At 45.7% G+C, this 144,179-nt stretch overlaps 1 protein-coding gene and 1 pseudogene across 1 annotated transcript; both read right to left on the reverse strand.

Annotated features, from left to right (window-relative positions):
- Nucleotides 1–15,940: 15,940 nt before the first annotated feature.
- Nucleotides 15,941–113,854, reverse strand: LOC135395763 (cell adhesion molecule Dscam1-like; annotated as a pseudogene).
- Nucleotides 37,921–40,283, reverse strand: LOC135394399 (uncharacterized). The gene is made up of 8 exons (XM_064625127.1): nucleotides 40,093–40,283; nucleotides 39,715–39,883; nucleotides 39,552–39,629; nucleotides 39,405–39,458; nucleotides 39,214–39,258; nucleotides 38,806–38,832; nucleotides 38,683–38,718; nucleotides 37,921–38,301 (listed from the first exon to the last, which is right to left on the reverse strand). The coding sequence occupies exons 1-8, from the start codon at nucleotides 40,235–40,237 to the stop codon at nucleotides 38,076–38,078; spliced, it is 780 nt and encodes a 259-aa protein (XP_064481197.1). The 5' UTR covers nucleotides 40,238–40,283; the 3' UTR covers nucleotides 37,921–38,075.
- Nucleotides 113,855–144,179: the final 30,325 nt, after the last annotated feature.

A 144,179-nucleotide genomic window follows, 5' to 3' on the forward strand; every position in this document is an offset into this window, starting at 1 on the left:
TTCTTCAGCAATGTCTCGGCCACTTTTATTATCATCACCTCTGGGTAGCCACCCTTTCGTATCTTTGCTACCTGTGCGTGAAAACTGCGGCGTTCATGACAATTCCCCTTTTGACGATCTTCGAGTGGGCTGACTTGTACGGGAGCACTTCCTTCCTTGACCTGGGATCATATGCCCAGCACATATGGAGACCCGCGTCATGTAGGCGAAGGTGAAGAAGACCGCGACCCCCGGGTCGACCCGTGTGTATCCCCTACGTTCACGCTATAGCCCACAACATAAAAAACGTCCCCAGTAGGCATGGCGTTCCCGTCGTCATGTCGGCACCCATCAAGTTTAGTTCCCTGTGCGCCAAGGTCAACCGACCGAAGAAAAAACAAGTGTGTGCCATCCAGCATAGGAACCCACATGTAGAATGCCAACAACGAGTGGTCTACCGGATCCCACTGCAGTGCGGACGCGTTTATATAGGGCAAACCGGAAGATGTCTTAACGTCAGACTTCAAGAACATGGTGCATCCATTAAGAAAACACCATCCGGGCACCTCGCTTTGCACTGTCGTGACTGTGGGTGCAAACCAGACCTCGCGCGAACAGATGTACTATCAGTACACAATGGGCAGCTAACGAGGGAAATAGTAGAGGCATTTTTCATTACAAAACACGACGATGATCAATGCGTAAGCGATCCGTCACTGAGCCTCTCCCCCGCGGAGATAAGTTATCTCGGGAGCACGTTGCAGTGTAACCCGATGGTGTCATGTGACTAGGAGCAGGCTTCCCCCTTTCTTTATTGTATATAAACATGTTTTATTTAGTAAAAACTGCCAGTTGAGAGTTAGCAGTCGTCCTTGTCATCCTTCTTTGTCCGCGTCTTTGTGCTGCTTAATCACGATGAATGTACACCAACTACCCCGCCTCCACACACTCCTTCTTTATGATTGATGTAGTCCATTGCAACTACCGATGAACTTTGCAGAGTGTGCAATGATATCTTTTGCTTCCATATGCTTCCATAAGGAGTATGGTTTTTGCTCGCAGCGCAAACTTCGGAGCCCTTCAGCGTTGGAACGTAACGGTGTTTGACGCTAATATTTTGGATTTGGTATATGTCTACCACCACAATGAACTTTGATTTTTTTTCGTGACAATCGGCGATGGTCGAGCAGCCTCACAGGATTACTGGCGTGTAATGGAGGTGCGGTCAGCCTGCTCGTCGTGGGTAGCGGCTCGGTGTAGCCAAGCAAGGGAGTAGAGGGAAGGGTAAAAAAAACACAAAAAAAACAGGGAAATGTGGTGGTGGTACAAGAGAGGGAGAGGGTGTGCAGTTCCTCCTGATTTGGGAACTACCCATCACAGAAAACACACCAGCATGCCTCAGTAGCCTTCATTGGGATGCTCTCTGTACCAGTGTAACCTCCAGTATTATTGGCGAAGTTACCCCACATACGCGGCTAGAAGTGGACTATACATAGAGGCCCCCAGTAAAACATTGTGATGTTGGTTTGTTGTTTTCTTCTTTCACTGATCCCACTGCTTGCTGTTTCCCAGTTGTCTCCGTGGTGTTCGACGATGAAATTGGGCAACGTCTCGGCAGGTTTATTTACACGATGATATTTACAAAGTACTGTCAAGACGTTCGTCCTGAGACGTCCGTTCGCCTCGGAGTCCGCTAGCCAAGTCCCTCTCTTTGTTCCAACTTTCCTGCTCATGACGTTGTTTTTACTCCCCAAAGATGCCCTTCCCTTCGCACTGTTTATGCTACACACTTGACAAAAACAAGACAAAAACAGTACCACCCGTACGAACGCTAGCTCGGCTGACCAACCGTCTTCGAACCCTGAAATTTATAGCTTCCTGTTTGCTACTGAACCATTGGGAGAACCCCTCACGGTAACCCGGTCTCCCGTGTTTTTGCGCCAGACTCTGGGAGCCGCATCCAGACCCTAGGCATGCAAGGAACGAGGGTGGAATCTTCATAGTGGCGGGCCGTGTTCTGTGGAAGCGCGGGGACGCATATGAGTCAAAATATAAAAGAAACCAGCCATTTCCGTCGCACAGCAAGCTTCAACTTTACGCCCCCCCCCCCCCCATCGTGCTGGTATACACTACGTCGGGATCCCCTAGAGGCAAGATCAAGAAGTTCCTTCCAGCCAAACTCTTCATTTACTCTGCAAGCAACACCTTCGTAGGAAACTTGAAGGAACACAATATGCCCATGATTGCAATGGGAGACTTCAATACGTACACTAAGAAGCCCCAGAACAACTGGTTCGTGGGATTTATGAAGGAACGCTTTAGTCAGTGACGATAAATTACCATTAATCCGTACGGAAAGTGTTATAGATTGTGTCTTCGTCAGGAGCATAGACAAGCTAGTGGTGGCCAAGTACGTCAGCTGCTTCAGTCTCCACAGGCCTCTCCTGCCCATTGTCGGAGAATGCCCGCGATGAGCTCTTAAAGGTGCACTAAAATACAAAAACAACTTGCTCTCAAATGAAAGTCCACGCGCGTAAGATTTTGCATTATCTATCATTGAACAATAACAACAACTTTATTTCGAGATGATGAATGGGGAGTTTCACCGCAGGGGCGATACTCTACCCCATTGCTGGTGGTGATGCGGGGAATGAAACAATGAGCCCCTTCACAATAAGGATCGAAGTTCAGGATCGAAAGCTCATGTTTCAATTAGTCCAATTCAAACAAAATTAGTTCACACAACTCTACCGTTTAGAAGAAAAAGGCAATGAAAACTGAGCGGCAACGAATGGGATCCTCAGGAGGCAAAGATTGGCGGCATTAAATGAGACAGCAGGAGAAGCGCGAGCATGCCTATCGTGGGTATGTGGATTTGGAACGGGTCCGATCGTAGTGTTCCGTATATGCGCGGCATGATGCGCACTGCTGCATTTTCCAATACTGATTCACTGAATTGTAGCCCACAACAGTTCTCGCCGAATGTTCCACTGAGAACGTTTATCTTCACGTCCTTCGGACAGGGACGTCAGTCCGCTTCGCAACGCGCACTATGTTTTTATAATAATAATAAAAATTGGGTGTTTACGTCGCGAGACAACTGAGATCATGAGCGACGCCACAGCGGTCGGTCTGTGGATTGCTTTTGCCCACCTGAGGGTTCTTTAACGTGCGATGAAAGCTCATCACACGGCACCCCGTATTTAACGTCCCTCGCGGAAGACGGCGTGTCTAAGCAACTTGTACCCTGCCACCAAGTTGCTGGCGTCCTCGGCCGGGTTCGAACCCGCGATCTCGGGATCAGAAGCACTATATTTTTCACCGGCTGCTGCATGGCGTGGCACGCGCGTGCCCGCGCAGACTAAAAACACCTATGGACGCGCATGTACTAAAAACACCGATGCACGAACTGAAACGGCATTCTCTGCTTAGTGCTGAAGCAAGAAAGAGCCCGGTATAATGTTGATTGTAGCTCGTAACGGAATCAAAGTTTTGAATTATGATAACAAGTGCGAAATTAACATAGCGTTCCAGCCTCAGAACATCAATTCAACTGTCTCACGTGTAACGCAATTTGAACTGAACTTGCTTTTGCATTTTAGTGCCCCTTTAAATGCTATCGCATATGAATGACAATCTGCACAGCGGTTTCTGCCGTAATTTTAATTGCAGTCTTATGCATGCAGTCTTGCAATTTTAATTGCAGTCCAATGATTCCTTGGTCAGGTTTTCTATTTTAGCCCGTACTTGCTTCCCGACGAAATCCGCAGCCCTAGTTGTCTTGATGAGGTCGTAAACGGCGGCGTTTCTTTTCTGGCCACTTAGGTCTGGCCTCTGGCCGATACGCCGATACTGTCCTCCCAGAGGTTTGTCAAGTGCATCGTCACGGCATCTGACCAAACGAAGTGTTTTTTACTGCACGGCAGCTCACGTATTGTTTCTGACGACGCTACAGTAGCTGAACAGGAGTCCGCCATCTTGCTTTTCGGTTGACTAGAACGTGGTTGAGGAGCTCAGTCGAAACTCAACCGTGTGTAGTCAACCGTTGTATAGTAAACCACGGTTTGCGCTGCACTGTAACACTCCTAACCACGGTTGAGCTCAACCGTGGTCGACTGAACCGTGGTTGAGCGCGTTAGTGTAACCCGAGTTACTTTTAGGCGCTATTTTATGACGCCATCACGTAACTCGGTTAGGTTTTGGAACGGGACTTATCTACTCTCAAGTTTGATCAAGTAGGTTTAGGAACGCAGCCTCTGTAATGTCTCCGTTGCAGGTAGCACTGAACGGGCTTCCCCGAAAGCCTGATAAAGATAACAAATACAAAGCAAGGAACTAAAGGGGTTGAGAGTAAAAAGAACAGAGAAAGAAGAAGCATCCCTCTTCCTTCGCCGCAACCAATTAACCAACTATTCAATTCGTCGACTAAGTGTCAACTAGCTGGCTCATATCATTAATCGGAGCAGAGTCGTAATGAATACTTGTACCTGCAAATATCCATGTGGAGACCATAGATGTTACATGACAGTACAGAGCATTGCTGACCAGCCTCACTCCATTCTGCTCCAATGGGCGGTACCTCCGAACCAGACAGATTGAATCTTCCAGTAATCAAACACTGAATAGATTAAGCTAATCACCGCTGAGCCGTCATGAGAATGCCTAGTCAACGCTATTGATAGGCACGTTGTTCGTTACCACCCAGTAAGGTGGGTTGGAGGTGTTTGAATAAACCCTGTTGAATGTCTCTTCCACCAGATAAACGTCGAATCTCGTTCATGCACACGAGAACAAAGAAATTCCTGACTTCACTCAATCACAACAGTTCTTACGAAAACTATTTTCTTCGTCCTGACAATTCTTTTTTTCCTTTTTTTAACATCATTGTTTCCGAGCGCCATGGGGTCTCTGATTAAGGGCACAGCAGGAGGTGCAAGAGTGAAAATATTTGCGCTGAGGCGAGGGCATATATAAAGCAATGGTATTTAGAATGCTCATCGCTTTTGCTGGAATCATGGGTAAGTTTGACTTCTTTGGTAATACCCTTGGCCTTTCTGCATGCACATCATTTTTGGAAAGTCATGACACACGGCTACGTTAACGGAAACCTTCTTTACGGAATGCTGTGATTGTAGGTGCAGCAGCTGCAGCACGAATTGATTTATTCAATATTACAGTAGGTAGATTAGATTTTCCAAGTGCTATAATTAGGGCTTTGATAGCCATCGCAGAAAATATTTTGCTTAAACGCGATATTCCCCGACAGTCAGCTGCGCACAAAACAGTTTATTCATTCGCCTCGTCGCATGATGTCGCACAATGAAACTGCTTATTACCTTTATACTAACATTACCTAGCCTTACTAAGGGATTCAGTTTCATTCCCATCGTGCTACAGCAGATATTCCGCATGTTCCTCCTGCCTGTTCAAAACTTTTTCTCATGCGTCAAATCCACACCCTTTCTTTCGGCATTGGAGTACAGGGTACAGGACACTTTCGCGAGGGCTTTGGTGCAGTGCGCTGTTCAATGGCTCCAAGCAAACTGAATAAACTGAAGTCGTAACGCCAAAACAGGGTAACGACCTAGATTAACAAGAGTAAACACTGACCCCTTCGAAGAAAAGCGCAGATTATCAGGAGCGAAAGATGTGACGGTTATAAAAGATTGACTCGCCCTGGGTCTTCTCATTACAAAGGAGGACTAACATTGAGAAAACCAATGCCCGACTTAGCATGGAAATCACTGTCATGCCTCCGAGATTTCTTTTTCTTGTTTTTTTTTTTTTTTTTTTGGGGGGGGGGGGGGGTCCAGGAGTTGTTCCGAGGTAGGGAGGTGTCCGTCTCAGGGGGTTTTCCTGTATATTTAGATTGGCAGTCGATGAGTTACATAAACCACCGAAATGCAGACCGCGTACTGTGATCTTGCTATGCAAGGGAAAACACCCGATTTTTACTCCACTTGATATAACTTGATGAATTAAATCGTGTATATAGTGAGAGATAATATAGCATAGCTGCAGGCGAGCTGGTGTATGAACTGCATAATGAAGAAAGTCTGAGCTATGCGTGTGTCGTGCCGCGCCTGGTATGGTATGTCGCGTCTTCTTTTTGTGTTTTCGCCCGTAGCTCAGGCTTTCTTCATTATTGAAGAATCTTCATCGCGTTCTTCATCGTTCGTCCTGATTGCTGAATACCGCGATACCGTGAGAGATAACGTGACACCTGTGGAACTTGACAGAAAGTTTGTTTGTAGTACGCCTCCTGCTCCTCCTGGCATGCCTTGTGGCCATAGAAGCTGGCTACATTGGGTATTCTCCGTCGGACCACAACCACGGCTTTTATCCAGGGTACTACGGACCTCATCGTTCATATCCTCCATACGGAGAGTACAATGGATGGGCCAGATGGTGCCGTTAGTAAGCAACCTGCCATAACTAAAGGAGTGTGTTAGAGCAGCACCGAATGAGACCAATTTCAATGAGGCAAATAAAGAGCTATTGTAGGTCACTCCGTTTCCTAGTTCTTTTATGTGTGTGCGTGTGTGTGCGTGTGTGGGCGTGTACACTACTAAAGAGTACTGCGACGTCACTGCGTCATCTGCAGTGCAAAACTTTTGAGGGCGAAAGGGTATCGGGGATCAATCAACTATCATCAGGACTATATCAGAACGAAAATGTGGCCGGGAAATAGGAATCAACAACTTTTAATAGCATCATCATGCACACATATATCGTACAGTAGCACATTTACGCATGACGATGACCATGCAAAACAAGGCTAGATGAAATTATGTCTCTCTGAAGAGCACCATGAGGACACACAGGGAAAAATTTCTTTGGTAAGAAGAAGGCACATTTGTGTGTCTGTCGGAGCACGTTCGAGCCACTGCAGTGAAGTTACGTAACGAGATTAAGTTTAGAACGCCAATTAGGATCTCTCATATTTTCCTTTAAAGGGCTACTTTTCGAATGCGTCGATGTGAACAAGCAATAGACTCGTAGACAGGATATGCCAGTTGGAATAGTCCGCTGACGTCATTGCTGGCAACTAAGGTCAGCTTCACCAACACCGATTAACATTCGAACCGAGATCAACAGCTCCTTAACTGGAACTTAAAGCTTAACTTTGCTTCACCAAAGGGAGTTATTGCCACTGAATCGTTCATCATGTCTCCAACTAACGTTTGTAAAAAAGATTTGAGTGTGTTTTCGCAACCATTGATCTTGGCTTAAAGTAGGGATGGGCCAACCGAATCCTCGAATCCTAGGCAGGGATTCGCGATTCGGGAATTCTAATCCCAGTGCCCAAAACGGCGAATCGCATCCTTCGAATCCACCAACCACGTTTGTTTGTTTATTTTTAAGATTGGCGCCTCCGGAGTCCGCCGAAAGCCTGATTGGCCGTCGGGTGTTTCCTTGTTTGTTTATTTACGTTGCTCTGGACTGAGAGAGTTCACGGAGGAACTCTTGCATTACAAGTTTAAAGGACCTGAGAGTGTACTTCAATCCCTACATTTTTTTTTTAAACCAAGCGGTTATCCTGCCTATTAAAATGTACCATGCGAAGTAATTCAATCGCCAAATGCACAGATATCGCAGAATTTGATTTTGAAAATCGCGACCGTGCGCAACGGTGGCAATGCCCGGAACAAGCCGACGAGGCGCCCGCGTCATTTGTACGTCACGAGGGTACAGCGCGCTGGTTGGTTTAGAGAAACGTCGTCTGCTATTTTTGACTGGGAACGACGTCGTAACCCGCAGCGTGGAAGAAGTGTTTCTTTCCGTTTTTTCTTTGAGTTATCAGGTACAGTAAACGAACATGGGTACTGTTGTTCTATTGTGTGGCGACAATTAGTGCAAAACAGCGCAGCATTTCAGCGTACGCTTCAAAATGAACGCACCATCGCCATAATCACTAACTCGCCCGCATCGGTTAGAAACTTTGTTATACCGTAGAAGTGTTTTTTTTTTTTTTGTTTCGCGCGGAATTATTTTTCGCGTTTTTCGCGCATTCCTCCCAAATCGCGAATATAAATTCTCGCGAATAACTCTGGCTAACACTTGGCCATATGATGACAAAAATCGTGCTGCGTTTGACGCTATGCCGTGGCTACCTTGACCCTTTCTACTCCATGCAGCGTAGGCAGTTTAAGCAAGCTGCAGAAGATTGTTTTTTTCGCACCAAGCAAGATGTAAAAAAATTAAAATTGATTAAGCTTTTGTTTCTCCTACAAATGCGTTGCACTGTACATATAAACCACTATACCACGAAGCTGCAACATGCCTTTCTCCGCATTCTCAAAACTAGGTTGTATGATAGTACGACATCTCAACCGAACCCTTCAGTGCCCTGAGTGATAATGAATTAGGACTGCTAAAATGAACTGGCTGATCTGCACACGGCCAGTACTATGGCCTCCTGCAGCGTCCCTAAAGGCCATTGTACAGGGCCTTTCCTTCCGTGTCTGTGAGGAGAAGAAAGGGATTGACCTAGAGCGCCGCCATCCCCGTGAACAACGGATGTCTTAGTACGTGCCAAAATATGCCGGAGTATTGACGGCGGACGATATGCAAGAGCAAAGCACTCCCGGAAACCTGTGTCGCGAATTTAAGTACTCGCGAATCACTCCTCAAACCAGCTTTGTTCGAAAACGCGAAAATATTTTCCACGCGGAAAAAACGACTTCTACAGTAGTTATTCAGTTACTGGGTTACTGTATCATTCAGCTGGAGGTGTATTCGTACCGACACGTTGTGTGACACAATCCACAGCAATCTTACGACTTACGAATTGTTATCTGTCCACTACAATCAGTCGCGATGCCGTCGGCGTGCGGTGTTCGCGGGTGCGTCAACAGTGTACGGAATGCTCCGAAATATCGCCGGCACAGGGTTCCGTGGAAAGAACCAGCACGAAGTGCATGGCTAACACTGATAGAACGTGATGACGTCCTACCGAATACTGAAATCGTCGTCTGTGGTCTACACTTTCGATCGGACGACTACGAACTCAACCTGTCACTTGCTGAAGCCTCCGGAGTTGGAAAATTCAAACCAAGACTGAGAGCCGCAGTGACGCCGTCGTTCAACCTGCCTACAGCTGGTCAGCACGCGGTGCGAGAAACCGTGGTACGTATGTCGCCTGCGACGCGCCTGCAACGATACATACTAGAAATATATGTGTCGAGCACCTGCTTCATACATTTTACGCATTTCAATCATTTTCCTCAAATACAGGCAGAGCTACAGTTAATCATTCTGCATCTCTGCAGAGTCCGAATTTCCCACACTGAAAGCGTTAACAAGTGCTGATATTCCGCTGACACTTCCAAGTCCTCCATTATTCACCACTCGACAGGGAGAAAGCAATGAAAAAGAAAAAAGAAAACCGGGCAGCGCTGACCCCGATAAAAGCACGGTCGCTGCCACTGATCTCTACAGTATATGACTGGATCGCGCATAGGGTGCGCCAGAGCCTGGTCACCGGCCGCCATATTGGTGGGCCCAACGCATCCTGTCGTCTGCATTTAGTTCAAGCGCGGCTGCCCGCGTTTTTTACATTTCCTTTAAATTAGAAGGCATGCCATGCCAGCTTGTTGCAGTTTTGGGTGCACTTCACACACGGACAGAGAGAGGGGGATAACTCTTCACAGGTAATGTCTTCATTTTGAGGAAAAATCGTGTTTATTCATATCGCATGCATCTGACAACTCTGACTTGCTTGCACTGCTACTTTGCTGATGCCATTAAGTACTAAGAAATTACATTTGGCTGCTCTTATAGATCTCAAAACCATGTATTTTCTATAAACAGTGTACTTGTGCTATACAGGTTCCCTGACAGTCGCCCCGCTGTGCCGAAGAAGCGCGTGCAGAACCTGGGTCGCGAAAATTGGGGCTAAATCTTCGGTGCTCTGCAAACACCTTGAGGAGACCTGTTTCGATCGTAGAGGGCAAACTGTACGACTTTAGAGTGATGCTGTACATACAAAGTTTGATTTTCCGCAGCACTTCCTAAAAGTAACACAATAGTAACACATTAGAATTTGCTGGGGTACCTGTGGAGATGTGTGCGCTGACAGCTGAACAGCTGCAACACACTCGTAACAGCAACGTTATTTTAAGATAGGCCAACTATCGACACGTGTTTCTTCGAGCAACAAATTACATCACTGCGCCACCTTCTGGATAACGCCTTTGACATACAGCATAAAAGGGCAGCGGACTCAGTGCATCTCGTCAGTCAGCGGCAGCTCTTGCCTGACGACACTGTCTTTATAGAATTTTTGTGGTTGACATTGCAGATCGTGCCATGCGTCGTTATCTCTAGGCCAACTATCGACACGTGTTTCTTCGAGCAACAAATTACATCACTGCGCCACCTTCTGGATAACGCCTTTGACATACAGCATAAAAGGGCAGCGGACTCAGTGCATCTCGTCAGTCAGCGGCAGCTCTTGCCTGACGACACTGTCTTTATAGAATTTTTGTGGTTGACATTGCAGATCGTGCCATGCGTCGTTATCTCTAGGCCAACTATCGACACGTGTTTCTTCGAGCAACAAATTACATCACTGCGCCACCTTCTGGATAACGCCTTTGACATACAGCATAAAAGGGCAGCGGACTCAGTGCATCTCGTCAGTCAGCGGCAGCTCTTGCCTGACGACACTGTCTTTATAGAATTTTTGTGGTTGACATTGCAGGTGAGAAGCAATATTTTTTGTATTAGTTAATTTTTTGCTTGCTGCCGCTGACTTGACTTAGCAAATTCGTTGTTTTTTCTGTGTTTCATGCTGCTCAGATCTATGAGTACCAAAACCGATAAGTTGCTAGTTGAGATGTCAACAAAGTTGGATGCATTACCTGCTCTACAAAAAGACATGGATGATATAAAACAATCCATTGAATTCATGAGTTCGATATTCGAGAAGTTCAAAAGTGATCTAACTCAGATGTCCGCGAATGTACAACAGATTCAAGAGGAAAATAGGCAGCTAAAGGCTGAAGTTAGAACAATAAAAAGTCAACTCGAAAAAAGTGAAAATGAGTTGCATGAACTTCAGCAATATTCGCGTGCCAATAACCTAGAAATAAGAGGTATTCCGGTTTATCCGAATGAGTCGGTATCAGCGATGGTACAGCAAATGGCAACCTACCTGGAAGTACCATTGATGGTTGAGGATATCGATGCCGTACACCGGGTCCCCACACATAATCCAGATAAATCCAACATTGTTTGTAGATTTATCAGTCGAGCTAAGAAGGAGAGTATCCTTAAGGCTGCAAAAAGGAAACGTCCTACAGTCGCTGCATTGGGTCTACAGGGAAATGACCCCGTGTTTGTTAGCGATCATCTGTGCCCGTATTACAGAAAACTGCTGGGACAAACAATAGAAAAAAAGCGGCAATGCAACTGGAGATATGTGTGGGTTTCCCGTGGTACAATTCTAGCAAGGAAAAATGATAGCTCAAGAGCTGTTTCAATCAAAGCTGAATCTGACCTTGCACTGATAGTCTAGACGAGTGCCAGTTTTTGTTTTTGAATACTCTGAACAATGGCTGATATGAAACTGAGATTGTTGCATTTGAATATACGGAGTTTACGAAGGAATTTTGATGTGTTATCATGTTTTTTAGCCTTGTATCCATGTGATATCTTGTGTTTAAGTGAAACATGGATTTATGAAAACGAACATTTTGTGTTGCCGGGCTTTGATTTTGTCGGGATGTCCCGACAATTACGAGGGGGAGGAGTCGGCATCTATATCAAAAACACATATGAATTTATTATTCGCGCTGACTTGAATTTCAAGATAGATAACAGCTGCGAAGCTTTGTTTATAGAGTTAAACAAAAATCTTATAGTTGGAGTGGTTTACAAGTCTCCCCACTTATGCAATAATCGTTTCATGACTAAAATTGAGGATTTATTCATTACACTGAGCTCCCATAAATATAGTACTTATATCTGTGGCGATTTCAATATTGACTGGTTAGATGACAGCTTATCCAGCTCTTACAAAAATCTAATAAGGTCGTATGCATACAAAAATATAATCACAAAGCCTACGCGAGTGTCTAATGAAACAGCCACGTTGATTGATCATATAATAACTAACGTGGAAAATGACGACGGCAGCGCTGAAGTTATTGAGGAACACATCGCGGACCATTTTCCAATATCTGCACTAATCACTCTTCGAGGTAATGAATCCCTACTTAGAGACCCTAAAATCTCTAGGCGCATAAATTATGCACTGCTACGTCAGCTACTTACGAATTACTTTGAAAGACCAATAAGGCAAGACTGTGTTGACGATAAATGTCGGTACATTATATCTTTGATTCAGAAGGCGATAAATGAATCAAGTACACCGACCCGTGGTCACTACAGTAGCCCCGTATGTCCTTGGATGACAAAAGACATTTTAAATATATTGAAAGAGAAAAACTATTGGTCTCGCAAGCGAAATAAGGACAAAACTAGCGATTATATAAAACGGAAGTTCAATTATTATCGTAATTTATCCGTAAAAATGATGAGAGCACGTAAACAGATATACTTCGGTGAGTTAATTCGTGTTACTACGGATCCTCGTAAGGCCTGGAGTATCATAAATGAAGTTATCGGGAAAGGCAAGCGTGGACACGTTCTACCGGACTCTAATGGTGACGTCAATGACTTATGCAAAAGAATGAATGAAGCCTTCACAGTTACCAGTTCCCTTAGTGGCGATGCTGGAAAATCTTTGAGTTACGTAAAAAATCCTGTTGCGAGTACTTTTGCATTATATGAAGTTACCGCTGAAGAAGTTTTAAAAATTGTGAAGAAGTGTTCGGGCAATACTGCTCCTGGACATGATAACATAAGCATGAAAATCATTAAATATAATATTGATATATTGTGTCCAGTGCTTGTTGATCTGTATAACTCTTCCATTCTCGAAGCCAAGTACCCTGATGCCTTTAAGATTGCTAGGGTCGTTCCGGTATATAAGAGTGGACCGCGTAACATTTTGTCGAATTATCGGCCGATTTCGGTTCTCAGTGCATTAAACATTATATTTGAGAAAATACTATCTGTTAGACTTACAAGATTTCTTTTAAGGCACAATGTGATCAGCCCTAGCCAGCATGGTTTTCGTTGTACTCGGTCAACAGCAACTGCCGTTCTCTCAATTTCAGAATTTATAAATGCGTGTTTTGATAATAATGAAATTTGTGTTTCGATATTTCTTGACTTAAGAAAGGCATTTGATAGTGTATCTCATGATATTCTGCTTTGCAAATTAGATACTTATGGCTGTAGAGGACATTTACTCGATTTGTTTACTAGTTACCTTAAAAATAGAACCCAAGTCGTGTCGGTAGATGGGTGTCGCTCCCATGCGTTACCAGTCCATATGGGAGTCCCTCAAGGATCTGCCCTAGGGCCGATCTTTTTTCTTCTTTACGTAAATGATTTTTCGACCGCGGTAAACACTGATAGCATTATGTATGCTGACGACACCGTTCTGCTTTTTAAGGGTTCGTGTATTGACGACATTCAAGCCAAAATTCATTGTGTTGTCCCACACCTACTAGAGTGGTTAGAGGCAAATTCATTAACATTAAATCTTACAAAAACTAAATATATGGTCTTTAGTTCGTATCGTAAAGCTGTTAGATTGTCGAATTTTAAAATACAAATCAAAGGGGCAAACATAGACTGTGTTAATAGCATTAAATACCTTGGTGTCATCCTAGACTCTCATTTGCACTGGAAGCCACATATTTCGTATATATGTTCTAAGCTTGCACGGGCAAATGGCGCACTATTCAGGGCGCGACAGGTACTCTCAGTTCCTATTCTCAGAACTTTATATTTTGTAATTTTCCAATGTCATTTGTTATACTGTGTAGAGTCATGGGGGCATACCTATCAGTCTTATCTGAACCCAGTTGAAGTTCTACAAAATCGTGCAGTCCGTATTATATCCAATACATATCCGAGGATCTCTTGTTCTAGTCTGTATCAACCATTAGGCATTCTGCCACTTAATCTTTTATGCTTTGAGAGAACTGTATTGATGATAAAAAATTGCATTATGAATGAGGGAGCTGTTGCTGGAGTAAGGCTTATATCTGTTACACGCACGAGCCGTGCTATGTTGGAACACCACTTTAATGTTGCGCAGTTCTCGAATATATATGGTAAGCGTCTTCTGCGACACCAAGGAGTTATCAAGTGGAACTCTCTGCCTCTATATGTTATAATGTCTAACAATTTAAAATTAGCTGTGCGAAGGTTCCTACTGAATAAGTGTTAGTATTACTGTTTCTTGCTATAAGTGTTAGTTGGTATGATTACGTTTTTATGTTTGCTGTCGACTGGATGTCGGTAGCTTGGCATTGACATTTGACTGTTGCTGCTGTTGAACATTGTTATTTTTTCTCTCTTTACCGGATCGTACTAGCCTTAGGCTATGGTCCGTATGGATTATGCAGTTATGTTGTTTAAAGCATGTGTCAAAAAAAAGTAATAATAAAAAAAAAAAAAAAAAAAGATGAGGAATGGGGAGTTTCATTGCCAGGGGCGATACTCCACCCCATTGCTGGTGGTGATGTGGTGAATAAAATAATGAGCCCCTTCGCAATAAGGAACGAGGTCTTATTGTAGAACACACACACACACACTCGTAGAACATAATACGATAATAGAAAAAGTCAAACGAGAACCATACAACACCAAACCACACAATAACGAACGAAAACCACAGAACACCACAGGAAAACCAAACACCACACTCAAACCGAACACCAAACGGAACTATACCCTACAATAATAAACAGTGTGAACCCTTTCTGAGCAAAAATAATTAATTTTATAGGTTGACATTCACCGAATTCACCTTTATGCGTATGCTCCCCGTGCGGAGTACAGGCAGCGGAGAAGAAAAAGAAGGTAATTACCATTAAAAACTACAGGAACACCGCTGAAGCACGTTTGGAATACATCAGCACACTGATTCCTAAGAAAGATGCGTGCTAATCAGCAATGAAGAGCGTTTAAAGCGCAACAAATGCTCCAAATCAAATCGCTTCCCATTGTTTCCTATGGGAGAAGCCTGCGGCATTGGGCCCTCCAACATCCTCTCTCCCACGAGTCCCTCTCCTATGCGTGATCCAGCCTTTATTCATAGAGATCAGTGGTCGCTGCTTTGAACCCTAATGACATCACCGGTGACGTTTTTTCCTCCTCCTCCTCGTTTGACCCTGCGGAGCGAGTCAGGCGGAAACGCGCGCGGCGATGTTCGAGTGTCTTTTTTTTCTATCAAAAATATCGCTTGGGGGGAGAAAATGTGTGTGTTAATCATCAAGTTAAATTACCTGCTTTCACAACACATTCGGAACTGAAAATTTTTGAGATGGCTTTCTGAGCTCCTTTAAAAGTAACATGGTTTCCTTTTGATTATTTCTTAGTTTTATGGAAAGGATTGAGACTCGAGAGTTCATGTATTTCCTGTAGTCGATGAACAACGGGTTAAATAAATTACATTTAAGAAGTTTATGGGTATGTTTTCTCCTGAATGTGAACTATTGTCGAATTTGTTTTTCATTAACAAAGATATCAAATTCTGCTTCAAAACGCTTTTCAGTATAAGTGCTTTTTTCCTGGCTTTTTAAACTCTTCTTTAAGAAAGGATTCGAAAGATTCGAGAGTCGTAAGATTCGTGGATTCGCAGAACCTTCCTTGGATTCGGATTCAGAAAATTCTGGATTCCTCCCATCTTTAGTTTAACGTTAACCAGCGTTGGTGAAACAGGGCCTAAGTCACATAAAGTAATTATTCTCATTTGGGTTACAATGTCTCCGTTTCACAGTCTTTCATACTCACTGTAAAGAACTATTAGGTGGCACCTCGGGTCCACATTTGTTTGAAACCCTAGCAAAAATAAAAAATAGTATCCCTAGTCACGATCATCCTCTGCGCCTTGGGATCCTGGCATTTTTCCGTTGCTGCACGTGCAGGGCTCTATTGGGAACTTGGTGGGAATGCGAACCGATGGTTGCGTTACAAGATAACTATGTTCCACCAACTGGCCTTCTGTAGATAGTCCTGTAGGAGAACCAAAAGGGTATACAATGTACGAAGAGTACTTGCTGTTTGGAAGATATCATTCACTTTCCAAGCAACGATAGAAGGCAGTGCGAAAGAAATCAAGCGACTTACAAGATTGACAAAGTCCTGGTTACTGTGGCCCGTTGACCGCCATGGAAAGTGATACCTGTTCTTGAGCGGAGGGATGCCTTCTGAGAAAAGGCACGTCGTATGTGTGCACTTTGTCTGGCTGGTCTTCTTCGTATCCGCCGTGTAGCGCTCGGGATCCCCAAGTGCGGTGCACAGGGCCGGCGTCAGCGTACACGGAGTAACGGCTCGTGGCGTACGGAGAAGGAAAATAGAGTTGCTCTCGCGAATCTCGTGGCTCCCAGATGCTCATGGGCACGGCCTCCACGACCTTCGGGTTTTCTTCATCTGAAAAGAGGCATCCTTCGCTTTAATTTTGTTTGGTTGCATTTCAACTTTCATGACATCCATTTTGGGGCCAATTTTTGTAACAAAAATAAACCTTATGGCCGTTCGTTCATTTCCTTCTACTGCCCTTATGCAGCACTGTGCTACAAGGTACGCCACAACGAGTATAACAAAACACGACTAACTGGTTTAATAGAACGATTTTGTATCCTCGAGACCTTGAACGAAGAGTATTCTGACCTCTGGAATGGACGTTGGTATATCTTCTGCGCGCGAAGACGAAACAGGCAGCTGCCGAGACCAGGAGGAGCACAAGGGCAGTGCACACAATGGGCAGCAGAATCCGGATACGGCGGTGCCTGATTTCGGCGGCGGACCGAGGTGGAGGCACAGTGCCTGCGGAAGGAATCAGGAACCCATGAAAGTAACTAAAACTGATAGTTTGTGTGTTTGATATATCCACCACTCAATTGAATGATGAAACTTTTCTCCTGGAATAAAAGCTTTATAGGTTCTGAAATTCCGTTAAAAATGCTGTCCACCTCTGGTAGTCAAATATTAGCTGATTACTGAAAAAGTGGAAGTGAAAAGTGAAAAGACACGTGTTGCTTTCGTGGGAACTACATTAGACTTGAAAAGAATAGAGAAGCCTTACATCGGTTGTCGCAGGTTCTCTGTGTTTTGAGTGATTGACGTCTTATTGATTGACTCGAGAAGCCTCTCGACAACCGATGACAAAATACCGTCGACAAGCATCACATTCCACCGCAACCCTATTTACGTCGTCTGCTTCACAGTGTACGAAACATTGCATGAACGTCGGGGGAAATGCGTCATTTCCGTGCTGCGGCATATTTGCCAGTCGAATGATCGAGATAGTGCAAAGGTCCGCTGAATCGGGGACGCTTTGCACGAAGCACAATCGAAGACTGCTATTGTTTTCACTGCATGCGCATTACACGCACTCGTCAGGCACGTACACGTACACACGTACGTCACACAGGTACTTGTCGAGCTCTGACATCAGAGCTCCGCCCATTCCCGTTGGTGGTCGTAAGCACGTGACCTCTCTTGCGCTTCCTCACTGGCGTACACGCGTGCCGTGCCATCAGAGCCGCATGAATTTCAGTATTCGCGGTGCCGGTTTTCTACGCGTCTATTACCACTTTTGCTGTATTGGAATGTAGGTTCACATCGATCTAAATAATTGCATTTTAAATTAATCCGGAATAACATGAGACGAAGTGTCGCAACCCATTCAAGGAGGCCGAATTGTCATAGACCCTCCCTTTCGTGGGAATACAATCGAATAATTCAGTGCGTTTGGGAATGTTGGCTTTCATGCTCGGCCGGTCACTCCTCTGTTTAAAAGACGACTTATTTTTACTGAATACCTCGTAAATGCTTCCGATTATTCCACCGGAATTCTGTGTAGATTTCTCGAGCTTGACTCTGTACATAGTTTCCACACAAAGTACGAGAAAGTGTTTGCTCGAATGGCTTGCTTCGAAATATGGCGATCAACACGAGAATGCACTGTGTGAGAGAAGCACTCAAAAATGGTCTCTCATATTGTACCCATGTACTCATGGTGTCCTTCATGTCATTGACAGACATCAACACTAAGCGCAACAAATTGCAGTGCAGCACGTGGTCGTTGCGCCCTTTCATTGCTTGCATGTTGCAATTTCTTGCATCGCAGTGTTGCAGTACAGAGATTATTTCATGCGGTCACTAGCAGAAGGATACGAAGAAGGCTCACTCATGAAAAAATGCAGTAGTGCAGTAGTGATTCATCGATAACTGAAGGGCGAAAGAAATTTGCAGCGGTATATTTAAAGCTTTCCTGCCACCCATCAAGACATTGGTACCGTACCTCCATTAAGCGTAAGCGTAGCGAAGGCATACTGCGCTTCCGTGGATCCTGCCTCACTGTGAGCCGTTACTAGAAGATGGTACCACGTGGCTGGACTGAGGTCGTTGATGATGAGAGAATCTCCCGTTATATGTCCGGGTAAGGACATCCAGTCTGAGCTGTCCTGTTCGCGATAGAGCACGGCGAAAGATGTGATCGGACACCCCCTGCTCCGCCACACACCCAGGAAGACGTGAGCGGCACTCATGTTGGCCGTCACCACAGACGTTTCATCCGGTGCCACGGGGGCTGCGATGATGAATAAGCGTCATCTCAACATTCATTTGTTGTAGCAAAAATGTATCGTTCACCGGAACCGTCGGTCTTGGCGAGCACGGTGTTGCTAGTCGGACTCCTACCGACGGCGTTGAAAGCCACACAATGGAAGGCATAACGTTGACCGCAAGCCAGGCTTCCAAATGCGTACGCGGTTCTGTCTCCGGATATTTGTACCTCGGTCTCTGTTGCAGCGTCCTGTACTCTTTGGAAGATGATGAACCCTGAACAGATCAATGTGAATAGAAGAGTTTTCTCCAATACTGTCACCGTTGAGAATAGCGGCGCTATCGCTATGTAATTAAGGATAATCTACTCTGTTGTTTCGCTGCAGGAGCAGCGTGGACAGCAACAGAGCAAAACAAACGAACCAACAGAAGGGGGGTTACTAATTGGGCCATGCATTGACGTTAGTTAATAAGTAGCGCCGCTACGTTCAATCACTAATGATAGAACTGCTTGCCGTAGTCGGCAATGAAACAACGAAAGTTAGTGTGTACCATTTACGGGCTCGTCTCTCTCTACCTCCCACCTAAGATGAACAGATGAGGAAGTTGAAGATACTAACATCAACTTTGGAGCAGGAGGTGGATCTGCGATAAAAACGACAAGAAATGAAAATATATTGCTATTTGGTGAAAAAAAAGAAAAAAGAAGCCACCTGCAGTGCACATGCTGCAGGTGCTTTTCTAGAGGTTTCCAGAGAGAAGTGTCTGTATATATATAAGCACTTTTCAGGATCATGGCGTAGATATGCCAAAAGGAATATGAATGTTATCCATATATTTATTTAGTTATTATTTATTCATGCTGCGGGCCCAGTTATGGGTCCTAGCAGGTGTGGACATTCTTTTAAATCCGTGTACAAAAATAATCGTAATCTTCAATGACGACAGCTGCCTCAGGAAACCTGTTCCAATCCCCCGCTATGCATGGGAAGAAGGAAAACTTGTGGGCACCGATTTTCGATGACTCTATTTCTACAGAAATGGAACGATTCAGACTCCTAGATAACAACTCGTCGAGCCATAAAATCTAGATCATTACAATCAAGCTCGTGATCGAAAAGCAAATCCAAATATTTTAACCTTGCCCTTCTACGCCGCACAGCAAGCGCATATCTACATAACAAATTACTAACAGAAACAGTTCTTCTCTAGCCGGAAGAGATCAAGCGAACGCTCATTCGCTGTACGTTTTCTGTCGCTGTAACATCATTTTTATTATAAGATCCCACATGTACCATTATATCACTTGATATACAACAGCAACGAACCTCAGAAAGAACACTGTGTACCACCTCATACAACTAAGATGTATTATGCATGGACCGACCTATATCCAACGTGTGAGAGACGACTTCTTCAGAAGCTGGCCCAGCGCCCTTGGAGTTGAACGCTTGTACTACCACGCTGTACGTGGTACTTTTCCGAAGTTGAGTGAGATCACATTCTTCCAGTGCATCCTCCCGTCTTGGATCTGTCACTTTGGCTTCCAGCGTTTTGTACGAGTAGGATTCCTTAGTGTCCAGAAGGCGATAGCCAACGTAATATCCCTGGACACTGGCATGAGACGTTTCTTCTGGCTGCGATGTGAAAGCGGACACAGTGGCATCACTAGGGGCATGCGTTACTCTCCTCTTTGCGTCACCCCCATGAGTCCCTTTCCATACCAGGCGATACATGATATCATACCAGCGTTGTATTTATGTGCAAATGTGACTGAACAGGAAAAACGGCTGACAAACGTTACACCTATTCACTTAAGGAGTGCACAAGTACCGGGTGTTTTATTTACGTTGTACCTCAAATTAAAAAAAGAAAGCAAAGAGGAAACGGCGCATCGCACTGGAACGAGAACGTCTGCATATTGTTACCAGTCGAGCAAAGAAATGTGCCCGGCCTTCCAAAAATACCACGTGACCTTCCTGCGTCGCGCGAAAAGCGCGTCTGATCGGAGCGTTTCGGCGCCCGCTTCGCGAACAAGTGATCTCTGTTCCATTCCGCCAACTGCCTTTAAAATATCAGAATCGTACGTCCCATATCTGGTGAGCGAAAAGCTCGACAGGAATGACACAACAAAGCTTTGTCGTTTTTTTCCGTGAAGTAGAAGAAAACAAGGGAAAGGGAAACGGCAAAATTACCTCGTAATGGCTGGGGAAAAATATATTGTTTCGGTAGCCAAATGAATGCAACGCTACTCATGTGACGATTTCCTGCACTGGAATCATGCGTCAGCGACGAAAATTGAAAGATCGTAGGCCTAGGGATCCTGGTTTTCGGTGCTTAATTTTTCGGACATTGGGTGAGAAAAATCGGTGGCTATTTCGGCCACTTGGAATCGGTGGCTTCCAGTGGTACTATTTTGAAATTTGGAGAGACCCGGTGGAAACCAGCTAGAAACGAAACGGAAGCTTCGCATACACTTGAACCAATACTTTATTTCCATTTGTTTTTCATCAAAACGACAACTATTAAAACCGGAACTTGTTATAAAACATTATGAGATGCAGGTGAGGTGAGGTTAAGCGATGCAGGTGAGAAGCACACCGCTCTTTTCGCTGTAGGACCGTTAAATTTGAAAACGCTTACTCCACATTGGCGCTTGACACACAGGGGGAGTGAGCAAGTTCAGAGAGAGAGAACAAGCCACTGCTTACTATGAGCCTTCTCCCGGCATATTTGTTCTCGAGTCTTTCTATGCTCGTTGAATGGCTGGGAGAGATATTGTTTTCTTTCGGTACCCAAACGAACGCAACGCTACTCATGTGGCGATTTCCTGCATATAGAAGCATGCGCGGAGAACACAACTGAAAGAGTATAGCTTAACAGCGCAGCTTGCGCGTTGAGCATCCTGCTGTCTGTGTAGCTTTTATTGACATCCATTTTGATACAACTAAAGGCCTCTTCCGACATATAGCGATTTGCTATACAGCGCAAGAAAATAGTGCTGTATTTTCTTCCTCGCAGTGCTCTATACCGCTAAAAATTAGTGCTTGCCGGAGTTGAGCTCGTGTAAACTTTTTCGGTGCTAATATTAGCACTACATTCGTGTTGGCCAACGAGGTGGCCTCTCAGCGATGACGTCGCGGAAGTAATGGAGCTGTTTTGCTTCCGCATTTCACGGCACGGCAACCGCATTGGAACCGGCGAGTCTGTCATTCAAAATGTCTGGTAAGTCTTCTTCTTCAGCTTCTTCATAATGGCTTCAGTTAGTTGATTGAACTTGTTCGTCCGCATGCTGTCGAACTCCGGAGGCGCCACGATGGGAGAGACCGGACACGACCACCGAACTTCCGCTAAATTATAGCGCTAGCGTCGTTTTGCAAGTGTGAACCGCCTAATAATAGTGAGCGCTGTTTTTGCGCGCTGTTTTGTAGCGCTATATTAGCGCGCTGCTATATGTCGGAACAGCGTTAAAGGTCAGTTTCCACAGTGCTATGTTTTTCTCCTTCAGTGCTGCGAACAGCTATAAAATAGCGCTTGTCGAAATACAGCCCCCATCAACTTTCCTAACGGTGGTGGTGGTGGTGCTGATGAAAGGGCTCGCCGTTGTCGGCCTCACAGAGGTGGGCAACGTGACGACTGACGCCCTGGGGGAATGTGCGTCCTGGGCCGACTTCTAAGGGAACTGTGCCGACATATGTCTGAAAGCGTCTGAGGAAAACCCAGGAAAAGCCCCAGACAGCACAGCCGGCGGTATTCTGAGCGCTAAGTCTGCGTTAACCAATCGGGAGCTTTTTTCAGCGGTGACGTCGCGGAAGCTGGGTTTTGTTTTGCTTGTGGCCACTCGATGCAGCAAGGCGGGAAGGCGACGACGTGCAAATAGCCACGAGTTTCATCTGCCAATGCATGGCAATCACAGTATAATCACAGCATCGAATTGCAACGGAACGTGTCACCCGCCATGGTGCTGGGGATCGACGCGTACAGTAAACAATCATGGTAGTACCGGTGCATCACGTCGCGACGAGATTTCCCGTAACCGGTGCACGATAGCGCTATGTGCTCGGTTGTATGTGAGAACGGCAAGCGGAAAAACTGCGCTAGGTTTCGGACGCTATTTTCTAGCGCTATAGCGAAGCGCTGTATGTGGGAACTGACATTAACACTTGTAGAACAGGCGCTTTGCAGTTGAATAGAGCAAACTATGTCATACTCGAACGAAGAGGGAGCTAATATGGTACTGGCCTTAAATGCAGCACAGGGCAAGTAAAAAAAGCAGTGAATACATTTCAAAGGTGGCATCCAGGTACGAGACCACTCCCTGCGACAATACTGCGACCACAAAGAAACGCCACAGGTCAGCGACACTGCAATAAGATGTTCGTACTCACAACTGGCACTTATTGCTGCCTCACCCTAGCGTGCGTGAGGCGAGGAGGGAGACTGGAGTACCATTATCTCAAGAGGCAGGGCGACATCATGTGTATACTAAGTAAACAAGGAGGATGTCGCTCTGCCTCGTGTCTGATTGAGTGAGAGAGAATGGGAATAGCGTGATTGGCTGTCCGTCCCCGTTGTACTTGCGGCACTCTAACGCAGGAGGAAGTCCTGCTGTCGTGCCGTAGTGGTAGCATATCTGACCGGAATTCAGAGGGCCCAGGTTCGAATCCTGACTCAGCACCTTATTCCTGAGTTATTTTATTTATTGGATTCATCATCAACTGTCAGGAGAGAGCTATTAGGAAGCGAGCCTTCATGTACAACTGCACCAACAGTTGGAACAAAGGGATCTCCAATGCAGAATGGATTTCGCCAACTAGCTTTTGCGACATGTCCACGAAAAGCCGGACTTTCTCAGAACTGTGATTTGAACCGACGAGGCAAATTTCTCCCGGGACGCGCAGGTAAATTTACATAATGCTCATTATTGGAGCTCTACTACTCCCCACTGGCTTCGCGAGTCGCGTCATCAATACAAATGGCGTTTGAACGTTTGGTATGGTTTTTGTGAGGGTAACTCTCATTGTGATGGAACTCATTATTGACGTGACTCAGACTCATCACCCCTGTTCCGTCACATCACCCAGAACACCCTTCGAACCCCCTAATGACGCCGCACTAAGCGGTCATTGCGATGGTTACTAGAGGTTCGAGACTGTCCGTGGACTTGATACGATACAACTCGTTTGAAGGAAACGTGAATTGATAGGAAACGTTCATTGACATTGACATGATAGGAAACATTCATATGTTCATTGATAGTTCATTCCGTAAACAATCTTCCACTAGGAGTGATACTATGCTGACCGACCAGTCGACGTACTTTGGTTGTCCCTCGCTTTTTTAACTGTGACAACTTCTGCGAGTATTCAATGTTGTACATTGACAAGCTGCCCACATTGCCGCTGGGTAGCCACACGCTGTCCAAAGATATCGTGTAACATGCCTTCCAAGTGACGTGAAGACTTCTGGAGCCAGTAGGGATCACCTTGATAGCACGCGGAGCGCCACTGGGAGCTGTCAGGAATACGGATCGTTAATACGTGGATGGAAATAAGATAATGACGGACCTTCTTCTTCCGTCGTGACGACCAGACTGTCGCCATATTCGCCTACACCAAGAGCGTTTTCTGCACGTATTCGAAGGTCGTAGGTTGTTTTTGGCCTCAATGAGTTGACTAGGTGAGTTTGCTCAGTGGACTCTATGGCAACCAAGTGTACGCCGGAGTCCCATGTATCTGCAGAGAGAATGGTATATTAAGCGAGATCAGGAGCGGACCCACAATTCTCGAGGGTTCGGCCAAGAACAATAACAACGACAACAATTAAATTATGAACGATGATGTCACCGGGTGTTTCCCCGCTTAGGCTGCGGACAGCATGCTACTCGTATATGCACATCTACTAGGTCAATTGAAGCACATAGTGATTACAGAAGTTGACGGGGTGGGGGCCCTAAACCCGCACCGGAGTGATGATGATGCACAGGGAAGAATGACGGGTGGGAATGGCTTTGAAAGCTGCTGCGTCCCAATTTAACTGTTACGAACTGTTTCCCCTCTGAAATTTTAATGAGTCCGTTTTCACTGTATTTTTCACACGTGAAGCGTTACTCGGATTAATTGAAAACAATATTTCGGCTAGTGGTTCTGCTCATATATCAGAGATAGCGTGGCGTCTCAGGTTGTATAAGGCGTTAAGTGATATACCGGGTGTTTCACGAAGGCCTCCCGGCTGAATAAATCATAAACAGGTGGCGTTATAGAAAAGCTTCCTTTTCAGTGATAATCCCTGAGGCATCGGCCAAGAACTGAACAGTGAGCGGCTCATTTGCACTGGGTCATTGATTAAATAAATAATTAAATGAGTTAAATAAAACTCAAAATTCAACTTTGAAATTTTACTTCGGACGCGTTTGGAGCCTCTGTTCCACCGATCGGAAAATTCAGCGAAATTAAGAGAAAAAGCCCGCGTTTACACTTCGTGATTTTTCTACTTACACATTTCTTGCGCGGAGCAGCGCTTAGCTATATCCGGCTGCCAATTACATGTTCATCCACGTGGTTCAAACAGGGGGGTGACGGAAGATAATGAACAGCCGCTGGGTGTTTCTCACCACTTCCAGCTTCGGTTGCTGTCATGCTCCGCTTATCCTAATTTACGTCAATTCAGCATCGGTGATCATCCCGGCTATACTGTACCGGGGATATCTCATGTACTGGTTATCGGGCCCCGAACTATGAGACCTACTATAGGATCGCTTCATCTTCCTATATGTATGCATGAATAAAAAAAAACAGTTTAAATGAACGATATCTGTTCCATCTCAGTGCGACCAAACCGCAGCAACAGCACCGTTACAGAATTCAGACATCCATGTCATCCTAAAAAATAATCAATTCCTTATAGGTGGAAAGTGATATACCACTTATACGCTACCAGCCCAGCTGCGCCTCCTGGCTAGGAATATGCGTTGGTGATGACACGGAGATGCCGTACACATGTCAACTTTCTTGCCTTTCTTTATTTATAAATTGTGATTTTTTTCGTAGGTGGCGACTATCCACTACTGCAGTTACGTGGAATGTTTTGAGAAGACAATAAAAGGAACAGCGTATGATCACCTTTCTGTTCTTTGTACTCCAGTATGTACTTGAGGATAGGACTGTTCCCTGAGTATGGGTGAGACCAAAGCAGTGATGCTGACCTGCTGGTTGTAGATATTACCTCGAAGCCGCGAGGCGGATCTGGAGGCTCTGTCAATACAACGCGCGCATTGTGTCGGAACTATGTCTTCACATAGAACTCACCTTGTACCACCACCTGGAAGTTACTGTCATCGCGTCCATAGGTATTTTCTGCGTAGCAGCTAAACAACGACGAGTCTCGCCGATCCGCCGCAGCAATGTAGATGATGGACTCCACAGCTTCCGTTGCTGCCTTCTCTTCAACCGTATACCTATGACGATGACAAATACTATTGTGCTGCGGTTGAAGGCTGACAAAAGGAAACCGGATTTTTGTTTTTCATATTTCTTCATCGACGTTCCCACATACTATAACAAATTCAGCTATATTTTAAATCGGGATACCGCAAAGCACTTGTCAAAAGTAACACCTCATTTTCCCCCGGGGTAATTCCACTGCTTCCGGTGTTGTTCAGTCTCGTGAGAACACGTTGAAAACAAAGCGTAGTCTCTGGCATTCTATTGCGATAAAACAATAAAAAGGTGGACGATATTTGTAGTGTGTGTACTCGTCAACTATAGCCTTTTTAAGGCTGGTCACCTTGCTGATCACAGGCAACAAAATTGAACTCAACCCTTTCCACCATGTAACTACATCGATAATTACATGGTGGAGAGATTTGGGTTCAATCTTAGCCTGTGATCAGCAAGGTGATCGTTCCACCATCCTAGTAGTAAGGTACCTCTTTTCAACCTTGGGGTTGAAGCCGTGCCTATCCTTGGCCCACGTAATGGTCACTGGAGGTTCACCAACAGCCTTGCAGCTCAAGTCGATGCTGTCCCCGCGTCGAACGGTTAATGCTTGGAATTTCCTCTCGAAATGAGCAGCAACTAGAAAACACAATCTTTGCATGAAATTGTACAGTCATAATGGTCGTTTGATACCTGGAAACTGTAGATGATATTAGAGAATTATGATCACATTTTTCTTTAAAAAGGCACAACACACGAAGGCAACCAGGTGACACATAAGTCAAGTGGTGATGATGACGGTGAGTTATGTTTTACTGGCTCGCAGATAGGTCATGTGCGATTCTACCAGACTTGTAAGTACTCTACCTAAGTTACTCTGTCTGGAACACTCTTGGGACTGACTTCGTACCTTACGAATACTTTTAAATATTAGTGCTCAAATACTTTTGCAAAAATTTGCCCGAAGGTACCTCCCTTCATTAATTTTTCCAGGAGACAAGAAGGTCGACAAAAAGACCAACTTCACGTGTTCGGGCTCTGCGATATTGCTGGGTACCACCGGTCGTTCTGCAGAAAGGGGTAGTCTACAGAAGCGCCATGCGCCTCAGGTTTATGGCCAGTTCCCACATACAGCGACTTGCTTCTGAGCGCTTAGATGCAGCGCTTGAAACGGAGCGTTGCTTTCCGCTGCCGTGTTCTCACTTGCAGCGCCCATTGGGCCAGGTCACGCGGTGTCTCGTTGCTGAGCGGAAACGCGATATCGCGGAGTTTCCGGCCATGCTGTAGTGTTTACGCGCGGATTGAAGAGAGGCAGCATGGATCCCGTTTCCGTCACGCACTGGCAAATAAATATTTTGTTGTTACTTGTGCTATGGCAGAGGCGTGTTGCGCCCAGGCGCTTCTGGGTTCGTGAAATCTTCCGCTTTCGAGATGAGGAAGGCTTCGGCGTCGCCCTGATCCCAAGACTGCGTGACATAGACACACAGTATTTTCGAGAGTACGTATTGCTTCTTCATGATACGATGCTTTAACCCGCTCACTGTGGTGCAGTCATTATATCGCAACTGTTACAAACGAGTTTTGAGCTATTTCCCCTGGATAACAATATATTCATGCCCAAGAATTAGGGACAAAACGTAAAGCAGGCTTCACCTAAAATGAATCCCATAGAGCCTGTGTATTTTGGAACGAAAAGCGCGTGCTACATATTCTGCTGGCAGCGCTTTGCATTCGTTCTCTAATGGGATGTTGCCTTTGCCAAGACGAAACTTTTGAGCATTTTTTGGGGCATGAATAGTGGCATCTTCAAGGTTCCATTCGGGTTCCAAATTTTGAACGTGTAAAGGAGCCTTCAATCGCCGCACGGACGCGTAGCGGCGAAGCCTACGTTCAAGGCCACGCGCAACCACAGGTTTGGGAAATGGCTCGCCGCAGAAGAGACTACAACGGATAAAGAAGACAAACAAGAAATAACAATACGAGGAGCAAAGATTTGTGTGTTACTTCACGTGGTAAGGGTATAGGATATAAAAAGCTAAAAACTTGACAGCTGTTAGGAGAACTGACATCGTTGAGCAAACGTGTGTACATTATGGCTGTTACGAAGTCTGTTGGTATCTGCTAAACTGTGAGCAATCAAACAAAACATAAAATAAAGGTGTGGTCGGAGTGAACGGCACAACAAAGACAACAATAAATGATGACGATGAGATGGGGTGTTTCACCGCGGAGGTGCGTACCCTACCCCACTGCACGTGGAACGTTATGTGAAGATGATGAAGGAAGGATGAAAACACAAGAAAGAACTAAAATGAACAGCAGAAAATGGACCAACGACAGCTTAAGACGACATGTACTACTTTGCACAGGAAAATGTGATATCTGAAGTCCTACGATGTGCTAGGGTTGTCAAACCAAGTTTATCGAGGATAGGTTCATAATTATAAACACCAATGCGTCGGTCATAGAGAATGTACAATGACTCCAAGGGATTCGATGCTGTCATTCGGTCAATCTCTTATCTTTGAAAATTAGTGAAGCTAATTAAGTATACCATTTCAGTTAGCCATCGAACACTGATGCGACCGGCTAGGAAAGATATCCGAGAGGCCAGGTATGTTAGGCGCCCAAATAGCACGTCCGGGGCTCTCATAAATTTTTAATAACAACTGTGGCACCTAACAAAGGACAACCTGTATATCCTCATGTGTTTCCATACTGATTCCCGGAAGAATTCGAGGCGCGTTCGAGTAGACCGAATGTACAATCGTGTTTATGAAATAGCGCAAAAAAATTGGACATGGTTGCAAAATTTGAGACATACAAAAATAAAAGATTTGACTGAAATTGGCGGGCTAAAGTGTGCCTAACGAACCAACATTCAGTTAGCTTATAGAAACAAGGTATTCTGAGGCACGATAGGTCTATAAGTTGAGTGAATGTTGGCGTGGATATGTTGCGGTGACGTAGATGGTGTCGTCTAGACGAAAGAAAATGCTGGGGGCTTGAAGGCTCGGCAGTGCAGAGAACCTACGGATACGCATGTAAGATGAGGGAAGTAGGACAACCATGCACGCACACGCATGACGCTGAACTATAAATCCGATCTGTATATTCCGAAACTCCGAGTGGCTGAACACACCGTTTGTATAGACTGCCGGTTTCGTTTATTCTTTCTCGCTCTCTCCTTTTCCTTTTTCTTTTCTTTTTTTTTGGGGGGGGGGGGTTGGGGGATGGGGCTTATTAATACCTGAAGACAATTTATGATACAGCTATAGGATGTGAGGCTTCCTCGCGAACGCAGGAGCCTCTCTCTAGGGAGGAAAGCGCAATTGTAAAAGGCGGTCACGTGTTCCGTTTGTATTATAACACATTACTCTGTTCTCTTTTGATCACAATAATGCTCGTTGTCTTGTCAATGTCATCTGCATTTTTTAGATACTGTAGATATCCTCGTTCACCTCGAAACTGCAAAAAAAAAGTTAAGAAGTCACGACTTCTGTTGTTTGAGTTTCATTTGCGATTTTGTGGTGACTTTCTGTTCTATCTATCAAAGTCTACCAAAATAAGCACAATTTCAGACAACGGAAAAAAAAAAAAAACGTATCGTGCTGCGTTCCTGTCTTTTATTATCCATACTTAATACAGCTAACGCTGTAATGGCTCAAATCTATCCCTAATGCCGCGTGCTTTTCGACAGCCATACTCCTGGCTTTTCTTTTCGTCAGTGGAGAGGGTTCTAGCAGGTGTGCTGTATCATCAGCGTATTTCTTCTGAAGATTTACTATCTTGATCCAGCCGTCGTACATGCTCGCGCTTTCAGCAGACTGCTTGGGACTGTGTTGTTCGCTGTCGCGTCTTTTTTCATTCGATCATCTTTGTTTCTGTAGGTGTGAAGAAAAATTTATTGACTAGTTGATAAGCAACTGCGTGCACCACGTACAAGTCAGTTGTGTAGCATCGATTGCTAGTACGTATGAGTTGAATAAATATGAATGAAGCACGATGAACATTTGATTTACACATAAGAGTTAGTGACGTCTTCATGTTGGGAAAAACTTCGCATGGTTGCATATGCGATCACAATGTCCTCCTTTTAACGTTGAAGCCAAAATAATCGGGGGCACTTCAAACCACGTTACTCAAGCTGTGACGCAACATTTGCCTCAGCTTGCCGTCGTCTGGATCTTTGGACGTCGTTCCCGATTTCCGTTCTTAGCTCACCTCGCATCATACAGTCCACATCTAACATGCGTGACACGCGCTGATTGAGTTCGACACTTAAAACTGGCCTCTTTCCTCTTGGGTGCCACCTTCTTCCCAGTACGTGACGTCACGTTTCTGATATCTCCTAGCCTGTAGCGCAGAATTTTCTTCCAACTTTAACATATTTTAGCCCATCCCATGCTGCGTCCCATTTGTTTGTTCGCCGGTGATGTAGGTTCTCTAAGACACAATTTTTCTTTTTTAGTCCTTGGCTAGAAGGCCATCCTAGTCAGCGCTGCTGCATGTGGCTCATCGCGGCGTAATGCGAAAAAACATGTATATACGGGGTCACGCTCTACTGTCCGTACATCTTGCATTTGTTTCCCAGACCTAGAAACATAGTTAAGACGTTTAACGTCTCCTGACGCAGATCTTTCCCTGCAGTATTCTCAATTCTCAATTCTTTTACCACACCTCTGAAAAGACCACATAACTGTGCTAGTTCATCTCTGGTGTCCGAGGAGAGGGCTGGGGTCGCAAGGCGTGGTAGACTCTCAAGAAGTAAATCGTCATTCTTCCCTGTTAATGATGTGAATTTAGCAACTTCCGTTTTGCTGTCAGTGAGCAGTCTGACGTTCGCACCAGAACCCTTTATAATCTCTGCCAGCTTTCTCACGGACGTGTAATATATTCCCTGTATATTCCCATACAGATTATCGAATACCCTTCTAGCAATTATTCGTTCTATGGCGTACAGGCAGTCTGAAGACATATTGGAAGGCCCATCTGTTCGTACTCCCGTCGCAGATTCCCAGAATTCTCAGACGCAGAAAATAGGGGCACAAAAGCTCTTGCATACAGGAACAATAGCAAGAACGCGCGCAGAGCGAATAAGCTTTGGCAACGTCCTAGCATACTTCCTACTCAAGACAAGACCGCAGTGCTATCAGGTCCAGTAGATATCTTGATGAACAAGGAATGATTTCATTAGATGAAGTATGGAAGGGAAAAAAAGTAACTAAAATCAAAGAAAACAATAAGTCGGTCGTTACTCTTGTGCACGGGTTTCATTGATAGCTGCTGTAATCGCCCTCGCCTTTCTGTCTGTCGTGTGGTTAATGCAGAAGTCGTGATGAAGCGGGCAACTCAACAAGATACAGATAAAATAATGATTCCGCGCTTGATGCCCCGGTACGAGTACATCATGAGCCGTGCAGTAGTGGCCGGTCTGCAACCGCTGTAAGAAAAAAAAAAAAAAAACAAAGAGAGAGAGAGAAACTTCAGTAGTCGAGTGGCATCGGCGAGTCCCGCAAAAGAAGCTGATTATCGCTTTTATCTCTTATCGCTCTCAAAGCATGAACGCGAAAGGTGGACGGTTGTTCAGCTGTGAGACCTACTGACTCATGTATTTATTTCCCCTGTTGGCCATGGAGGCAATACAAAAGGGAGGTTAGCATTTCGTAGCATAATGTTACCATAGCAGCATACAACCACATGAAAAAAATGTGCAGGTACGTGGAGGTAAATAAACAAGTACATTAAACATTTTGGTCAACTGGAGCAAAGAATGACAACACGTACAAAGTGGAAATTGAAAAACGGCAATGCAGCGCAATGGTCATGCCGGCCAGACGCGTGAGCCTTCCTCCTTCATCTCCCCCTCTTCATCCCTTCCCCCAGCAAAGTGCCGCCAGTGTAGGCATGCAGATCGCTCCAATTTCCACGTCACCCCTCCGCCCGCAATGGTCGCATAAGCATTTCTTAAATTGTTTGGCATCGGTAACGGAATGCATATAAGCTCTTGAATTAACGATCTTCTTAGGTATTATTATGACAAATTTGTGAAACAAACACTCACAAGTTATTATTCGGCCAGTGGAAAGCAGACGCAGATGTACGGCAACATGAACAACTCCGTGCGGCACCCCCCATTGTTCTCTATAGAACCCCGCTTCATTGTCCCTGATGTTTTGCACATGAAGATACGAATAGTCGAGCAGCTTCTTGAAAACCTGCTCTGGAAATGCAGGAGGTAGACACTGCTAATAGAGTGCGCGATCCAAAAGGAAAAGACACGTCCGTGAGAAAACTGGTGGACATTATAAAGGAAACTGGCGCGAACGTCAGACTGCTCACTGACAGCAAAACGGAAGTCGCTAAATTCACATCATTAACAGGAAAGGATGTCGATTTACTTCTTGATAATCTACCTTTCCTCAGACACCAGAGATGAACTAGTACACTTGTGGGATCTTTTTAGACGTGTGGTAAAAGAATTTGAGCAAGATACTGCAGGGAAAGATCTGCGTCAGGAGCAGGAGACGTTAAACGTCCTAACTATGTTTCTAGATCTGGGAAACAAATGCAAGGGGTACGGACAGTAGAGCGTGACCCCGTAGATACATGTTTTTTCGCATTACGCCGCGATGAGCCACATGCAGCAGCGCTGACTAGGATGGCCTTCTAGCCAAGGACTAAAAAAGAAAAATTGTGTCTTAGAGAACCTACATCATCGGCGAACAAACAACTGCGACACAGCATGGGATGGGCTAAAATATGTTAAAGAATAGAAGAAAATTCATCTGCGCTACAGGCTAGGAGATATCAGAAACGTGACGTCATGTACTGGGAAGAAGATGGCATCCAAGAGGAAAGAGGCCACGTATAAGTGTCGAACTCAACCAGCGCGTGTCACGCATGTTAGATGTGGACTCTATGACGCGAGGTGAGCTAAGAACGGAAATCGGGAACGACGTCCAAAGATCCAGACGACGGCAAGCTGAGGCAAATGTTGCGTCACAGCTTGAGTAACGTGGTTTGAAGTGCCCCCGATTATTTTGGCTTCAACGTTAAAAGGAGGACATTGTGATCGCATATGCAGCCATGCGAAGTTTTCCCAACATGAAGACGTCACTAACTCTTATGTGTAAATCAAATGTTCATCGTGCTTCATTCGTATTTATTCAACTCATACGTATTAGCAATCGATGCTACACAACTGACTTTTACGTGGTGCACGCAGTGGCTTATCAACCGGTCAATAAACTTTTCTTCACACCTACAGAAACAAAGATGATCGAATGAAAAAAGACGCGATAGCGAACAACACAGTCCCAAGCAGTCTGCTGAAAGCGCGAGCATGTAGTACGTCTGGATCAAGATTGTAAATCTTCAGAAGAACTACGCTGATAAGACAGCACACCTGCTAGAACCCTCTCCACTGACGAAAAGAAAAGCCAGGAGTACGGCTGTCGACAAGCACGCGGCATTAGGCTGCAGTAGGGATCGATTTGAGCCACTACGGCTTTAGCTGTATTAAGTATGGAAAATAAAAGACAGGAAAGCAGAACGATATATTTTCTTTACTTTTCTATTTTTTTTCGTTGTCTGAAATTGAGCTTATTTTGAGAGATTTTGAGAGATGACGACAACAGAAAGTCGCCAGATAATCGCAAATCAAACAAAAACAGCAGAAAGTCGTGATTTCTTTGTAACTTTTTTTGTTTTTTCAAGCTGAACGACATATCTACAGTGTCTAAAAAATGCAGATGACATTGACAAGGCAACGAGCATTATGTCCGCATGCAGCATGTGGTCGAAAGAGAGCAGAGTAATGTGTTGTAATACAAACCGACCACGTGACCGCCTTTGCGTTTTCCGCGCTAGAGAGGCTCCTGCGTTCGCGAGGAAGCCTCACATCCTATAGCAGTATCATAAATTGTCTTCAGGTATTAATAAGCCCCCTCTTCCCCCTCAAAAAAAAAAGAAAAGGAAAAGGAGAGAGCGAGAAGAATAAACGAAACCGGCAGTCTATACAAACGGTGTGTTCATCCACTCGGAGTTTCGGAATATACAGATCGGTTTTATAGTTCAGCGTCATGCGCGTGTGTGCATGGTTGTCCTACTTCCCTCATCTTACATGCGTATCCGTAGGTTCTCTGCACTGCCGAGCCTTCAGCCTTCAGCATTTTTTTCGTCTAGACGACACCATCTACGCCACCGTGACATATCCAAGCCAACATTCACTCAACTTATAGATCTATCGTGCCTCAAAATACCTCGTTTCTACAATCAAACTGAATGTTGGTTCGTTAGGCACACTTTAGCCCGTCAATTTCAGTCAAATCTTTTATTTGTGTATGTCTCAAATTTTGCAACCATGTCATTTTTTTAGTTTCCTTTTTTTGTGTGCGCTATTTCATAAATACGATTGTACATTCGGTCTACTCGAACGAGCCTCGAATTCTTCCGGGAGTCAGTATGGAAACACATGAGGATATACAGGTTGTCCTTTATTAGGTGCCACAGTTGTTATTAAAAATTTATGAGAGCCCCGGACGTGCCGTTTGGGCGGCTAACATACCTGGCCTCTCGGATATCTTTCCTATTTCCGGTCTCATCAGTGTTCGATGGCTAACTAGAATGGTATACTTAATTAGCTTCACTAATTTTCAAAGATAAGAGATTGACCGAATGACAACATTGAATTCCTTGGAGTCATTGACATTCTCTATGACCGACACATTGGTGTCTATAATTATGAACCTATCCTCGATAAACTTGGTTTGACAACCCTAGCACATCGTAGAACCTCAGATATCACATTTTCCTGTGCAAAGTAGTACATGTCGTCTTAAGCTGTCGTTGGTTCATTTTTTGCTGTTCTTTTTAGTTCTTTCTTGTGTTTTCATCCTTCCTTCATCATCTTCACATAATGTTCCATGTGCGCAGGGTACGCACCTCCGCGGTGAAACACCCCATTTCATCATCGTCATTATTGTTGTCTTTGTTGTGCCGTTCACTCCGACCACACCTTTATTTTATGTTTTGTTTGATTGCTCACAGTTTAGCAGATGATACCAACAGACTTAGTAACAGCCATAATGTATACACGTTTGCTCTTTATTACAACCTCAACGGCGTTAGTTCTCCAAACTGCTGTCAAGTTTTTAGCTTTTTATATCCTATACCCTTACCACGTGAGGTAACACACAAATCTTTGCTCCTCGTATTGTTATTTCTTGTTTGTCTTCTTTATCCGTTGTAGTCTCTTCTGCGGCGAGCCATTTCCCAAACCTGTGGTTGCGCGTGGCCTTGAACGTAGGCTTCGCCGCAGCGCGTTCGTGTGGCGATGGAAGGCCCCTTTACAGATTCAAAATTTGGAACCCGAATGGAACCTTGAAGATGCCACTCTTCATGGCCAAAAAATTGCTCAAAAGTTTCGTCTTGGCAGAGGCAACATCCCATTAGAGAACGAATGCAAAGCGCTGCCAGCAGAATATGTAGCACGCGCTTTTCGTTCCAAAATACACAGGCTCTATGGAATCCGTTTTAGGTGAAGCCTGCTTTACGTTTTGTCCCTAATTCTTGGGCATGTTGCTATCGTTGGATTTGTCGTATTTTCTACCTGCTCCCCAGTGAGTGGTGATGAGCTCTGACTAAACGTGCACTGTATGCTTACAGCTTTTTTCGTGTGACACCGTCGGCATTTGAAAGTTTGCTGGAGCTTGTGAGGCCCTCCATCACACTGAACGACACCAGGTGGAGAAATGCCATTCCTGCCGAAACGCGGCTGGCACTTACATTACGGTACACCTTAACTCGACTTCACACAGCCTACACATCACCTCAGACCAACATTTTGTCTAGTATGTGCATATGTTCTGTTCACTCAGATTCTTGGCGAGTGGCGACAGTCAAAGAAGCATATCCTTCGGATTTAGGGTAGGCAGGTCCACAGTCAGCGCAGTTATTGCAATGACCTGTACGGCACTCTGGGACCATCTTGCACCAGTTTATGTCAAGTGCCCATCTACACCCGAGGAATGGCAGAAAGTTGCCCACGACTTTGGAGTAATCTGGAACCTCCCGAACTGTCTTGGAGCCATCGACGGGAAGCACATTGTGACAGAGTGCCCTCCAAACAGTGGCTCTATGCATTACAACTACAAAGGATCCTTCAGCACCGTAAGATGAATATCCTGACTACTATCTATGATATAGTTAAACAGTGGAAATGATAGTTAAGAAACAAGTGAGCTGGTGATACAGATCCATACCGAAAAACCCCACGACCAGGAACACAAATAGTTGTGTGTGTTCATCCTGTTTGATTTCTCTAGGCTCAAGATTTCCAAATATGGGTATAATATGCACAAAACTTCTGTGAAATGTACAACAAACATGCAAAACACAGTAAAATATGCTTTGGAACACGTTTTTTTTGTGTGTGCGTGTGTGGCTGCGACATTTTCTGAGGTTACTAGTCTCGTAACACGAACAAGAAAGTATTATACGGTAGGCGCGGTGCAGGAATGTTGTATGATATTCTATTGCATGAAGTTCTATAATTTCGTCGGTGACTCTATGGTTTACTAGTTTTTCCAAGTTCTGATGCCTGCCTTCACGAGACTTTTCTTTGAACTTGCAGGTGCTAATGGCCATATGCGATGCACACTATCGTTTTCTGTGCGTGGACATAGGGAAACCTGGCAGCGAAAGTGACGGAGGAGTCTTTTCTAGAAGTGAGATGGGGACACGTTTTGAAAACCAGTTGATGAACCTCCCTCCACCAGAGCCGCTGAAGCACGGGCAACAACCTTTGCCGTATGTTTTAGTGGGAGATGAGGCCTTCCCCCTAAAGAAATATCTTCTGCGACCTTATCCACGTGCAGATGGACTCAACTACCCGAAGAAGGTCTTTAACTACAGGTTGAGTCGAGCTAGAAGAGTTGTTGAAAATGCCTTCGGCATTCTTGCAAACCGGTGGAGAGTATTGAGAAGGCCTTTTAAAGCATCCCTCCAGAACACCAACACAGTAATTGTAGCTTGTGTGGCACTACACAACTTTTTAATGAGTGACGAACAAAGCAGGGCATCATATGCACCACCACACCTAATCGACAGAGAGGATGACGTGCACACTGTCACAGACGGAGAATGGAGGGCTGAGGGACAAGGACTGAACTGTGTGGGCACTCGTTTTGGTTCAAACATGCATAGTAAGGAAAGTGTAAAAATGCGACTATACTGAATATATTGTGACCTATGGTAGTGTGCCGTGGCAGGAGAGGATTGTGAATAGGTCAGGTTGAATGGAGGAACTGCCACAAAGTCTCCTTTTCTCTGTCCTCTGACATGAATATTCAAAAGGCTTTCTCCTAGCCACTAAATCCTAGCCACTAAATCCTAGCCAGTAAATCCACTGCAGCAAAGAACTTGAGGAGTGAGACAAAAAAAAAGGAGAGAGAGAGAAACAAAGACGGCAATAGGCAAAAAAAGAAAGTCAGAGACATCAGAGTTGCCACAGCGATAGCATCAGTGTCTAGATGTGAACAGTGAACACTTTGAAAAACTGATGTAGTTTCATTCTGCCTGCATCCATTGAATTTAAAGAAGGAGAAGTCTCAGTCCACCTTGAACGACGCTCACAAGACCCAGAAAGCATTCATGTGTGTCGTGTCTTTTGTTTAGTGCATATCCTCAAGCTCATGGTTCTGCTGTGATGGCAGTATATTATTAGTAAGTTTCTGCTTCATAGATTTGTATATTGTCTTTCTGTTTAGCGTGCATTGCTTTATTTTGGCTTCCACTGAACATCTGATTTAACTGTATATAGGCTTTGCTTAATCTGCTGTCATACCCTGCGGCACGTGCAGCATGCAGCCACATATGGGCAGACTCACGTTAAATGTGCTCCACTTATATTAATAAATTTTTATGCACAGCCTGTTTTTTGAATGACACACATATATTATCTATAAAATGTAGACAGTCCTTCCTTTTGTGTACATGTATTTACTTTTCTGCGCAATCTTCCATTTCAGCGTCCAGAAGGTAGTTTTGCACCTTTGTCATGAACTGGAGAGCACATGGTCGAGAAAGAACACGTAAGCGTTCGGCCAACATCATACAAAAATAAAATATGTGATCTTTGCTGCTCAGTTCTCCTTTCCATTTGTTCAGGGAGTCCATGTTTTCCTTTATGCAGTCAATGATGTCGTCCCCACCAGTGCGCTTCCTCCTAAAAATAAACGCAGAATTTCAATTCTCAGCATTCAATGTACAACACCATGGATGGCAGTTACACTGATGTTGATGATGATCAGAACTGAAGCAGTGTCGATCGTTTCGCAAACATCTTCAAATATGTGAATGTCTACTTACGGAATATATGTCGTACATCATTGACCTGCATTTGCAAATCAACACCAGCAGGAATTTACATTTCTCATTCAAAATATATGTATCAGCTAAAAAGGCATATATTCAATCTATACTTATTTACATAGTTATATATCTATGCTTTGTTGGATGAGGCAGTTACGCAGAGGACGAACAAAACACAAGCCTATCACAATGCTGAGTTGTGCCCAGCTATACTTGTTGCATGCATTCCACTTACTTTTTGGGAGCTGCTGTCGGAGTGGCCACATGAGAGCTGCAACAAAAAAAGACCTGATCTGAAACCTGGAATGTGATGTGCAGACTACAAGCTGAGTAAATGTAATAGTTTATACCGACTTACCTATGCTGTGATGACTGCTCAAATATTCTGAAAAATGCAACTACAATAAGAACAACAACAAAACTGCATCACAAGGAAGCTACTGCACTCATTTTACAGTGAAAAACAAATACTTAATAGTAGTAACGCAGGGCTTTAAGTTGTGAGTGACCTGAGATCAAACAAATGTTCATACTACAAAATCCCACCTAACAGATGGATGGATCCCTTATTTTAGATGACTAGCTTTTCCCGACCTGATAGAGGTTACATGCAGTATGTACTGACATACCTCTCGTATACCAACACTGCCCTTCAACAGAAAACAATCCTGGTCCAGTGAATGTTTGCCAGAACAAAGGTTTCACCACGTACAAATTATTCGTGTCCTGTGTCTTATTGTGTATAAAAAACTAACTTGATGCTTACCTGGTCGAAGTTGACTCTTCTGATGGCACAGTCAATGGGCTATGGCTGAAAAACATCAAGATGCAGTCACATGATAAATTCTGAGATCACACATAAGGTTGTGGGACCTAAGAGCCTTATTTCTGAGCCACAATGGCTCTTTCTACTCAATTATTCGTTTCACAGTAGAAAATGTTGCACATGAAAGTCACCTTGTGGACGTGTCATCACCTCCTTCAAAATATTCTGAATGGACCATATATTGGCTGTACAAAATATGAATTGGTATAAAATTATGCATATAAAGTTCTTGGTATAAAACTATTCCGCGAATGACCGTGCATAAAAAGCATACTCACATCAACCCCTCAACGCCAGAGCAGTTTTCCTCTATTGGGCTGGAGATGTCGGCTGCGGGAATGTTGGACAACGTCGCACTGCAAGGAAACAAGTATCAATTCTTAATAACGACCACCCATATACTGAGGCACCGGTTTAAAGCAAACTGTGGAGCACACTTACAAGCTGCTGTCTCTATCTCCTAAAAAACTGTCGAGAGTCGTATAAAAGGCCCATTTCGAGTGCCTGACCTCAGCCGCCCCGCATCCACTCCTCTTTGAGTCCAGAAATGTTTTCTTTTCTGCTGCGTATTTGGCCTTCATCGTCTGAAATTTTTGTGCTGCCACAGCTCCTGGCAAACAGAATTGAAAACAAGACAAAACGAAACTCAGACTCCGAACAGCCGTAACGTCAGGAACGCTACTGAGAAGCGTAACAGGTTGCCTACACATTTGATGTGATAGACACCTCACAACTTTCTCCTGTTACGATAAATTAGAAATGTGCAAACACATGTACAAGAACGTCCACACGAGAACATGCAATTCTGGCAAAACTCACCTGTTACTCCCAGTTCGTGCCCGATCTCCGCCCAACGGTTGTCTTTCATTATTGTATCTTTGAAGTTTGGAGATGCCTTGTCATATAAAGAGCGGTGTGGCCGTACCATGTCGATTAACTGGTTAAATGGAAAATTACTCGACATTTTTGCTTGCTCCGTGGTCCCAACGTGGTCTCCGCGTCTTCGCTGCCTTCGCGCCGTGAAATGCGGAAGCAAAACTACGACACAGCTTCCGCTACGTCATCGCCAAAAGAAGCTCCCGATTGGTCAATGTCGAACAGCGCTTAAAATAGCACTGAAAAAGTTGACCGGGGCTCAACTTCGGCAGATTCCGTTTTGTAGCAGTTCATAGCACTGCGAGAAGGAAAACATAGCGCTGTTTTTTACCGCTGTGTAGCAAATCGCTGTATGTGGGAACTGGCCTTTAGTGGATACGCGGGACGGTATGTCGGCCAGGGGGGCATGTTGCCGAATTATCGGGTCTGTAGCAGCCAGGGGGCAGGAGCGGCGTGTCAGGAGTCACAGCGAGCGAGGACGGCTACAAATGTGAACAATGGATCAACGTTGTTCAAACAAGGAAGGTCATTTAAAATGCCTCGAAACCCTATTTCGTTCCTAAAGTTGTCCACCTGGAGCTATTATGCAATATATTTAATATATTTTCGCTGTGCGTCTTCGCGTGTGTCTTCACTGACCATTGAGACCATCGGTCATGGAACATGCGCGTAGTATCACCAAGCGTGTAACCTGTCAACTAGTCAGGGAACATTGGATCCAATGCTCTTCGTGAGGTTGACACGTTAATGGCTTGGTGGCGCTATGCGGATGTTCAATGACAATTGATTTCAATGTTTTTTAAGACTGCCCGTGTGACAGGGGAAAAACACGAATAATGGAGACAGTGTAAGAAGATTATCGGTCTCGAGGCTACGGACAGTGCAGTAGGGCTTGCAGAACGCAATACCCAGGCTGTCACACGGTCAGTCTTCACTGTCCATTCACTCTTAGAAATAGGTCTTCTATCGTGCCGTCAAGAGCTGCCGTGTCTTCTAGATTCACGCTCAAGGCCGAAGTTTTAGACGGCAGATGCCCACGTGACCCGGGAGAAAAGAAGATACCATAAAAATTTATCTTGCTTTTTTTGGCGCGTACGCCGTGTAGAAGACACGTTTATCACGTGACCAGGAATCGGACGTCGTGAAGCCTATTTCGTGTTGTCTAAATTTTTGCCGTGGTTTCTATGGGCTCGGAGTGATCACCTGACCGGCGTCGAGGACCGGAATCACGTGAACTATGCGACGGGGCGAGACATGCTGGTGGCGCGGCACTGGTCACACCTCTTCTTCGGTGGCTTGCCGCCAGCGTTTCCTCGCTTTGCTGATTCTGGGATTCTATTACAGGTAAGACACCTACGTTTAATAACTTTTATTGCGATAACTATGCTCGCAGCACTACTATCGTAGTGGCTACCTGTTATTTCCCCGAGCTTCTAACGAGCATTTGGAAGGTGCAGGTGCGAATGGAAGTGTCATGGCGGTCGTGACAGAATGTCAACGAAAGTTATGTGGTGATGCTTGAGAATGAAAGATGAAAGTCACTGAAACAACATCAGTCAACATCAGTTCTTTCATGCTTGAGAAGTTGAGTTGTGCCTGTATTCGAGAGACGCTAATGTGTTATCAGCTGTATCCGGCTTGTAGCCAGTGGCGTAGCCACGGGGGGGCTAGGGGGGGCTCGAGCCCCCCCCCCCCTACCTGCCACGGACCGACCCACACAAATCGTGCAAATCCGAGAACATAATATATGTGGGGGGGTACCAGTGTGACGATCGCGAAAGTTCTTTCAGTTCATGGCGTCTATCTAAGAAGCACTCTTGAATGGTTTTCAAAGTATGAGCTTTTCAAAATACTTCCAATCTCGTGACACCACCTCATTGGTCATGACAGCCTATACATGTAATCGTACTGTGAACGTCTAAATCAACTATTTTCGTTCCTTTTTTTAATCCTCAGTTTGCAGTGTGCACAAGTATGTGTGTGTTGTCGACACAGGATCAGCGGGGGGGGGGGGGAGTTTTCGTAACGAGCCCCCCCCCCCTACCTTGGAGGTCTGGCTACGCCACTGCTTGTAGCTGTTAGAATTGCTTCTAAATGTGTACTTCACGAGCGCTAACGTTTGTGTATGGCGCAGGATGTTTTTGTCTTTCGGGGGCTCGTTTCGACCGTGGTTTGAGTAACCATTCTCTGTCTCAGCTGGCCGCAGTGGGTATGGACGTCACCAACGAAGACTTCACTGGTGTTCAACGTCCTGCCTGGAGGAAATGTGCGTGTGGTTCATACCGAAAACTGACAGATATTAGCCGGTACACGGCACAAGTGTTACCCGGAACATGCGTCCAATGCTAACACTCACCTGTCGACCATGACCGCATTCAGTAAGATATCTCTTTGATCTCTCCTCCTACATACTTGGAACTGCCGTGGTACCAATGTACCATTTTTCTCTCCTCGCTGCCTCACCTATCATCGTTTAAGTATAAGCTATAGTTCGTACCCTTTCACTGTTGTCGATAGTGACTTTTATTACACTTAATGTTGTTCGTATCCACTTTGTAATGCGTCTTTGTCGTCGTTTACTTTGTCACAGTTACGCCTGGAAGCAGAATTCCGATTCGAGGCCAGGATGGGAAGCATGGAGGAAACGCTGCACAACGGGTGACAACTGCCATATCAACAGCCCCCACAAAGAGATGTAGAGCCGCTGAAATATGGTGATCATATGCCCTGAGCAACAAACAGGTCTGCATCCCAGCGAAACTTGTTTCGTAGCGAGTTTCAAGCTTGCAAATAGTTTCGCAGCAGCGGCGTCGATCCGCGCCGTTTTGTGTAATCTGTGATATTTTCACTATGTGTGGTTCTTATTCATTTTTATTTTCTCTGAGTCATTTCTCTGTGAACAGGGTATTTTCCATAGTTTGCAAGTCTAGTCAATATTCACTGTATCACTGCCACAATTTCACAACTTTGCCGAAATTCAATCCCCTTTGAAACAAATTCTGTTGCCTGCAAGCATGCCTGCCAAGCCTGCGCCGAGAGGGGGGGGGGGGAAGCAGTAGCACGCGGGGAGGGGGAAACGACCGGGAAAGGAGGAAACTGTGAAACATAAAACAGACGCCACTTTTGTGGCTTCTACGAGGGAAACCACGTGATGCGACGTCATTCCCCGCGCTTTCGCGTGGTCTCTACGTAGAAACCCCAAGATTACCGTTTTTCGGGTGTCTGTAGAAGACACGATAGAAGATCCATTTCTAAGAGTGTTTGAAACCAACTGTCATGGAACATGCGCGTAGTATCACGAAGCGTGTAACCTGTCAACCAGTCAGGGAACAATGGATCCAACGCTTTTTGTGAGGTTGACACGTTAATGGCTTGGTGGCGCTATGCGGATGATCAATGACCAATGATTTCAATGTTTCTTGAAGGCTGGCCGTGTGACAGAGGAAAAACACGAATCATCCAGACAGTGTAAGAATATTATCGGTCTCGAGGCTACGGAGAGTGCAGTAGCGCCTGGAGAACGTAATGCCCGGACTGTCACGGGGTGTATCCTGTTACCCACTCTTAATAATAAAACTTTTGAAATCCACGCTAAGAAATCAACGCTTCAAAATACATCCCTTTGAAATCCACGCTGTCAAAAGAAGTCACATTAGGTCTATGCAGTCCAGTGTTAAGCATGGTTTCACGTGAGAGAATCAGTGGTTAAGAGGGTCACACTCCAGAATAACGAGTCTTTATGCAATTCTGTGTCGTATTCAGCATGTATCTCTCAATTAATCATTAATTTAATTAAGTTATAGGCGCAAATAACTACGCGTATGAATACTAGGAAAACAACGCTTCGGCAGGTCGGCTACCATTGCGAACGAGGCTATCTGAGAAAATGGAGTAACGACGGAGCCGCATGGTTCGTACGGTGTTGCGGATGTGCTGCATAAAAGGATAATCACTGCAAGTTCTAATAAAGCATATATGTTTCTGCCGATTTCGTCAGGTATTTTTCAGACGTGTAACGACTTGGTGTGCTAACACGCTTGCAACTCATAAAGGAATTCATGGGTGAAGTGACATTGATGCATTCGTAGCTGTTTTGGACAGGGAATCGGATAGTGAAAAATGTCCAGGATGAGCAACATATAAAACGTACCGCCAAACTGCTGTGTCAACCATTTGTCACGACGGTAATCACGTAAACATCATGTAAACGTCTCTTGCTTTCCTCGGCCTCAGCCTACGAAGGACCGCGAATGTTATGTTTGATCAGAGCCGCGAAAAGTGGTTCAGCAAGGCAAAACCGTGCCGGGAACACCGCCATAGGTGTGAAGTGTTTAATTAGATCACAGCGAAAGATAGCAAAGGAAGAAATTCATTATCGAGGGAGCAGCTTGGTGGGGAGGCTGGTGGGAACGAATGATAGGAGGCGTCAAAGCAGTATTGCGCAGAACTTTAGGGCGAGCCTCACTTACCTCGGAATAACTAGCTACACTTTTGGCAGAAGCTGAAGGGGTGATTAATTCGCAACCAATTAACTATGCGGATGCGGACGACAATGACAATATGCTAACCCCCGCCCATTTTTTGATTGGAGAGCGGCTGACCTGTTTGCCTTACTCGTCAGCACCGACGCCTTCTGTTGCTACCTACAGTGGATCCGACTACCGACGCAAAAGAAAGTATCACCAGGATGTGACCAACATTTTTTGGAAGAAGTGGACCGATGCTTATCGTTCTGGCTTACGTTCTGCATACAAGTTTCCACAGAAGAAGGGAAATACAGTAAAAGAGGGGGACGTAGTGGTGGTGCACGACGAGCAACGCCCCAAGTACTTTTGGAAGCTGGGAGCCGTAAAGGGCGCCTCACACTAGACGAACAAAACACGAAGCAACAGCAAAGCACGAGCAAAACACGAAAGCGAAACTGCTGGCGAACAGTGTTTCCAGAGCACGTTCGCCGAACATCCTCGCACACCGCAGAAGCAGAAAAAAAAACATCGGATGACAGCGAATGTTTTGCCAGTGTGATTGAAATCGCGAACAAAAACATGCACGAAGAACATGTGCGCCGAACAAAAAGCTGTGTTTCGGACATTGCTCGATTTTCGAGATGGAAAACACGGCTGTCCACAGTACAGCGTTGCGAGCCCTAGGGAATTTCCTTAGGTCTAGAGAATTTGAAGTTGCAACGAGCAAAAAAAAAAAGAAAAGAGAAAAGAAACAAAACTCATAATAATAATGATAAAATAAAATTCTTGCTCAACATCTAGGGAGTAATATATCGTCGAATATACACGTGTAGCTCATCTAAAAATTGGGAGCTATGACATTTTCGTTTAAGAGGAAACGAAAAGAACGTAACTTACAAAAATCAGATTTTCTAATAAGTACCCACCATCCCATTTGCTCGTTCAACTGTTTCACTCTCTCTGCCGCTTTCCCAGAGAGCGCAGTTTGAGTAGCCACCAGGCGCTTCCGAAAAAAAAAAAAAAAGTCAAGTTGAAAGTAGAGATTTCGATTTCCACGTAAGGTGAGTCCTCCCACATTTATGTGACGACATACAGCACGTGCCGCAGGGTAGGCCTTCGGGTAGGATTTCCGCAAGAAGTATTGTTTCAGCGAACTTTGTGGACAGCCTTGTTGATAACCCTTTTTCGTTTAATTTGTGGATCGAGCACGTAGAGAAATTAAACGCTCACCGGATGAATTTATTGACGTCTGGGATACATTATTATAGGATACACTCCTGTAAACTGTTTAAAAACAGAAAAGCCTCGAACACCGTCACACACGCGTTACATGTCATGCCGCCATCTTACATTGTCTCTCTCTTTCTTCCCCCAGTCTCTTCCTCAGGTCTTTCTCTCCGCCGCCTCGCTGGCGCCCCATCGTTCTGTGCAGGAAAAGCGCCCTTACAGGCGGCCACCCCTAAGCGGTGACTGCTCGGATAAACTGCTACTTTCGCTACATTCGCCCATCCCAAAGCAGGACACGTTTCCGAAAGCGTTCCGTGGTCCGCCCAACAAACACAACCACACACTCAAAAGTTGCACTACAATCACACCTGGGCACACTTGTCAGCGCGACATGAAGAACTACAAGGAATGTCCAACTTCCTCTTCAACCTCTGCTGTTCGCAGCGTTGCGCGTTTCAGCCGGCTGATATGTTGAACTGACTGCTTGCCATCACGTTCAGCCACTTCATAGAGGTTGTGTCCACGTTGTTCAATGACCTGGGCAGGTCCTCTCCACCTTGGTGCAAACTTTCCAACAATGCCCTCTCTAGCATCTGACAGAGTCATCGTCTGTATCCAGACTAATTCCCCAGGTTCGTAGGTTACCTCCTGTCGTGACTTGTCATAGTTCTTCTTTTGGCGAGTACTTGCTTGATTCTGATGTTTACTCGCCCTTTTCCAAAGGAGTCGGAAATGCTGAAGTTGTTCCTCAACAGCTGGCACCTCTGAAGTATCTTCACTCTGTAACCGTGAGGCCAAGGGCGTTCCGACGCGCCGTCCGTACTGAAGTTCCAGTGCTGTATACCCGACTGACTCGTTCAGCGAGGTGTTGATAGCGTAACAGAGTGCCGGCAACTTCGTGTCCCAGTCTTTGTGCTTCTCTTCTAGGTACGCCATCAAATATGACTTCACGTTGCGGTTTGCTCGCTCCACGGGATTGCAGTGTGGGCTGTATGCAGGGGAATGCTGAAGCTCTATTCCCCATAGCTCTAGGAGCTCTCCAAATTTCTTTGCCCGAAACTGTGGGCCGTTGTCTGCGATAATGATCCTTGGAGCTCCTATCTCGTAGAACAGACAACTTAGTCGCTCCACAACCTTTTCCACGGTATCTTCCGACAATGCGGTAGCCCACAAAAACTTCGTGAAAGTGTCCTGAATCGTGAGAATCCATCTTTTTCTTCCCGCTGTCAACGGGTATGGTCCCATGAGGTTCACACTTAGTCGATAGTTCGGCCCATGAGGTTCTCGGATAGCCATTACGCCAGCAGGCTTGGTGTTTGCTGCTTTTGTTGTTTGGCATATTACACAGGATGCCACATAATCTCTCACCATGCCTCGCAATCCAGGCCAGTTGAACTCTTCGGATACCCGGTGGTACGTGCGTTTGACACCGCCGTGTCCAGCGGTTTCAGCATCATGGCATTCGCGAAGGACTTCGCGTATTCGTATTTCTGGGATCATCAGGCGCATATGACTACCACCATCGTTTTCTATCGACTGATACCAGAGGGTCCCGAGCTTCTGACATTGTTCAGAATGTTGCTGGCGATAATCCGCGATCCAAGGGCAATTTTCTTGATCCAGAGCCCATTCGGCACTGACATCAAGGGAGCTCACTCTTAGGATGGCTTCGTTGGAGTTTTCTATTTCCGAGTCCCATTCACTGCGGTTCTCTTCACCGTTGTCAACCAAAGGTGAGACCAGGTCACCTGTAGGGTGGCGTGACAAAGCGTCCGCACAGCAGTTGTCACTTCGCCTGATCTTCTCCATAGTGTAGTCGTACTCCTGTAAGGTGAGTGCCCACCGGGTCATGCGTGCCGATTTGCATTTGTTGTCCTGCAGCCAAACTAATGCACTACAGTCCGTACGGACGGTAAACTGCCGTCCAAGCAGATATTGCCGGAACTTGCCCACGGCACTCGCAACCGCAAGGCACTCTCTTTCCTTGACTGTGTACCTCTGATGTGCCTCCGTCAGAGTAGCGCTCATAAACTCCAGTGGGTGTTCGAACCCAGTGTCATCGGTCTGTAATAAAACAGCCCCAACTCCTACAGCGCTTGCGTCAGTAGCCAAAATGAAGGGTTTGCTGAAATCAGGCAACCTTAGTGCGGGAGCACGAGCCATCTCCTCTTTCAGCTTAGTGAATGCGTCCTCCATTTCTTCACTCCATTCCCATTTTTTCTTGCGTGACGTTGCCCTCGCAAGAGGCTCTGCTATTGACGACGCGTGTTCGAGGTGTTGGCGATTCCAGTTTACCATTCCAAGGAATCTTCTCAGTTCCCTCTTGTTACGTGGCCGTGGGTATTCCTGTACAGCCGTACATTTTGCCGGATCGATCTCCACACCTTTTGCTGATATGACGCGCCCTAGGAACTTTAGTTCGTCACGGAAGAACTGACACTTTTCCAGGTTGCAAGTAAGGCCACTTTGCTCCAGTCGTTCCAGCACTTCGGTGAGCCTTTGCTCTAGTTCTTCTCTTCCGCTTGCAAAGATGATGATATCATCCAAATACACCCAGCATGTGCGCCCAACTAGTCCCGTCAGAACTCTTTCCATTATGCCCTGAAATACACCGGGAGCACACTTCAACCCAAAGGGCATCCTTGTGAACTCGTAAAGGCCGTTCGGGCCCTGGAATGCCGTGTATGGAATGCTTTCCTCGCTCATTGGCACTTGCCAATAGCCGTGCCGTAGATCCAGGGTTGTGTACACTGTGGAACCCGCAAAGCTCCTCAATATCTCCCGCATATCACGTAACGGTGCGGCATTTCCGAGTTCTCGCTTATTTAACTCGCGATAGTCCACGCAGATCCTAACGCTGCCGTCTGCTTTTCTGACAGGCTGCAGGGGAGAGCACCAGGCGCTTGTACTTCACCGAATAATTCCCGCCGCCTCCATCTTCTCCACAGTTTCTTGTATCTCCTTTTGCCACGATGCCGGGAGGTTTCTGCGGTAAAAAATGACGCTCCCAGTACAAAATCTGTAGCTTGTACCGGTACCACCTGGAAGGGTATCCATTCTGTTTGATCCCTCCATGTGACCTCGATGTCTAGTCCACCAAAAGTAGTCAGGTTACTGTTGTCATGTTGGTACAGTTCCAGTCGTCCAATGCTGCCCCTACGAGTGTTGACCTTTCCACTTGCATTCCGCAAAAACTGTACGGATACGAGGTTCGCATCTGATCCACTGTAACAGAGCATGTGCCACTTTCTTCCCAACCGTCAGTTCTATCACTGGCCGGTGGTGTAGGTCGTTCATGGGCAACCTGTCCGGTCTTGTGTTGATGTCATAAAGTCTAGACAGTTCGTTCACAGATGTTGACACCTCACAGGTGAGGCCGCACACGTTGAGTTGGGAGCTAACTTCTTCCGGGTCCCCCACGCCCGTCCTCTGGAAAGCTTCCGTGGTGCCTTCCTCTTCAGACACCAACACACACGTCACTCGCTGTTCCGGGAGAGGTTGACTGTCACGCGGGCTCGGCGGTCGTGGAAAGCGGTTTATGAGATGCCCCACCTCACCGCACCGGAAGCAACTCCGTTTCTCCTTCTGGCTTGTCGCTTGGCTTGGCTTCTGGTTTGTTGAACCCTCTTTGACAATCTCTGACCTGTCCTTGTCAGCCTGGTCATCAGCCTTTTCTGCCGCTGCCTTTCTTTCCCTCTTGGGTGTCTTCTCCTGTCCGGGTAGACTACTCATTGTTTTCTGGCGATGGGTCACGTCATCTAAGGCATCAAAATAACGATTCAACACCTGAGTCAGCTGCTCCACCGTCGTGCACTCTCGGACGTCTGTATGCCACTGCAGCTGGGCTGGCAATCCCTCATAAATAGTAGTTAGGAACTGCGGCGACGAATCTCGAAATCCTGCCCGATGTACCAGTGCACGGACGCGGTCTACATAGTCCGCAGGGCGCTCATTGCTTGCCAATACAACGCGGGACAGAGCCAGCTGTGCTTCTCGAATTCCACGAGTAGACGTGAAGCGCTCAACAAACTTTTGACGCCATGTCTCCCGGTCACGGAATGTTCGAGCCGCCATCTGTCCCCACTCAAGGGCATGTCCTACAAGACGCTTGCGCAGTGCTACAATTGCTGCTCTGTCGGACACGCCGTAGGTTTCTATCTCGTCTTCTACACGACGTAGGAATAACAAAGTGTCGTCGTTTTTGCCGTTGAACTTGAGACCCTCCAAGAAGTCTCGTGGCACTTCCAAATTGTCATTATCTCCCTGTCTTGAGGACTCACTTGAACGCCAAGGCTCATCGTTGCTCTCCCACCTTGTCCACGGCTGCGTCCGGCGTTCACCAGGGTGCAGATGGTATCGAGCACCAAGCAGTGATTCTCTCTCCGGAGTTCCATTCAAGCTAGATTGCCCGTCCACCTGGGCAGCGAAAGGGACTCCCGTAGCAACCACTCTTGCGTGCACGTCACTCGACACGCGGGGATATCCAACACCCCTTCTCTCGGCGTTTGCCACCGCGCCGCCGAGATTCTGTACCTGAACCGTATCGCATTGCACAGACGCATCAACGCCCGGGACTTTGGACTGTCCGCCGCCGTTTCGACATTCTTGGGCGACAATTTTGTCCAATATCTGTGCTAGGGCATCTATCTTCTGGCTCACCTTGCTTTAAAGCGTAGCCATGCTTGCACGACGCTCAGCGATGTCGCCTTCACAAGCGTTCGCCTCATCGGAGACCTTCCTTTTGTTCTTCGGCATGACCGTCTTGTTGTGTTGCTGATCACGGCTTCTTCAGACGTTGGCCTGTTAGCTCAACTGTAACGCTCACCGGATGAATTTATTGACGTCCGGGATACATTATTATAGGATACACGCTTGTAAACTGTTTAAAAACAGAAAAGCCTCGAACACCGTCACACACTCGTTACATGTCATGCCGCCATCTTACACTGTCTCTCTCTCTCTTCCCCCAGTCTTTTCCTCAGGTCTTTCTCTCCGCCGCCTCGCTGACGCCCCATCGTTCTGTGCAGGAAAAGCGCCCTTACAGGCGCCCACCCCCTAAGCGGTGACTGCTCGGATAAACTGCTACTTTCGCTACAAAATATGGCAGATCTATTGCCACTGTCGTCCCCTGGTGCTGGGAAGCTGGGGGGCTGCCCGGGAAGCTGGTGAGCTCCCGATTGAAGTGCTCCGTGAACGGGAAACGGCTCGGCACTACCTCCGTTTGCGTGCTCACATTCCCCGCCACCCGCTACTCAGGAAAATTCGATACCGCCCTGGAAGCGACTTCTATCGAGTAGCGCAGAGGACACGCCAGACTCTCACTGGCTTCATAACTAAGGACACTATACCGCCGGAAGCCCCCTGGTCTCTACCGGTACCGCCCACTTTTGTACGCCTCCCAAACCTTCTGGAAAGAAGAGATCAGGTCCCCCCTCAAGTCCTCCGAGCCCATTTTCATGCTCTGGTAGACGAGAAGTTTTCTACGTTTACGGCAGCATATAGTGATGGCGCGTCCCGAAACAACAAGTCCGCCTCAGCCTTCGTCATTCCATCCGAAGGCGTCGTGCACGGAAGACGCCTTTCACATCCAACCTCCTCCACAGCTGCGGAACTCTATGCCATCCTTTTCTTTCTACAACACATCGCTGATTTTCCACCCCGGGAATGGGCAGTCTTTACAGACTCCAAATCTGCACTTCAAGCAATTGAAAATTCCGGCATACGAGGCCCATCCGCACCCCTAGTCACAGACGTGTTAATGGCTTACCACACTATCTACGCCGCAGGCCACAGGCTAGTTCTCCAGTGGGTTCCAGCCCATTGTGGTGTCGTGGGGAACGAGCAGGCCGACAGCGCCGCAGAAGCAGCACTCTCGTATCGGAAACGGACCCGTATTGTTCTGCTGAGAGGAGACCGCCGTTCAATTCTGCGACGCCTAGTGACACCCTTGGCTTCCCGCCAACGGACAACCGCCATTCTTCCCCCCTCTATGTTGAACAGAGCTGATCCCACGCTCGCTTTCCGCATGCCACGAAACACATCTCGTCAAGATGCTGCATTAATCCACCGAATGCGCCTCGATGTGGCCTGTACAGCTCAGTGGCGTTACCGCTTGAGACAAGTTGACTCTCCCACCTGCTGCCACAGTGGTGCTCTTGAGGATCTGGAGCATATTCTTCTTCATTGCCCTCACAACGAACCTTCCCGCACCACACTCTCAGAGTCTCTTCGTCAGCTGGACTCTCGCCCTTTCTCCCTATCGAAATTGCTTGGTCCCTGGCCCAATCCAGCCCAGCAACGCTCTGCGCTCAAAGCTCTTCTGACATTTCTGGACACCATCGGACTTCGATCGTTATTGTGAAGGGGCTCGTTATTTTATTCCCCCCATTCCACCCAGCACTGGGGTAGAGTGCCGCCTGTGGCGATGAAACTCCCCACTCTCCAAGGTTGAAAATAAAGTTGTTGTTGTTTTTGTCGTCCCCAGGTGAAAACTTCGGTCGTGTCATGCCATGCCATGTCATGTGGTATGTGGTGTATCTGCATGTTCAACGAAGCCACTCCCTCAGAAGAGCTGTTTCAGACAATTTATTTGCACCTGTTTTTGTAGCTGCAGCTTGTAACTTGTCTTGCAGCAAAACCTCGACCACTCACTACACCTTCATGGAAGAAATATGCTTTGAATGTGTCTCAAACTGCGGTTGCATCAGATGAACATTTGCAACTAACTTTGATAAGTGGCCAGAGAGCCTGCTGTGCCGTCTCAGTTTCGTGCGATGTCCCCTTGAATGTTTCACCTTAGTATGAAGATTGTACATTGGTAACACGAAGCATTTCGCCTAGCAAAGTAATTGTACTCGACCTACCTAAGCGAGGTACCTGAACGTGATGGAGAGCCTTTCTCTGGGTTCAGTCACGAGACGGAAGGGCGTGACCTGCTTCAAGGGTATCACGGAATGGAGAAGCTCCTCACATGTGTGTGTCTTAACCCAGGTTCATCGCCAATACTTATCATGGTCTTCTCGGGGTTCTCACAGCATCCCTGCACCACACGGCAATCACGACCTGACCCACCATCTTCGTTGTCGTTGTTTCTCGTCGTTGTCGTCCCTGGTTTCTGATTTGTACAGCGCAAGTGCTGCCAAAATGTCACCATTGTCGTTGCCCATGGAATCATCAGCCAGATAGTACACCAGTATTGCCGCATCGCCAAAGCGCCCTCCATGATGGATTGTTTTCCTAGCGCGTTTTCACGAGAGCTCGTGCAGTGTGCGTGCATTGCGAAGCACCGCCAGAATATGAAATGTTTTGCAAAGCAATGTTCGCCAGCACTGTTGTTGCTCTGTGTTTTTGTTTTCCCAGTGTGATAAAGGGCGCCTCACACTAGACGAACAAAACACGAAGCAGCAGCAAAGCACGAGCAAAACACGAAAGCAAAACTGCTGGCGAACAATGTTTCCAGAGCGCGTTCGCTGAACTTCCTCGCACACTGCAGAAGTAGACAAAAACATCGGAGGACAGCAAATGTTTTGCCAGTGTGATTGAAATCGCGAACAAAAACATGCACGAAGAACATGTGCACCGAACAAAAAGCTGTGTTTCGAACATTGCTCGATTTTCGAGATAGAAAACACGGCTGTCCACAGTACAGCGTTGCGAACCCAAGGGAATTTTCTTAATATCTATAGAATTTGAAGTTGCATCGACAAAAATAAAAATAATAATAATAATAGTAATAAAATAAAATTATTGCTCAAAATACAGGGAGTTATATGTCGTCGAATATACATGTGTAGGAGCTATGAGATTTTTTTTAAGACGAAAAGAACGTAACTTACTAAAATTGGTACCCGCCATCCCATTTGCTCGTCCAACTGTTTCACTCTCCCTTCCGCTCTCCCAGAGAGCGCAGTTGTAGTAGTCACCAGGCGCTTCCGAAAAAAAAAAGTCAAGTTCGAAGTAGAGATTTAGATTTACACGGACGGTGAGTCCTCTCACATTTGTGTGGCGACATACTGCACGTGCCGGCGGGATAGGACCTCGGGTAGCAGTTCCTGAAAAAGTATGAATTGTTTCAGCGAACTTTGTGGACAGCCTTGTTAATAACCCTTTTTCGTTTAATTTGTGGGTCGAGCTCGTAGAGAAATATGGCAGATCTATTGCCAGTGTCGTCTCCAGGAGGTCCTCTTCGGTATGTCATGCTATGTCATGTCATGTGGTATGTGGTGTATGTGCATGTTCAACGGAGTCACTCTCTCAGAAGAGCTGTTTCAGACAATTTATTTGCACCTGGTTTTGTGGCTGCAGCTTGTAACTTGTCTAGCAGCAAAGCCTCGACCACTGACTACATCTTCATTGAAGAAATATGCCTTGAATGTGTCTCAAACTGCGGTTGCATCAGATGAACATTTGCAACTAACTTTGAAAGTGGCCAGAGAGCCTCCTGTGCCGTCTCAGTTTCGTGCGATGTCCTCTGGTCTGTTTCACCTTAATATGAAGATTGTACATTGGTAACATGAAGCATTTCGATGAAGCAAATAATAAGCACATGACGGAAAGTAGTTGTACTCGACCTACCTGTAGCGAGGTACCTGAACGTGATGGGCAGCCTTTCTCTGGGTTCAGTCACGAGACGGAATGGCGTGACCTGCTTCAACAGTATCACGGAATGGAGAAGCTCCTGACATTGTGCCCAGGTTCATCGCCAATAGTTATCATGGTCTTCTCGAGGTTCTCACAGCATATCCCTGCACCACACGGCAATCATGACCTGACCCACCACCTTCGTTGTCGTTGTTTCTCGTCGTTGTCGTCCCTGGTTTCTGATTTGTACATCGCAAGTACTGCCAAAATGTCACCATCGTCGTTGCCCATGCACGGGAGCACAGCAGTATCGCCGCATCGCCAAAGCGTCGTCCATGATGGATTGTTTTCCTAGCGCGTTTTCACAAGAGCTCGTGCAGTGTGCGTGCATTGCGAAGCACGGGCAGAACATGAAATGTTTTGCAAAGCAATGTTCGCCAGCACTGTTGTTGCTCTGTGTTTTTTGTTTTCCCAGTGTGATAAGGCCCCGAACAAATGCAAAACATCTACGAGCACGTGCTTTTCATCGTGTGTTCTGCTGTTGTTCGCCTAGTGTGAGTACGCTATTGAGGCAGTTTTCCCTGGTCGTGATGGGAACAATCGTGCTTGTACTGTCAAATTGGCCGATGGGTCCGAGTTGCGACGACCAGTGCAGCTTTTATAACCCTTAGAAATGAGCTAAGCTCATCGGGGGGGAGTGTGTTGCGAACTTTCTTTCTTTCTTTTGTTAGACGACAGCTCTGACCGAGTTCCGTTCACTGACTGTGCAGCAAGAGCGAAGCCACGCGCGCAACACTGCCAGCCGTTTATTTTTTGTTCAAAAACGAAACCAGTTGGTTTGAAAGCAAATAGACAAAAACAACACACTCCCCCTCAAACCAGCTGGGTGTATTTTAAGCAGCACCCAGGAGTCATTAAAAACGAAGTCCAAGACCTCTAGCGCAGAAGACATTCTTCGCATGTGGTAAGGACTTTGTGAGAGCATCGGCGACCATGTGTTCTGTAGAGATGAACGACACAGTAAACTCCTTGTTCTCTATTTCGTTGCGGGCGTAGAGGTATTTTAGTTGAATGTGTTTCGTCCGTTGATGGTGTACCGGATTCTCTACCAACTTGATCGCCGATTGGTTGTCGCAGTATATCTCCAGTTCCCGGTTGCAATATTTCTGGAACCCAAGCTCTCCCAGAAACATTTTAATCCATTTGCCTTCCTTCATGCACTCTGTTAAGGCAAGGTATTCGGCCTCGCACGTAGAAAGAGCTTGCTGCCTCGTTGATTTCCAGCTGACCGCACCCTTTGACAGAATGAAGGCATAGGCACTTCGTGACTTCCCGGTGCCGTCCTCGTTCCAGCTGGCGTCTGTGTAACCAGTGACTGGCAGTCCACAAGCTGAGTAGGTGATCCCTGTGGTTCTGGTTCCGGAAAGGTAACGGAGCACACGTTTCGCCATCTTCCAATGTGATTCGTTGTGATTCTTGTTAAATTGGCTCAGGTAATTTATGGCGAAGGCAATGTCTGGTCTCGTGGCTTGTGCTAGGTACATGAGGCTTCCTATGAGATTTTGGTATGGTATGGCACCCTGCTCCCTGTCTGTATTGCAGTCGACACTAGGCCCTTGATATCCATCCGTTTTTTTTCTTTTTGTCTGGGGTTTTTCAATTGGCGTCTTGACTGGTTTACAGTTCTGAATTCTCCATACCAAATCTCTTCAACACCTCGTTTATGTACTTCTGCTGATGAATGAGTACCTGGCGTTTGTGTTTGTGTTTGTCATGAATGACCTCGATGCCTAGAATGAATTTCGGCTCGCCCAGGTCTTTTAGGTCAATCTTTTGGCTGAGTGAGTGGACGGCCTCATTTAGTGCGTCCTCGGTGTCGGCCGCCATTACCATATCGTCCACATAGACACTTAACAAAACTCTCGAAGTTGGAGATTGACGGACGTACACACATCTATCAGACTCAAGTCGTTTGTAGTTCAGTCCTTGCTGGGTCCAACGTTTCCAACGTCCAACGTTTCCCAACGTTTCCAACGTTTCCAACGTGGTGTCCAACGACGTGGTGTCCAACGTCTGGTACCATGTTCTGCCGGACTGCTTAAGTCCGTAGATAGATTTCAGTAGTTTGCACACTTTGTCCGACGTCGTATGACTGCCGGGTGGCTATTCCATGAAAACTTCTTCTTCGAGGATTCCGTGTAGATATGCGGTTTTAACGTCTAGCTGACGCATAACCATATTTTCCTCGTTCGCCAGCGCCAACAGCATTCGAAGGCTTGTGAGTTCGACTACCGGAGAGAATGTTTCGTAATAGTCGATTCTTCGCACCTGACTTGCGCCTACTGCTACAAGGCGGGCCTTGTATTTCTGTATCTCTCCCTTTTCGTTCCTTTTGATTCTATATACCAATTTGGATTTTATAATTTTCATGCCGGGCTGTCTGTCGACTAGCTCCCATGTATACGCGTCGTGAAGGGAGCGCAATTAATCGTTCATCGCCTCTTGCCATTTTGTGCAATCCTGAGAGGCTAACGCTTCCTTGTAGGTAGATGGCTCTTGTAACTCAGTTGGCGAACATTCTTTAGCGTCTTGTAGGTGCTCAGTTTCGCAGTAACTCTTCCGTGATGGGTCCACCTGTAAGCTCTGGGGCGGGCGTGATAGTCTACTGCTTCGACGTAACGGTACGCTATGTCAACATTTATGATTGTTTTCACATACCTGAAGTCATCTCGAAAGTGAACAAATCTCATCCCAATTTTTAGCGACAAAAATAAGCAACAAAAAATCTCATCATTTCAAGGACAGACCCTCTCCTATAGCATGTTCAAAATCTGGTGGCATGTGTTTTCGGTAGATCTTATTGCATCAGCTGACCATATTGGCTCGGAGCATGTCAGAATGCGACGTAACAGCTTTTGGAAACCATTTATTATGATCTCGTGTGCCCTTCTCCCACAACTGAAAAAAAGCCCACAGTCTTCCGTTCAGTGGAAATAGGTGTTTTTGCTGCATTAACAGAACGTGGCTCAAAGTAATAGTACCTCGTTGTGGCCTGGGTGGAACATGCCCCACTGTGCTTTATGCCCAATAATTTCTTCTCCAACCGTATGTCTTTGGCAGTGAGCCACAGCGTATGCAGTCTTTAAGCTTCCTTTCACCCGGAAGAACAGCTTACAGCTCTGCAGGCATCAGAATATCTGTACGCGATAGGGGGCAGCAATCTAGCCCTATAGGTGCCAACTTTTTAAATAGTACTGCCAACACAGTCATAGTCCCCTTTGTCACGGCACAAAGCATTTATGCCAAAATCATGCTTGTGGAGGCAAAGGTTAGCAAATGAATTTTCTATTTTTCTACGCCGTGTCCGTGCTTTTATTATGGCCAGTTGCTCAGTGTATGGCTTCTGCTTTTAGCTGGAACAAACCAATAAAAAAATGTGAGGGAAGAAATATGCCACCTTCGGTCGTCTTCGACCAAGCAAGATAAGTCAATAAAGGTGGTTGTTATTCACTCTATGTGATTGTGTTCATGTTAAGTCACCTGTTTGGATCTGGTAGTACCAGCTAGCTTCCTTGTAATGTAACATGTATGTGACCGCATGTAGGACAAAGAGGAGGAATTAGCTAGTCTGGAGCTCACACTGACATGGCTGAACAAAAAGTTTGGGGCATACATCACATAAAACACACATACCAGTATATTTTGAGCAACCACTGGTTAATTTATAGTGTGCGCTGTGCATATAGCGTGTCCATGGGCTGACTTTTTTATTCTTGGAAAAATCATATTTTTGCAGTTATAAGGGATGACAACATGTTGTACATCCGAAGTGGATGTAGTAATTAGGTCTCGTTTAATTATTGGAAATAGAGGGGAGGTGCAAATGCAATGCCTATTTCCCTATGTGCCGCTATAGTTTTCAAAAGCACGCTCGTGACCAGGGAAGGGTAACGGACGTATTTTCGTTACAGTTTCCAGTTTGGTTACTGCTGTATTTTCGTTTCCGTTATCCGTTTCTGAAACCAGCCTTTCAATTTTGTTTCCGTTACGTTTCCGTTACTGTTTCCGGTAATGGAAGCCCAAGTGCTGTTTCGGTGTCACGCGTAACACGACACAAGTAATTTTACGTGGTTGGGATGCGCACATCTTGCAAGATCGTTAAAAAATGTAGGAACATGTATTCAGTCTTCACTCACTCTGAGTCCAGCAACAACTCAAGATGGGCGTAACCTTCATACAGTGTCGCATTCATAAGCGGACGCACTCAGTAGTAAATAATACTGCCACAGCCACGGTGAAATGAAAAACAAAAAGTAAGAAATCAATAACTAAAAGCTGTCATCCTCGTGCTATGGTGGAGTATAGTCATGTCTAGGTGTCCAGGAGTTATGAGGACTGGGACGAGGTAAGCGATGGATACACCCTCGAGATCCAAGATTGCGCTTTGTTTCCACGCACTCTTGTAGTATTTAGAGCATTACAGGGAATGGAATCATCAAAATACAAAAAATAAAATGAAATGTCGCTCAAATGTCATCGTACAACAGGAACAACCATTACCCGAATTCAATACCGGACGATAATTTTCGTTTCCGTTTCTGTTTCCGGTAATATATGGTAGACCGTGGTATGCGTTTCCGTTTCCGTTATGGTTACCATCTCCAATTTCGGTAATATACTGTTTCTGTTTCCGTTACAATTACCGTTACCCTTCCCTGCTCGTGACCATTTAGCACGAGGACATGGCCCAGAAGTAATGGTTGTGTGAGAGTAAGCCTCGGAGCGTTCTTTTTGCCTTTTCACTTGAACGTGAGGGAGAAACAACGCTGCAGAACTGCAACCAGCACATTTAATGTAATGTCGCGCAGGATGCAAGTTTTATAGCGAGTTCATATTTCAGTACAATATTTATAAGCTGTTAAAATAGATGCAAGGGTACCATTCCATACGATGAAGTAGCTGGTACCGTAAATTTTAGATCTCTTCTTGGTGTGGGTGCTTAGCATATAGAGTGATCTGCTAATAAACGTACTTAGGGATTTCTGAATGTGAAGATCATAGGAGAGAAAGGAAGGCAAACAAATACAACAGAGGGCGCCGTTCATTTCTCACACTTCTGATTTCAGTTACTTATTGCTAGGGTTTCCGATTTTCGGTGCTTATTTTTTTAGAGAAACGGTGAAAAAAAACGGTGGTTATTCCGCTCACCACGAAGCGGTGGCTTTCGATGGAAATATTTTAAACATCAAGACACTCGGTGAAAATCGGCTTGAAACGACACTGGCGCTAGCTATATGTACATTAACTAAGCACATTATTTTCAGATTTCCCAAGAATTATAACGGCTATGACCTGAATTTATTGTAATGGATGGCCAGGTGCATGCTAAGAGACTCGGCAGACACCGCACACTGCTCTTTTCACTGCAAAAATGGTAGGTGTCAGAACGCGCGTTCTACATTAGCACTTGATACCGGAAGTGCATGCATGTTCAACGCTGCGGCCGATAGCACCGGCCACTGTTCCCTGTGCGCCGCCCAGAAGCCGGCAATAGAAAAGTCACTTGTTGGGATCACAGTCACTGCATGGATGACACGACACACTTAAAAGCGTGAAGAATGTGCTCAGCGCTGCCGCCTGCTTCGGGCTTGTTCGTAGGATCAATAACCCTGACTTTGTACCAGAAGGACTCATCTGAAATGTCCATTGTGAGAGGCAGGTTCCTTGCCCTTGTAGAGATCTTTGTGCGTACAGTCTCGTAAAATCTACTGAATGCTGTCGATGTAACTCCGTCATCGTCTCTAGAAGGGTTGTTGTTCTTGTTCCAAAATCCGAACACGGTGTTGCTTCACACCACGTCTGCAGTGTCGCTTCCAATCGCAGTCAAAGCACGTAGAAAACGTCAGTTACTATTGTACGCTCGGACTCAATATGTTTCATGATTTCAACAGAATGCTTGAGATTTCCGACGGAAAGGTCAAATTAACATACAGTACTGCAGAGTCTCCCAACATCAGGTTCCGCATTTTCTCCGCTTTCTTGCCTTTGAGGGAAGTGGAGTTCATCAGTTGCTTGAGTGATTCCCTTCTTTGGAGCAAAACCGAGCAGCCTGAGAATGTTATTTACGGTGGCTATCGGTGCAAAATTCCTTTCCACCGAACATGAGAAAATTTTACCGGCGTACGTCTGTCGGTGCTTTTCGGTAACTGCCGAAAACCAGAAACCCTACTTATTGCTCTTGGTTTTCTACAGTTCCGACATCAGATAACCAGAATTTGCTCTGTATACCACATGCCAATAAAAAAAAAGATGCAAAGATTTCTGCGAGAATATTTCATGGTTTTCAAGACCTTGAAAATGGCATTCTTAGGTTCCAAGGTATCCAAAGACAAGTGAAAACAAAGTACTTGAAGTATTATGTCTAGATGCATCTCTTGCAACTTTTGCATGGCAAATCGTTGTCTAAGGAGGTGCGCGAATCAATGTGGATGTTCCTGAAATTAGAATCTTATTTCGTTACACTTTGAGATTAGCGTATGCTGGTTACAGAAAATGAAGACACCTCTGTTGACTTAAAGGAGTACAGAAGGCCATCCAAAAAAATTTCAGATTAAGATGTCTGATGAAAGTGTGTGTGTCATTTTACCGAGTAGCGCGAAAGGTTTTGATGTGTGCAATTTGTTTCCCAGAAAAAAACTCACATAAACATGGCTCCGCGCGTTCACCCTTAACTCGCCACTCCAGGTATAACGAGGATGAGAAGGTATGATGCCACGTCACCGATGACGGCATAAGGAGAACGCGTTCTGGTTCGACGGTCAGTGGGGGTCAGCGCCTCGTCCCTTTGCCGCCGTAAACCAGTTTTGCCAGTTCTCCCGGATAATTGGGGATAGAGGAAGCGGCCGAATCATTACCCAGCCAGGAGAAAGGGGAGACTCTTTTCGGCTGTAGTTCGAGTCACACAGGCTCCGCCTCATGGCGTGCGTCATATGTCATGTAAGGAGGGAAAGGGAGAGCAAGGAATGGAGCGGGAATGGCGGGAAGACCAAAGACGGGGAGGTCAGAGATTGGTATGTGCCCGGCGGCAAAACTGCTTGCAAGTAGGGCAAATTATGCGATTTTTTCACAAAAGGTATTATGAGCGCTTATATGTACGCAGCCCGTCAGACTGAGAACAGGATAAACATTCCGTTAAATGTTCCGTTGAAACAGTCAGCACTTCCAAACGCGTCATGAAATATTATTTGCGCCGTTGCCTGTGTACCGCTGTCCGACGCGTGTTACCCATTAGGGCTTCTCGAATTCAGCATTATGTATTCGATGCACGGTGATTTTCACGTTTATTTTACTTCACAAAATAGTATAGATTATCATAGCTATGTGGAACTTTAGTACGAACTTTGTGTTTCCTCTCAAATTAACATCTGTGAAGTAGCGTAGGGTCCTTTGGCTACCAGTGGTAAACATCCCATGTTATTATAACTTCTCCGTCATTTATTGTTGTTGTTGTACATGCTTCCGAATTTCGAGATATAGACATTAACAAGAACATATACAGAGAAACTCTTTCATTAAATTGAATACATTAATCATATGTATATTCTTTGCTAGTTTCTTTTATTTCATATTTCCAGCAATTTGAGCACACATTTGAATCACACACCACAAGCACAACTGCTTGCTCACACCTATCGCAGTTAGTCTAAATTGTATTAGGCTACAGTTGTCCGGTGTTAAGGTGGCGTGACAGAAGACGAAAGTTCAGGGAGTTCAGAACAGTCCTCTAGCGATTTGTAGTTGTTGATCGCAAAATATTCCGAAGTTCAGCAGCAGGCACTTGTGTTGCCGTTCGGTAAACACTAATCCCCATCTTGCGTTTCCCCCCTTTTTTTCTTTGGTCTAATAAATATATCCCCTCCCATCTTGCCTACGAAGATAGGACTAGTGAACGAGCTACTCTTCTTCTTGCAATCTGGAATGATATGCTTCGTTTAACAACCGAACAAAAGCTTTCCTTGCTGTATGAATTATTTTGAGTGCCAGATACCCAGCGCTGTCGCCGATCTGCTTCCCTATTTTGGCCGGGGCAGTGCCAGTGCCGTGTATTACGGCTTTGGTCCGAGGAAGCGGGGGGGGGGGGTATATTTATTAGACCAAAGAAAAAAAACGAGGAAGCGGTGACACTTCCCAGTTTCGCTCGAGAGAAAGAACCACCTGAATGCAGTGCAACGAACCGCTGTCGGTTTTACACAAACTCATCTCATGTCCATCCAGCAAGGCTACGCAGTACTACGCGTAAGACACCTTCACCTTATAAAACTACTAAAACCACATGTGCACATTCCCCATCTCTCCGCAGCAAGAAGAATCCCCAGCGGCCAGCGCGCGGGCAGAAGCGACTTTCTCACGTGACATATGACGTTCGCCGAGAGGCGGAGCCCGTGTGACTCGAACTACAGCCGAAAAGAGTCTCCCAGGAGAAAGGCTTTTTCAGAACCCCGAACAGCCGAGTAGCAGACGACAGCAGAGCAGCAGACAATGTTTCTCTAGACCAATCAGCGAGCGTTCTCGTTATAGCGTCAGCGCGAGGTTCCAGGCAGATCACAGGCTGGTACTGCTCTTCACCATCGTTGCTCACGGTCGTGTTTTGCGGGGTACTTCAAATTCGATAGAAAATAGTTTTTACTTCCCAACAAACAAACAGTTTCTTAACATTTATATGCAGCTTATTTCCAGAAAGGCATTTCGAGAGTCTGCCCAGTACTAGTTCCTTGCACTTATAAGAACGTAGGCTCCCAAGGAAAACCACACGCAAGAAAGTACACAGGCAGGTTCCGATTTCACGATTCTAAGGTTCTGAGGCACACACAGATGGACAAACACAACACATGCACAAGGTTTGGGTATCGGGCTTTTTCGTCTATCGTCATTTTTGAACTCCAACGATTTCACAACCCAGGCAGCCGGCGATGTCCGCGACAATGTTCACAATATGGCAGGTGTCCACCATAGCTGGAACAAACACCAGGAACTGATTTGGTGACTTACGACACGAATTCAGAGTTCGACATACTCAAATTTGACAGGCGAGTAGCAGAACAAAGCACTAACTGCAATGTCAACAGAATCCTGATAGCTGGCGAAAAATACAGCAAACGATTCGTCCAGACTCGGTACTCTTGTTCCCAGCCCACCGCAAAGAGCCACATCCTGCGGGGAACTATTTTCAGACGCGGAAGCCAAAAGACTTCGCTGCTCTGAGGCTGTAGTGCCTGTCGACTAATCAGAGATGATTTATTTTGAAAGTTTGAATCTGAAGCGTTTATACCGCAAAAGTTGATTTTAAAGCTCAGCTACGCCGATTTTCGAGTGTTACAGAATGGAATGGTACTCACACGATGTGTTCATAAGGGAACACTGATTATGTATGCAAAATAGTTATCCCAAACTCCTCGCAGTTTTCCGAAAAAGTGAATTTTTAGTTTCACTGACATCCCGTCTTGAGGCCCGCAAACTCTGTGTCGACGACACATTCGTGGTCTGCCCGCGCTCCGGCTTGGCATGACTTTTGGCTTGGTTCCTTCCGCCAAGCCGGCCAGTTTCTTCTGCCGAGCCGTCTGCTGCGCAGATTCACATTGGGGAAGTGATAAACAGTTAGCTATTAGGGAGCCAGTATATTTCTGGACTTCACTAAACCCACGAGGAACGTGAGTTTTGCTTCCTTCGACTGCAAAGCATTTGCTAGGCCAGTACAGACTTCCTGGTGTGATTCCTGTTCTGTGCTGCGTGCCGAGAATGTGTGAGCGTTTTGCTCCCGTCTGCAAGAACACTTCAGCATGCAGTTCCAATATTTCAAACCACAATTTTCCGAAAGGCGAAAGAGAAATCTATTGACTGCAACAATCGGTTACAACTCCGACTGGGTGCCTCCTTGGAAAGCAGCGGTTTGATCTGTTTATCTGGCTCATATGAATGTTACGGAAGCAATGCGCAACTTGTTTCACAAGAAGCCGAAGATGTCTCGTCCGGGATGCTGTGCTAACCTTATCTGCAGCAAGAGATTGCAGGGGCAGGACTAGGCAGCAGATAAAGGTAAGACGCGTAATGCTAAGTCAGTCATGCGGTGCAAATTGCATCACGTAGAAGAGAAAGATACGCTATCTGTCAGTTACTGCTTCATCCTTTAGAGATTACGCCCCAGCGGGTGTATTCTCAGTACAGATTTGGAAATGCCTTATTTGTTAAATGATTTCACAGGCGTTCTGGCACCACCGAAAAGCTTGCACTCCACGTCTCAACTATCACCGTCTGGGTTTCAAGCTGAAGGCTGTCACCAGTGCAAACCAGACGCCCCTTCAAAGTTCATCTGTTTTTGTTGACGGAACAGTGACACCTGGTACTGAGACATTTCATTTTCTGATTAATCAAGTGCATTCCATCACTTGTGCTCGATTTCTTGTGTTCGTATACCCTTGCTGTTCATAAATTCAATGTTGGCTCAGCTGTTGTATTTTGGTCACAAATAAGGTGTTCTTCCAGAGCGCTCAAGGGCAGTTCAAGGAGTTTCATGTGTGCAACAGCACATACTTTTTCTCAGTTTTGACTAAGGTAAATTGAAATCTTCCAGTTGATTCTCTTTCGGTCATAAATTATGTTTTTTCTAGACATTCAAACAGCATCATGTGTGCAACGGTACATACTTTTTCTCAGGTGAAGTAAGGTAAATCTGTCCGCCGTGGTGTTCTGGCAGTGCAGCAGAAGCTTGTGTTGCATTCAAGTGGTATCATGTATACAAAAACTTGTTTTATGCTTTTCTGTAGCTGCTGTACTAATATTGTGAGTACAGAGACATTCCTGCTATTGTTTGTATCATCTGCAGCAGTATATTGATAATGTTAATTATTCAATGACTTCAGCTAACATTTACATTCTTACTTCCAGGTAAACCTGTCACGCAGATGCCCTACCCCTTGGTATGCATAGTTCAAGATTGTACCGAAACAATCCACCTGGAGCATTATTCTTCAGCATTACTATCACAACACACCACATACTGCATGTCTATGGTGTGTGTACAATGCATCAAACCTATTCTCAAGTACAGGCCAGGTGGTACGCAATTACAACATGAAACAACTGACACCGTACCGTAAAGTCGTGCCTTTTCCTCCGCACCTCAGGTTTCATGTTATTATCCTCACATGCAGCTCAATCCGTCTGTGCTGTGCAGCATGAGCAAAAGCATATATTGTTTGTGGTCACATGACACGGAACATAAATACAGTGAAACCTTCCTATGTTGGACACCCGCAGTGCAGCCGAGGCATCTCCTACTTATAGAGGTGTCAGAGTTACAGAATATGACGGCAACAAAAAATGGAAGAGATCACAGCTGTGAGAAATGTCCCCCTTCTTCAATTTAAGGTCCTTTGTGGTACCTGGTGGTGGTGCCTGGTAGTGGATACCTCTACCCACTCTTCACTGATAATTATTACTGATTTTAGTATATTCAATTCCGTTCAGATTCTACTCAATGCCATTACCTCTGGAGCTTTTCGAGCAGCAAGGACTTGTCTCTGAAGCGTCAGCCCACTTCTCATAGCTTTGGTGCAGTGCTCGTTCAAAGACTCTAGACAAACTGAAGACAAGTGCTCACATAAAGAATTACAATGTAGACTGAGAGCACTTGTTTTTGGACTCTAAAAACTAAAGCAACAAAATGCTGAGACCAGTATAGGGGAAAAAAGGGGAAAAAGTCAAGGCCACTGGCTCATTTTGGGTCTTTTTGGTGCAAAAGATGGGCCGATATTCAGGTAATGTGGCCAGGGTTTTGTCTGACTTTGCAGTGAAAACCGTATCCTACTTCCAAGATAGGGAGGTGTCCAACATAGAAAATTTCGTCCCCATGTAGTTTCAATGGGAGCCTGCCCGTGCAATGAAATCATGGGGAGTTGTCCGAGGTAGGGAGGTGTCCGTCTTTGGAGGTTTTACTGTACTGTAGAGCATTCTACATCATGTAATCTAACAGTTGTTCACGTTTGGATATTTTAACCATGGAATTTACCCTGCATGCACCATACCATGTCCAAACACGAACAACTGCTAGAGAGCAGCATGTATTGTTTCCGTATAGCACTTATGGCTTGCGTCCTGTGATCGGAAACAGTGGTGTCTTTTTTCTGCTATAACCAGTAAACTACAGTAAAGATTTAAAAATACTGTGTCATACCATAAAGCACTATGGGAAATGGCAGTTTGTAAAACTAGAGAAGACTATCATTAGAATGGGGGACATGTTCTACGGTGAAATTTTTTAGAGTATGTGCTGTACCACGTAATGCACTGCAGGCCTATCACAGTACAGTATGGTAACGCTCTGAATACTGATTTGCTCAAAAAAGGAATGTGTGCGTTTCTTGTACTAACTTCCCCTTATGCAAGGTTGTAGAAAAATGTTTTCAGCTAATGGGGAGGGAGAGGACATCATTCTGGAGTCTCGTTGACCTACAATGTGTCGTGTGTGAAGGTCATTTTGAAGAGTGTAGGTGGTACAAGACTGTGTTCCCACATTCTTGGCAGTGTTGACTAATAACCATAATAAAGTAGGGGGTACATTTGTTGCTTCATATATTTGTGTCATGGCAAAGTATGTAGAGATACATCTGTCTCAATATGCAGGTGACAAAACTGCTTTTTATGCCTAAACTATGACAAATAGTTGTCTGTTCAGCACCACTAATCATGTGCCGGCCTCCATGACATGTCTGTGACATTCCAAAGTGATTAACATGTCCCATAGATGTGTGCAATGCTAAAGATGACTGTGTACCTTCTATGGATTCTTGATTAAAAAAAAGTACTGTGTGATTTGCTAACAGCGCCTGGCTGTACCTTCACAATTCTACATAAAAATATGTAAAGTTTGCCGAAGGAAACATCATGGAGGTCCATAGCGAAAAACTCTGAGACGAGGGATAGGAAGGGACATACACAATGCCTCAACATAGCGTGTTTATGTCCCTTCTTGTATCTCCTCTTCAGGTCTCGCGATCATGGACACTATCATCAGCTCGCTTGCTGTTGAACCGTTCTTTCAACGATAAGGTCACTTTCATGGACTGGACGGGAGCCAACATGCTGTCAATAAAAATAATAATGGAAGGAGCTCAATATGATCCTTAGGCTGTGCGTGGTCATTCGTTTCTGACAAATGGTGACTTAGAATTTCAGGACAGTGCCTGCAGTGGTAGTATTCTTGTGTTCTCACCCTTGACGCCCATTGTGTGTCATCCGTCATCCGTCACCTGTAACCTGCTGATATGCACATAGCTAAAACAAAGTATATTTGTATTTCTTTGAATACAGTTGGTACAGCACATTGTTTTTTACATGTTCTTTGGAAAATATAAATAAAAAATTCTCTACTCTGCAAGTCTCCTGTCAGCTCTACAGAGCAGCTTCGAAGCTTCACTAGAAGCCACGTGTGAAACCTAGACCAAACTAGTGGTGAAGGTCCATATAGGTCCTAGATACTATTATTATTATTAGATCATAGGTCAGGCTTAGGTCCTGGTTGGTAGCAACGCATTTGAATCTTATTAAAAATTGGTGCAGGAGGTGACCAACATAACTAAATACACCAACTGACTCTCACAAATTTTGTGGTGTTATACTTTTGAAACAACATTAATACGCTGCAGTGGTGTTTTCTCCTTTGTTCCTTTTAACCTAGAAATATTAGGTCTTCGGCATCACCAGCCTTAGTTGCTGAGCATGCAGTTATTTACGTTGAGCACTGCAGTTTCATATTTGTTTCTCTGGACAAGCAAGCCCGCTTCCCCATTTTGATAAGAGTCTTTCAGCTTGGACAGGGCATATGTGGACAAGGAAAACATTTGAACTATTGTGTATTTTGCTATGAAGTGCACCGTACAAGGCAGAGGACACCACCAACCATTTCCACCAAGGTTATTAAATTTGTGATAAAGTACATATACCTTTTGTCACTGACTAATTTGGTGGCAAAGTTACTTGAGTGGCAGTTGTGGAATTTTAAGCACATGTTTAAAAAAAATAGGATATGGGAACTGCTGACTGGTTGAACATGTGGAGTACCCAATATAATAATTGGGGGTTTACGTAACGAGACAACTGAGTGTGGAATACACAGCACAGTGTAATGTTCCTTATTCTGGCAATGTTAGCATGGTTCAAGAAGTGGGAAATGTTGCACTACCCTTAATAACATCTGTTGGGCCCAGCAAACAGGATACACATACCCTGATCTGAAGACACTATGCCTAACTCAAAAGCAATATGAGATCGACCCGTACGTGTTTATTTGCTAAACTATTATGAATGAAATATGGCCTGTGTGCACTCAAGTAAACATGCAAAAAATACGTATAAGGCAGCGTTCACACGGGGCAACTTTTTGCAGCAACTATGAGCAACTTTGGAGTTGCTGTCAGCCGGCAACCTCCAGCAACTCGAGTTGCTCCGAGTTGCTGCGAATCGCTCCCGGACCGAAAACTTGAGAAGTTGCTCGTGCATCGGCCAATCAGAGAGGGAAGCATTGCCACGTGACTCCCGATGGCGTTGTGGATTTCGTTCGTGGGTTCATAGGTTCATGGTTCATAGGTTTCATAGGGTTCATAGGTTCATGGTTCATGGTTCATAGGTCTTTCGGGCGTCACCAAGCTCCAAAACGCAGCTACTTCTACTCTACTACTACTCTACTACTCATAGGTTCAAATCCTGGAGGTGCAGCTAAAAAATAACTTTTTCTTTTTTTACGAACTTCACGGAAACATATCAGTTGCCACTTCTGGACGGCAATAATGATCTATTGGAGTAATAAAACTGACTGAAATTTGATAAACAGCAGCTAAAGAAAAGATTCCACCAGTTCGATTCGAACCCACATTGTCCGGTCGCCATAAGGTTGCTTGTGGGTGGAGCTACAGAGTTGCTGCGTGTGAACGCGGACTCGAAATTGCTCAAAATACGTTGGTTTGAGTTGCTTCGAGTTGCTGGGAAAAGTTGCCCGTGTGAACGCCGGCTAAGGGCTCTCGACCTACATGCCGCGATGCGCTCTACGAGATAAACAACACACTACAAAACTACATCCAACACTTTTTGTGCGGGGCAACTCTAATGAGCATTTTCATATAGCCGACGAATGGTTCAACGAATGCAGTTCGAGTGGTCACGATACATTCCTACGTCGTTCATTACAGCCGCGCTATGATGCTGCACAATATATGTATCTCGTGTAACAAGCCTGGCAACCGCACGATGTGCATGGGCAAAAATATGGCCTTTTTTCTTTGAAGACCAGTCCCCTGCAGGTATATGCTCATACGATCACCAAGTCTCACGTTGTTGCTCAATCGCTCCCATTCCTGCACTTGTAGTAAAAGCAGCAAACGGGTTTACGTGAATGGCAGCTGAACGGTTGAACTGCGAAGTTCTCGAGCACATAATCACAATTTCACGCCGAAAATGATGTTGAGGTGAGTTCGCGGTTGTTGTTTCCATCGTTCAATAGTTCTCGGGATTACCTGGACGAAACGCTCATCGTAGCCGGCGGCCATAACTGGATTTCCTCGCAAAGGGGAGAAGACGCCATGGAAGTCAGAGAAAGCCTCAGCTTTCATCCAATCAGACGCACGATTCTCTATCTACGTAGATGGAGCAGGTTTATCCCATCTACGTCACAAAAATGGCTGCGCCCATGGCTTGTTTTGGTTTCTTTGATGAATTAATATTCGTAATAGGAAGACAAAATTGAGAAACGAAGGTGCGTTTCGGGGGCAGTTGGATGTGCTCGTTCTGAATATCACAACCGTTTCAACACATCGGGGAATCGGCGTAGCTGACCTTTAACGGCTTTATCTTTACACCGTCGATTTTTTCGTGATTTATTTTGAGGAGTCTATTCTCGAAATTTATTTTGCGAAGTGTAAACCAGAGTGATCCCCTGTCACACGTTCAGTCTTCACTGACTATTCAGACCAACGGCCATTGAACATGCGTGTAGCATTACCATGCGTGTAACCTGTCAACCAGTCAAGGAACATTGGATCCAATGCTCTTCGTGGGGTTGAAACGCTACACGCTTGGTGGCACTATGCGCATGTTCAATGACCAATGATTTCAATGTTTCTTGAAGACTGCCCGTGTGACAGGGGAAAAACACGAATCATCCAGACAGTGTAAGAAGATTATCGGTCTCGAGACTAAGGAGAGTGCAGTAGCGGCTGGAGAATGTAATGCCCGGGCTGTCACACGGTTAGTCTTCACTGACTATTCGAACCAACGGCCATTGAACATGCGTGCAGCATTACCATGCGTGTAACCTGTCAACCAGTCAAGGAACATTGGATCCAATGCTCTTTGTGGGATTGAAACGTTGCACGCTTGGTGGCACTATGCGCATGTTCAATGACCAATGATTTCAATGTTTCTTGAAGACTGCCCGTGTGACAGGGGAAAAACACGAATCATCCAGACAGTGTAAGAAGATTATCGGTCTCGAGACTAAGGAGAGTGCAGTAGCGCCTGGAGAACGTAATGCCCGGGCTGTCACACGGTCAGTCTTCACTGACTATTCGAACCAACGGCCATTGAACATGCGTGCAGCATTACCATGCGTGTAACCTGTCAACCAGTCAAGGAACATTGAATCCAATGCTCTTTGTGGGATTGAAACGTTGCACGCTTGGTGGCACTATGCGCATGTTCAATGACCAATGATTTCAATGTTTCTTGAAGACTGCCCGTGAGACAGGTGAAAAACACGAATCATCTAGACAGTGTAAGAAGATTATCGGTCTCGAGGCTACGGAGAGTGCAGTAGCGCCTGGAGAACGTAATGCCCGGGCTGTCACACGGTCAGTCTTCACTGACTATTCGAACCAACGGCCATTGAACATGCGTGTAGCATTACCATGCGTGTATCCTGTCAACCAGTCAAGGAACATTGGGTCCAATGCTCTTTGTGGGGTTGAAACGTTACACACTTGGTGGCACTATGCGCATGTTCAATGACCAATGACTTCAATGTTTCTTGAAGAGTGCCCGTGTGACAGCGAAAAAACACGAATCATCCAGACAGTGTAAGATGATTATCGGTCTCGAGGCTACGGAGAGTGCAGTAGCGCCTGGAGAACGTAATGCCCGGGCTGTCACACGGTGAATCTTCACTGAGTATTGAAACCAATGCCCATTGAACATGCGTGTAGCATTACCATGCGTGCAACCTGTCAACCAGTCAAGGAACATTGGATCCAATGTTCTTTGTGGGGTTGAAACGTTACACGCTTGGTGGCACTATGCGCATGTTCAATGTTTCTTGAAGACTACCTGTGTGACAGGGGAAAAACACGAATCATCCAGACAGTGTAAGAATACTATCGGTCTCGAGGCTACGGAGAGTACAATAGCACCTGGAGAATATAAAACCCAGGCTGTCACGAGGCCAGTCTTTATTGACCATTGAAACCAACGGCCATTGAACATGTCCGACCGGTTTCGTGTTGACGTTTACGGTTTGGATGTGTTATTATTCAATAGTTATAAACGGTACTAACTCAACACGTTCTGGACGTCGTTACTGAGCGTGCCGTGCGTAGTTCTACATCTAGTAGACGTTGCTCTACGTGAAAATCTCCAATATACCTCGTTATCCGGATTGGGCTTTTCCGAGCGTACGCGTTTCAGTGGTGCCAACTATATTGACTTTTGCCTGCAGAAGTCGTACCTGTTGTTTAAACGATGTTTCTTGGAAAGACGACAATGTACGGGCAAAACATTTCACAGTTAAATGGACTATGAAATTTCTTGAACCCCCATACTTTTTTTCGCTGGAAACTGTTCTTCCCGCCGAGAAACTAATATGCCACAATTTTTTCCGGGCGAAATCGCTCCACGCTGTGAGGAGCGCGCGCTCGAAATGTCTCTTCCGCGTTCCTCCTCTCCCGCGCACATTGTCCCGTCGATGGTGTAACTGTACGGACCGCACTTCTGTTCCCCGTTACGTCACCGGTGTTGCGCAATGGAAAGTTATGCTGCGAGCCCGCTCTGGCTGGCACCGTCCAGTCGCACATAGAAGGTCACAAGGTCTCTGGTCGCGTCTGAGGGTCTGAGGGTTGAAGTTGAAGCATTACGTTTTCTTGGTTGGAGGCGTTCGGATAGCGCGCTATAATGAACAGCTTTTTGCGTGTGAATCGTTTGCTACAGTTGAGCTGGCAAGTATGACATGTGAGCTGTACTTTTTCATCGAATGTATTCGTCCTCTGCTCTGCGGCCGTTCACAACAAGGAACTCAAGTACCTCCGTGGCTTTGAGAGTTTTGCTGACGAGTTACGTGGGCCTCTAGCAATTCACCGCAACGTGTATTGGTTGTATCAGGGGGATGAACGTGTAGTATATTTCTATTGTCGGGAAAAACTTACGTGACCTCTAGCGTTGGGCCAATCGTTGGACGACGGTTGAGTAGCTTTTTTTCTTTGCTTTTTTCTGTCTCCCTGGGTGAGCTGTGTCGCTGGCGGTGCCTTTCCCCTTTCCCTCTCTCATCTGTTCTCTACCCTCTCCCCCGCTTTGGCGGTTCTGGATTTTCGGTCGCGTCGAGTGAAATAAATAACAAAATGCGGAAGCGTTTGCTGTTTCTGTTGCAGAAACTGCTTTATTTTTAGAGATAGATATTTCCAAATCACAAGCTGCAGCCTGCTGTAGCTGTGCAAAACACGAACATGATATGAACATTGTCTGAAGTTCGAATGATATGCCGAAGCAACTTTGCATTCACTGATAGCTGATGTCTTCTCACGTGGAAGATTTCACAGTAGAACAACAGTATATTGGCTGCACAGGCACACACATTCAGAGATCCGGCATGACAGAGAAGATGTCCATATCCCATTGCTGCTTCTGTAGGCGCCTGGTTGACCCGCCACAAAGGAACTTGAGCAGCTGCTATGCCGAAAGATGATGCTCCAATCACTCTGAGTGGCTTATCCATTCTACTGTATCCATGCAGATGCTATTCTGAAGCAGATATGGGTTGAGTGCTTATACCTGAACAATAATTAAAATAGGGATCAGAAACGTCAAAACCAAAAATTCTACCTGCCAAAATGCCACAGGTGTGGCTCTATGCTATGCTAAGCGGCAGAATGGAGTAGGAACTGACTTACCTGTCATCGAGTGGGTAGCGGAAAACGCAGTATTCCTTCTTGAATCGTTGTCGCACCAAAGCAAGCGAAGCACACCTGCCTTCCACTTATCTATCACTGAATTGACTTGCAGAAGTATCCATGAGGCACGAGCTTTTCACAGTCTGTATCGACAACATGTTAGGGAAGGACACTAAAAACCCCCCAAAGCGGTACAGGCATAGATGCTTTGCTTGCGTCCCTGCTGCATCCAACACATTTCGAAACTTTGCGGAGAGCTGCTCGGTTGCTCCGGCACCGCCGACACGGTGTCGCCGGCTTGAGCGCGCCAAGGAAAGTTCATAATTTCAAACCAACCAATGAGCGCTCGCATACCGGGAGAGCGGCCTCAGGAGCCAATGGGCTCGTGACGGTTGAGAACTCGCGCTTCGACGTAAAAATTCTGACGTTTCATGACGTTTGATGACGTAAAAAGCTCGCAGCGTCTCACTTTAGTCCGCAAGTGAACTCGCGAGTTTCATCCCCTTGGTTGTATCGCCGTCACCAATGGAAAGTGTCTGGTGGTTGCTTGGCGTTGCAGTTATATTTAAGTCAGTTGCAGTTATGTTTACCTGTTGGCAATCTGACAACAAAGGAAGTGCGTTGTGAAGTGCGACTGTGATATTTGGAAGATGTCCCCCTTTGTTGCTCGATTTGTTTGCACAAATTATTGTAAAAGACTGGGTGGTCTAATGTTTTGTTTTACTTTGTTTCAACTCGTGTTCTTCGTCATCATTACTGTTATTATTCAAAGCAGCTTCGCGCCTTCAGGCGATTTTGATTTACTCTGCATTTATTGTTCTACAGATGGCTGTATTTCCTTCCGTCGAAGGACTTCTTGTTTGCCTAAGATTATGTTTCATGCAAGAATTTATTTATGAGCACGTCACGTATTCTGTATTCAATGTTGAGCACGTCGTAAATCTGAACATTTAGCATTGCCAACCACCATGCCTACAAAACTCAGCTGTAGCGTATTGTATAAGAGTATTCTGCACATCGCCACTGCTCATCTGAGAAGTGTTTGTCGTTTAACAAATTTATTGTTCAACCAGGTTTCCAACACAGTGTAATACATTTCTAACCCTAAGACTGGGGGACACAATCTCACGATACCAGTTCGCCTGCTTCATGCCCTCTTATATTATTGTGTTACGTAAGCTTGAAGTCACCAGTTGAGGTAACTGGAAAGAAGCACAAAGCCCCAGTACTGACGTAGCATGCCCAATATTTTGCAATTAGAAAAACGACAAGTAATTGGTACTATTTCAAGTAAACTGCTCGTTGGTCTTCTGGCGGAAACCTGCTTTCTTTGTGAAAGAACTGTTCCATTTGCCACTGGGACAGAGTCCTCGCTATGCAGGCTCCTCCGAGGGTGGTGGCACACTTGTATATGCGTCAAGGACGAGGGCATCAGGCTCATACAGCTGAAATGTCGACATTTAGCTCGAATAGTAAAATAACTAAGACCTAACATCTACATATACACATTATATGCTATACATGCATCATTTTTATTTTTAATAGAACACAGGATATGTTCTATTTTACAGTGTCACACCTCATCTAACAACTGTATTGGCACCAGTGTTACCAGCAAATAAGGGCTGAAGTAGCTGCACGGCCTTGCAGGATGCCAAGAGCAAGTTGAATTGGTTGAACACAGCAGTACACCGGTATGATAATGGCTGGTAATGTTATTTTTTGGTAATGTGAAACAAAGCGCAGAGTTGTAGCAGAAACAAAATCTCATGCGGACATAGTGCATCAAAGGTAGGTTCCTTTAACTTAGAGGTGACCTGCAGAGCACTTGCTGGCATGTTACCCTGGTGAAAGACTTCAGCTGCCATACACATGGGCTACCCTGATTTGAGAGGAAGAAAATAACACAGTATACAACTCCAATTTCGGTGAATGCAAATGATGTAATCTAACTGAACAATGATTATAAGATAAGAAGTGTAAACAAGAAAATGTCCCCCTCAATATCATATTTGTGCATATGATAAAGCAAACTGTAAATCAAATGACAAAAAAGGTAAAAAAACAAACTTGTGAACAATATACAGAGCCCGAATGGTAGGCAAGACACTGCATTAAAGAGCAATCTGGAAAGAATGTGCACAGCATTTGTCTGCTCTGAATAGTGGGTTACAATGATCATGCTGTCTCACCTAAGGGGTTTCAGGCTCCGCTGAGGAAGTCACCTGTGAACATGAAAGCAGCTGAGTGAAGAGAAAAGAACGGATACGTATGTTCAACATATTACATAAATATTCTGTTGAAGTATGGTTTCTAAGATCATGCTAAACGAAGTGTACTTTTATCAACAGTGCACCACCTGAGTTTAGGGAATGGATTAGGTAACTTCTATTTTCTTTTTTTTTTACTCTCTCTGTGGCGTAAGCGGCGGCAAGGTTCAGAGTCACGCAGATGGGAATTAACCCATTCACGCAATCCTGAAATCTATGATAGCATTTGATCCACACGGACTGAGAGACCGTTGTTAGCCCCAATAACGAAAAATACTCACACCTTTGCGCCGTTTAGGTGGATGTTCTTTCCCCGGTGTGGACAGGTTGCTACACATTGATTCAGACGAGACAGAGCTCGTTATCCTGTACGTTGAAGAGATTCAGCGTACCCTTCGTAAACTCGATCATGCAAATGTCCGCTAAAAAACACGAGCAGTCGATGGCACCACATCGTCTTTCCACTCCGGCGGTCCGATTGCTTCGTGGCATCAAAAGCTGTCCGTCTCGTCACTGGGAAGCATGAGACATTGGATACCACGCAAATATTGACGTAAATTAGGGCAACCAACTATTCAACATCGTCTCGGCATGTCGACGAAAACCACAGGATGCGACTGCGATAGACTGCGACCATCGCGCGGAAGCTGCCGTCATGGAGATTTCCACTCCCGATGAAGGCATGCGCGGGATCCTACGGCGCATGCTCCTGGCGGGATCCTTCGGCTCGGCAACACGTCACGATGACGTGTTGCCGAGCCGGCCGTGGTCCCGTCAAGTTGCCCGCTGTGTCTCCGCTCGGCAGCTCGCCACGGCGCGGCGCCAGCTGTCCTCCCTTCGCCGCTCCGTCTAAATTCGCTCCCGAGAATACTCCTCGCGTGATGAAGGTAAAATTTTGGTTCTAGACTCGGAAAAGGTTTTCTGATGAAAACGAGAAAAAAATCATTTCGTAGTCCCTTTAATGTACATTACCACGTCCGGTGTAGTTCACATGCTCTTTGGATAAATATATACGTTCGTGTGACCATGTCTATGGAAAGAAGATGGACGGAGAAATCAGTAAAGAAGTAATTTCAAATTATGAAAAAAGTAGCTCCATTTGTTGTACAGTGAGATATATAGTGGAAGAGAAGTGTTTAAGTGACCCGTCGAGAACACGCCCGATTGGTTCGAGTTGTCAAAAGACGTCAACTTGGCTGGAAAATAGCATCGTCCATCATTCTTACGCGTTTTGTTATGGAGGACGCGTTCGAAAATATTTATATCGGCCCGTTAAACCGGTTCTTGATCATGAACTACTGCGAAGTTCACATAAGACGTTAACAAAAACAAGATTGAAATGTACGTACCGTGCACGTGAAGCTTAATGACGGTAGAGATCCCCGGTCCGACACCATTGATCGCTTGGCACATGTAGTGACCACCGTCATCACGACCCGTTTCTCGAATGCTGAGCGAGCCGTTCTCCAGGATTTGCACGTTGGCGTTGCTGATGATCACTTGAAAGTCTCCTTCTAAAAAGACCACAAGGTTTTCATATTTGGCGACATCGACGGTGTAAACAAACAATACTTGACGAGTTCTGTTGCCGGACTCATCGTTGGTTGGAGAATCAAGGCTGCTCGTATCCGTTAAAAAATAAGATGAATCCTATTTCTGAACAAGAAATAAACCGCAAGAATAGCGTTCCCGCACTATAGCTCAGTCACGGCCGTTGAGATGAACCGCTTCATTGAGGTACTAAAGAGCCTCTCGTTACGATGCATTGGGAACTTACTTTGCGCTTTCTTCCACCGAATAACGGGCACCGGAAAACCATTCGCCTGACAGTCAAATATTACGGGCTGACCCGTCACAGAGGTCTTGTCCACCGGCTCCCGACGCCATTTCGGAGGCACTGCGTCACAAAAATCGCTACATGTGATGGGGAGGACACTTGTTTGTGTTCACCCCAGCAAAGACAGTCAGGTAGAAAATGGCGCTGAAAGGGAATGCCTTCACGACTCGAGGTTGCAAACACGACCAGGCACCGTAATTGCTCTAGTCCGCCTAAAGCCCTATCAGTGTACGAATGAAAACTGAACTTTGTTATCGTACATTGTGGGCATACCAACATGGAACAATATATGCTATCTCGGGTGGGTTTAAACTTTATGTAAATATGTATGTGAGGACGAAACACACCATAGCGGGAAGTACCGGATATTCCGGATATCTGTTCCGGATATTTGTTCAGATCTGGAAGCGATATTCTTAGAAGGCCAGAAGAATATCTCCCACTACAATATGTGCAGCAGTTCCCACAACGAAAGTACATCCCGGAAACGCATCGAATTAACAATCCATCTCACTGTTCATTTCTCTCTGTGAGTGCGGGCCGTGACGTCGAACTGTGCCAAATATTTGCTCCAAGGAGCCTGACCATCGAATGTGCCAGGCTTAGCAACCGTTCCGCCTGCGGTCGAAGTATGCATCGTCTGTCCGCGCAATAGAGGTAGTGAATGAAGCGGTTGGTTGGTGCTCCGAGTATCCATCATTGGGGAAGATAGGTTGAGGTTCTGTGCTTGTGGTAAATTTAGCAGCGTCGCAATTTCGGTTCGCATTTGTTCCGTCATGCTGCGCGTATGCTCCTGAAGCAGGGTTCGGGGTCCGTCCCAAGTGACAAATAACGGGTCGTCCGGTTGATTATCCGCTGAAGCAGGAGACTATACTGTCTCCTTAGCAGTGGTAGCATACAACATTGTCCCACAGTCCCTTTTGTTGTCCCACAAGAGCACCACAGTCCCAAATCGAAATGTTCTTCTTCCTAATCCTCATTCTCATAAGAGTATTTTGCAATAGCGTGCGTAAATCTGACACGAACTTTCTGTTTCTTGCTACAACAGAAAAGGTTACATTGACTTGGTCAATTTCGTAGTTCAATTCAAGAAATCCAGTTTAGTGCAATTAAAATTTGAGAAAATTACTTGTAGTAGACAAAAGTTCTCTGCAGGTAAATGTCGTTGATCGCATTCCGTGGCGTGCTCTTTGACATGGTTACTGAAACACCCTGTGTGTTATTTAAGAGATTGGGGGCGAACCAACGTTGACAGCCGAGTAGGTCCATCCGTTACCGTTGTAGAGGGAGTTACAGCAGAAGAAGTCACAATGACACCGAATTGAGTGCGGGCGCCCGAAGATCAGGATCGGCCGGGCTATAAAGCTACCAAGCACATTTAAACGCGTCGCTGTCCAAAGATGCGGACAGATTTTTAATCTGCGAGGATGTATTACTGTCACGTTATCCTCTGCGTGGGGTACCGCTGTCTAGCTATGCGTCTAAGCTGCTTGCTGTCTCTGCCTCATTGGTGAAATAAATGGAACCGAAATAATACCACGTGACGGAAGTTGAGCCGTGTGATTGGCGTGTACCTGCAAGACCTGCAAAGAAATCTACTCGCGAGGGGCGGAAACGCTCATCATGTACGTCCGTTTCTTGGAAGCGGATCAACGCCGCACTGAGTACGTACAAAACCACAGCAAGATTTATCAGACAGGTTTTTAGCCGTTTTATAGCGTCAGCTGTATAGTGGAGATCTTCCCGAGAACGCGTCGGCGTCGTCGGCATTCGCATGTCCGCACAAAACTCTTATCGCATGTGCGCCGAGCGCTGTGAGTAAGGATGAGAATCCCGCCAGTTTACAACCGCTATCGATGGAAAGTAAGATGAGAGATTTACTGAACGAATTTCACGTGGGTACTATACAACAAGCACAACACACACACAACATCAACGATACAGGACGATGCAAAATGCGGCTAATAACAAATGAAAGCAACGAATGATAAATGATCATGGATGGGGAAAAATATGAATGGGAAAAAATATGTACACAATATGAATACGCTTATGACGGGTCACCAGCGATGGTGACGAGACCGCCGACAGCGCGGACAGAAGTGTGATGGCCCCGACGGCGCACAAAACCACCCTCCCCTAGCGCAAATAGTTCCCTCTGGAGGACGCTGACGACGCGTACCTGCAAAGATCGCACAAGCAGGAAGATCGGGACGTCGCGCCTACGCTGCGCCGCAGCCTTGCATCTGGCACCCCGCAAGACCTGGGCCCCACAAGCCGTCACAAGCACACTGTACCATTGGCTGGGACGTCTGCGGTCAAGTGGTATTGGGCACATAATGTCTGTATGCCGACTGACTAGCTGCCAGAATATGCGGGCTATGCGGCAGTCGAAGAGTACATGACGGTTGGTCTTCACACCGGTGCAGTATGGGCAGATATTCGTCGGAGTAATGTTCCACACGTGGAGGCGATCACGCGTCGGCAGTGTGCTCCACGCAAAGCTCCATAGTGTGTCGAACAAGGAAGGAGGGAGCCAGGAGCACGCAGACCTGCACCACGCGATGGTGTCCACATGCCGACGACGCTGGGCCCGGACTGCGTTGCTGCACGCCTCGTCCCACAAAACTGCCTGCGACATATGAGCGGGCCTGGTGGAGTTCGGGTTCACGGGAGGAGTAATCCGAGCCAGCATGCGATGGTAAGCGTGAATGACAGCATGGAACCGCCGTGATGATCGTGCTGCCGGGCGGAACGGTTCAAACAACTCCGGTGAAAGAGCGCGCACCAGAGGTCCCATCCAGTACATTAGAAGAACTTGTGTGGGCGATGGCTCTCCACAGAGGATTCACAGAACGGTCTTTAGTGCGATTCCACGATTCATGAGGCCCACGTCTGGAAGGGCTAGGCCCCCTCGAAACACTGGAAGACAAAGGAAAATGCGGGCCATAGGCCTGTTGTGCCTCTTCTGCCAAATGAAGGCTAAGATGGTAGTGTGGATTCGCCTGACAACCGAGCACGGTGCGATCAGCACCTGACTCAGATGCTGGCAAATGCTGGCAATGACTTCAACTTCTATCACGGAAAGGCGAATATCGACAGAACTTTGGCGGACGAATTTCATCTACTGCAAAAGCACCGCGTACGCATCATCACTACGCAGTGCGTGGAACACCTAGACAAGCCCCACGCGTTGACACTCGCTGCCCTAAATGTAGGCTCCGTACAGCTCCACGCAGAAGACGTTGCACAGGACTACGTCCTTCGTAAGACATCACTTGTGTGTCTTTCCGAGACATGGATGAAGACGGAGAGACCGATACAAGTCGACGGCTTCAACTGCTGCTGCGTGGCGCGTCGCAGCGGCAACGGCAACCGAAGCTGCCATTTACCTGCATGCCGGAGTACTGGCTACACCACTTGAAGTTACCCTTCCTGGAGACGACGTCGGAGAAATTTGTGGCGTGCAGCTTCCCACAGGGCTCGTGGTGCCTGTATGCTACTTCTGGCTTCGCGCCGCGCCGGAACGCATCTGCGACTTTATCGCGTAAGTACTCGCGCCTTACCGTACGCACAAGCTTCTCGTCGTCGGAGACTTCAACGTGGACCTTTCACTGCCAAGAATAACACTTTCTTAAGTGATATGTCCGAACAACTGGACCTTACGCTCTGCACCGACATCTGCTAACCCATAACTAGACATGGCTCATGCATAGACTTGATGTTCCAGAACAGCCCCCTCGTTCAGGACACCACCCACCTCGCCAACCACTTCAGCGACCACAAATCAATACTTATCACGCTTACATAAATTTGTGTACACACTTTCATTCGGCCTCATTTCACCACACGCACAGCTGACGCTGAATTTCGCTTTACACGAGTCGTAACCGTCGTGTAATTTTTTTTCAACATGAAATTGAGCGAAAATCCTTCTTAGCCACCAGGAATCATTCATTGTCTAGAGGGTTCACCTGAAGATTATAAATTTCTTACCTCGTACAATCATAGGCACTGTATAGTTAGTAGACGCCGCCGGATTTCTGGCCACGCAGGTGTAATTGCCAGAATGAGAGTGCTGTACACTGGCAAAAGACAAGAAAGAGGTGTAGTCGTTTGCATTCGTCACCGAGGCACGCAGCGACGGGGGCAAAGGGCGGCCATCTTTGAGCCACGTGATTGATACGGGCATATCCCCGTCCGATACGATGCAGGCCACCCCGGCTCGCTTGCCCTCCGTCAGGTCATCGGGAAAGGCGAAGGGGTTCACAGCCGGCGGAACTGCACGAGAACATGGACTCAGAAAGAACATAAGTGGAACACAAGTGAACGGGAAGAATCCCGTCCATTTATGTTCCGCTCGTGTTGTTTCCACAAATTGAGGGCTCTTTGTGTCTTCAACAACTAGCCTATACCAGCTAGCTTGCGCCCTGCTACTCTGTTCTACATATAACATGTAACACATACAGCGTACGTCGTACGTACCGTCATCACGTTCTTTCTTTCTTTTTTTTTAAAGCGTATTTTCAGTTGTCTACATGGCATCACGTAAAAATATAAGCGTGGCAACATAGCTTCGAAGACCACCACGACTGAGGTTGATGAACAGCTCGGGAAAGAAAAATGCTCACTGACAACATCCAAGGAAAGCTGTTTCTCAGCTGAAGCCCCGTCCAGATTGTCAGCGATACATGTGTACCATCCGTTGTCCGCCGACCGCTGGACGTCTACGATGCTTAATGTGCCATTAGGGAAGGTTCTTTGACGATGATTCTGTGGCAGACTTCGTCCACCTGCAGTTCAATCAGAAATCGATAGAAAAGTTTCATTTCAGCTAGTTATGTTAACGCTCAGACAACCGGCGCAATCAACATTTTAGTGCACATAGGGTCAGACGGGTCAAACACCTTTCACAGATTAGGAAGTAAAAAGACGGGTGCTATATAATTAGGGTGTATATCGAGTTGTGAAAACACATGGTTACATATACAATGAGTATAGATGAAAAAAATATGTGATAGTTGTGCTGTTGCCATAATATGAGTTTTTGCTATGTTGCAGAAGGGGTTGTTTAGGTACTCGTTTGTGCGCTAGAGTGGAAACTTATAAGACATGGATGGTGTACGTGGCGTCCCACTAGGTGAAGATCTAACTAACAACTGAAGATCTACCTTACCAACAGATATCAGTATGTACAGATCGGTGAAGCAGAGTCACGCGTACGTTACCAATAAATAGTGGCATTCCGCAAGGGTCAATTCTCGACCTATTTCTCCTTTTAACTATATCTAAATGACCTAGTGGACTATTTACAAGCAACATGCATGTTGTACGCGGGCGACATATATATATTTGTCGAGGCCAACGGTACACGTTCACTGTTTTCTAAAGGCAACGCAGTTCTTCTGAGGTACTCGACATGGTTATCTGCAAATAGACTTGTAGCAAATGTTGTGATAGCTGAGCGGATGGGGGCTAGCTGGTTGAGATTCAGAGTGCAAGAAAACCTTGAGCTTGAGGACACGTAAAAGACGAACATACACACGAAGGCGAACGTGTGTTCGTCTTTTACGTGTCCTCAAGCTCAAGGTTTTCTTGCATCTTGTACCTACATTTCATCCTTATCAGCAAGTAATTGCAGCTACTCATTATAAGCTACATTTTGGAGACGATGAGATAAGTAGAGTCTCGTCTACGAAGTTCCTGGGTGTTTTAGTACACGAACACCTTCACTGGAAGTCACATATTCTAGATGTGCAAACAAAGATTGCTCCTGTCTTTTCGCACTTGCGAAAGTAAAATTTACTTTATCTACCAGAATCCTTCTGGTATCAAGCATTGATCTGAAGCTACATAAATTATGCGTTAGAAGTCGGACTCACATACACATCCCATTTGAACACATTATATATTTCACAAAAAAGGCAGTTAGGTCCGTGCTATTGATACATCTTCACGTTCTATTACTTTTGCCTTTCCCTCATTTTCTCTAACTTTTTAAAAATTCCGTGTTAGCGCCGCGAAGCAACTGTGGCTATAAGCGGCGTACAGACGTGGACAGATGGAGAGAGGACAGCAGGAAGTAGTGGGGACAGGAGGGTTAATGTGCGTCCTGGGACGACTTCAAGGGGAACTGTGCCGACATTCGTCTGGAAAGTCTTCGCAAAACCCAGGGGAAACCTCAGACAGCACAGCCGGTGACAGGATTCGAACCCGTGTCACCTAGCAGTCTCGGCGTGGAAAGCGATCATCATGTGGCAAAGGTGCCACGGAAGAAAGAGCCGACAACCAGCTAGTTCTGTGTCAGAACTGAAAGTGATTTATTCCAGGCGCTCGCGCTCGGGTCTGCTGAGCGCTCGTCGTCGCTCGCTCCAGGAGACTTTTCTTGAGGAGGGTAGTGACCGGGGAACCGGGCAAGGTGGAGGCGACGCCGGAAGATGGACGGGAGAGAGTAGCGCGTCGAAGTAGGCGGGCTTGACTCTCGTCTTTCGTGAGTACCTCCGGGCGGCCATTGATGTCGACTGTCACAGTCTTCTCACCTTGCGCCAATAAGCGGTGGGGACCAGTGTACGCTGGGGTGAGTGGCGGCTTAACGTGGTTCGCGCGAACGAAGACGTGAGAAGAGGTCTTGAGGTCCGGGTTGACAAAGATCTTCCGATTAGTGGGCTGGTGTGGGGATACGGGCTGAAGATCCCGGAAATGGTCGCGAAGCTGTGCGGCAAAGTCATGAGCACTGGGAGGCGCGGGGGAGGGGGAGCTGAGGAAGTCGCCGGGAAGCCTCAGCGGGCAACCAAATACCAAGTCCGAGGGGCTACGCTGGAGGTCCTGCTTGAGGGAAGAGCGAAGACCTAAGAGCACCCAGGGCAGGTGATCGACCCAATTCGCCGAGTTGCTTCCCGCGCAGATGGCGGCTTTCAGCTGCCTGTGCAGACGTTCGACCATGCCGTTCGCTGAAGGGTGGTAGGCCGTGGTCTTCGAATGCTTTGTGCTGATGGCAGAGAGGAGGGCTCCGAAGCTACGGGAGGTAAATTGGCGACCTCTATCTGTGGTGACGATGCCGAGCAGCCGAAGCGCGCGACCCAACCGAAGAGGAATGCACGACCAACTGTGTCGGCCGTGGCGTCGGGGATCGGTAGCACTTCCGCCCAACGGGTAAACCTATCAACACAGGTGAAGAGGTATCGGTTACCCTGCGAGATGGGAAACGGCCCAACCAAATCCAGATGCACATGATGGAACTCAGCTTCGGGAGCGGGGAAGGCGGCAGTCGGTATCCGGGTATGACGGTGAACTTTTGTCCGTTGACATGCCATGCAAGTCCGGGTCCACGCCCGAACGTCCTTGTTAATGCTAGGCCAGACATAGCGGGATACAATGGCCTTGTGGGTTGCACGCACGCCGGGGTGTGCCAGACTATGGTGCTGGGTAAAGATCCGGCGGCGCAAGGGTTCGGGGACGAAGGGGCGGGGGCAAGGCGTAGACGTGTCGCAGAAGAGAGGCTTTGTAAAGCCTGGGAGGGTCACGGGACGCAGCGCCAAAGAGGAAGTGCCGGAGAGGTGGTCGTTCAGCTCAGGGTCTTGAGCTTGGGCATCGCAGAGCTCCCCAATGTTCACCGGGGAGGGCAGGAAAGGAATAGCGTTGATGCGGGAAAGGGCGTCGGCGGCCGAATTCTCTATTCCTCGGATGTGGCGGATGTCGGTGCAGAATTCGGATATGAAGGCAAGTTGGCGGGTTTCGCGTTCGCAGTAGCTGGAACGGTTGGCGGTGTACGCGAGTGTCAATGGCTTGTGGTCCGTCAGAATATGGAACTCACGGCCTTCCAGAAAGAAGTGAAAGTGTTTGACTGCGGCGTACACTGCGAGAAGTTCGCGGCCAAACGTACTGTAACGAACTTCCACCGATTGAAGGCGACGGGAAAAAAATCCGAGCGGTTGCCACTTGTCGTCAACCAACTGCTGCAGGACGGCGCCAATAGCTGTGGTAGAGGCGTCAGCCATCAAGCGAGTGGGTGCTGACGGGGAGGGATGCACAAGAAGGGTGGCGTTCGCCAAGGACTCCTTAGCAGCGCAGAAGGCCCTCTCAGCTTCCTCCGACCACGCCAGCAGAGCCGATGCCGGCTTGCAAGCCCTAAGGAGGTCGGTGAGAGGCTGGATGATGTGGGCGCAGTTGTGGATAAACCGACGGTGAAAATTCAGCAAACCCAAGAATTGTCGGAGCTGACGGGTTGTTTGCGGCCGAGGGAAGGCACGGATAGCTTGGACTTTGGTCTCAAGAGGCCGAATACCATGTTGGTCGATGTGATGGCCGAGGAAGTTAGCTTCCGGCTGCCCAAAGCGGCATTTCTTCACGTTTATAACAAGGCCATGATCTTGCAGGCGTGTGAAAACTTGCCGAAGGTGCGCAATGTGCTCTTCCTGCGAGGCGCTTGCAATGAGAAGATCGTCTAAGTAGGCGTAAACGGATGGTAAACCGCGCAAGACGTCGTTGATAAAGCGCTGGAAGCTCTGCGCGGCGTTGCGTAAGCCAAAGGGCATCTTGACGAACTCGAAGAGCCCAGAGGGCGTGATGACAGCTGTCTTCGGGATGTCGGGAGGGTGCACCGGTATCTGAGGGTATGCCTTAACGAGATCGAGAGTCGTGAAAACAGTGCATCCAGCAAAGTCAGTGGTGAAGTCATGTATATGGGGCAGAGGGTACTTGTCGGGAACGGTCTTGGTGTTAAGAGCCCGATAATCGCCGCACGGCCTCCAGTCACCGGGGTCGGTCTTGGGAACCATATGCAACCGGCGACGCCCAGCTACTGGAGGACGGGAGGATTATGCCAAGTTCGAGCATATGCTCAAATTCCCGTTTGGCAATGGTGAGGCGGTCGCCATGCAGCCGACGGTAACGGGAAGACACAGGGGGACCAGTTGTGACGATGTGATGCGTGACGCTGTGTTTGACGGGGGCCTTGAGGTTGCAGGGCTTGGTTATGTCAGGAAATTCGTCTAGGATGGCGTCATACGGTGAAGTGGGACGCAGGGCACGGATGCCAAGCGCAGAGTGGGAGGAGGACGTGCCCTTCACCCGCAGAGACGTAGTATTGTCGAGAAGGCGCCGGTGGCGGACGTCCACAGACAGACTAAAGAAGGCCAAGAAGTCCGCGCCAAGAATAGGCTGCGAAACATCAGTGAGGACGAAAACCCAACGAAATGTTCTTCTTAAGCCCAGGTCAAGCGTGAGGGAACGTAGTCCGTAAGTTTTGATAGTGGTCCCATTGGCGGCTTGGAGGTTAGAGCCAGAGTGAGCACGGCGACGGTCAGCAGCAGAAGCCGGGATAACACTGATCTCCGCGCCAGTGTCGACAAGGAGGCGGTATCCCGCAATGCGATCGCGAATGATGAAGAGACGGCTGGAAACAGGGCCAGGACCACTTGCCGTCATCAGGGTTCGGCCCGTTGGTTTTCCTGCCACGCACAGGGCGGGATACAGTGCTAGGCACGATGGCGAAAGCGGTGGTGGTACCAGCAGAGACGAGCCCCCGTCTGGGTGGCATCGGGAGGTGTTGGGGCAGCGGGTGAAGGGGTGCGGCGCGATGAGGATCTCGAAGCAGAACGGCGACGAAGCCTTTTGCGCTGGGAAGTAGTAAGGGACTGCAAGGCGTCCGTAAGTTGCTCCAATCGTTGTTCGAGCCGATCTAATGGCGAGGCTTGGGACGTAGTAGCCGCAGCAAGGGTAGGCGGCTGTTGCTGAGGTGCGGAGTAGTCGGCAATTCGGTCTGCCAACGAAGGCAGCCTGTCCAACGTTAGGTCCTCAGAGCCAGCCAAAACCACTCGCATTGCCTGGGGGAGCCTCTGAAGAAACAGCTCACGCAAAAGGGGATGTTACGCTTCAGTTGAAGAGTCTCCGAGCAGTTGTCTCATCCGGTGCAACATTTGCGAAGGCTTCCTGTCGCCCAAGTCTTCCTCGTTAAGCAGCTGTTGGAGTCGCGCGCGTTCAGACACCTCCATTCGCTTCAAGGCGAACGCTTCGAACGTCATAGGCGCGTTCAACAGAAACCGTAGCGAGCATGTCATCCAACTCCGCCGCGATTTCTGGAGGGAGGCCAGCAAGGATGTGGAAATATTTTGACTGCTGCGATTGGATGTGCCGCAGATGAAATTGGGCCTCCACTTGCCGGAACCAGGAACGAGGGTTTTGTCGCCAAAAGGGAGGTAGGCGGAGGGGCGTAGCAGCCGTCGAGATCGCAGGATCGTCTGCGCGCAAGGCACGGTCCCCAGCCGATGGGTCAGTCATGGGAGACGGGACTGCCCCAGTGGGTGGATCCATTAGCTCAGAAGCGCGTAGGTCCAAACGCGGGTCACCAGAAATGTGGCAAAGGTGCCACGGAAGAAAGAGCCGACAACCAGCTAGTTCTGTGTCAGAACTTCTTCTTCTTCGTCTTTCTCCGCAGTGGCGCATAGCACGGGGCAATTGGCCACGTGAAAGTGATTGGAAAGTGATTTATTCCAGGCGCTCGCGCTCGGGTCTGCTGAGCGCTCGTCGTCGCTCGCTCCAGCGAGCTGGGCGCTCGTCGTCTTTAGGCGGCGAAGACGCTACAATCTTAACCACTATGCCACGGGAGCTGGTTTGTCTGTAACTAGTGTTTTTGACCTACTAACTGTAAAACTTGCCGCCCTCGTGTATAAATTCATGAATAGGATCTACGATTCATCACCGTACTAACTTCGTACTGATAACCTTACCGTATTCACTCGGATATTTTGTGACATCGCGATATTTGCGCACCCCTAGTTTAGCACTAAAAATGACGAGAAAACAAAAAATCGCGTAATTTGCGCACTCGCGTTTTCGCGCGCGGATATCTGGCACGCGCGTCTCAGCGACCGTGGCGATTGTTTTTCGCAACGCATCCAGTACCAACAATGTTTGTAGCATACTACGGAAGTTATTGTGGTGCTTTTTTTTTTATTTGCGCACATTTTCGGGTGAGAGTCCAGTGACGCCGATACTGTCACTCGAACTACAAAACGCGGAAAGAAACGCTGGACAAACACGCTACGACAAGCCTTAGAGCACAACATGATAAAGATGGCGAACATAGCGCGCTTTCGGTTGTCATGTGCGACTAGCGGCGTCTTCCAGCAGCGTCTCGACGTATTTCGCCGGTATACAAGCGGTAGTGGGCTGGCATTTTGCCTACCGACCGTCGTGGGCTGAGCGGTATTTGGGTACTTTCGCGCTTGTGCAATGCAGTGATAACGTCAATATCGTCTCTACTGAGAACCTATATAATAAGCATACTAAAATTTTGAAATTTTGCCGTCGTTTGAATACCGTAACGAACGTTCCCGCGCAATTTATGCGCCCCCAACTTTTCCGACTCTTTTTTTTTTTGTAGAAAAAGTGCGCAAATTATGCGAGTAAATACGGTACTCTGAAGCTCCCTGACTCCCAGAGCCGATTTCGGGCAGTTTACTGTCGTATTTTTTTGTGCCAAGGTCTGGAATGTTTTGCCTTTGGTCACACGTGTGGCTACCTCCATTCGTAAATTTAAACAGGAAGTTAAAGAGTTCTTTTCTACTAGTAACGGCAATCAAAAAAAAAAAAAAATTATGTTTTTTTATGTCACATTTATGTTTGTCATCTCGAAGTGTGTTAGTTAGTTGCTACTTCGCTCTTCCTCACAAGACAGTGACATTTGTAGTACCATTTTGTATCTGATACTGCGTCGCGGGTTTATCCTGCAGTCCCATTCCTTACACGTTTTCTTTGTCTTGGATTGTCAATAAAGAAAGTGGAAGTTCCGAAAGAAAAGTTGAACCCAATGGGTGGTTTTACCCGATAAGGAGTGACACTGAGTCCTGAACAAAAGGCGGAAATATTGTTTTTCGACGTTCCTAAATTAAGCGGTCGGCAAAAAAGAGCTATTAAGCTGGACCTTAACTCTTCCATACTGAAACAAAAGTAAATGATTCCATACTTTTCTACCCGAATGGGAAAGACGATTCAAAGGCGTTTGAAAGGCGTTTGATGATAGGCTGGAATAAGAAGCGCGGAAACAACAGGACGAACGATTCCGCTAAATCGAGTAGCCCGTTAATGGTGGTGGACAGACCGATGCCGTTGTCAACTAGATGAGTTCTTCTTTGCAATTTTCTCCTGGTGGTCATTTCGTTCGCATAAAAGCTGAAGAGTGGACAGGAGAATTACCATGGGAGGCCACCTCACTGTCAGTAAGCGGCAATGTCTGGCAATATGTATAATTCAATTCTGATTTCATTTAGTGCGCTGGGAAGTGCAAACTAAATCATCGCATCGGGGAAGTATGGAACAAGGAGTCTCAATAGTTGGTTCAGTAACAGAAACCATTCTGGCAAGCTTCCAACGAGCGTAGTCCGCTCTGAGAAGGCTAGATGGTGAAAATCGTCCCGTCATTTCCTTTGTGCTCGATATACATAACGCCATGTTTTTTTTGTTTTTTTTTTCTGGTCGATTGTGTTCAGAAGTGACAGCATACCGCATGCAGCTTAAACTCAGCCGAAAGGAACTTTGTTACACACGTGCTCGTGTGCGGTTATGCTATCGTTTTAGAACATTTCTAGTTATTGAATAATATTTTGATTTTATTCATGTGACAATTACAAATGGGTTTGTTGTTCCCTGGGCCGACGTAGTTTTCTTCTTTTGTGTGTCTTTTATCGGTGGATATTTCGAGATAGTATTCTGTCAAGTCTGCTAATGAACTCGGTGATGTCACTCGCCTTTTTGCCACATAATTCGATGTATTGGGTATCCGGAAACAGGACAATGAATGTAGACCGTATGCCCAGCCAAAGCTGTGACATTAGCCATGTCTCGTATTCTCGGAGGACCCATGACGTTGAGCCGAGCTTTGTGTTCCGCCTGACCGACGCCATTGCGTGCCACGCATGCGTACAAGCCGCCATCTTCGAGCTGGACGGAGCTCAGGTTCACGTAACTGTGCACCATCCTGTAACGGCAAAATGCAAAAGGCTTCCATGATGCATGTTAACGTCTCTCCCAAGGAAAAAATGGATTTAACAGAAGCGCTGCCCAAGGTACTTGGTCGTCACACTGGCAGCCCATTGTCAACCATAATTTCCTACCCTGCCTCTACCATTAAAAAAAGAAGAAGAAAAAGAAAAGGGTCATGGAAAAACTGAGTTGAAATCATATGTCGAACGTTCAATAGGTGTACAAGTGTTCGTGGTATCACTAGGACTGCATGTATAGGGGATGATATGTAAAATCACATTATGCGGATATATCAACAACAGGCATCGAATGATTCAGTGAAGCAAGCAATGTGACGGCAAATAATCTACCTTTCGTTGCTGACAAAGTCTCCGATACGAATGCGGTACATTTCAGGCACAGGTGCTCCGTCAAGCGACCACGTGATCTGTGGCAGTGGATTTCCAGAGGCCGAGCACTTGAGTGACACAGCACTTCCAGAACCAACCTCGGCCTCTTGAAACACATGCTCCAGTAGTGGAGAGTCCTCTGCGTGAAAAAAGAAAAAAAATGAAAAAAAGAAAAACAGATGTGCATATCAAATGGAAAGTCTACTTTCGTCCACGGTTCGTCGGTTGGCGCCTCAACATTTTTTTCTTATTTTTTTTTATTTTTTGCAAGTACGGAAGCTAACATGATTTGTAATTGGCAAGTCTTTTAGAAAATGACTCGTCAGGAAGAGCTCCTTCCGCATCTCAAGGCAAGGATTGTTTCACGGGACAAAATATAAGATCCTTCCAGAAAACTGTCAAAGGTCTTTTTCGAAATAAAGGAGCACAATGCGGTAAATGATAGTATCGGTCTGAGGTACTGTCATTGACACGTGCAATATTTTGTTCACTATAGGGTGGACGAAAAATTTACGTTTATCGCCCCTTTCCCGCGCCTCGCAATGTTGGTGCAGCGCGAGGCGCAGGTATAATAATGGACCATTTCCATGTACGCGTCGTTCCTGGCGGCGAGAGACGACATGATGAGAAGACGACGAAACAATGATGAAAAATTAAAGGGGCTGTAAACAGGGCGCCAAAGATTTCACAAAAAATGGTACCCCATGAAAGAACACACGTCATAATACCCAAATATACATTTCGTTCGGCTCGTGCCAGCTCAGTGACCCATATAAATGATTTCAAACATGAGTAACCAGCCAGGGATGGGCAGTAATACTCATATTTTGTATTATAATACTAATACATAATACTTCCTAGAAATCGGTATTATAATACAGATACAAATACATTTCCAAAAATGAGTATTATAATACATAATACTAATACTTCTGTGTATTACACGAGTAATACTTGTAATACGCTTGTAATATACTTAACTTGGGAAGAAAAAAAGGAAAAGAACAGAAGAATTACTTAGATATATGCCCATTACTTATCGAGACAATCATTCTCCAATGACGTTTTATTCACGCTTACATTTTTGCACATGGCCTGATCTTTCCGAATAAGATCAGATAGCGCTGATCAATTCGATCGCTGTGAACAACTTGCTCTCACTGTGGCAGAGCCCTGATTTCATCCACTCTGGACGATAAAATGTGGCCCGTTCCAAAACATGTGACTGCCCATAGTGCAACCACGTACAGGGGTGACTGGCTGCACTGAACGCACTCTTTCATAAGACAAAGGGCTTGTACTGGTATGACTCATCCTTAGGAATTCTGAAGTAGAAGGAATGCGAGGAAACCTCCAGTAACCTCTGGCCCCAAAGTCACTCGCTTTGGGATAATTTGGGGCAGGGGAACACTGTAATAGGAGCCTTGTTCGTGTTCAAATGTTTGTGGGACCCGAAAAATTACTGATAAAGTGCACGGGTGACACTTTGCAGGTCGAACTTACGACCTCTGGGAAAGTATTACACCTTCAAAAGTATTATAATACATGTAATACCTCGTTTTGTGTATTATAATACAGATACAAATACATTTCAAAAATGAGTATTATAATACATAATACAAATACTCAAAAGTATTACAGTAATAGTACTATAATACAAAGTATTACTATTACTGCCCATCCCTGTAACCAGCGCACCTCTCTCCACCACGGATACGTCACATAGCCTTTTGCCGTCCAATCTGGGGGCTGAGCTCCGAACATGACGTTTCAAATTACCAACCAATAAAGAGGCTTGATTATCAGTTGGGAGCCGGAGTGCTCCGTTTGTTTGTGCGGAGCTAGATTTTGCACTCCTCGGTTCCGAAACTCAACGTCTTCGGCTGGACACACCACGTGGGCGTAGCTGGCATTTTTTCAGGATATAGCAGGATAACATTTGTTTTGAATGGTATACTGCTGCTGTAGAAGCACACAACACGTGATGCACCTAAAAAAAACAAACGAAAGCATATTCGTAACACGCTATGTCTTCATGCCAACTATCATGGTGACGCTCGTACAGTTCGACGCAAACCAATTCCGGCATTGCGAGAAGCTTCAAAGCACATGCGCCAACACCGGCAAAGAGAAAGGTGTGACACGTGAGTTCTTTGTCGGCACATGGAACCACACTTTCTTCATGCGCACAACGGCGCGAATGCAAAGCTCCCGCTTCTTTCGGTGATACTGTTAGGGTGGGCAGCGGAAGAACCACACACCGACATTTATACCTTTCATGTTTCGGCGAGGAGGAGGAGGAGTGTCGTAGAAAAAGGTTCGTCAAGTCGCATCACAGCCTATAGCATGTTTTCATGTCAACAAACATGGCGGCCGCCGCCAGAAGTGGCTGGGCATGCGCATACGCGTACCCAGAAATGGTACATTGGGACTAGATTTAGAGGCGCAGGTTGTTTGGCCTGAGATATCATGGCATCGCGATGGTACTTACGGGAAATAATTTTGACCAAAACTTATTTTTATTTATTAAAATTTAATTTAAAATTAAATTAATTGAAACTAAATAATTAAAAATGATTAATGAGAATTAAAATCTATTTATTTTTATTTATTACAATTAATTAAAAATGAATTCAAATTTATTTTTAAAAACGATGGAAATAGGCAGGCATTTAGGCCCTCAAAAACGCGAAAATAGGCAAAAAATGCGAAAATAAGCACGTTAACTTGGTACGATCTTTGACTTCGTTAGTGTTTCAGAATGCTTCATCCAGGAAAACGTGTTCATTTAAAGGCTACGGAACAGTACTTATGGTACATGAGTGCTGAGGCGGGCTAGAACCAAGCTATTTAGTTCTCCACCGTCGATGATCTTGAAAGGCCAAGAAAGGGCAAATCGTTTTACCAAAACATGCCCTTTCGAGCAAACCAAGGAACTGAAGAACAAAAGGCGCTAACATGCAGAAACGAAAAGCAATATGCCGCACTCAACATGAGCCTGAAAGGCACACTCGCACTTTCACTGTTAAAAAAGGCTGCTATGGCGTCTAAAAATGCTTAAAAAGGCAACAATTCAAGAGAGTTGACAAAAAGGCAGGAAACGCCGAAAATGCCGCATCTTGGCGTTTATCGGCATTTATAAGCAAATGCCAAAAATTCCGGGTCCTAGTTGTAAGGCAAATCTATATGCACAGGATCTATATTTTCACCTGTTTATGTCTACGGCAGGTAACGTTTCCTTAAGTAGCAAGTCAAATCTTACACACTGTGACTACCCCCTCTCACACAAAATATATTTCAAACATAAAAATGTCTGTTATTCACATGGATAAACACTAGCCACTTCCAACTTAAACGAGCGCCGTAAATGGAAGGTTTCTACGATGTGCGAACTAACTGTAGAAAACTGGTAGTCAGAATAAAATTCAAACGGTTAGGAGCATCTAAGTTGAATGATGAGCTTTCGTGCAGAGTCTGCACTTAAGGTTCGAATAAGTTTCCTCGACAAAGCTGCATGACTCCCAATGTTACATCAGTATAGTTTCATGCGGGAGCAAAGCAAGGCTCATCCTCATCCTACAAAGGAGGAACGTCGCGAGGAGTGTCAATCTGGTAAAGTGGCTTCTCGTACTTCCAACTCAGAAAACGACTTTGACGAACATTACGTACCTCAAATTGCGTTTCCATGGTGGTTTCTAAATCGGGAGCTTCTGCGTATTTCCGCCTGCACTGGAGACTCGTACTCTGGTGCTTTCTCGATGGTCGGACAGAGCAAATGTGTTTTAGAATGTGTCCGGAAGTGTACTGGTACGTGTGTGTTCAGAAAAGAATTGCAAATTCCAGTAGTGCGCATTTAATTTGCTTCTCGTGCGCTCGTGAGGAACGGGTTTCGCGATTATTCAGTTGGCAAATAGTGTGTAAATATTTCGAATACATTATGTGAATATAATAACGCACATACGCGTCAAACGACAATGGCGATGTAGTGGATGTTTGCTGTCGCCTGCAATTGGGATATAATAGTAATAATAATGTTTTATTGGTGCCCAAGAACGGTCGTGACGACCCTAATGTTGGCACACACAAATACAATACAATGCACTACAAATAGACACAATATACATACAAATACAGTAATATGCACTATCAACAAGACACGATCTACGCGGTCACACACAAAAAAACAAAAACAAAAGAGACTGTACATGAAGAAAAAAAAGAAAAATACATGACTTGAATTGAAAACGAGAAAAGAGCACACGCACATTGTAATGTGAGAAACACATGCAATCGCACTGCAACAAAAGGGAAATTATCTCAAAAAGTCAAAGAAAAGAAATCTCCGAAAAATGAGAAGAGATATGACACCTAAATGATGTACATGATGCTGAAAAAATATCAAGAGATGAAGGGAGCGAGTTAAACAAGATTTGCCATCGTGTAAGGGGGTCATTAGGACAGCAGTGGTTGACATAGAACGTTGGGTTCCGCAGAGTAGCACGCGGGAGACAAAAATTTAGGCGGCCTAACAGAAAAGGGGAATCAAATATTGAGTGCACACATTTATAAAGAAACATCATGTCATGAATCTGGCGGCGGTTAACAAGAGGAAGCAAGTGCAGGTAATTTGAAAGCTTGTCATAGTCATAGGATAAAAATGCGGGGACATTCCGCAAGAAACGCGAATGAATAATATGAAGTGCCCTCTTTTGCACAGCTTCAAGACGTTTGATATCGGTGGCACATAAAGCCTTCCATACTACTGACGCATATTCAAGTCGGGGAAGGACGCAAGCTTTGTAGAGAGTAAGAAATACTGTGTGAGAAGAAAACATTTTACAGGTGTAGGTGAGCAAACCAAGCATACGCAGAGCAGCAGAACGAATTGCTCTCACGTGCTCATGAAATGGAAGCTTCGCATCAAAGACAACACCGAGATCACGAATGCCGTCGACTCGGGCTATTTCGCCATCAGAAAAGTACTGAAATCGGGTTACTTGAGACTTGCGCGTGAATGAGATAACTTTAGTTTTTGACGTGTTGATTTTGAGGAAATTAGAAGTACACAAAGAAATAACACTGTAAACATCCTCCTGAAGCAGTAAGCAATCAGAAGGCGACGTTATGCTTTTCCTTATTTTGAAGTCATCGGCATACTGTAGCATGGTGGAATGTTTAACACAAGATACAAGATCATTAATAAAAATCCGAGATTTGACCCTTGGGGTACATCAGACGTAGAAACATAGGTATCAGAGTAGGATCCGGACACACACGCAGAGTATAAGCGATGCCGTAAGTACGAGGCAAAGAAACATACAAGAGAGTCAGAAACACCATATAAACCAAGCTTACGAAAGAGCAGATCATGGTTCATTAAGTCAAATGCTTTCGAGACGTCAAAATAGATTACATCCATTTGACCACAAGAAAGAACCGCTGGGGAACAGACTGACATGAATGATACAAGATTTGGGACTGTTGATCTCCCAGGCATAAAGCCATGCTGACTTTCTTCAATTTTGCGCTTAAAGAACGAGGACAGATTAATATAAATAATGTGTTCAAAGACTTTGGAGCAGGCGCATAAAATGATTATAGGTCTATAATTAGTAACAATGTTATGGCTGCCCGATTTATGGACAGGAATGACCAGGGAAGACTTCCACGGTTGTGGAAAAGTATTTCGTTTAAGAGAAAGATTCAATATGAATACGAGCACAGGCGAAAGGATGTCACGATAAACTTTAAGGAAAATAGTGGGGATACCGTCTGGTCCCGGTGTCGTTGTGGGCCTTAGTTTACGAATTGAATTGTTGACATCATTCTCAGTAATAACAAACGAGGACAGATGATCACCGTGCATTTGCGTAAAAGAAAAAGCAGAATCTGTGCTGGCCGAGTCATCAAACACAGATGAAAAGTGTGACTGGCGGATTGCATTGCATCACTTTACCGTCAAACAGAGACATAGTGCTAGCATTCTCACGCTTACATTGTTTATGCCAGGTCCAAAAATTACGAGGATTGCTTTTTACGTCATCTTGAATTCCTTCCAAATACGCATTACGGTCTGAGTCAGCAGACTTCTTGAAGAGCCGCCGAAAACCAGCAAATTGTTATAGCTAGTTGTTCATGTCGTGGACGCACGTTAGGGAGCCACTTGACGGAAGATACACGTTCAGGATTCTGTGATCGATGATCATTTGGCAATTTAAGGAACGCGCGGCACTTGGCGTAGACGAATACGTACTACGTTCTCTTATGTTACATATAAGGCGATGGAGGCCACATACTCAATCGAAAAGTATCAGAATTTAAAACAAAAATATATGACCTAGAAGCTTTATTTTATGAACTTGTATATCGCCATAATGTGAAGCACTTCTGGTGGCCTTCCGGGTTCCGACAGCCTTGCTAAGACTAACGGACGTGGAGAGGAGCTCACAACAGGTATGAGTCCGGGTAGTTGGTGATAGTAGGATGCTGCAACAAAGACACGGACAGCAGGGTTAGGGAAATGAACACCACGGCTGCAAACTCTCAGCTAAGTTCTATTGGCGCCAGTAAGATGTCTTCCTCCACCTGCTGCTTTAGCTGGAAGGTCGGTTCGAGGTGACGTCCGATGATGGGGAACTGGTTTCCATGAAGACGTCTGACGGACAAGGGGCTCAGCAACGACTAGGTTTATTTACACTTATGTACACTACAAACGTTGGCTTTCGACATACATACAAAACTCTCCGGGCTGGAGTCAAAATTCACACGGGTCCCAGACCCTTGGCAAGTGTTTCTCTCTCTCTCTTCGGGCCCCGACACCGCCTTAAAAAGGTCACGTTTTGGCCACAGCCTCGATCCAGGACCACCAATCGGCTGCCCCGGGTTCAAAGTGTTTCAAGTCCTAATTGGACTGTTTTGAAACTTTTGACAGGAGCGTCACCTCGTAATCCCCGCCCTCTGGTCCAAATTTACTACCAACGGTCGCGGCTGTCAAACCGTGCACCCTGTAACGTTGAGCAGTGCAAAGTCCGGGCGTCACTTCCCTGACTTTTGGGCGGGGGGTAATGATTATAAACTCTATGGGTTACAAGTTATAAACTCTTGGGAGTTATAAACAAATAAGTTATAAACTCTTGGGAGTCCATCGGTCGTGTGCTGTCAATGCCAGGTAAGAAGTAGGCTTCTGCTTTATGTTTTGTGTGTGCGTGTGTGTTTATACAATACAATTTCGCTTGTTATTCGTTGCAGCGTGCGACTGTCAGAAATTATGGAGAGGGATCCGGTGACCGGTACGCCCGGGAACTGAGAGCCTCGGAAGCCAAGCGGAGAGGCATGGGCGTAGGGGAGGTCTACCAATCGAGTTGGCCACTGTTCACCCTTACAAAAATGGCTGTTGATCTTTTGTTTCCATTCTACAGAACTTAGTCAACAGAAAGCACAGACATTCAGTAGACTTTCTACCTTGTGTTTACCTCACATATTGATTTTATGTTGACTTATGGAACTTTAAGTCTTGTTGAGAATTATTCACAGGAAAGTAGCAGGTCTATCAGTAGGTTCTCCATATACTTTAGACAAATTTCGTGTTACCTTCATGTGTAAGTCTTGTTATATGTGATGTCAATTTCTCTGTTGACTAATTGTTGTAACTCAGCTGTCAATAAGTCGGCGTCACCCACGAGGCTACCTTCGTTCTTTTTTAAAAGGCTTAGCGACCGTTAATTGAGACATTCGAAGATACATGATTTACTGAAGACCGATTAACACCATCCCGCGTATGATGGGAAGAGTTTTTGTGGACTTTCTGTGACTTGAGCGAAGTTGAATTTATCCGCTGTATTATTCACTGAATCGCAACACGCATAAAATACACGAAATGAAGCACTGCAAAACTATATATAGGCATCTATTTTATTCCGAAAATGCATACCTTGAAAGTAGTATCCAGTGTCGACACAATCATACAAAACATCCCGCGCACACAGTAGTGAAGTATTCCACACGTACACATGCTTTATGCCACACTGTCGGGTCGCACAATACAGTCAATGACCGGTTGCGGTCTGAGTTCTTCTGGCGACACACGATAACGGTGGACTTCAAAATTCCCTAAATTTCGGCGAAAGCGACGTCTCTGAACCGCTGGAGAGACATGTGTCTGAAAAAGGCGCTCAATCACAAATTAGTAATGTTCAAACGCAAGTGAGTAAAATGGTCATACTAACAACAAATTTGGTTCACCTGGCTTACTGTTCAACAAAGTAAGACCTGCAAAAGCGGGAGCAAAATTAGCTAGCACAATCAATAACACCGGCCACGAACTGATACTTGTACACTTACCTGACGGGACGCAAAGCTGCAGCCGCCGCTCGAAACATACAAAAACCTACAGCACAACAGTCATGATATGAATACAAGTGAAGGTTGATCACACACTTCTATCACACATCTTACCCTTACGACGCAAAATGATATCTTCCTTTGTTCTTTCATGGTCTGCAAAAACGAGAATGAAATTAGCAGAACCAACACCGGCCACGAACCGATACTTGTACACTTACCTGACGGGACGCAAGACTGCAGCCGCTGCTCGAAACGAACAAAAACCTACAGCACAACAGTCATCGTAGGAATATAAGTGAAGCTTCATGACACACTTCTATCACACAGCTTACCCCTTACGATGCAAAATCATATCCTCCTTTGTTCTGTAATTGACGAGCGAACGCTGAGAGCCTGACACAGTTGAAATATGTTGCAACCGTTCCAACGACATTCCGATGATGCTAATGGCGATGACTCCTTCGTGATGAGGCGAGGGCGAGGCACGGAGGCGCAGATTCAAAATGTGAAGCAAACCTGTCGCATGCACATGATCCTCAGGTGGTCGTATAAGTTATAAGTTAGGTCGCATAAGGAAATATATTGTCTACTGAACTGAAGTATAAATAATACGAGGAACCGTCTTCTCAAAGCCATGGAAAATGTATTTAGTGTTTTAATATGTAGATAAAAGGTGGCAAATTGGCGTTCAAGCTACACTGTTAAAACAGAACTTCACCACATAGCACACTCCTTGCCAACCACCATTCCGAATGATATCATTCTGTGCATTTATTTGGTGAAAATGGGAGGAGGCGCCTATCTGGGACAGATTATCTTGTCCCAGATAGGCGCCTCCCCCCTGTTTTGAACAAATCATGACACAGAATGATATCATTCGGTATGATGGTTGGCTAGGAGCATGCTATGTGGTGAAGTTTGTTTTAACAGTGTACTACATTTAATTATAAGTTGAGATCCAAATACCGTTTTGTTTAGAGAGCCAATAGCATGGACCTCTCCACCTCCCAGGAGTGGTGTACACCCCACATGTTTTTTTTAAACACACCCAGAAATTGCTGATATTACCCATACAGCTTGTTTCCCAATGAATAGAGCCACAAGTATGCCTCTATATACTTATACCCCCCCCTCCTTATGGAACGCTCGGTACCCTATTAGTTAGGTCGCATAAGGAAATATATTGTCTACTGAACCGAAGTATAAATAATACCAGGAACCGTCTTCTCAAAGCCATGGAAAACGTATTTAGTGTTTTAATATGTAGATAAAAGGCGGCAAAGTGGCGTTCAAGCTACTACATTTAATTACAAGTTGAGATCTAAATACCGTTTTGTTTAGAGAGCCGATAGCACTGACCTCTCCACCTCCCAGGAGTGGTGTACACCCCACATGGTTTTTTTGCAACACACCCAGAAATTGCTGATATTACCCATACAGCTTGTTTCCCAATGAATAGAGCCACAAGTATGCCTCTATATACTTATACCCCCCCCCCCCCCCTATGGGACGCTCGGTACCCTATTGAGGTCGACCTCTCAGGACATTACTGTCCGATAATGCAGTAATTAATAATACGGAATTCATCTATGTTAAAAAAAACGGTTGACATAAGTACTTCCTCCATAGGCGCATAGAAAGTCTACAAACTGTCAACAACGACATCTATATACCTTGTCCACAGAAGGTACACATAAGGTAGTTCAAGACATTGTCAAAATGATGCCAATAGCAATTCCTGTTGACTCGATCAACAAGAAGTCAAAGTCAGCACACTGTCAAGACAGGAAACAAGAAGTCCACAAGAAGTCTGCAGAAAGGAAAAATCCATTTTCATAAGGGCGCAGGAGCCTCGAATTCTTAAAAGAATTTATAAGACCGCGCAGGTAAGGAATCAATCAATATATTGTGCAGCTGGGCAATGTTGTATATGTACGGTATGTATCGTGTATATCACATGCTTTGCGGAGGGGCATATACGTCGTGAAAAGATTTCGAAAGCAGAAGTGGACAACATATCTGTGCGGTGGTTAAAACTGCAAACGGGCAAAGTGATTTTATACAGCTACCGTTATCCTCTCCTTTCTGTTGAGTTATTGGCTTGCTGTATTTCGGAGACAAGAATTGCTCAATCCATGCTGTGTAGAGTATTCATTTACCTTACTGCACATGCGTTATTATGCAACTGCCATAATACAACGTAGACATTGCCATGGCATTACACATCAGAGACAAGTGAGCACAACGAAATTAGAGATTAGTCTCATATCATCTGAATTCAAAACACTCAAGTCTGCTCCCCAAATGCACTTCCATGATATTACTATACTCACGGGTAATTAATCCACCTTATTCTGCTTTCAGGACCAAGAAGCTCCCTGCTCCTTGTTCCTCCACATCAGCTGTGTCCAGGCAGCAACCATTGTCTGCCCCTCACCCAAATGGAGAAGTTGTTCATACACCGTCAAGAGACAATGAAGTGTCTAGTGAGTATACGTAATGCATAGGAAAGTTATGATGGCCGTGCCTGCCAGTCAGCAGCAAAAGTCTAATGCCGTTACTGCCGACAGCAGTGTATTTGTCACCTGTCTTTCATCTACATTAATTTCATTTGGTTTTGTATAGGAATAATAAGCCGCCGTGTCGCTGGTAACCTTTACCTCGCCCCTTCTTTATGCCATTAAATATATCCGCCCCAATACTTACTTCATAAATAAACTAAATAGTGCATTCACATCAGCTGAATTATTATGTGTCCCTTTTTCTAAAAGGAAAGCTTATGCATATGCCATGAAAGCTGTGCTTGTCATAGCAAACAAATAATGCGCTGTAATTGCAGCGCTGTTGCTCTCTTATGTGGAGAGTCACATGGACAGCAACATTGAAGAGGATGGCAGCACGCCTGAGGCTTGTTGAAGCCAGGTATGTAGAGCCCTATTGTAGTATTACAGGGTTGTAAGGTGCGTCAAGTTTTTTCATATACCTCTTGTGTAACTTAAAGCCCCAGGACAGATTTTGTCTTCCGAACGTACAGTAAATTTGGGAAAGGCGAATCAGTGACAAAACCAAAAGAACAAGAAAATGAGCTGTCTGGACCAGCCAGCTTTGCGTACATTTAATCGTAGCAGTCAAATGTAATTAACCTGTGGAAAGCATTAACAAACATTATGCCTTTCATTTGGTATTTTTACCACATGGTAGCTAGTTATTGGTGACTCGGTGAGAGTTCGCTTATGATGGCAGTTGTACCGGTTGACCACAAGGAGAACTGCTCAATCTATCAGTAATAAGCATAGGGAAAAGCCGGAAGTTGTGATTCGAGGATACCTTGAACAAAACACAATTATAAGCTCAATGTCAAATAATATGCCTTGTCTTTAAGTATGTTGAATAAATACTGCACAGTCTTTAGACACGCAACGACATGCCTACGATAATGTGTTGCCTGGAGAGGGGTATGGTAGCGATGGCATAGTATTTACGTTTCTTTTATTTGGTAGTGGTATTGCGTTACTTCTTAAAGTTTGTAATGACGCTAGTATTACCCTACTTTTTGTGGAGTAGCGGTTAGCGGTATTGCGTTACTATCTTTTGGTAGTACCACACTGCAGCAAATGAATACTGTATTCTCAGATCCTAACTACAGCAGCAACAATACAATGAGAGATGGTGGAATGAAGTGTGAAGTGTGGTGCACTAAAGCCTACACTACATAGCTAAGTAGCTTTGTATTTAACGTCTTCACACTTATTGCTCACAGGACAGTATGGATGGCCCCTTTCTGCTATCTCAGACGTTTTCTCAGCTACGCAGCCAAGAGCTGCAAAGTTTGGAGATGACACCCCCAGCCGCAAGACCAGCGCCGAAGAAAAGGAAAGCATCTGAGGAAAGCCTCGCTTCGATATTGACACAGGCAACGGAAAATATGCAACATGGGGGACGGTGCTCCAGACCTCATTTAGACACGGATGACGATGAAACTTTATTTTTATTAAGTCTTCGGAACAGACTACGTTCCCTGCAAGTGAAAAAAAAAGCGGCTAGCATACATGCAAATGCAGAATGTCTTGTTCGATCTCGAATTTGATGAATGAGTGAATTAAATCATTAATGTTGCTTCACTTGTTCATAGCCAGTTGCAGTCTCAGTCAACACGTGAGCCCCCCAGCACTACTCTATACTGCCATGACAGTTCATCAGATGCAGAGCAGAAATACTGTGCAATTGTGTCACGGACCTCTTTTGCAGATCTCGAATGCATATTGGACCCGGCTCTCTGCATGCCCCTCAATGCATCACCACTAGTCACACTCTGTCGCCATTGTCCCATGTGCACGCCGCCAGACACATCTTCATAGTCTGAATACCCTGGAGGGCAGTACACATGCTTTCTGTTTCGTCACATGTCCTTAGATAGTTGTGCAGACGGACACTGGCATACACAATAGCGTTCATTGTCTCGAGGGAGGCATTGATGGGCTGTCGGTAAATTCTCCAGCGGCTTGAGAGAATCTCGAAAGGATTTCCAATAATCCTTGTTGCTCTGGAAAGTCTGTAATTGAACACTTTGCAAGTGAGTGGTAAGTGTCTCCCAGGGTATGGCCGCATTAGGTTCTTCATAAGCGGGAATGCCTCATCGCCTAGTAGGACACAAGGTGTGCTTGCAGATGTTCCCGAAAGGCACTGTGGGTCAGGCAGTTTCTCACAGTCGTTCAACAGATCACATATATAGCTGTTGCGGAAGATCACTTCTCGACCCACACTCTCCCACATCAACCATAGTGAATTTGTATGTTGCGTCACAGGTTGCAAGAAGAACAATGCTGTGTGTGCCTTTGTAGTTATAGTACACAGAGCCACATTTTGCAGGGGCTTGGATTACTACATGTTTGCCATCAATTGCGCCAAAACAATTTGGAAAGTTCCACAAAGCCCAGAAATCTTCTGTTATCTTTGTGAGAACGTCCTTGGATGGTGTCTGTAATTGAAGGTGCTTGGTGTAATGCTACTGATAAACGGAGTACAATTTTAAATAATAGTAGCGTAATTGTAACATACTGGCAGGTAGATAGGTTGCAGGGCAGTCATGATAGCTTCACAGGTCTCCCGGATGACAATGCTGGCTGTGGACCTCCCGATACGGTAGTTCGTTGCACGTAACGTGGGGCGAGGTCTGGACTGTAAGGGGGGGGGGGGATGGCAGCAACTCCCAGCCAAGTTCCTGTAAGGTGCCTGTCGTGAGATGTGCGGTATGCGGGCGTGCATTGTCCTGTAGGAGGAGGACTCCTTTGATGATGAGGCCCGGCTTTCCGAAACTGGAGGTGTTCATGAATGATAGTGTTCAACGTTCCCACAGAAAGGTCCGTCTTTCGAGCCAGATCGAAACATGTTATCCGTCGTTGCTTGAGGATCGGGCGCTCCACAAGTTGGATGTTCTCAGGAACTCTGACACTGGGCTCTGAGCCATCCCGGCTGGGATCGTCCTGCACTGATGTACGGCCGTCTCGGAACCGTTTGCACCACTCAAACGCTTTGCTGCGGCTATGCGTATCGTGGCCATACTGAGCCTGAAGTCTTCTGTGACTTTCAGATGACTTTACGCCTTCATTCACGAGAAACTTCATGACAATTCGCTGTTCGATGTGTGCGCTCACGTCGTTGTCCGCCATCTTGTCCAACACGTGCCTTCTGTTTTGCACAAACTTTGGACCACCACGTGGTGAACGCGGAGGCCTGTCGCGTGTGAAAATGACGAAAAAGAAGTAGCGCGAGCCATTGAACTCAGGAGACAGAAAGTCCCGGTTTGACTTGAACACCCCTCGTACAAAGGCGGGGTGGGGGTGGGGGGAGTGGCGCTTCAGGTCAGTGTTGCGGATTTGAATCCACGGATTTGATTTAAATCCACCGGAGGGCTGGCGGATTCGATTTGCGATTTGATTTGCGCAAAAAAAATATGGGCAGGATTTGGATTTGGATTGAATCGCATTTTCCACTAATGATTTGGATTTGGATTCAATCGCATTTTCCACGAATGATTTGGATTGAATCGCCCCTTTTTCAGCGGATTTGCGCGTGGATTTCTCTAAGCTCTCTCACAAGATGCATGGATTTGAAATTGAGCGAAGCGCCGTTTCGCATTCTACGCGATGTGACCTTGTCTGAAATCTGCACACGCACTAGCGGCGTCCTCTCTTCAGAGCGACAGGAGTAGCGGTTTTGTTCTAATCACTTCCCCTCATCGCACCGAGGGAACACCAGGTGCAGTTCTTTGAATGTAGTTAACGTTATTCTGTCGATTGGACGGCACCTTTCCCGTGGACACCTAGCTGAGTCTTCAAGCACGAGCCGTTTCAAGCTTGCCAAAGCATGTCGCGAAGTTCTTGGTCCAGGAGATAGGGTTTTTACATAGGGAACACGACCGTATGGGAGGCGGTCGCCCCACCCCCTTAAATCCGCCCCTGCTACATGTTTTGTATAAGTATTCGTAACATGTCCCACGATTTATTTACTATCCATTTAATTGTGACCCCCAGGGTATAGTAACCAACGACCTGTGGTCTTTCGAGTACTGATGGTAGAAATCGACGCAGGCGTGTGTTTTTGGGCGTAGCTGAGCCTAGGGCCGCGATAGGAATTCCTTCACTGAGGCGTGTTCGCCCGGTGCTAAATGACGAGGAGGTTCCTGACCCAAAATCCGCTTTTGGGAAGGTGTACCATACCTACCAGCTCCACACTGTTCATGCCCCGTGAAGCCCGAGTCAACACCAACACGATACGTGATGATGGAGATGGAGATTGTGCACCGCCCCTCCCAGGGCGAGCCAGTCATCTACGATTCAATGCACTTTTAGTACCACTTTTTCTATTTTGGTGTAACACAAAAATTTAAGGGCACTTAACGAATTACGTGTTGGCAATGCAACAGAAAGTGCGGCTGATTTTCGATAAAGTTTTACTATTTTCTTTTTGGATGCCTTTAACTCAACTCCCATCATTCATTCATTACATGTATTTTCGTTGGGCTTCCCTTTGCGCCCCTCTTCCACTGGCATTGCGCAATTCCGCGCGGCGGAGTGGCCAGCTGTCGGCTACGCGCCGGGGAGGAGAGCCGTCTGAACCAACGGGGAATTAAATGACGGAGGACGAGTTTTTTTCGTGAGGAGGAATCTAATGCTATCACACTGCAGGGCTGTGGGCTCGGGCAATCCTCGGGAGTGCCTAGCTCTGGGGGAAGTACTCATGCCCTCCAAAACGCGGCCGGTGTTAGCTTCCAGCTAATCGTACGGCGGCTGGTCGCGCGTGAAATACAGCATCCACATTCAACGATCCCAACGATCCGAAATGGCTGCGCGTCTCCAACCTTTAAGAAGGAGCACGCTCGGCATGCCCGTTGCCCGCACGGGGCGTGCGAACGCTAGAGGTGACACAGTCGAGTCGCCTTCTGTCCACTCTTGAGTAGTTCCATTTTAAATCGACAAGCGTGGGAAATTGACAATTTTTAATTTCCATGAAAAAATATATATGTTAGATAGCATCTCGATTGATGACAAATGCAACAATTTCGAGCTGTTTCCGATGAACCGTTTCTGATATGGAGAGGCGGAAGGTTGCGGCGGCGTATGTTGGTTCGAATTTTTTCCCAACTTTGACCTCATAGCAACGCGCTTCTTGCTTTACCACATCCTTCAAATTTGGCTGATAAAAACTATGGGTTCAAGACAGCACGCGGAAAAAGTCCCGTGACTCCTAATTTAAAGGGGCGCTACGAAAAAATTCACGAACACAGCACTTCCGGCAAAAAATGTACGATTTGGAACTTTTATTGTTCATGAGCGGGTAAACGCATTCCCTTGAAGGTAGATTCATTAGAACCGCTAACTCATTCTCTATCGAGTGGTATAGATATCATTTATATAGCTCCTTTGGTGGAGCGAGCAGACGGCTGTAAGTAGAAGCAACTCGCCAAATTGCTCCCCCCCCAATCGCCCCCAAAACGTGAGTTTATACATTGAATTTCCCTCTCCCCCCTCCCCCACTACGCGCTCCGACAAAGAAACCGCCCCCCAAATCGAGCGTCTGGATCCGCGCCTGACACAGGCTGATGCGTGGTGACTGATAGTCTGGTACACGCCGAGCAGGCGTAACCGAAAATGTATTTCTAAACTCAAAAATTTGTGTCCTAAAATATGAATAAAATTTCGGCCAGCGCATTGATAGGTTGGCCCTTTATATCGTCGTCAATCAGACGAAATTTATTGCTCTTGGTGCCACGTCACGCTGTTATTTAAGCGTTGTTTAGTGAATACGTGCAGTATTAGAAATTTGTAGACACGGTTATAGGTCTAGTAGTGCTACTGCACGAATTTTGGCTCCCGAAATTTGTCAACAGATTCGATAAATCCGGATTTAAAAGCTGATTTGATTTAGGTCCGGAAAAACAAATCCGGATTTAAAAGGATTTGATTTAACCTGTCAAAATTAAATCCGAACTTGATTTGGATTTGATTTACTACCTTCAGAAAAATGCGGATTTGATTTAAATCCGATTTGAGCGGCCAAATCCGCAACACTGCTTCAGGTATACTGTGCCCCAGGCGGACTTCGCGTCAGCTCTGCTCCTAACCGTCTTCTCATTATTGTTGTATTACAGAGAAACACGGATTGTTTACATCGCCTTGGCTCATTATTTCATTCCCCACATCAACACCAGCAATGGGGTAGAGTATCGCCTCTAGCGATGGAACTCTCCATTCATCATTTTAAAATAAAGTTGTTGTTGTTCTGTTGTGCACTACCTTTTACTAAAAAATTGCATGGATTAAGAATTGTGTAGGTGTAGCTGAGAATAATTGTTTTTTTTGAAAACTAACTCCACACAAACATACCAATGGGTATTTTGTTAGAGGATGTTGCTCCCTTGGCGAAATAAGCATACGTAAGGTTGTTTATGGACGGAGCTACGGAGTTGGTTCATGTGAACACGGAGACGGCACCGTCTCGAAATTTGTCGTAAGACGTTGGTCCGAGATGGCGCAGGAAGTTGGCCCGAGTGAACGCTGCCTTACGGAGTAGTTAGGCATATTAATACATAATTGGTTTCTCCTAGCAACCGCAGAAGCGTCACTTGCCAAAGAAAGCTTCAATGGAATTGCTGAAAAATTGCAGGCTTTTTTGTAAGACGCCATGAGATATGGAATACGAAAAAAATGTTAAAAAACTGGTATAGGAAAACCCCACTTAGATACAGAAAGCCAGCTTATCCCCAACAACACCGAATATCCATTGGATGTATGGTTAATGTCCGAATGTCTGTGGTCGAATTCGTCTGTCTGATGGATATCCCTCTGATATCCAGCGTGGATGAAGAAAATAAAACGCAGAAATGATATCCTCAGATATCGAGAAACGGGCATACACGGTGATCTATGCCCCAACACCACGTGGAAGTCCTAGGGGTATCCGATGTACGTCTGAAGCTAGATGTTGGGATGTCCTGGGGATAACGAGTTTTATCCGACATACGTATACAGGGTTTCCGGTGAGAAAATGTCATTAAATTTCTAAAAATTGTGTTTACTTTAGAAAATTATGAAACTACTTGGAATACACATAGAGGGACTTTTGCCACAGATTGAGGCCGTTTGCATTTGCGTCACGCATTAATTACGCTAATTTTGCTAATTGAACTCTAAAATTAGCCAAGCAAAGGTAACGTTTTTCTTGACGAATTCGGAAGCTGATGACCATAGCGCACTATTCCAATCGAAATCACAGTTTTTTTCTGAAGATTTCTAAAAAAACTGATAGCCGCAAAACCGTCACTTGACGAGGCGTGGCCGATGAAATTTGTGTTTGCGGAACTTTTCGCTCCATCCAGATGCCCTCCCTCCTACACAGTAAACTTTTTTACACCTTTTTTGTGTAAATGGCTTGTCCCATGGCGCACACCTTTTTGGTGTTGCCTTTACACTCAAATGATGGGTGTTTTCTAATGCACCCTTTAGTTAAGTGTATTCCTAATAAAACACTGTTATAATGGGTGTTTAAAAACAAAAAACACCCTTAAAATGGGAGTATTCTATTGAAAACACCTTTTATGATGGAATTATTTGCGCGCAAATATTCCCTCGCAAATAGTGTAATAGGAGCTTCCGCGGCAGCATACCGACACCACTGGCCAAGACATACAGTTCGACGTTCTTGCTTCTATGGCAAGCAGCACCGCGAACGCGGTAGACTTCCATCCGTGGTTCCATCGTAGAACCTAAACCAGAGTGCAATGCGTCTCAATCACGCCTCGTTAGCTTGTTAACACTGTGGGACCAACGTCAGTGCAGAGGCATAAAGAGACCAGGGGCACCCTCAGTAGCCTATATTGGCGTGTCGGATGTATCATATACTGAAATAAAATTTCTTGGGGCACGTTCGTTAGATGTGATGGGGCGGGAAACGTTTGTAACGGTGGCGGGAATATGTTTTTGCAATTAGCACCCACGCTTGCAACGAGTCAAAGGTATAAGCTAAATTTCTAACATCCCTCCCTGTCAAATACTGTGTTTTTAACTCAGGTTATCGTCTATAATGTGATTACTTGCTGAGCAGAGCTGTGAAACCAGCATAATTTTTCTCTCACGAAATAAAACACCATTTTTAACACCATACTCCCAATTCAAATCAGTGTAAAAAAGGTGCATTCGACGGAAAACACCGGTTTCAACACCTCACTTTACACCCTTAATGATCCACATTGGATAAGACGTGGTGTATGTCGATATTACACCTTTAGTAATGCACTTTTTGCACTCTTTGTGGAATAGAAAAGGGTGTTTTTATAAGAACACACCTTGTTTGAGCAAATAAAGGTGTAAAATGATTTACTGTGTATGCGAGCAATGACCTAATCACACCTTCCGCCTTTATCAACGTGCATGCCGTCAATTCCCAGCCGCTGATAACGTCGGTTACCGCGGTAATGCCCTCGATCGGGTGTGGCTGTTTCCACTTTGTCTCGATAAAGGCAGAGCCAGCACTTACGCAAACACAAATTTCATCGACCACGCCTCGCCAAGTGACGGTTTTGCGGCTACCAATTTTTTTTAGAAATCTTCAGAAAAAAACTGTGATTTCGATTGGAATAGTGTGCTATGGTCATCGGCTTCCGAATTCGTCAAGAAAAACGTTACCTTTGCTTGGCTAATTTTCGAGTTCAATTAGCAAAATTAGCTTAATTAATGCGTGACGCAAATGCAAACGGCCTCAATCTGTGGCAAAAGTCCCTCTGTGTGTATTCCAAGTAGTTTCATAATTTTCTGAAGTAAACCCAATTTTTAGAAATTTAATGACACTTTCTCACCGGACACCCTGTATACCTACGCTCACAGGTCCAAGTGGAGAAAGGAGTCCTCAGGGACGGCCGACAGGCATCCAGTGTTCTGCGCTGCTTACCCCTGGCATCGTTTTCTTTTTTCTTTTTTTGTCTATGAGATTCACGCGTTTGTTGTGACATATTTAGTAAAACTAGGATTTTTTGCGCCGTTAATGTGGATAGACAGATAATAATTAAGGGATATCATGCCGTGGCTGAAACCAGAATCAGGAATTTCATCATTTTCGAAACAACACTGATAAGAAAAAGTGACCGTACACTCTTAGAAATGAACTTCACCACATAGCACGCTCGTAGCCAACCATCATCCCGAATGACAACGTTCTCGCCCCTGATTTGATGAAAACGGGAGGAGGAGCCTATTTTGTGTCATTATGCACGGCACAAAATAGGCTCCTCCTCCCGTTTTCAACAAATCTAAGGCGAGAACGTTGTCATTCGGGGTGATGGTTGGCTAGGAGCGTGCTATGTGGTGAAGTTCATTTTTAAGAGTGTAGCTGTGAGAGTATAATCCCTCTCCCCTACAATTGAACGTCTGTATGCAATAAGGGGACAAGTCGACATATCCCCTTTTTACTATTTTTGCTGCAATGACATCTACATACCAGTATGTACCTGCCAACGAAACGTTAGGACCGTATTGCAATTTATTTGCCCGCTACAGGAGGGTAAGAAATGGGCGGTGGCGGTGCTGGTGGAAGGGCTCGCCGTTGTCGGCCTCACAGAGGTGGGCAACGTCAATGTGCGTCCTGGGAAATGCATGTGTGTCAATGGGACGGGCAATCAGATCTTTCCTCGGTTTGGGATTTTTCGACATATCACCTTATTGCATACAGAGGTTCAATTATTGTACCCTATAAACGCGCCTTTCCTGTTTCGGAAACGTCAAAGGACCAGCATAGTGGTGGTTCTTGCAATATTCGAACTTGGCAAGTGCGCACAACACGTCAGCGAACAGACACAACGATGAGAGCCGAGAAATTGAGGGGCTCTCCCATTGGAGAAGTCAGCGAGGTTCTGGGCGTAGCACTTATACTGTGTTAACCATTAGTTCAATGTAGTCCAACAATGTCTTTAGACTAATTAAATTATTCACATTAGTATTATAGCATGTGTGCTTTAAAATTAATAATATATTATGCCTGCTTTATTAGGAGCATTAGCTGGAAGAAATGTCCATAAAATGTCCCTCCCTCGGTCGCTTAACGTCCCTATCGATATCTTTCGGACGTCTCAAAGGACTCCGTCTTTCTCTCACTTGTACCTGTGAGCGTACATATATCGGACGAAACTCGTTATCCCCACGATATCCATAGGACAACCTTGTGTAGGGATGTCTCCTCTCACGCCTTCGCATTTAGACGTGAAATCAGCCAATCGCCGCAGCGTGCAAGAAATGTCAGCCAATCGCCGAGGGCGATTTTTCAACAGAGGCTTTCTCTGGCTACCATTGTCGTTGCCCATGCGGTTCATGGCGACCCGTCTCCATAGCTAAGCACGTCTCCAGTGAAAGCACGGTAGCAGCTCTAGCCATCAGGCTTTGTCCCTTATGGTGTGGGTTACGCATTGTCATTTTGCTCGACTGGTGATGGTGGCGGCGTGGTATTTCTGAGTGGTCTCTCTGCCTGTTGGCGGTATGTTGCTCGCGGGGGGGGGGGGGGGGGGGACCGGGCCCCCTAGCACGACTTCACGGCGAACTGTGCCGACATTTGAGGAAAACCCAGGGAAAAGACCCAGAGAGCACGAACCCGGGTCATCTCCCAGTCTCGCCGTGGAACGCCACCAGCGTAGCCACTAAGCCAGAGCTGGGAGCTCGCGGTTGGCTGGGACACTCAATTCTGACTTCTTCTTTCCCTCCCCCCTTTTTTTTTCAGGACGGTACCAAGACTCGTAATTCTCGCTTAACTGACTAAATTAACGAATGTTGGTTTTGCAGAGTTGAATAAATTTTCCAATTACGATGTCAATGACTACTACAAACAGAAGAAAGCCCTCGACAGACAAACCAGAGAACCAGAGAAAAGAGAAACGAACCTCCCACAACGATATTTCGGTGATCGTCAACTGTGACGGTAAGGTAGAGCGACACCTTTCCACAGCGGTGACAACTCCCGTCACAGGCTCAAAAAGCATTACACGTGCATTGCCAATGGAGGTTTACAGAAGAAAGTATGAGAGAGGCAGGCCACTATTCGTTGGTCGGTGAAAGCATATTGAGGAAGCTTTGTATGGGGAGCAACAACGCTTTACTTGAAGAGCAATAAATATCACCTTACCTCCTATGATGACCTGCGCCGTTCCTTGAGCGGAATCTTTCTGGTTGTAGACCAGGCACTGGTACATGCCACAATCTTCCCGTTGAACAGGCGACAATTGTAGCGTGTCTCTGGCTAGAAGGGTGACACGAGGTCCCTTGACTAGGGGGCGTCCGTTTAGGGTCCACTGGACGCCGTGGATTGGATGGCCGCTCAGACGGCAACTCAAGTTGGCTGTTTTCCCGGCGTCCACCACCTGGATCATTGGCTCGATTTTTGCTGACAGAGGAGCTACATCCAAGAGAACCAAAGCGGTGGCTTTAAAGTCGAGCAAACCACAAAGCTATGTTCAGTTTTACGGTGCTGAAGCACATGAAATGAGAACGTGAACCACATGGCACATTACTAGCCTCGTTACTAAGTTTTTGCCGGCAAAGTGCATGAATTGACCGCGGGGGAACGATTTTATAATGGTCCAGCTAAGCAAGGCAACTGATACTTTACCTGTTACCAGGAGGTCTGTTTCAGCCCTGTCTTCTCCCGCGGAATTGTTAACAGCACAAATGTATGTGCCACCATCTTGTCTTCGAGCACCGTGAATGACCAAGGCACCTTCGAGAAGACTGATGCGATTGTTGGGAACGATAGGCATTCTGGCATGATACCAGCTCTGTGTCGGAGGTGGGTTGCCGTGTGACAGACATAAGAGGATGGCCGTCTCACCCTGCTGCACATCCACCAAGCTACGGTACTCGACTATCCTGGCCGCCATCTGGCCGCGTGGCTCTGCAAAAAACGCTCTTGAAACGTTATTCCATTTGTGTGCCATTTTGACAGCAATGCATTGTCAAGTCACAGATAGTTGGACTTGGAGCAAGGAATATGCCCTCCTACAGACTATTGAAATTGAAGTGGAACACAGTAGTGGCTACTCGCGAGAAGCATGAGGGGAAAGCAAGCGGAAAGTGTTCTCAAGAGATGTGCAATAATTACCTGCCAATATGCCATTTTAAAGAGAGACTTCGCAAGGATTCGAAAAAAAATAGGTGAGCATCATACCGAACACGAACCACCACCTCGATACCGGATACAACATTCGCATCCATTTTGCGCAAATAATTAATTCGTAAATGATGACAATAGCAAACCGAAACCGAAATGCGAAGAGCAGAAAACAGAGCTCCATGCTATAGCGTGACGTCACCCAACATTGTCGTCTGCTTCGAAACGTGCATTCTCCCTTGCGCGGGGTGCCGGATGATGTCAGCAGTGTGTCGCTTTTAGTGCCCTCTCGCTTCACAGGCGCGAAACGGTCGCTTCGTAATAAACTCGTTTAAATAAAATCTGCGCAGTTTTGGAACGAGATATTTCGTACACATGTTCCTGACATCCCTAAGGTCACGGATATACCGCAACTTTTGTGGTGATTTTGTTGTGGAGTCCACCTTTAACCGGGCAGCAACAACTTTATGAGTCGTAGTTGTTTTACCGCGTGTGGTTGTGAGGACCCCCTCAACTTGACGTGGGCAACAGATCCCTGAGTTTGGGGTGAAGACAAGGGAACGAAGAAACGAACCTACAACATACGACAAGTCAAACAGTCTTGTCCTGTGTTGTACGTACGTTTGTTCACGTCAAGTTGACACCATGCTCGCTTGCATAATCATTTTATAATCCCTCTCAATTAGTTCGGGGAGCAGTAAGAGGATGAGCGAAGTTAACGTTATGAGATTGATGACCCTTGCAAGGCGCTCATTTTTCAGGGAGCTTTGTTGATTCAATTGAAGGCAGTGAACCTCTTAGACTGATTATTTCATTATTTCACTGGCCCTTTAACTCACATTCAAACTATACGGGTCCCGTTTTTTCCGCCCTTGCACAGGTCATCTGGATGTGTTCACCTTTCTAGAAAATCAGTGCTGGGGAGTACTTGAAGTGCCAAGTACTCAGGTACTACTTTAAGTACATTTATGATTACTTACACTCTACTTTGAGTACATTTCAAGTTGTGTACTTTGTACTGTGCTTACCACAGAAAAGTTGTAAATAATAAATTTATGAGTCTTTTACTGGTATTTAATCAATTGTTGACGAGTTATTAAGAACCCATACCATCGTGTTGCACTAGATAGCGAGCGCGCCCTCGTGGAAACTGCTCTCCAACGCGTCGATCAACGCCAGTTCGACTTAGCCAAAATTCTAGGGCCATGGTCGGACCCCTCACATCTGATGCAGGGGCTACGAGTTGTTGCTGAGTTCCTCTCCAGCACTGGACTAATGGACGAACTCTAATAGGACACCTTTCGATCATAATCACTTTCTCATCCCTTCCACAAGCGCAATGGGACAGTGTACCGCCATAACGGCGGAGAATGACCCACCACATCATCATCCCATTTATGTGTGTGTGTGTGTGTGTATGTGTGTAGAAGTGTGGGAAGCTAGGTTGTGCAGCCTCTCGCCTTGGTAATGCACTTTCCAACTTCAACTCGTGCGGTACATACGCGCACAGGAAAATAATTCGATAAGTAAACGCGATCTTTGCATGTCCAGCAAGTTTCTTGTTTTCTTTCCGCTTCATATTTAAAGGGACTCTGACCAGAAGTTCGACAAATCTTTCGTTTGCATCTATTACGAAGATATGATATGGCTCCAAGCCACACGCGAAATATTTTGGCTGTGCGCGGCAGCAAAGTTTGTCAAACGGGGAACTGAAAACCGGCTTGGCTTTTCTTCCTCAACACGCGCAATCGGCGCCGTAATCTAGCCTCTTTGTAGTGAACAGCCGCCAATTTCCGTGTGTGTGACGCGAGCATGAGGCTCATGTTCACTGGGAGCCCGGACCGGAAGTTCTGTTGTTAGTGAATGGACGTCGAAGCAAGAAATGCGGAGACCTTTCGGCGATCGAGAAGGAAATTGTGCGTGTTGAACACTTCGGGAGCCTTGCTTTCGAAACGTCGCCGATGCCGCGAATGCGAGCGGAAGTCAAAGCTCCACGAACATCGGGCACAGATGAAGCAAACACCATCAGTCGCCTGTCTTCGACAGAAAGGTAAGCGGTGAGCTTTTTAGCGCACATTGTGATCGAACATAAAAACGTTATCCGTAAATTTCGTGTCCTCATATTTAATGCGCACTTGTTGTTTAAGGTGCCAGTGCGGCTCCTGTGTCATAATGCCGAAGGAGATCGAATGCTTGTGCTGCAAGGAGCTCGAAAGCACTGCCGAATGACTGCACTATGAGTCCATTGCAACGCACGAAGATTTCTAACTTCTATGCCTCAATACGACTGTCCTGGCGGTGGCATATTTTGAACTCCGTGGGCAGCGCGAACCTATGAGCGACCATATTCACAAGTAAGTCACATGTGTTCTTCTCGAACGATCTTAAAATTTGGGCCCTCAAGATTGGTTTGGTCCTGCATTAAAGTCGCTAAAAACTCCAGTACAGGGCGCAGCACATAAAAAGACGACGCAATACACAACTCCGAACTGGGGAAAAGCAATATAGGCAACTGTGTAATTGCCTGTGTGCTGTGTCTTGAGTCACCCTTTTATCTATTGCCCTGCGCTTAGGTTTTTAGCAATACTGATTGTTCTTGCATGTGGATTCAGTGAAAAGTAAAAAAATGTCGGTTTCTAAAAGAATACAGCATGTGTAGTAATATACAGGGTGTGTGCCTGGGCTTCTTCGTCAAGACTCTGTGTGAAAGATTGTAACCTACATGATCAATATATGTTTCATGTCGGCCTGTTTTTCAGACTTCTTTACCATTAAAACATATGAGAACAAAATTAGCCTACCAGATAGGTGGCCATTAAAGTTGCACGTTGTCACATAGCAGGAGCTGCACTAGGAAAGCTACTGTTGCATAAAGTCAATATGTCCTTGTTGCATGTGCTGGATGTATGTATAGTTTTGTGTTCATATGTTCACTGTGCATCTGTATGTGAAGAAGATATGTGCAATCTTTCATGTAGCTGACAATAGTAAGCATACAAGCACATGTGATAAGTTATATAGCATTTATTACTCACAGATATCTGGATACACCTTGAAAGCATCCTTTACTAGTAAAAACATGGGAAGTGCACCATTATGCATTGCACCGGGGATGTTGAGCATGTGTGAAATTGGAAATTTCCCTTCTGTGCCTGTTTCGACATTAATCACTGAAAGCCCTTTTCTTTTTGCAAAATTACATCAGTCAAACCTAATGCCCAAATTAAGTCTTACTGTCGGTGGAGCCTGACTACTAGTGAGTGGCGAAGGACAGTAGTAGCGGGGGGGGGGGGGGAGAGGTAAGCAACCCATTGAGCCCACACTCTTAAAAATGAACTTCACCGCATAGCACGCTCCTAGCCAACCATCATCTCGGATGATATCGTTATATGCCCTGATTTGTTGAAAACGGGAGGCATACGCCTTTTTTGTGACACTTATGCTGTTCATAATTGTCACAGAAAAGGCGTACGCCTCCCATTTTCAACAAATCAGGGCAGATAACGATATCATTCGCGATGATGGTTGGCTAGGAGCTTGCTATGCGGTGAAGTTCATTTTTAAGAGTGCACGGCACATATGATGCATATGATGATATGATATGTGCAATAAAACCATACACAACCCGGTATGGTTTTGCTCCGCCATTTTTTGCGAACACGGCACCGCCAGTCTGATGTGTCGCTGGTCGCTCGCTTCTGCTTTGCTGGAAATATCCTAGGAAACAGGAAAATTTGCTGGAAAATCCTAGGCAGTTTGCAAAAAAGAAATCTCTGAGGAACAAGCATAAAGCCACCTAATAGGTGACTCATCAGTTCCTACATTACATTAAATTTAAATTGTATTAAATTTAAATTACATTAAACTGCCGCGTCTTGCCCCGTGCATATCACGGGATGAATTATTTTTTCTGCTGAACACCGGATAACAAAGTGGGCCCATATGTTGCATATATCTAGATGAATAAATAAAGGAATAGGATGTGGACTTACATTGACCCCAAGCAGCACGCCAATATTGGACCCATATGGGCTGCCAAGATTGGTCCAATATGGGCTGCCAATATTGGACCAATATGGGGAGCGCAACCAGGCTCCATATCGGACCAATATGGGATGCCCATATTGGCAAGCCCATTTTGCGCCAATATTGCCAATATTTCTGTGATAACACCAACGGGGAGTCCCTGTAATAATAAAGCATTACGCTGTATAATATTCACCACTGATATTACTTTTGTCGGATTTTTGCTTTTTTATTTCTGCAGATCTAATTGATCCACGTTCACATCACTGAAAAAAAAAAAGAAACACGACATTGCCCAAACATATACATATATATATATATATATATATATATATACAAATAATAATAAAAAAACCCGAAGAACAGGTGCTACGCCCGCCTTGCTGAAGGACACAAGCAGTCGTATTGCCAACTGTAGGATGGGACAAGCGCAAGCTTGCCCACATCACACTTCAAAAATACTACTGCCCTCGCCCTTAAAACGAAGGGCAGGACCGACTAATGCTAGGCAGGCAGTCCTGCAGAACTGCCAATGCCAAAGATCCCTCAGAAGCCTTCATTGGGATCGCAATATTCTGCGGACTAACAATTTCCAACCCGCTCCAAGAATACAAAGCAGCGAAACACTTTCGTGGCGGTGACGGACACACGCCAGAGCAATTTACACTGCTTGCAGCAACTTGAAATCACCTAACTTTACAGAATAGCCATCCCTTCCTATCAAATATTGTGTTTTTTACTTGACCTGCCGCAATTTCGTTATCATTACAGCACCCAGCGACATTTTAGCCCTATGAAACGTCCGTTCGGGTTGTCGCGCATGCGCATTAGTTGTAGGACGCGTGATTACGCTCAAACAACTCGCTTGCTCTCAGTCGGCTCGACCGATTGGCATTGGCATCGCGAAGGAAGATGGCGGCGACTTTGAAGACGTGGAATGTTGAGGTGTCGAATTCTAGCGAACTTTACGTTGGGAATGCCAAGTACGTTGACTGTTTCGAACAATGTGTATCATCTGCGGGAAGTTGTTGAATGTAACGATGTAGTGAATCGGGTATTTCACACGCTTCAACGTTCAATCTTGCCGTGCTGCTTGGGCATTTGTGCAACACGGCTACGTAACCTGTTCAGTCAATATGGGGTGTACGCGTGCAATATGGGGCCAATATTCCCAAGATTTTCCCAATATTGGCTCAAAGTGGGCAATATGGGGCCCATATTGCCAGGATTTTCCCCATATTGGCTGAAACTGGGCAATATGGGGCCCATATTGCCCATTTTCAGCCAATATGGGGAAAACCTTGGCGAAACGGGTCCCATATTGGACCCGTATCGCCAATGACCAGCCAATATGGGTCCAATATTGTGTGATGCTTGGGGACAGAATAAGCCTGCGAGCCGGTGCTGCACAGATGACAAGAAAAAGGACTGCAGAAAATCGAGCCTTTTTGCGGGTCTTTACATTCCAGGCAGAAGCAACCGATTTTTTTTCTCTTCAACGCAAACACCAACCCGGACAATTCTCACGTGCAATAAAGCGGACATGCAGAGCCACCCATGAGTAAAGTTTCAAGCGCATAGAGCAACGCGTCTCTGAGACAGGTGGCGTCGAGCAAAAAATGTCGCGTCTAGCCTCGTGTCTCATCCTGCCCCACCTTACCCTACACAGGCCGGCAAATACCTCACTAGCAAGCCGACATCCGTCTGGCTGACCTTTCCTTTCTTTTCCCCTAATAAACATATCCCCCCCCCCCCCACACACACACTCATGAGTCGGCAATACGAAAAGTCTACCAGCATCGTTGCTATCAGGCTACCCTACAAAACATCCTTGAGAATCTGATATCACGGAAAGTGTGGATATCCATAGACTAAAAACAACAGACGCTTCAGGACGCTCCGTAGCCTCTGTTGTCGTCGGACCACTTGGGCTGGATACATGTGAAAAGAGCTACCTACTGACAGTCGAGGAGCTTCCAAAGATCAATCATTCGACAGTGGTCCAGCACTTCGTAGACTATGTTCAGATGCTCAATGGGTATGTGGATGTAAATGACGTGACGCACATGTTACGGCCACAGCTCCTTACATGGTGAAAGCTGGTGCCACTCTTCGTGTCATATAACCAAAATTGTTCACGTCACGTGCGCAGCTCATGCGCTACACAGAGTTGCAGACGAAGTTCGTGGCTGTTTCCAAGATGTTGATGACCTCATTTCGAACACGAAGAAAGTATTTGCAAAGAGTCCCATGCGCGTGCAGCTCTTTAAGGACTTGACACCAGATGTGGTTTGCCTCCTCAACCTGTGCTGACCAAATGGGGCGCGTGGATCGAAGCACCAGAATATTATGCCGCAAATTTTGAAACCGTGCGTCAAGTGGTCAACAAGCTCAAAAAAGAAGACGCCGCAAGCATTCGTTCGGCGCAGCGACTCTTTGAAGACGTTAGCGTGAAAAATGGCTTAGCAGCAGGGATGGGCAGTATTTAAATACACTGTAATTAAAATAGTATTTAAAATATAAATACATGTATTTATATTTTGTATTTAAATACAGGCTTGAAAAATGTATTTATAATTATATTTAAATTCCAATTTTTGAGCATTTATATTTGTAAATACTTTATAAATACTTCTAAATAAGCAAGATGCTGACTCATATCTTAAAGTTACCCTGCATTTGACCTTTCCGTAAGAAGGACAAAGCAGAGTTTGGAGAGCCGCGCAGTTATGCCGTGTTTTCGCGAGCACGCACATGCGACAAACCATTTTAGATGGCGATTTTTCATTATTGTTCCGGACAACGGCCGGGACTACCCGACTACTTTGTAGTACGAAGCAACTTCGTCAAATTTAATATGAGTCTTTCTTCATCGGTACCTAGAAGATGCAGTCTTCGAGAAGCTTCTAATATTAAAATCGTCATGATAATCCAACAAACAAATTCTATTGTTCCTTGCTGATCTGTTGTTATGATCATCATTATTGCTATAATTCCAGATGACATCTTCCTCACAGTATTTATGGTAGTAGTTATGGCATTTAAATACTGTATATTTTGTATTTAAATACTGATACTGAAAAGTTTTTATGCCGAATATTTAAATACCTCTTTCAAGAACGTATTTTGTATTTATATTTAAATACTCAAAAAATGTATTTATGCCCATCCCTGCTTAGCCAGCTATTGAAGCTAATTTTCCCGTTCTTTCCCGCTTCCATCACAAAGTTCTGCAAACTTGACTCTCGTGGAGGCTTTGGACATCGTTCGGGACGTGCAGGATTCCTTATAAAGGGCTCGAGGTACATGTGCATCTGTTGTTAAAGCAAAGCTTGAAGCCGTGCGTGACAAAAATAAGGGGGGGGAGACTGTTGCAGTCCGTGGGCGCCGTTCTTGAAGGCAAAGAACAGGACTCCGAAACTCTGTCCGCATATAGCGCAGTGCGCAGATGAACTAGCTAATTTCAAGTTCGCAAAAATAACGTCTTGCGATGTAGAACGCACATTTTCTCGATACAAGACTGTATTGTCCGACAACAGGATGTCTTGCAAATTTGAAAACTTAAAAATGGCTTTGGTTACGTACTGTAATGTCGTATAGTTCAGAGTTGCCTTCAATAAAAAATGTACTTTTGACATTCTTTGATCCGTTTCTGTTCATTATTTTGCTCCACAAAGAGGTTCATGGTATATACAATAGGCTTTTGTGCCACACTGTTGGAATCACGTTTCATGAAGGGAGAACTTTGCTGTGCATATTTTGAGCATATTTGACCGTTTTTTCTCCGCATATTTGCATGCATATTTTGGAAGATTTTTGCGCATAAAGTCCCGGGCCCTACATCATCTAACGTGGGAGGACATGGCATTTGCTGGGGAACAGATACTGGTGCAATACCCCGCGGCTTCGCAAAATGTGGAAGTGAGGACGTGTGCATTTTATTCCACGAACAAATAACGCGCTGTATTAAATAACGCGCTGCCCCTATTGATTAAAACAGTAACTGTATTAACGACTGTGTTTATTAATCCGGTTACCGTTTAACTGAGATGACACCGTCTCCACCACAGATTAATGTGGTACCACACGTTGCGCGAGTACACGTATACAAAACACTGAAGGCACAAATGTTGTTATACTATCACCTACCGTGCATGGAAGGATAGCCTCGGTGATCTATACCTTACAGATGGTTTAAACGGGTAGTCGGTGGTCATGAGGTATAAATATGCTACTTTAGCCTTGATTTATACATTTTGATAGCACTTATATTCCTTTTCTCCTAACCGTGATATGTGCTCGGTGTCCTCTCCCAATATCTATTTTATTAAGCACTTCACATCCGTTCCCTCCCGTTCAACCAGCCATTCTTTATACCATTCTGTATAGACATCTTTCGCATCGGAGCCGGTGAAATATATCTCAGGTGTTGGAGCACTCTAGAATGTGTCAAGTGACAGACGGTCAGCTACTTCGTTGCCGCGAATGCCCGCGTGACCCGCTCGATATCCACTCTGGCCGGATGTCGTGCTTTTTGCCGAGAGCTTCGGTGTACGCGGCGAGGATATTTTTTACCACGATACCTGCAGGTTCCTTTCGCTGTGCGATGCGTGGCAAGGCCACTATTAGAGGATAACGCAGGAGTTAACGGCTGGTATAGTACGGCTGATGGTTCGGAAATATTTCAAATTCTGACAGTCTTTCAATTGCATGGATGCGCGATGTTACTACAAAAAGAAATTTCGTTCGTTTTACTTTTCTTTACACCAAACCAAACCAAGCAAGTTTCGTGGGAGTTTAGCAACAACAACAACTTTATTTTGAAGACGAAGAATGGGGAGCTTCATCGCCAGGGGCTATCCTCTGCCGCATAAACGGGGGAGTTTAGTATAAACGCGGTAAAGAGCGCTTTTTCTTTGCTTTTTGTGAACGAGAACCTGTAGCTGTGATTATTTATTTTCTGTGCCAACATTACGCTGGTTCCACACACAGCAAGTTTACAGCAAGTTACACAGCAATTTCTAGTACATCGCAAGCCGTTCATAATAGAGGTTCCGAAAACATGTTAGGGCTATCGCCTTACTCATTTGATGTGGCTGACATCACATTGCTGATCTTTGATTTGACAGACTCCTTTATCATATAGTGTTCGTAGTGTTCCTCCAGTCTACTAAAGCTCCGTCCTGATTATACAGGGTGGTGCACCAACCATGATAGAAATTCATAGTAAAAAACGTAGGCCCCGGAGAGACATGCGGTCAAGGGACTTTTTACTGCCAATAACTTTTGCCACATACTGATACATTTTTATTTCATTTCAATTGACGGAAAGTTAATTTCTTGAATTGAACTCCGAAATTTCCCAAGGCAACCTAACGTTTTCCTTGCGGAAATGGGTTCCCTGTGGTCTTTTTGCTCAGTATAGCAAATAATCCCGCTCGTAATGCAATGACAATTGCCGAAATAAATTCGCCGAAAATCCGCGGAAGTTTTTTTTTTTTTTTTTTGACGGCTCGTAGTTTGAGCTCAAAGCTGCGAAGAAAGGAGGTTACATTGACACGCCACACGAGGGAGGAAAGGGTTACAAGCCTTAGCCACGGAACAAACACTAGTGCGAGAATGCGGGAGAACGCCTTCTCAGCGACTTAATTTCTTAGGCAACTTGAGGCCTTGTATGTGATTGTCCCTTCTACACTCTTAAAAATTTCTTCACCGCGTACCACGCTCCTAGCCAACTAAACCTCGAATGATATCGTTATCTGCCCTGATTTGTTGAAAACGGTTGGCGTACGCCTTTTTTTGTGACAATTATGAACAGCATAAGTGTCACAAAAAAGGCGTACGCCTCCCGTTTTCAACAAATCAGGGCAGATAACGATATCATTCGAGATTATGGTTGGCTAGGAGCGTGCTATGCGGTGAAGTTCATTTTTAAGAGTGTATGTTGCTCCAGCCTCAGAACATCAGTTCTCCATGTTCAACATTTGCCGCTTGCGTCGATCCCTGTCGCATGAATGTGTGTATGAGTGTGCAGAAATGTAAGAGTGAAAGGAGGATGAGTGAGAGAGAGTGACTGTTTGTCCCTTCAGATGACGCACCCTGGAAGTCGCTGAGAAGGCGTGTTAGCTTAGCTCAATTGGTAGAGCCCTGGACCGGCAATCCAGAAGATGTGGGTTCGATCCCTACAGCTGGCTAACCTTTTCAGTGACTTTCATCTTTCATCGTTAATTTCTTAGGCAACTTGAGGCCTTGTATGTGATTGTCCCTTCTATGTTGTTCCAGCCTCAGAACATCAGTTCTCTCATGTTCGAGGAGTAATATTGCAATTTTGTCACATACCAGTAAGTTGGCCCATACTCTCTTTTAATACCCATGGAAAACAGCATTACTAACTGTCGTCATAATCATAAACGCGTAGCTTTCCCAGCGACGCCCTTCGAACTTAGCTTCGACGTCGTACTTTGGCGTCCCATTAGATAATTATGCAAAGGGATTATAGGGTACTGCTTCGAAGGTGGAACCATGTGACCGGGAAAGTTTTTCTTCGCTGAATTTTCCCGTCACGTATATGATCTATAAAGGAGGACAAATGTGGTACCAAGTCTACGAGGTATGAAGCATGATGCGACAGACTGACGGTATTGAAATGTTGCATGCACATTACGTCCTCCTTGTAGGTACAAATTTGCTGTATAGTCTTTGGCGCGTTGCCAAAGGCGTACGGAATGCGATAACATTACAGCCCACGAAAGGTGTCCGTGCGCCGTGACCGTACATGATTTGCGTGTGGGGCATCGGCAAACCACACCATAGGTTGCCGTGGGCCTCGTCAGGGGCGGATCTAGAGGGGTGGTGGATCCGTATGTCCTGACCCCCTCCTCAATTTCTGTCCTCACATAGTGTTTAATTGACCCTAGATCGAGTATCTAGCGTGCTATCCATGGCTGGACCCGTTCTGGGAGCTGCTTTCCATGTTGTATGGGAGGGACGAACGACAGCAAATCTTCAAAGCGGCCAGCCGTGTTCTGCGAAAGCGCGTACAGAAGTAAAAACAAAAAGTAACACAACTATTACTTAATAAGTATAACTGCATGAAAGCTTGCATCTTTGATGGCTTGTTGCATTCACAAAGTTAGGGACAACCACCTTTACGAGCCGGAAACGCAACACAGAGCTGCTTTTGCGTGAGGAGTTCGCCTGCAGTGCCGTCTGCCAATCCGCTATCCTCATGACTTTTGTCGCGCACATGGCCGGCGCTAGGCTGGGCCGCTGGTTTCCGACCCCTGATCTAAGTACGTCACTGCAATAAGTAATGGTATTGTTGCGTAGGACTTGATCCCGTGGTGACACAAAAGCTATCAGAAATGACGAAAGTCGTCACAAATATTTCTTATGCACGTAAATATGTCATATCAAGTACATACTTGGATATTAGTAGTAAAGGGGCGGATAGAAACAAGCCGGGTGAGAAACTAGGACCCCCCCCTACCCTGAGCCCTGCGCGTATTTTTCCCTGCGCGGCGCGTGTGCGGAGGGTTGTCCACGTGATTATCGGTGGGGGAGGGCTGCGCGTGCGCTCATCGTAGCATATTTTTCAGCCTGGGCAGACTTCTTTGGCCGACTTCACATATTTTTCCGATACAGCAGGTGAGCGGTTTACATGCAGAGACATGCAAAGAAGGGTCATACACAAAAAGTACAAGTCAAAATATATTTATTAATGTCATTCAAGTTGAGATATATTTATTAAAGCCAATAGTGCTAGGAATTGTGATGCCAATCAGGTGAAGGAGAAAAACCCAACCGAAAAACCTTCACCAACTGTAACAGGGCGGTGCTCGAATGCAGCTGGTTGCTGTGGTGGGCGGAGCGTGACCGGAGGGCTGCGTGTGCTCTTACCATTCAACCTGGGCTGACTTCTTTCGTCATACTTGGGTCGACTTCCTTCCCGTGACAGGTGGGCGGTGCTCGGGTGGAGGGCTGCTGCGGTGGGCGGAGCGTGACCGGAGGGTTGCGTGCGTGCTTACCCTTCACCCTGGGCTGACTTCTTTCACAATTTTCCTACTTGGGCGTCGCGTGGCCGGAGGGCTGCGTGCGCGTTTACCATTCAGCCTGGGCCGCCGACTTTCGTCATTTTTCAGCCTGAGTCGACTTGAATCGTAATTTTTCCAGCTACAACATGTGTGCAGTTTACATGCAAAGGATAGCCATACACAAAAGTACAAGTGAAAATATATTTATTAAAGTCATTAGGAATTATGACTCTGCGTGAATGGGAAAAACTTAGCGAAAAATCTGAAATAGAAGGAACACAATACACGTAACAAAGATTATTACAGGTATGTTACCTTAGCATTGAATAGGTATCACAAATCAGAATTGATAGCGCATTTAAAATATTCTTAATCAATACGATTACAATCAAAATTACAAATTGTATTATAAAACTTCTAATATTCCCATACGTGAGAACCATCAGTGCAATAGCGGGAAGTTCTGATAGTTGTATGCAGTTAAATGTGAACAGCAGAGACTCTGGAGGACTATGGGACACGAACACAAGAGGAAATAAAATCTATACCACTACATTGGTTAATCAAAACAACATAGTAATCTATCATTCAGAAAATGAAAAAATCAAACTCATATAGACTCAAATAGACATGTTAAAAATGAACTTCACCACATAGCACGCTCCTAGCCAACAATCAGAACAAAGAACGACATGAACACTAGAGGAAATAAAATCTATACCAATACAAAGAAGATATTCCACTTCACCACATAGCACACTCCCAGCCAACAAGCAGAACACGAACGACAAGAACACGAGAGGAAATAAAATCTATACCACTACAAAGAAAATATTCCACTTCACCACATAGAACACGCCTAGCCAACAAACAGAATAGAGAACGACACGAACACAAGATGAAATAAAATCTATACCAATACAAATAAGATATTCCACTTCACCACATAGCACGCTCCTAGCCAACAATCAGAACAAAGAACGACACGAACACAAGAGGAAATAAAATCTATACCAATACAAATAAGATATTCCACTTCACCACATAGCACACTCCTAGCCAACAAACAGAACAAAGAACGACACGAACACAAGAGGAAATAAAATCTATACCAATACAAAGAAGATATTCCACTTCACCACATAGCACACTCCTAGCCAACAAACAGAATAAAGAATGGCACGAACACAAGAGGAAATAAAATCTATACCAATACAAATAAGATATTCCACTTCACCACATAGCACACTCCTAGCCAACAATCAGAACAAAGAACGACACGAACACAAGAGGAAATAAAATCTATACCAATACAAAGAAGATATTCCACTTCACCACATAGAACACTCCTAGCCAACAAACAGAATAGAGAACGACACGAACACAAGATGAAATAAAATCTATACCAATACAAATAAGATATTCCACTTCACCACATAGCACGCTCCTAGCCAACAATCAGAACAAAGAACGACACGAACACAAGAGGAAATAAAATCTATACCAATACAAAGAAGATATTCCACTTCACCACATAGCACACTCCTAGCCAACAATCAGAACAAAGAACGACACGAACACAAGAGGAAATAAAATCTATACCAATACAAAGAAGATATTCCACTTCACCACATAGCACACTCCTAGCCAACAAACAGAACAAAGAACGACACGAACACAAGAGGAAATAAAATCTATACCAATACAAAGAAGATATTCCACTTCACCACATAGCACACTCCTAGCCAACAAACAGAACAAAGAACGACACGAACACAAGAGGAAATAAAATCTATACCAACACAAAGAAGATATTCCTAATCAAAACAACATAGTAATCTATCATTCAGTAAATCAGAAGAAAAAATCAAACTCATCAGAAAATAGACATGTTAAAAATGAACTTCACCATATAGCGCGCTCCTAGCCAACAACCAGATCTAATGATATCTGACCTGCATGATTTGTTGAAGACGGATGCCGATAGATGTATGGAAGACCACGGAACACGAGCGACAAGAGGAAATAAAATCTATACCACTACAAAGAAGATATTCTTAATCAATACGATTACAATCAAATTACAAATTGTATTATAAAAGTCTGAGACGTGAGAACCATCTTTGCAATAGCGTGAATATTTGTCATAACATTTCGAGCGCAATAGGGAATCTCAGTTTCATATTCCAACATTACTCAACTTTTAATTTCTTATTAAGTGAACAGCATAGACGTAAGGAAATAACGAGAAACAACACAATCATCAGCTACAATTAATAGAGAGCCAAACCTGCGCACCATCCAACACATATCGAAATAATAGCTAATCAATCTATCAATGGCGAAATAGCACAGACTTAACGCTGAAGAACAGAGGAACACGCGGCGACACGTAAACATCAACAGAGGAAAATAATCTATCATTGAACCATCATAAAATCGATCAATATACAATTTTCATTCTAACAAACACTACGAACCTTGATGGAGGTATCGAAGACATAGGAAATATGCACGATTTTAACTCTTTTCCTCAAAGCCGGGAGACTTTATGTCTATATCTATGTGACCATAGCACTGCGCATGCTTTATCACTCAAAGGGTTAGGGGCTATATTACTTTGTCCAGCAAACGGGGCGCTCTAGAGGTCAGATAAGAGAGTTCAAAGGCGATATAGTTTATTGTGCAGCGCAAATAGATGTCGATATCACTCGCTGGGGTCACTATCTTTTCGCATCCTTTCCCTGAAACGGAAATCTTTCGTCAAAGTGGTTGACAAGTCGGCTAAGTTTATAGAGATGCGATATTGTTATTGAAGATGTAGAGAAAGTCCAAATTATTAATTGGTAGCAATGATACTCAATCAAAAAGAGAAACAAAACTAATTACATCAATTTTTGTAATATCTAGCTTGCAACAGAAATTTCTAATGGACCACACAGAAATATCAAATGTGAAATGCAACTCAGAGTTATGAGGCATTCCAATCTTAGAGGTACTTACTTATGTCATGCGAGTGAACAATTGAAGCAAATGCAAGAGAATAATTATTTCAGGCAGTAAGTTCACAACGCATAGAGTATCAGACGAGTGAATACTTGAAACAAAATCAAAACAATAATTCTCACGACAGGTGGAGATTATAGCATTCTAAACCAGATAATAAAATTTTAATCAATAAAATAAACATAGATATGATTTTAATTAAGTGTAGATGTGCACTTGAAAGCAGGAGAGACAATTGCTCTACATTGAAAAGATGGACAGATTTTGTACTCGATACCATAAGACATGGGAAGATGTAATAAAAAACTGCTTCGAAAAGGAGGAGCCGCGAAACGATTTCATTATCGCTGCATTTCAATACGTCCTAGACATGGTCGTATTCGGAGATATGGTACAAACTACAGAACTGAAGGTGCAAGAATTTATATGCCGAATCTACAATACTTATAAAAATATCTGCACATCAACGTCGGAAGGGCCATTGGGATTGATGGCGGAGTTTTTGAGGTTTGCCAACGAAGAATTGAAATACACTAGACCAGATGTAATTGTAATCATTGCCATGGACATTGCGTACATCAAGAAAGCAGTCGGATCAAATTATCATATACAAGCGGTCTATATCGCACGATTCATTACGGATTTGATGAAATTACACATATCTGAGATGGAAAGCACATAAAATCTTATCACGTGATATATTACACTACCACGGCAACGCAATTACTTTCTTCTACCAGTCTCTGCAACGATGTCGAATCAACAGAAGTTCAATATTGTCGTGCAAGGTCTGATGTATTATCACCTGTTGAAACTCAACAAACATATCAATTGCGGTGGACCACCGGACGATTTTCATCTAATACTCTCTTGTACGCCATTCAAGAACCTTCATACAAAGAAAGGAAGCATCAATAAGAGACTATGAAAGTTCATCGCGACAAAGTGCAAGTTGTTGAAGCAATACAAACACGGCGACAACATAGCGCCTGCGTTAATCAACGCTGGATTCAAGCGCCCAATAATCAGAATAAAGTATTTAATGTCTTCGGAATTCATCAATGAAGACAACAAACGAAAACTTCAGAGTTTGAAATAGAACTGTAATTTATCGAAATAAACAAGTGTATAAGTGAAACAATAATTGTAATCTTTGTCATCATTATAATGTATTCTTCGCATCACAATGAAAAACACTTTACATTTAGCATGGCTAGACTGAGAACAATGATCGCTAAGGAAACGAATATTCCACAATTTGTGTAAGAATTCTCATATGGAATGAGACCTGACCACCAAATAGGTTTTACTCGACTACACTCTGTACAAATTCAACACCCGATGGATAGAATTGCCGGAGAAGAAATTGCGGTCATTGAAATTTAGAGACATGATACATCGGTCTATGATTACAAAACTTATCATATTTCATGAATTAAATTCCACAGTGCATGTATATTTCTCAATCAGTTGCACTATCCCAGACTTAGTAAAAGAAGAAAAGATGTCTTTGACAAGCAACCCGATTGGAGTGCGGAACAAATAAATAAATATTTTTGTCAACACAGTTGTCCATTGTTTAAGTAGGAAAAAGGAGCCGTCCAAGGCTTGCAGTGGGGGCCAAGATATGGCAAAACGGGAAATAAGGCAAGATAACTGATTGCGGCGGGTCGTTCGCGACAACTTTTACAATCGCATTGGGGTTCACTGCCTGGGAGATAATACGAAGCCTTCCCGAAAAGCGAATCTATTATCAGATGCCACAATGCAAACGAAAGATTTTACGAGCACGACGTACAGGCCAAGTCTACATTGCTAATCACGTAGCCTTCGTAACACACGGCACACAAACGTATATGAAATAATTTCCAAGTGGCAATCAGATTTTGGGAGAAGCGGATCACACAACAGCCATCAGAAGTGTTTAACCAATGTACAATGAAGATGAGCGTTATGCATAAACACAATGGAAGATATGTTATATTAATTATAGTAACCAGATCAGCGCAGGTCACACGTAAACGTAGATCCAATTCACAAAATATACTCGAGAGTTCCCGTAACCATACAGAAAACCTATCACATTATTTTAGTGTCATGGCATCTGGGCACTACAAATGGAAAGACCATACTTTAATTTTATAAGTCTTTAGCTCATAACGTTGTAACATGCAATTTCCACACTAAAGATAATTTTCTTCTTTAAATTTTCGAAATCAAAACTGCACGCTATTCCTTGCATTTTTCTAAAGATATAGATTAAAAAGTTGTGCATATACTCACACATACTATACAAGATATTTGATTGTGGATTAATTGCTAAAATTTATCGATCCACATTAAGGAGAAGTGTTGACTACCACACAGCGGTAAGAGTTTAATCACAATTTGAACAAGTGTTGCGATTTATGATCAGTGCTGTAGAATGTGTAATTTCACAATACGCAAGCTTTAGGTCGCTCACTTTGACGAGCACTCTTTCATGATGTCAGGGAATTTAATCGAAGGGATTGATATTTTCTGTATACACTATAACATAATGTGAATTCCTTATGTCGCGGATATTAAAAGTTACGAATATTTTTCGAACGAAAATTTACTTAAGACTCGAAGAAAGGGTCACCCGGGTCGACGAACCCGTTTCCAAAAAAAAAGCAACACGCTCGCGTGCGGTACCGCGTTAACGCGTCGGGGGCGGAGCGTGACCAGAGGGCTGCGTGTGCTCTTACCATTCACCCTGGGGCTGACTTCTTTCACCATTTTCCTACTTGGGCCGACTTCCTTCACGTGACAGGTGGGCGGTGCTCGGGTGGAGGGCTGCTGCGGTGGGCGGAGCGTGACCGGAGGGTTGCGTGCGTGCTTACCCTTCACCCTAGGCTGACTTCTTTCACAATTTTCCTACTTGGGCGTCGCGTGGCCGGAGGGCTGCGTGCGCGTTTACCATTCAGCCTGGGCAGCCGACTTTCGTCATTTTTCAGCCTGAGTCGACTTGAATCGTAATTTTTCCAGCTACAACAGGTGTGCAGTTTACATGCAAAGGATAGCCATACACAAAAGTACAAGTGAAAATATATTTATTAAAGTCATTAGGAATTATGACTCTGCGTGAATGGGAAAAACTTAGCCAAAAATCTGAAATAGAAGGAACACAATACACGTAACAAAGAATATTACAGGTATGATACATTAGCATTGAATAGGTATCACAAATCAGAATTGATAGCGCATTTAAAATATTCTTAATCAATACGATTACAATCAAAATTACAAATTGTATTATAAAACGTCTAATATTCCCATACGTGAGAACCATCAGTGCAATAGCGGGAAGTTCTGATAGTTGTATGCAGTTAAATGTGGAATATTCGTTTCCTTAGCGATCATTGTTCTCAGTCTAGCCATGCTAAATGTAAAGTGTTTTTCATTGTGATGCGAAGAATTCATTATAATGATGACAAAGATTACAATTATTGTTTCACTTATACACTTGTTTATTTCGATAAATTACAGTTCTATTTCAAACTCTGAAGTTTTCGTTTGTTGTCTTCATTGATGAATTCCGAAGACATTAAATAGTTTATTCTGATTATTGGGCGCTTGAATCCAGCGTTAATTAACGCAGGCGCTATGTTGTCGCCGTGTTTGTATTGCTTCAACAACTTGCACTTTGTCGCGATGAACTTTCATAGTCTCTTATTGATGCTTCCTTTCTTTGTATGAAGGTTCTTGAATGGCGTACAAGAGAGTATTAGATGAAAATCGTCCGGTGGTCCACCGCAATTGATATGTTTATTGAGTTTCAACAGGTGATAATACATCAGACCTTGCACGACAATATTGAACTTCTGTTGATTCGACATCGTTGCAGAGACTGATAGAAGAAAGTAATTGCGTTGCCTTGGTAGTGTAATATATCACGTGATAAGATTTTATGTACTTTCCATCTCAGATATGTGTAATTTCATCAAATCCGTAATGAATCGTGCGATATAGACCGCTTGTATATGATAATTTGATCCGACTGCTTCTTGATGTACGCAATGCCCATTGCAATGATTACAATTACATCTGGTCTAGTGTATTTCAATTCTTCGTTGGCAAACCTCAAAAACTCCGCCATCAATCCCAATGGCCCTTCCGACGTTGATGTGCAGATATTTTTATAAGTATTGTAGATTCGGCATATAAATTCTTGCACCTTCAGTTCTGTAGTTTGTACCATATCTCCGAATACGACCATGTCTAGGACGTATTGAAATGCAGCGATAATGAAATCGTTTCGCGGCTCCTCCTTTTCGAAGCAGTTTTTTATCACATCTTCCCATGACTTATGGTATCGAGTACAAAATCTGTCCATGTTTTCAATGTACAGCAATTGTCTCTTCTGGTTTCAAGTGCACATCTACACTTAATTAAAAGCATATCTATGTTTATTTTATTGATTAAAATTTTATTATCTGGTTTAGAATGCTATAATCTCCACCTGTCGTGAGAATTATTGTTTTGATTTTGTTTCAAGTATTCACTCGTCTGATACTCTATGCGTTGTGAACTTACTGCCTGAAATAATTATTCTCTTACATTTGCTTCAATTGTTCACTCGCATGACATAAGTAAGTACCTCTAAGATTGGAATGCCTCATAACTCTGAGTTGCATTTCACATTTGATATTTCTTTGTGGTCCATTAGAAATTTCTGTTGCAAGCTAAATATTACAAAAATTGATGTAATTAGTTTTGTTTCTCTTTTTGATTGAGTATCATTGCTACCAATTAATAATTTGGACTTTCTCTACATCTTCAATAACAATATCGCATCTCTATAAACTTAGCCGACTTGTCAACCAATTTGACGAAAGATTTCCGTTTCAGGGAAAGGATGCGAAAAGATAGTGACCCCAGCGAGTGATATCGACATCTATTTGCGCTGCACAATAAACTATATCGCCTTTGAACTCTCTTATCTGACCTCTAGAGCGCCCCGTTTGCTGGACAAAGTAATATAGCCCCTAACCCTTTGAGTGATAAAGCATGCGCTGTGCTATGGTCACATAGATATAGACATAAAGTCTCCCGGCTTTGAGGTAAATGAGTGAAAACCGTGCATATTTCCTATGTCTTGGATACCTCCATCAAGGTTCGTAGTGTTTGTTAGAATGAAAATTGTATATTGATCGATTTTATGATGGTTCAATGATAGATTATTTTCCTCTGTTGATGTTTACGTGTCGCCGCGTGTTCCTCTGTTCTTCAGCGTTAAGTCTGTGCTATTTCGCCATTGATAGATTGATTAGCTATTATTTCTCTATGTGTTGGATGGTGCGCAGGTTTGGCTCTCTATTAATTGTAGCTGATGATTGTGTTGTTTCTCGTTATTTCCTTACGTCTATGCTGTTCACTTAATAAGAAATTAAAAGTTGAGTAATGTTGGAATATGAAACTGAGATTCCCTATTGCGCTCGAAATGTTATGACAAATATTCACGCTATTGCAAAGATGGTTCTCACGTCTCAGACATTTATAATACAATTTGTAATTTGATTGTAATCGTATTGATTAAGAATATCTTCTTTGTAGTGGTATAGATTTTATTTCCTCTTGTCGCTCGTGTTCCGTGGTCTTCCATACATCTATCGGCATCCGTCTTCAACAAATCATGCAGGTCAGATATCATTAGATCTGGTTGTTGGCTAGGAGCGCGCGATATGGTGAAGTTCATTTCTAACATGTCTATTTTCTGATGAGTTTGATTTTTTCTTCTGATTTACTGAATGATAGATTACTATGTTGTTTTGATTAGGAATATCTTCTTTGTATTGGTATAGATTTTATTTCCTCTTGTGTTCGTGCATTCTTTATTCTGTTTGTTGGCTAGGAGTGTGCTATGTGGTGAAGTGGATTATCTTCTTTGTATTGGTATAGATTTTATTTCCTCTTGTGTTCGTGTCGTTCTTTGTTCTGTTTGTTGGCTAGGAGTGTGCTATGTGGTGAAGTGGAATATCTTCTTGTATTGGTATAGATTTTATCTCCTCTTGTGTTCGTGTCGTTCTTTGTTCTGATTGTTGGCTAGGAGCATGCTATGTGGTGAAGTGGAGTATCTTATTTGTATTGGTATAGATTTTATTTCCTCTTGTGTTCTTGTCGTTCGTGTTCTGCTTGTTGGCTGGGAGTGTGCTATGTGGTGAAGCTCATTTTTAACATGTCTATTTTCTGATGAGTTTGACAAATGTATTGGTATAGATTTTATTTCCTCTTGTGTTCGTGTCGTTCTTTGTTCTGTTTGTTGGCTTGGAGAGTGATATGTGGTGAAGTGGAATATCTTCTTTGTAGTGGTATAGATTTTATTTCCTCTTGTGTTCGTGTCGTTCTTTGTTCTGTTTGTTGGCTAGGAGTGTGCTATGTTGTGAAGTGGAATGTCTTCTTTGTATTGGTATAGATTTTATTTCCTCTTGTGTTCGTGTCGTTCTTTGTTCTGTTTGTTGGCTTGGAGTGTGCTATGTGGTGAAGTGGAATATCTTCTTTGTATTGGTATACATTTTATTTCCTGTTGTGTTCGTGTCGTTCTATGTTCTGATTGTTGGCTAGGAGCGTGCTATGTGGTGAAGTTCATTTTTAACATGTCTATTTGAGTCTATATGAGTTTGATTTTTTTATTTTCTGAATGATAGATTACTATGTTGTTTTGATTAACCAATGTAGTGGTATAGATTTTATTTCCTCTTGTGTTCGTGTCCCATAGTCCTCCAGAGTCTCTGCTGTTCACATTTAACTGCATACAAGTATCAGAACTTCCCGCTATTGCACTGATGGTTCTCACGTATGGGAATATTAGAAGTTTTATAATACAATTTTAATTTTGATTGTAATCGTATTGATTAAGAATATTTTAAATGCGCTATCAATTCTGATTTGTGATACCTATTCAATGCTAATGTATCATACCTGTAATATTCTTTGTTACGTGTATTGTGTTCCTTCTATTTCAGATTTTTCAAGTTTTTCCCATTCACGCAGAGTCATAATTCCTAATGACTTTGTGGGAACTAGCTAGCAGACAGCCACACAGGAGGAAGCCCAGAGGTCAACTGTTTATTCGGGCGCGTAGCGCGTGCCCGCTGTTGCGATGGACATCGTCGTCATCGACGGTAGGTGGTCGCCACAGGTACTCCCCCGCCCAGACACAGCGGCAGCTGTGGTTGCAGGTTGCATGTTGTGGGGCAGGTTGCAGCAGAAGCAGGAGCCCGCGCTTGTGCAGGCGGGTGGGAGCTTCCGAAAGGAAGGTGGTGATGACGCAGCATGGGATGGAACGCAGATGGGTGATGCGATGATGGGAGGCAGGAGCGGTGCTGAAGGAGTCGCTTTGGAAGAGCTTGGCGAAGTGCGCCAGAAGGTTTGCGAGGCCGTGAAGAGAGGTTGACAAGTTGGTTGTAGAGAGGTTGAAAGCCGTGTTGGCTGCGCGTGTGTAGCGTTGTTCGCCGCGCTGATGAGCTGCCGAGACGTCGGCTGCAGGGAGGGTGACGTCGGCTGCCGTGACGAGCGCGACCGCTCGGCGAGCACGAGGCTCTGGTGTCACGGCCGGCAGGTGATGGTAATGAGGTGGTAATAAGGTGGCGTTGGTGCGAACCTTCCAAGCTGACCTGATGACGTGGTGCTGACGGCGATGGCTGCCGAAGGTGGAATTGGCGCATGGTGGTGGTGTGCCGTGCGGTGAGTGACCTCTGTTGCCGGGTGGAAAAGGCAGCTTCCTCCTGGGAATGACGCTGAGTGGGCCTGGGAAGCTTGGTGCAGAAGATGGAGAATTTAGGGTGGTAAGAAGGCCGAATAGTCCGACGTGTTCGAGTGTTCGGGTCACCAACTGTGGGAACTAGCTAGCAGACAGCCACACAGGAGGAAGCCCAGAGGTCAACTGTTTATTCGGGCGCGTAGCGCGTGCCCGCTGTTGCGATGGACATCGTCGTCATCGACGGTAGGTGGTCGCCACAACTTTAATAAATATATTTTCACTTGTACTTTTGTGTATGGCTATCCTTTGCATGTAAACTGCACACCTGTTGTAGCTGGAAAAATTACGATTCAAGTCGACTCAGGCTGAAAAATGACGAAAGTCGGCGGCCCAGGCTGAATGGTAAACGCGCACGCAGCCCTCCGGCCACGCGACGCCCAAGTAGGAAAATTGTGAAAGAGGTCAGCCCAGGGTGAAAGGTAAGCACGCACGCAACCCTCCGGTCACGCTCCGCCCACCGCAGCAGCCCTCCACCCGAGCACCGCCCACCTGTCACGTGAAGGAAGTCGGCCCAAGTAGGAAAATGGCGAAAGAAGTCAGCCCCAGGGTGAATGGTAAGAGCACACGTAGCCCTCTGGTCACGCTCCGCCCACCACAGCAGCCCTCCACCCGAGCACCGCCCACCTGTCACGGGAAGGAAGTCGACCCAAGTATGACGAAAGAAGTCAGCCCAGGTTGAATGGTAAGAGCACACGCAGCCCTCTGGTCACGCTCCGCCCACCACAGCAGCCCTCCACCCGAGCACCGCCCACCTGTCACGTGAAGGAAGTCGGCCCAAGTAGGAAAATGGCGAAAGAAGTCAGCCCCAGGGTGAATGGTAAGAGCACACGCAGCCCTCTGGTCACGCTCCGCCCACCACAGCAGCCCTCCACCCGAGCACCGCCCACCTGTCACGTGAAGGAAGTCGGCCCAAGTAGGAAAATGGCGAAAGAAGTCAGCGCCAGGGTGAATGGTAAGAGCACACGCAGCCCTCTGGTCACGCTCCGCCCACCGCAGCAGCCCTCCACCCGAGCACCGCCCACCTGTCACGTGAAGGAAGTCGGCCCAAGTAGGAAAATGGCGAAAGAAGTCAGCCCCAGGGTGAATGGTAAGAGCACACGCAGCCCTCTGGTCACGCTCCGCCCACCACAGCAGCCCTCCACCCGAGCACCGCCCACCTGTCACGTGAAGGAAGTCGGCCCAAGTAGGAAAATGGCGAAAGAAGTCAGCGCCAGGGTGAATGGTAAGAGCACACGCAGCCCTCTGGTCGCGCTCCGCCCACCACAGCAGCCCTCCACCCGAGCACCGCCCACCTGTCACGTGAAGGAAGTCGGCCCAAGTAGGAAAATGGCGAAAGAAGTCAGCCCCAGGGTGAATGGTAAGAGCACACGCAGCCCTCTGGTCACGCTCCGCCCACCACAGCAGCCCTCCACCCGAGCACCGCCCACCTGTCACGTGAAGGAAGTCGGCCCAAGTAGGAAAATGGCGAAAGAAGTCAGCCCCAGGGTGAATGGTAAGAGCACACGCAGCCCTCTGGTCACGCTCCGCCCACCACAGCAGCCCTCCACCGGAGCACCGCCCACCTGTCACGTGAAGGAAGTCGGCCCAAGTAGGAAAATGGCGAAAGAAGTCAGCCCCAGGGTGAATGGTAAGAGCACACGCAGCCCTCTGGTCACGCTCCGCCCACCACAGCAGCCCTCCACCCGAGCACCGCCCACCTGTCACGTGAAGGAAGTCGGCCCAAGTAGGAAAATGGCGAAAGAAGTCAGCGCCAGGGTGAATGGTAAGAGCACACGCAGCCCTCTGGTCACGCTCCGCCCACCGCAGCAGCCCTCCACCCGAGCACCGCCCACCTGTCACGTGAAGGAAGTCGGCCCAAGTAGGAAAATGGCGAAAGAAGTCAGCCCCAGGGTGAATGGTAAGAGCACACGCAGCCCTCTGGTCACGCTCCGCCCACCACAGCAGCCCTCCACCCGAGCACCGCCCACCTGTCACGTGAAGGAAGTCGGCCCAAGTAGGAAAATGGCGAAAGAAGTCAGCGCCAGGGTGAATGGTAAGAGCACACGCAGCCCTCTGGTCACGCTCCGCCCACCACAGCAGCCCTCCACCCGAGCACCGCCCACCTGTCACGTGAAGGAAGTCGGCCCAAGTAGGAAAATGGCGAAAGAAGTCAGCCCCAGGGTGAATGGTAAGAGCACACGCAGCCCTCTGGTCACGCTCCGCCCACCACAGCAGCCCTCCACCCGAGCACCGCCCACCTGTCACGTGAAGGAAGTCGGCCCAAGTAGGAAAATGGCGAAAGAAGTCAGCGCCAGGGTGAATGGTAAGAGCACACGCAGCCCTCTGGTCACGCTGCGCCCACCACAGCAGCCCTCCACCCGAGCACCGCCCACCTGTCACGTGAAGGAAGTCAGCCCAAGTAGGAAAATGGCGAAAGAAGTCAGCGCCAGGGTGAATGGTAAGAGCACACGCAGCCCTCTGGTCACGCTCCGCCCACCGCAGCAGCCCTCCACCCGAGCACCGCCCACCTGTCACGTGAAGGAAGTCGGCCCAAGTAGGAAAATGGCGAAAGAAGTCAGCCCCAGGGTGAATGGTAAGAGCACACACAGCCCTCTGGTCACGCTCCGCCCACCACAGCAGCCCTCCACCCGAGCACCGCCCACCTGTCACGGGAAGGAAGTCGACCCAAGTATGACGAAAGAAGTCAGCCCAGGTTGAATGGTAAGAGCACACGCAGCCCTCTGGTCACGCTCCGCCCACCACAGCAGCCCTCCACCCGAGCACCGCCCACCTGTCACGTGAAGGAAGTCGGCCCAAGTAGGAAAATGGCGAAAGAAGTCAGCCCCAGGGTGAATGGTAAGAGCACACGCAGCCCTCTGGTCACGCTCCGCCCACCACAGCAGCCCTCCACCCGAGCACCGCCCACCTGTCACGTGAAGGAAGTCGGCCCAAGTAGGAAAATGGCGAAAGAAGTCAGCGCCAGGGTGAATGGTAAGAGCACACGCAGCCCTCTGGTCACGCTCCGCCCACCACAGCAGCCCTCCACCCGAGCACCGCCCACCTGTCACGTGAAGGAAGTCGGCCCAAGTAGGAAAATGGCGAAAGAAGTCAGCCCCAGGGTGAATGGTAAGAGCACACGCAGCCCTCTGGTCACGCTCCGCCCACCACAGCAGCCCTCCACCCGAGCACCGCCCACCTGTCACGTGAAGGAAGTCGGCCCAAGTAGGAAAATGGCGAAAGAAGTCAGCCCCAGGGTGAATGGTAAGAGCACACGCAGCCCTCTGGTCACGCTCCGCCCACCACAGCAGCCCTCCACCCGAGCACCGCCCACCTGTCACGTGAAGGAAGTCGGCCCAAGTAGGAAAATGGCGAAAGAAGTCAGCGCCAGGGTGAATGGTAAGAGCACACGCAGCCCTCTGGTCACGCTCCGCCCACCGCAGCAGCCCTCCACCCGAGCACCGCCCACCTGTCACGTGAAGGAAGTCGGCCCAAGTAGGAAAATGGCGAAAGAAGTCAGCCCCAGGGTGAATGGTAAGAGCACACGCAGCCCTCTGGTCACGCTCCGCCCACCACAGCAGCCCTCCACCCGAGCACCGCCCACCTGTCACGTGAAGGAAGTCGGCCCAAGTAGGAAAATGGCGAAAGAAGTCAGCGCCAGGGTGAATGGTAAGAGCACACGCAGCCCTCTGGTCACGCTCCGCCCACCGCAGCAGCCCTCCACCCGAGCACCGCCCACCTGTCACGTGAAGGAAGTCGGCCCAAGTAGGAAAATGGCGAAAGAAGTCAGCCCCAGGGTGAATGGTAAGAGCACACGCAGCCCTCTGGTCACGCTCCGCCCACCACAGCAGCCCTCCACCCGAGCACCGCCCACCTGTCACGGGAAGGAAGTCGACCCAAGTATGACGAAAAAAGTCAGCCCAGGTTGAATGGTAAGAGCACACGCAGCCCTCTGGTCACGCTCCGCCCACCACAGCAGCCCTCCACCCGAGCACCGCCCTGTTACAGTTGGTGAAGGTTTTTCGGGTGGGTTTTTCTCCTTCACCTGATTGGCATCACAATTCCCAGCACTATTGGCTTTAATAAATATATCTCAACTTGAATGACATTAATAAATATATTTTGACTTGTACTTTTTGTGTATGACCCTTCTTTGCATGTCTCTGCATGTAAACCGCTCACCTGCTGTATCGGAAAAATATGTGAAGTCGGACAAAGAAGTCTGCCCAGGCTGAAAAATATGCTACGATGAGCGCACGCGCAGCCCTCCCCCACCGATAATCACGTGGACAACCCTCCGCACACGCGCCGCGCAGGGAAAAATACGCGCAGGGCTCAGGGTAGGGGGGGTGCTAGTTTCTCACCCGGCTTGTTTCTATCCGCCCCTTTACTACTGATATTGTGTCTCTCATAGTTTTTGAAGCACCGTTCCTCGAAAAAAAAAAAAAAAAAAAGAAAGAAGAAAACATCTTCACGAACGTATACTATACTCTGTGAAGCAACTCAATAGTATTTGCAAAAGCAAGTCTACAGTGAAACATATGAGATGACGCAGAGAAAAATTATTGAAAAATAAAACGTTGGAAAATAGGCAGTGTAAAAATAGATTTCTTCAAAACAACATTTCAAGAATACACTCTATCTATCCAGGCAGCACATGCCGTTGGGGAAAGAATGGGAACGCAATGGGGGCGTCGGCTTCTGAGCAGGCTGTATTGCCCAATTGGTTCCCAATCGTGCGGGAGAGGAGGAGGTAGACTGCAAGAGAACATAGGATCGTCCCCCGACGGTGCCCTGATCATTTCCCGACTGACCGTGTATTCACACGAGCGCCTTTTCTGACTGCGCAGCGACTGAAGGAGGAGAAGGAGGTATCAACATAATCACGCAATCATCCAACCATTCGGTCGCGGGCGCAGCTTATCGCGCGGCAGAATCTATGAAGCGCGCACGTTTTTATTGTATTGTTGGCGAGATATCAAAGAGCCTTGTGCAACATCACTGCGCTCAGCAGCTCCGTCCGTCAGAATGAACCACACGGATAGTTTGTTCGCGCGGCACAGAATCTGACGACTGGCGCGCAGAAGGAAGACGGAGCGAAAAAGAAAAGACACCCTCTGTTGCCAATGTTACAAGCTCTATTATTTTTGATCTAATACACCAGGTAGAACAACACCCGATCTTGTGGAAGCTTGCCGATGAGCAAAACCGAAATGTACCGAGGAAACATGACATGTGGGAAAAGATCGCTCTTGAAATGGAAAAGAGACAGCCGGATATCGAAGGAACGGTAGATGTGTACATCAAAACATTTCTTGGGTCTGCATATTCACGGCGCAGTCGTTGTATCAGTTGCTGTTAATTAATAATAACGAGTTGGCGGCATTCGCGTTCCAAACCAAAAGGTATCGGCTCAGGACACTAGCAGTTTCGTTTAAAAATTAGAAATGTGTGAGCAGTATGCCGCACGCCGGGTAAGACAAAGGGGGGCAAAATTTATTCCCCAAGCCGGCCACTCTGGGGTCACGCATATTCATAATTGTCTGGCATCATAAATTAACCATGTAATGGTATAATATTTTAGGGCTGTCATTACACAAGCCTACATGGTAGCACCCCGGGGTCATCATCACGTCATGCAGTGCATTCGCGGGGGCCACTGTGTGCATACATTGTGTTCTGACAAGCATCAATGAGAACGATCAGTTGTAATAAAGGGAGCCAGTTTTCCGCGGTTTCACTATTCTTACGTGTTTCCCATTCATCGCGGCCACACAGTTTGGGAACTGCCACAGCGCTATAGAGTAACGTGCTTTGCCCCTGGATAAAGCTATAGTGCTGAAAATGCAACACTTACGTGATAGCGTCTCGCTTTGTCATGACATATTTCATAATTATTCACTAGGGGAGCTTCCTATATAACGCGATATGCAAAAAGTGCCAATTCGTGAATTTCGTTTTGTTCCATAATTTTATATGTATGTATGGGACGGTAACGTACCGCCACCACCACCACCACCAACAACAACAACAACAAAAAAAAAAAAAAAAAAGAAACAGGAAAGATCATAAGGCTTGTTTGAGTGGGTGTGAACTCTGCCTCGCCATGCCACCAGTATACGCGATGAACGTTTTACTGGGAATGAGTAGTAGACACAAAAACATGGCCTGTCCAACGCCTAAGACAATGGGGCCAATGAAACCAGGAATTGGAAGCTACCAAAGCTAGCCAAGCTAGCCGAAAAAAAAAGCAAGACGGATGGAGGATAGAGGATGAAGGGTGGAGATGCGTTGAGGGTGTATGAGTTCGTCGGGGAGAGCAAAGTATTAGATGGGCCGTGGACCTGCGGAGTCACCGTAGAAAACGAAAACACACAGATCTCATAGCACTCCCTCCTACGCTCTTTCCCGCTCAGTCTTATTTACGAACGCTTTATGCATTTAGAGGCATGTTTAAGCGCACATAATTCGAACGAACCTGTTGCTGATGGGTTACGGAAAGACTGGCTAGTATACTGTCCCGGATATTGGCCTCTATACTCTCCTTCTGCGCTTTGCTATGCGGAGCAGAATGTATTTAAAAGTGGTCGCATCGAATCTCAAAACCTTGCGGTAGACAAATGGGTCCTCGTGTCGTAGCTCCCGTAGAAGGCTATTTTGCAGACCGTACTCTTTCTTCAGCACCCATTCATTTGTCCATAGCTTCTTTAACCGCTTCTTTTCGTGGCAGCATTCACTATCGTCAATGAGAAAAGCATGAGCCACCAATTTTCCCTTTCTTTCGTCCATTCTATACCAAGCGCCGTGCACATAAAAGTAATGCTGCAACGTTCAGCCGCAGCGCGAACGTTATCCCCGGCTTCCCCAACATCTGCGCTGACAGCACATTGGAACACTATCTGTGTAGGCATTCCAAAAGGGCGTAGCCTCAGCGCCTTATCATTTACCCCTCTCGCTCCTTCAGTCGCTGCGCCGTCAGAAAACACGCTCGTGTGAATACACGGTGACAGTCATGTGACCAAGAATATAAGATCGCACCCCGATGCCGCTCCCATCACTTCCCGATAATCAGTCACATAACCCAGGCGCCGACAGTAGCAATCACGTGACTCATAGTTTCGAATCTGGCCGATGACGTGGCTCGATCAGTCGGTCGTGTTTGCAGGTTCGGAGACCCCGTCGACCTCCTCGTTGTGAGTAGCAAATCGCTGCCGTGCCACCGAAACTTTCGAGAAATTTGACATTTTGGGGGCGGTTCATCGCCAGGTAAG

This window comes from Ornithodoros turicata, chromosome 5 (assembly GCF_037126465.1).
Source record: "Ornithodoros turicata isolate Travis chromosome 5, ASM3712646v1, whole genome shotgun sequence".
In the NCBI taxonomy this organism is placed as follows: Eukaryota; Metazoa; Arthropoda; class Arachnida; order Ixodida; family Argasidae; genus Ornithodoros; species Ornithodoros turicata.

Excerpts from the sequence above, each read along its gene's own strand:
- LOC135394399 (XM_064625127.1), bottom strand. The coding sequence starts at position 40,237 with ATGTCGAGTAATTTTCCATTTAACCAGTTAATCGACATGGTACGGCCA. Across the intron at positions 39,459-39,551 it reads TCTGGCGTTGAGGGGTTGAT|CCAATATATGGTCCATTCAG; the intron begins GTGAGTATGCTT and ends TATTTTGTACAG. Across the intron at positions 38,833-39,213 it reads GAAGAGTCAACTTCGACCAG|AATATTTGAGCAGTCATCAC; the intron begins GTAAGCATCAAG and ends TGCATTTTTCAG.